Source organism: Neodiprion pinetum, chromosome 5, assembly GCF_021155775.2.
Source record: "Neodiprion pinetum isolate iyNeoPine1 chromosome 5, iyNeoPine1.2, whole genome shotgun sequence".
In the NCBI taxonomy this organism is placed as follows: Eukaryota; Metazoa; Arthropoda; class Insecta; order Hymenoptera; family Diprionidae; genus Neodiprion; species Neodiprion pinetum.
This window is the reverse complement of record NC_060236.1, coordinates 26,690,623-26,822,012: the sequence shown is the minus strand read 5'-3', so window position 1 is coordinate 26,822,012 and position 131,390 is coordinate 26,690,623. Positions and strand designations below refer to the sequence as shown.

General features: G+C 39.0%; 3 protein-coding genes and 1 non-coding gene across 8 annotated transcripts; 2 read left to right on the top strand and 2 right to left on the bottom strand.

Moving 5' to 3' along the window:
• Positions 1-48,472: 48,472 nt before the first annotated feature.
• TRNAL-AAG (transfer RNA leucine (anticodon AAG)) lies at positions 48,473-48,554 on the top strand. The gene has a single exon. It is a non-coding gene; the product is annotated as a tRNA-Leu (tRNA).
• A 1,827-nt stretch (positions 48,555-50,381) lies between these two features.
• Positions 50,382-54,110, top strand: LOC124220206 (epoxide hydrolase 4). The gene is made up of 6 exons (XM_046628751.2): positions 50,382-51,142; positions 51,863-51,987; positions 52,089-52,364; positions 52,474-52,631; positions 52,775-53,029; positions 53,146-54,110. The coding sequence occupies exons 1-6, from the start codon at positions 50,933-50,935 to the stop codon at positions 53,322-53,324; spliced, it is 1,203 nt and encodes a 400-aa protein (XP_046484707.1). The 5' UTR covers positions 50,382-50,932; the 3' UTR covers positions 53,325-54,110.
• LOC124220202 (organic cation transporter protein-like) lies at positions 53,914-130,690 on the bottom strand. Of its 5 annotated transcripts, XM_046628747.2 has the most exons (10): positions 120,002-121,420; positions 88,344-88,418; positions 59,899-60,173; positions 58,901-59,004; positions 58,648-58,802; positions 57,954-58,122; positions 57,196-57,521; positions 55,814-56,118; positions 55,344-55,480; positions 53,914-55,253 (listed from the first exon to the last, which is right to left on the bottom strand). In XM_046628747.2, exons 3-10 carry the CDS (start codon positions 60,142-60,144, stop codon positions 55,181-55,183), a joined length of 1,515 nt encoding a protein of 504 aa, XP_046484703.1. In that variant the 5' UTR covers positions 60,145-60,173; positions 88,344-88,418; positions 120,002-121,420; the 3' UTR covers positions 53,914-55,180. The 5 variants fall into 5 exon arrangements, with proteins under 5 accessions (XP_046484703.1, XP_046484702.1, XP_068992761.1 ...); XM_046628746.2 differs by lacking the exons at positions 88,344-88,418; positions 120,002-121,420 and adding an exon at positions 130,529-130,690; XM_069136660.1 differs by lacking the exons at positions 88,344-88,418; positions 120,002-121,420 and adding an exon at positions 63,945-64,054.
• Positions 117,751-119,929, bottom strand: Pka-C1 (Protein kinase, cAMP-dependent, catalytic subunit 1). The gene has a single exon (XM_046628752.2). It carries the CDS (start codon positions 119,274-119,276, stop codon positions 118,215-118,217), a length of 1,062 nt encoding a protein of 353 aa, XP_046484708.1. The 5' UTR covers positions 119,277-119,929; the 3' UTR covers positions 117,751-118,214.
• Positions 130,691-131,390: the final 700 nt, after the last annotated feature.

Here is a 131,390-nt window from a genome sequence, read left to right as displayed (position 1 = left end):
ATAAATTGCCCGCCCAAAAATATATTATCAAATTATTATACGAAATTTAATTTTTATATTATTATTACAACACCTGTCACGCTCTCCAGAGTTTCCTTCTATCGTTCTCACTCTGTCATTCTATCTCGATGTGCAAGCACGAATCATATGCATTATAGATACATAAATTATACATGTGAGGAGATAATATATATATAATATATATATATATATATATATATATATATATATATATATATATATACTTAACGTGTACGAGCGATTTCTTTCTTTTTTTTTTCACGTCGAGTATAATATGTTAATATAACCTTTCACATGGACAGGCGAAGAAAATCAATCGATGTATAACGTATACACATCCGGAGATATTAATCTCCTTGCCGTACGAAACACATCAAACATCGAAGAGAAGTATCTTGCTCTCCGACATACAGACTTCTCCACGCGAGCTCGCACAAGGCTTGTCAAGATATCGTTAAAAAATACTCAAACCTACGATATCCGCACAGTTGCTACGTTAAGCAACGGGACATCATTGTCAAACGAATTTATCGACACCGCGTATTGCAGAGATGAAAAAACGATTCCGATCGCAAGTGCGAGCGAGAATCTACCACCGCTGTAAATTGTTGTTGATATTTTGATCTTTTTTCTAATTTTTCTTTTATATTTCACATGATTATTGCTACAAAGGTAAAAAGAACGAGTTTCCTTTTCTCGTGGTTCGTTGCAAGAGTGAATTTTTCTTTCGGGCAGCTAGCTTCGCTGCGGTAGATCGGAGGATTTCCTGGAGCCGCAGCGTGGGCGGGTGTCGTTGACAAAAACGACCAATCCGTAGACGACGCGGCCTGTGTAACTGATCCCATAGGTTTAGCCCTTTAGGAGCTGGAAACATCGACCAGGCGGTTGTCGTACTCGAACGCGCAAGCCTGCGGGGGCTCGGAGACTCCACCCTGCGCCGAACGGAAGCGCTCACGAGTTTCGACTGGCGATAAATACGGGAAAAGTCGCGAAACGCGAAGCGAGAAAACTGCGTGAAATTGTGAATGAAAATTCACATCACCGTGGGTACAACTGCTCACAAGACAATACGACAATCCGTCTCGGCCCATGAGAGTGACAAATTTTTCGGGTTTTATGTCGTATCATGTCGTATTGAACGGGTTTTTGACACAACCAGTCGTATTTCGGAAACACATCGAGATACAACGTCTGATTCGTTCTGTTATTCCGATAAGAGTGATAGATTCTGGTCATTTCTAATTGTCGTATCGTGTCGTATTCAACGTGTTTTTTGACACGACGAGTCGTATTTTAGCTAAAAATTCAAACGATTTGAAGATAATACGAAGATCTATCTCGGGCAAAATCGTCGTGGATGCGGTAAGAATTGGTGCCGATAGGAGTGAAAGATTTGCCGGGTTTTTAATCATCCCTTATTGTCGAATCATGTCGTATTCAAAGCGTTTTTTGACGCAACAAGTCGTATTTCAGAAAAATTCAAGATGCGATTCTTCATTTACTGCAGTATTCCACATATATAATCAAATTTCGAACTCAACGCGGTGTCGAATTATCTCATCAGGTGGTATTCAACGCCTGATTGAAATAATATGTCGCAATTTGTGAACATACGACACGTTTTAGAACTTTGAACGACACCGTACAGTCGTATCATGTCGTATTAAGCGCGTGTTTAATTTGACACGTCGTATTTCGTCATCTCTCGAAATACCATCACGTTGTATTAAACTCTCAGCCCTAACATCCTATGCCTCTTTCAGTCATCGCATCGTCCACAATGCACCGATTTTTATTACAAAACGCATCTTTCGCGTTTTCTACGTATTATTGTTAGACGAACCGCTCTAATTTGGCCATGTTCATGGTCGTCGCTGAATGGCGAGTTTGTATTGGAGTGACCGGATCAAGGCCCGCTACCTCGGTTGAATCGTCCGTCTTTTTTGGGGTACACCTATAGGTATGGGAAGGAGCCGTAAAAGCGAAGCCGTGGAGCTGAAAGATCGTTCATCTTTCTAGCGCGCGACCAGGACAGCACGCTACGACCTGTCTCGCTCTTTTCATGTTTTGACAGTTGCTGCTCCGACACCTCGGCCACATTCATTAGAGAAAGCGGTTCTCACCTCGTTGAACGAATCGTAAATTTAAACTTCCACCACACCCACGTTTTACATGCAAACATTTGGCTGTTTCGTTTCGTAGCTAATTAATTTCTGTATAATTAAGTCTGATACTAAAATTAGGGGTGAGGGTAGGGCGTGAGTCAGGTGTATATATTTTTAACCTACGATTAAAAAATGGCCAAACTGTTTCGGTAACCACGATAAAAATTCTTCACTGTATATATTCAGCGTAACATTAAATTGCATATAGTCTGCACTTAGGCACAAAATGCGAATTAAAAATGTATCGAACGATATTGTGGCACCGCGAAAGTGAATAGATTGATAATTTTTCCAACAGTCTAGGAGTCCAAATGATTTAACAATTACCGTCGACTCGACATCCGGAGAACATATAATCCGTATATTACAGTCGATTGAGAGCCTCGGGAAGCACAGCTGTTGGGATTTAGATGTTTAGGATAATGCGGTCGGTGCGCGCGGAGGGGCCGCTTGCAACAAAATAATGCAGAGTGAGCGAGATGGTGAGAGGATGATAGGGACAGAGGGAGGGAGAGAGAGAGAGAAAGAGAGAGACAGAGAAGGAAGGAAGGCAGGAAGGAGGGAGTAGTTACGAAGTAACTATTTCTCTTATATAGACTCTAGTGGTTATTTGTAGACAGATTCGACACCCCAACAATGGCGTGAAATCATAATGGGGATCCCTGGTTCGGCTCTTTATGTCCTGCGGGGTCTCGGGTATAAGATTATTATTTGTCACGGGGCGCTGTGCTCCGACCTGCGTGCCGCTTTAGCTATTTGTTGTGGGTTTTAACGTCAATGGATAGGTGTGAAGCTGCCGTACCAAATCTCTCAAGGATCTTTTAAAATCGGTTTATCGCCATTATTCACCACCAGCTACACCCTGCTTTTCTCCACGGTCATTCTACCTTCACCACACGGCCGAGAACTCTGGCCTCGTCGCTTTGGCAATCCCCATCGCGCCCTCTTGGGCACTCAAGAACGCGTCTAAATTCGAGCTACTAGTGTGCTAGGGAGAAGATCTGGTAGGAAACGTACGAGAAATATACTCTATAGGCGGAGCGTCGCTACAAGGATCGCGTGTCGGTCATCGCGGGTCCGGAATATCGAGGAGATGATTTATCCATCATCGTAGCTTCGGGTTATGGGTGTCTTTGAAGTGTCGCCGACAAGCGCTCGCTTAGCCGTAAAGACTGTCGTGCATGCATGCCCGTATCGGGTACACGTGCAACGTCGACGCCGAATTGAATTAAAGCCCTGTACATGTACATGTACCTACATGGATTGCTCCGTCTGGTGTTGTCCTTCTGCCTGATTTGGACCCCGGAATATGACCCGAATGTGCCCCGGGTTCCACGAACCAGTGAGACCGGATCGTATTTCGTACGTCACCGAGTCGCTATCAGATGCTGATGCTGACGATAATGATGATGATCGCTTCGCCGCCCGGCATATCGGAATGATCAGTAGCTCGACCCGCGCAGATATCGATCCTGGAAAACTGAGCGAGCTATGGCGACGTTCAGTTCGCACGGCGTTAATTACGGGTTAGGTATAACCGTGGCATTAGATTTCACAATGCCGGTAGGTGCGTTTAATGTAAGTACACGGTAACAACGCTACCCGGGTTTCAGTTCGAGAGGAAGAAGAGGAGGGCCCGGGGGGCGGTGATCACGGTGCAGAATGCGAAGCATTAACAGTGGTCATAGGTGCTGTGCAGCGCAGCCACCCTTGTGCTAACTGTTGTTCGGCTCTCTTGGTATAGAGGAAAATCCCGTCGCAAGGGTGACGGCTTTCGCTCATGGGAAAAACACAGTGTTTTATTAGCTGCGTATTACAGCCGATTTACTCACCGAACCTTTCCGTCGACTGGATTTAGCATTGCGCGGATCCCTGACATCCGTTTACAACGTCAAGCCAAAAGAGGAACACGCATCGTGCTGTTGGGGGACTGGATCACGACGACAAACTCCAACCGCACACCGAGTCGACTTTCTAAAAAATACAAATTTGGTATGTCAACTTTGCATCGCTCGGTATTGTCCATCAGGGATCGTTGCGCCAACGGTACAATAAGATGACTCAATTCGATATTCAAGCACCGAAAGCAACATCGAGCATCGTCTCGTTATAAACAGATACCGTAAAAACGGTGATCAACCGCGTCGTTTTTCTCATAATTCGTTTATCAATTCATGCACGAAAGGTATAAGGTAGGTATAACGGCGAGAAACGAACACCCAAGGATCACTTGATACTGCGGTATCGGATTGCGGGTCGAAAAAGAGGCTTGTTTTTTTTTCTTCTTCTTTATCTCAGAGTGCTCGTGGATGGGCACCAGCCGTTCGACTTAATTTGTCTAAACATGCGTTAGACGGCGGTTGGGCGTCATTCCATGATTTCCTACAAATAGTCGCATGGGCATGGGCATGGCGACCCCCACCTCCGTTACGGTATAGTCGTCAACAACTGTAAGTAAACGCTGCTGGGTGGTTACTACCTGGGTATTGGGAGCATATGGAAAGGGATTCGATGACGTCCGTGCAAGCCGTCGCACACGCACACGAATTGGGACAACACGAGCGGGGCTCCTGGACCAGGAGGAGCTCCCTACCAGCTCTCCGTCGTCCGCGTTATACCATCTCGTACGTACGTGTAGTCGGTAAATGGGGTTCATGGCGTTAGTGGATACCCCATTGGCAAAACATAAACCCTGTGGTGCTAAGCGGCTTATAGGGCTAGCAGGGCTAGTGACGCCTGACATATCTGCCAGCCCCCACTCTACTCTGACCAGGGACCCGGGCTGATCCTTCGTTATTCATAAATGCAGACGCACACGGGCGTAACGAAGTCTGGTGAAACTCGCCGTAATAGAAGATTTTACGAAATCGGTAGAGGAACAAAGTATCGCCGTATCGCTGGTAGCCTACGTCGCTTTAATTTTTGCTCATATTCTTCATCTCATAACAATGTGTATAATATTCCGTTTTCATCGCATACCTGTATTGGAGAACAAATTATCTTTATTCAATCATCTCGGGCTTATTTTCTTTCTTTCTTTCATTTGTCGTTCATTCATGTTTTTGTTTTAAATATTTTTCGGGGTGTTATTATTTGCCCGGCTCAACGACAGGCGTACGGAATGACGGATGGACGGATGCTGAATTACTTCCCTAAGCAGTAACGGCAGCTTTGGATTATGGGGTGAAATGTTATTATTGCAAGGGGTAGCAGCCACCTATACTTATACAAAATACACAACCACCTCGAATAACGGTGCGTTAAGTAGCTCCGTTAAGTGTGTTGTTTAAGCCAACGAGATAAGTAGTTTCTCACTCACACGGCTGCAGTTATACATAAATATCTATAACCATATGTGCACACAATACGGCGTATTACCTGGATCTTGAACGATTGAAAATTGATGAGGTAAAGGAAAGTAAGAAAATGCTCGAAACTTAGTTTCAACCACATCGTCAGCTATCTATAATAGTATTTAAATTTGCTTCACCGTTAGTTCTACGTCACCCCTATTTCCGATCAAATCCGTGGCCTCGAAAATTATTTCCTGAAGGTGCAACGAGGAGGGAATCGACGGTACGGATTCTCTTTCCAGAGTTACTGAGACCAGTGTAACCGGCTTCCGGGACTTTGAGGGTGAGAAAGCTCATTAACGGCAGCTCGCTGTTTCTCAGCTTCCATCACTCGCACCGTTTCATATTATAGCCTTACCTTGTGCAAACCAGGGGCCAAGACTTTAAAGCAACCGTTCTGCAGGATCAAGGCTACCTTCCCATTCCATTTGATAGGGTACATGTCTAGATACACAACAAAGCAACGACAAAACTAATTTCGGCTGAGAAACTAACCTAAATCCCAGCGTCCTTTCGAATTTTCTATCATTTCTTCCATCGAGTTCTACAACTTTGAAGTTTAAACCCTGAAGTTCGAATCCGAGGTTAATTTTGGGGTAAATAATTCGTATGCAAGCATCGCGAATCACGGTCTGCTTTTAATTGACAATTCCATTGGTTTTACGTTCAGTTACTTTTCAATCACTTCTCTTCGCTTTCTTAACCCAGCGTCTCACCGATGCAGGATTCTTAGGGTAGAGATATTCACTGACGGGGAGACGTTGAATCTGCATCCAGGACTCTCGCGTTTCATTTTGCACTTCACCGGGGAATATCGGCGTGAAATAAAGGGCGTGGTTTTACCGCGGGGTCGAGGATTGGTCGCGATGGTACCCGGTCGATACTAACCCACCACCTATAGCTATACCTACTCTGTTCACCTATCTACCTATCCAGAATCCACACCTACACCTATATGTACAAGGCATGCTCGATACCACCTTGATTGACGTCGTCTCGCGCCCGCTTCTCTCCTGATCCTCATTACGATACAGTCAATTTTCCAAGAAAGAAAATGTAACGAAAGCAGCTGCAGAAGAAGGAACCGAATGCGACGGACAAATGTTTTATCTTCAAGTTCACAGGAAACGAAATACACCTCCGGATATTATGTCCTCCGTTAAAAAATGTTCTTGGCGATAGAAATAGTCGTTCAAGGATTTTTGTGATAATTTTTTTTTTTTTTTCAAATTTATAAATCGTATTGCAAAACTTCTATAACATAAAGCCATTCGGTTTCACGATGAAACGTACGTGTCCCTTGAGCCTGCGAAACGTCTTTCCCTCGACTATGACTTGGTGTACGCCTGTGCACGTCTACTTGACAAACGTCCTTTGGTATTTACAGAAAGCATTTATAAAAATTGTAAGCCTATTTTGTTTTGAACATACTTCGTAGGCAACGTTTGTAGGCGTTGACAGAAACATTATCCAACTATGCAACAATTTTGTGCAAATCCGTACGATATGGTTCACGGTCCATAGCGTACGTTTCGCACTCCCAGCAACGGACCAATTCTCTTTGCGTAACAATATAACGGTGTGATGCTGATGATAATATGAACCGCAGTGTCCTCCCATTGAGTATAACAAAGCCTGCGGTAGATGAGTTAATCGGTGAGTTCCTCCCGCGTCTAAAGTCTTCTCATAGTTTTACGATCTATTGTGTGGTACAGCAGCAACAGCAGCAACAGCAGCAGCAGCAGCAGCGCGCCCTCGTGCGTAGCTTACGATGCTATAATATGGTGTGGCCCATTACGGAAAGCCAGTATCAGAGAACAAAAGAATGACTGACGTCTCCGGTGATCCTGATCAGAGCTTAGGGGGTTCTCATCCCCGTTCGCCATTTTGTTCCCCCGTGACCACTCCGGGTTTCGAGGCTCTCGGGTAACCATGGAGAGTCGCTGCTTCGTCCCACTCCCTCAACTGATGGAGTAATTCGTCAGAGAAGTGGATGCTGGGTAACCCGATCTACCGCTCACGTCCGCCCTGCTACTCTCCTCTCTACGCTTCTCCAGTCCTCTCCTCTCCTCTCCTCTCCTCTCTCCTCTTTTCCTTCGTCGTCTTTACTCCTTCGCCTACTTCACATCCTTCCATTCTTACGCCGCGCGACCCAGCCGATGCCGCCGAGGTCAATCCGCCTCATTCGTTAATTCGTCAGTCGGATCTTTTGTCTCAGAATACTGCGGTGTGCGCGGCTCTCTTTCGACGCCCGTTTCGTGATGAGCATGATGTCATGTATGGATCTCAAAACTCGCCCTGGGTGGGTCAATTCGTGTCTCAACCAGCCGCCTATCCTTATTTATACACACGGTGGACAAAAAATAATAACAATCTTTAGAAACCGTGGACCAATATTTCAAAGTCCCATTAGACGGGTGAAAGGAAAACCATTCGTTCGAAAGCAGAGGCCATAATGAAAAAGAAAAAAGAATTATTCCACTCGACAAATAATCCATTCCAAACAAATTTCATTTCCTTCGCGAAGTTGTCAGTGTCGGGCAACGTATCATTTGTACCAAACTATCCATAAATCATCTTATTGTTAGACAATGACACCACTCGAATATGTAGCTACACAATATTGTGTCTTTTGAGACACTGATTGCCATTGATGCCGAGGCATCGCCGTTCCTCTTACAATTATACACTTTCCGATAATCAGAGATCGACCGGGACCAGTTCAATCGACCGATTAATCAAACACGGATCCTTTCGCTCAAAATTCCAGGCATTACTTTAGAATTAAACGAGCTGCAGATTCTCTGAGGACCAACCTTTGGACTCCGTGTTGAATGCGAAGCAGCACCTGGTCTAGATTCACCATCACTTTCCGTCAACCCTGTAAGCCGCGCGCTCGTATATTCGCATGGTTTTTTGAAGAATATAAGTGGAGAGGAAAAGGGTTGGAGAGATAATCAAGAGTTGACGGTTTCATTAAGCGCGGCTCTCTCTCCCTGCCTTTCTCGTCTCTTTGCCTGCTGGCTGGCTGCCTCCTTCCCTCGTTATTCGCGTGGATCATCATACTTTGTAACCCTGTAGCGAAATAAAAGCGAAAGAGAGAGAGAGAGAGAGAGACAGAGAGTCGAGTCTCGAGGTGTAAAAGAAACGCGAAAACAAAGACGGCAGGGTCAGTGCCTACACCACACCAGCCACGTGACGTATGATGATAGCCTCGGCATGGGAATCAAGATGACTGTTATACTAATAATATCATTACCTCCCGGCAGCAGTCCGGTACTGAAACATGGCAGTCCTCGAGTGAGACATTATTACACCGAGAACGACGCACATTTGTTCCTCAAATCTGTCCTCCGTCGCCCTCCGAGCACTAACGCACCATAAACACACGTGCGAAGCACGCACGTTGCGTTATTTCGCCTGACGAAGGTGCGGCGGAGGCACGTGGATAATCGGAAGTGGGAAGCGCCCGGCATTTGTTTAACGGATTTCACGGGGCGCGAGGCATTTGTTTCACGTAGAGATCCTCATTTGTTCGAACGTTGGGTGGTTCGGCATTCGTATTACGCTTACGATGAGGACAGTGAGAGAGTGGGAAAGAAGAAAGAGTCGCGGGACGGCGGCAGGCGCAGAAATACGGCTTCATTAGGGAATACCGCACGCCGTTGGTGGTGGCCGTTGATGTATATCAGCGATATCTCAAACCGGGACGGTGGTGTGTTATGGGTAAAAAAGCACGCGGAGAAAAGAGAGAGAGAAATAAAGAGGGAGCAAACGAAAAAAAAAAAAAAAATCCATAACGACGTCAAGAGCTGAGCTGCACTGGCAGCTGCGAGGGTTATTAATTAAAACCTGGACGCTGGCGTTATGGCCAGCCAAAATTCGCCCGGGGTACGACCGGGACTCGGCATTCGGTCACCTTTGATGGAAATTAATCGAGCTGATAGATTTCCGAGGATGAGCTAGCTGGCTGGCTTGAGCGATCGTTGCAGCACGGGCGCAGGGGAGGACCAAAAAAAATTGTGACCACGAGTCACGAGAGAAGACACGGATACCTCAAGGCCAGCACGTGCTCCTCACGGAACTTAATTACCAACCTTATACCTTGTACCACTGGCCATCGTGTGGTAATTTTCACCGTATTACCAACCACCGTCTCTGCCCAACGTCCTCCTCGCACTAATGACTACGAAATTTCTCTAACGACCAAATTCATCAGGAAATCATTCGGCGAGACATCGACCGATGCCACAGCGATGCGTGTGCCCTGACGCAAAAAAAAAATTGAAACATTTCTTGATTAATTACAAACGAAACGTTGCCCTCGTGCATTTTTCAATAGTTTTTTTTTTCCCGCCGCGAGATACCCGGTAGAAAAAATTTCTGCAAAATTCTCTACAGTCGCGTGTGCCGGGTTTTAATCGAATGTCAAGGGAGTTGTGCGTTTCCTTTAGTTTTTCACTTTTGTTAGTGCTGCAGTAAAAAGTTTAGTAAGCTGCTTGCATAATGTTTAACATTTAACTAGCTCCAAGTTCGTAGGGTGAGTCTCTCGCCACCTTCTAAAAGCTTCCCGTTAAGCTCCCCCGCGACATGTAAGCACTGCATAATTCTCTTCACCAAGGAAGTCTAGGTACTCCAGTATACTCTATATACGTATAGCCAAGGAATAATCTGTCTCCACATTTACTGACCAAAATTCTTTTCGAATTCTTCAAATTCTACCCCGAATTGAGTTCTAAAAAATTCATTCTTCGGTCACTGACAGTTAGACACACACATATATATATACATACGTTTTCGAGTCCCTCGCTGTTCTTTTTCCGACAGTTCAAAACTTGAGCATATTCCGAATTTCGAAGGAGCCGGGACGGGGGTGGCAGGAGCTTTCCAAGAATTATAATAACGAATGCTTAAATCAGCTTAGCTGCTCTCTAACTTCGCTTTTGCCGGGGCTACCACCTCCCGAGATGTAAATATGGAAGTGGCTTCCATCTGCGGAGTGTACACGTTGTACATCCACATGTAGGTACTATACGTGTACGTACAACGCGTTGCATACCGACATTAGCACATTTACACGTGTACGCCGATGAAGAACACAGAAAGGGGAAGGAGGCTGGCGCAGGAGCGGTAGACGGAGAGATGGAACAGATTCATGAATCCCAGATGCTGGGATTAGACCGTCTCCCGAGTACCGAGTACCCCATGTTTCTGTTTGCGCCGGCAAAAATCACCCGGGATCTGGCGGAGATGTGCAGTGCTCGGATTAACTTCCCCAGCGCCCTCGTCTCGAGATACAGAATTAAACGCGGCTGCCATGATGGCGCCGAAAGTTTTACCCGCCAAACGAAAGAATCACGTTATACCTGTAACGTGCGAGTCTACACATGACGCCAGTTTTCACTTTCCTCAATTTCTACCTATCGCACCTCATTCGAAAGAATTCCTTTCTGTGGGTGTCAAGAAAAATGTTGTCAAGCGTTACAAACCGTTCATAGATACCGGCGCATTGATTTCCAACGCGTGGGTGTTGGGTACCGTTTGAACGCCTCGAGCCCTGGAGGGTCCATGGAGAAGCATCCTGCAGCGATAGAGAGGCCTAAAACCGAATCCAATCCTGATTGACGTACGGGATAGTAAGAGGGAAGAAACTATCGGTGGGATTATCTCTGGCGCCACTAACACTACATTGGTCCAACGCCCACGGGGAATTCCCGTGTGTCTATTATAGGTGTATATGCCTGTTTCGTTCAGGTTGTAACACTGCTGGCAAAGCATACCGGTGGGTTGGGGTAATATATTTATTATTCCATAGAGTCATTCCCGCACGCGGGTTTGAAACAAAAGACTGTCTGTCAAAAATTCTCATCGGATCTTGTATCTCCTAGGAAATGATCCTTAACGATCCGTTCACCATCCACGAGATAGTCTCACCTATAGAAATTAGAAACGTATGTATACCTACATATATTAAAGTTAACGAGGTACGAACCAGTATCGCGTATTGTGCTCATCGACTCCCTTTAACCCCGACGAAGAACTGAAAGTCATCGGATAATCATTTCCCTGGATGAGGGATATCCGGAGAGTCCGTCGATACTGGATTCACCGATACATCCTACTTTCGAAAACAGGCCTAAAAGTGATAATACCTTAGGAATGTGGAATCGGCATGACCGATTACACGGGTCTGCAAACAAAAAAACTGTTTCTTATAGACTTTCACTCACTGAGACCGGGAAAAATACTCAAAAAGTTCCATCGCGTCAGGTTTTTTCTTCAACTCGTGTTTGTAGTTCCATTTATAGTGAAACTCACGTTTAATTCGAAATCCGACATCCAATTCTTGATTCTAAAAATTCTATGCAAAAGTGATTTCTTACATCCATTCAATATGTATTAGAGTGAGACTCAAGAATAAATGCAAACAGGGATAGAGAAAATGGAAAGCGGAAGCGTTTTCGGAGGTGTATAAAAGAGAAAAAGAAAAGGGTTCATAGGCGGAAAGAATGAACACGGAATGTCGAATACATTTCATAAAGAAATGGTTTGTTGAATTTTATAAAAAATATCGTTTAGCTCATTGTAATAAAATGATGGTTTTTTGATTATTGTTATGCTTTTTTTTATGCAAACACTTTGTATCTCGCAAGAATACCGTACGTGGTGGAGGGAAATGGAATTCATTTTTGGATTCAGCACAGTCGAAAACATAATACTTCCCAAAAACACCCCACACAGCTGAAAAAAAAGATATTTTATTGCAAACCTGTGTTACGTATGCGAAAACTGTTCAGTCGACTCGTTCAAAAACGACGTGCAATAAATATCTGAAGACAAAGAGGCAGGATTTTGACCAAGTCACGAAGTCATATCCGTGTCTTGGTCTGCCTTCACACGTCAAAATTGCATTAGCTTGTGTGATTTATTGGCATAGTTCCACCGATTACTTTTTTCTTCTTTCACATCATCAAGATGCATTACGAACGGATCCCCCAGTAAAGGAGCTGAAGGATTAATTACACAGGCACTGTACGAGATGCGGTTGCTACAAGTCCTACAATGCTCCGTCTCTCTCGCGTGGTAAAAATAATAAGTCTAGAATAAAATGGTATTGTTTCGTTGCATTTTCTCCCCTCTTAAAAAAAAACATCCATAAGTTCAACCTTCGTCAGCGAGATGTTAATTCCACGATTAATACTCAGTGCCGCTGGCATGACGTTCTTCTCAAGAAGCTTCTCAAGTATAATGTGACTGGGAACCTCAACCGAAGAACCAAGGGGGAATAAAGATTCTTCTTCTTCTTATTATTCGAAACTCTCGCAGCTCAATCCTATCGGTAAATTTTGTTGCAAGGTACGTTCCGCAATACCGAGTCAGAGGACCCTGAAGGACGAAAAGGTAGTAGGAGTCGTCGGACTTCGATGGTTGTTGCAAAAGGCAAACAGAGTAGCAGGGATGGCCCACGAGGCGATGTGGAACGAGGAGACAGCCATGAGGCGCACAGCGCACCAGGTCGGTTAGTTAGGGTTTGTGTTTGCGAAGCGCGTTACCCTAACCCAACTCAGGCGGTTGGCGGAATTAAACGTTCGCCAGGGCTCGTTAACGCCATGAATATGTACCCTCCTACAATCCCGCAGTCCAACAAGAGTAGAGTAGAGCAGAGGAGAGGAGAGAAGAGAGACAGAGGGAGTAAAACCCCACGGAATACAGGCTACACCATCACTTCCCCTGTCTCTCGTCGTGCGCAAAGTGGAGCCAACATTTACTACCGCTGCTACCGCCGCTGCTGTTTGCTGGTTAATATTCATGATCCTCGTTCTGCGATGCTGTAAAATAAAGAGATATCTGTCCGTCCGGTCCATTTCCCATCTCCGTTTTCACCCACCTTCACCCTTCACGCCGTGAAACATTTCCTCACTCCATCAAATCGCGCATTCGTTCAGAGAGCCATGGAGTCGATGAGTATCTGATCTCGTAGTACTCCTGCTATCACGTCTATCTGCATCAGTTTCCGTATTCGTTTCACAATGATCAATGATAAAGTCAACGCTGATGATCAACGCGACAGAGAAACCTTGAATGCGGGCAAATTCATTCACTACCAACAATAAATGATCTTGCTAAATCATAAAATTGCTGTTGAATTAATTATCCTCCTACACCGAATTACGGTAAGCAGGAATGCTCATGTAACGGAGTTTCAACATTGCGCATAAAAAGTAACACCTGCTCCGTCAAACACCGCCAAGACGATCTCTGGAGAAGACAGTTTGAATGTAGTCCAATCTGAATGAGGCATCCGCGGTTGAGTTAGCTCGAGTGTGCACACTTACCTATACGAAGAGGACGAACAGAAGCGGAGCTTTTATTGTTCCCTTCTTCATAAATGGAAGTAGATGAACGTGAGTAGAATTAAATAGACGTTAAAGGGTTAACGAAGCTTGCAGCTAGTAAGTTCTCCTTCTAAAAAAACAACGTATTTTTTTTTGCTTCTATTTTCTTCTAGCATAATAGAAAAGTGTGGATAGACCATTACTTGTACGTGTATTAAAAAACGCGTCTACCAACCCTGTCTACCACTGTACAGAAGTAACGACCGAGAGAGGTTCGCCATTGTCAGTCCAGTGTTCAGCTGCATTCTATCTTTGTGCGGACAAAGAAGACCAAGTGCGATTGTACCCGAATTTGGACAAATAAAAAAGTCCTTTTAAAAGAAATTTTGACCCGATCGAACCGAATCTTCACTTTAGATTCAGAAAATTCTCCACGTATAATTGCTCGGCGTTAGTTCTGTACGAACGTAAGTCAGAATATGTGTGTGTGGGTAGACGTGTGGTGAGTGTAATTTTTATTGTGCAGCAGTGAAGGTTGCGTCTACTCGAGGGTGGCTGGAGGGGGAATGATTTTCGTTTTCTTAAGGTATTTTAATTGGTAGTGTTTGGTCAATTCAGGAGCCGGAAAGTTCACTGATCCAACGAAATACAATGCCCGGTCTGTAGAAGGCTTATTGAAAATAATATAATACGTACAATCCTCCGAGAAAGTTATATCCCAAAGTTTACGCTGTGTATTTACAGTCCTCGAAAGTATACGTCGATCAAAAGACTAGTTAATCCAAAACAGGCAATCAATTCGACGATTTTCTCCCCTGTTCAACATTCGAATTTTTAAATTTCGAAAAATAAATTCCAACGTAGCAGTAAGAATAAAAAAATCGACATATTCGATCTAAGGTAGTGCCAAGTTAATTTGTTTTAAAAAAAAAGAACGATAAAACATCGTTCCAACGCAATCACGAGACGGAGTAAATTACGTATTCGGGATCGGCAAATATTTGAAATATAGTTGTGTAACCATTATAATAATTTACAATTAACGCTGTGTGTACATTTTTCCTGTTTGAACTTTAATACCCACTTCATCGACGGGACGAAATTTTAACGCGATTGTACAGGTGTGCACTTGTCAGGTAGATTATTCGCTTGTCATTTATATAAATAAGACGGAGAATTGATACGTGGCTTACCTCGACTCCTCTCCAGTTCTTGGTCCCTACTATACGGACCGTCTCGTGGTGACTTCACACTTTGCCCGACGGACTTGCAGCCTTGCAGGTGACTACAACAGCCACAGATGTAACTCGACGGTGTTTTTCTCCTTCATCGTAGTTGTGCTTCAGGTATTAGGTACAAGCGCGTATCGTTAGCGTATTTTTCTTGGCTGACTGTAAGCAACGAAATCCCGAGTTAGATATTTATTTACTATTTATTCCTCTCTCCCTCCCTCTAACGAGCTCCTTCGAGCTCACTGTATTCAATGCCGATGCCGTTGCTGCTGTAGTTACGTAACGAACCGGAGAAAGAGATCCTCTCTGACGGAATGAAAAATATTCCAAAAATTTTCACATCCCAATTGTCAATTCTACGTAAAAATTTCTCGAAAAATGTGCTAATAATTGAATGAAAATTAAACTTTCCCCAAAGATTTTACCTCCGGTGGATTATTTTTGAAAAAAAAAATTTCCTAAACCGGGGGTTGGAAATTTAATAAATTCAACAGCCAGCCGAGGGGTTGATGTCGCAGGTTGGAATTAGTTCCGGGCCAGTTTATACAGTCACAAAAGAACTCTCTGAGTAAATAAACATCGTGACGAACCACCAGTCACTTAACCCAGGTTCTGACCACTTTCCTCGACGCCTGCGTCCCCCCATGCATATCACCCCTTATTGTACCTACTTTTTTAAAGATAACACCGAGGATAATGACTCGAGTGCCACTGAGGTGTGCGCGGGAAATGAAACGAGGGAGAGAAAAAGAATTCATGACTAAAATTGAACTGGTCCGTGCTCATCGCTGTGATTCAGCATCGCGGGATGCTGGATCGCAAGCTGTGGAAACATCGAAAACTAGATAGTCGAGTTACCTACTTGGCCGATCTTTGACACCAATTACGAGATTATTGGGACGCTGGACACCCGTTGTGGACCGATTCACGATATTTTTACAGCCACCGAATGAACCGGCTATGAATAATACGACGACCGGTATATAGCGTGCAAAGCCTGGCGTACTTGTGTGGTCAACCATACGCGACACCCCAAATGTTCGTCAGTTATGTTCGGTTTGAAATTTTTTTTATCCTATATATTGAGAAAGTATTTACATTGGGGTTTTTGAAATAATGAAACAGACGCATCGAATGATTTGATTCGAATTTCAGAAATATACCAAATCTTTGAACTCCAATATATACGTAATTTGATGATAACCAAACGGCGAGATTCGTACTGGTAATTCTCCTTGATATTCATTTTCACTGCGGGCAAAATGCAGCAGAAAGAGAGAGAGAGAGAGAGAGAGAGAGAAAGAGAGAGAAGGTGGAGAAGGAAAAGGAAGAGAGGATTGGTAACTGCGTTAGTTTTGTTGGCTTGAAGTTTCGAATCTCTCGAGTCTCAATTAACCAATCAGCTACCGCCTGGCTACCGCGTTTAAGTTAGGTTGAACAGTGGGTTGGGTTGTAAAACGAGGAGCAAAACGAGACGGAGGCTAGACAAACCGAGTGGAATAATAATAACAACAATAATAGAAACGGGGAGAAAAGAAAATGAAACGAAATGATAGAAAAAAAGAAAATTAAAAATAGAGAGAGGTGAAACAAAAAGAAGAGAAGTAGGTACAGATGAAGATAAAAAATGAAAATGAAAACCGTCTTGTCATATGGATATAAAGCAAAAAACGCAAACAACAGAGACTGCAGCAGCCAACCTCGGCAAGGGGCCGTTCTAGCAGCTTAATTAATTCGGATTTACCCCGCAGAGAATGACGTGACGAATTTCAATTCAATCCCATCTTTACTTTTAGTCACACACAGAGTTCACGAAGTAAACCTTTGGGAGATTTTTGCCCCCCACCCCACCAACTTCATTCACATTGGCTACTCATTTATTTACTTTAATAGAGAAGAAAATATCTGTGTGTGTGTGTGTGTGTGCTGTACAGACACGACGCACACGTAGGTACATACTTGGATATTATTTTATACAAAAGCACACATAGTGTGAAAGAAAGATAGTCAGAGAAAGTCTATGCTGGGTACTTGGCGGTATTACATGGGCGCCTTTCCAAAGACACGAATGAAGGAATGAGAGACTCGAGGTTGTGCCGATGTTCCCTGAAAAATTAACTATCCAATATGGCTACCTATGCGTGCAGTGGCAAGTGTTTTCTTTCGTCGTTTCATCGTGACGAGGCACGTGGCTTCGTCGTCATTACATCCTCACGTCGCTGGATATTTATTTCCGTTGATGCAGTCTCGCATTATTACAACTCTCACGAGTATTAGGCATAACCAAGACGGGAACGTCCTGCGAAAAGACGTGTCACATCGGATCTCGAAATATCACTGACTTGAAGCTGCTTTTCCGCAAACATAACTGGTCGGATTAGTTTCCGTTTGATATATCGAATGTGAAATTCAAATGACGGAAGACGTTTCGTTACTGTTGCGCGAAACCTAACGGGTTCGTATATTTTTATCGAACGGGATCGGGGCAGGGTTGAAATTTCGAATTTGAAAAGTTCCAAATTACGATTCTTTTTATGACGAAACTTTGAGTGAAGAAATCATACTTTGACGAAACATCCAAGTTCGAAACGGGCAAAATTCTGAACGGGCATAACTAAAAGTCCCGAAATTGAAAACTGAAAGATCATTTATTCCAGAGAACTCGCAACTACTGCAGCAAAATTTTATGAAATGAAAAATTGCACTGCGATTCGTACACCGAGTGAAATTTTTAGTTCCGGTTACCGCTCAATCCTTAATTATTTTCATTTTATACCACGATCGAAAAATATAGTTCTAGGTAGAAAATGAAAATTAGTTTGCTAGCCGTTACCGGAAAGTCTGGTATCCGTTACTATTCTTTCTCGTTACGATCGCTGTTGCTATATTTTCTTGCAACTGTTGCGAAAATTTAATGCTCGTGCAACGATAAATTGACGTTAAAGCCTCGTTTAACTAAAAAAAGTAGAGTAAACCTCACAAACTGATTTTGCGTTGCAATTACCAAAAAAGAATCGACGATAGCGCAAAATGGTTAGGCGTACCTCGTTTTTCGTAATCCCAACAATATTGAAACAGTTTTTTAAACAATACCTGTTTTACTGAATTTTTTTAGTTACTGTAACAAATGAAATTTTTCTCAGTGTAAGCGTTTAACGCTCTCAAACATCAAAGGCGAGAGAGCATTACACCTTGTATTATACACTCAATATAAAGCGAAGTGAGTAATTGGAAGTTTTAAAGGGTTTAAATTTTAAAGGGTTCCAGTACCGCATCCTTTACCAATAAAAATAAAATACTAATCATCATTTTACAGACAGCTACTGCATTTCTCGTTCAGAGTCAGGTGGCGAGCGCCTAGACGCAATGGTCTTATTTTGTTCCGTTGGTAGTTTGCTTCGACCGATGCAGCCTATCCCTGTGCAACAGCGTTAACAGCGGTAGCAGCAGCAGCAGCAGAAGCAGCGAGTTCCTTCGCCCCTGCAGTCACACCTTGCAGGAAACACTTCAAACTTAATTGCTCGCCTCCGCGCCTTCTCGCGCCAACAAGAAACAAGAGGAAAAAAAGTGTTTTAAAAAAATACCTACGTAGGATGGATCGACGCACGACGGTTTTGAAACTTTCAAACTCACCTTCGTCGTGAAGACCTTCGTATCATTGAAAACGCGGGGGGAGAGCTGATTTACAGAAATGAGAAAAAAATACCGTATACGATAATCTATAATCTGTTTATCTGGGGTTGAGAAAAACTCTTCATATTATACGTCGATTAGACTTTCGGTCAACTTTTGTACCGATTTACGACTCAAAACGACTCTACTCAACATTCGGAGAAAAGTGAAAAAAAAAAATAACTATTTGCTTTTTTACCAAAATCAATTCGTAGACGTGTTTGTAGAAAATTATTTCTTGGGGACCAAATGTTTCGTTGCAAATAACAAAAATAATAAAATACCGCGATCAAGTAATACGTGATACCTTGAATTTTCAAAATACTATCTGTGAAAAAATGCTTTCTTCAGAATCAATTTCCGACCACTTAAATTTCAACTAATTGACATCCTAGAAACTGATAAAGATCTCAGGATTAACCGTTTCATTTTTCGGCTGTATATTTTGAACCATTCGTCGCAACGACTCAAAACTATTCAGAATGAGTCTGCTATGTATGAATTATTAACAATGTCACATTTTTTCCGTTGTACGATGTTACGTTTAATTGATGTATCAAGAGTTCTATCAAAACTATAATTTTTCAACAGCAATAATTGAAAAATCATTTTGCAATTCTTAAGTAACAATTATACCGTGTATAGATCCGATTTCGAAATCGTAACAGAATCTTGTACGAATCGTGGCACCAGAGATATTTCTTATAAAAAACTAAATTGTTTTCGTATAAGGTGAAAACTAATTTCAGCAATTTTTTTCTTCTGCATCTACACACACGTATAGTTCAGTGAATTTTACTCACGATAATATAATTTCATGACAGTTAAAATTGAAACCGTCAACCGACACCGATATCCACGGATTTTCATTTCTTTTTATCCATCTTTGTTAATTAAACTCGTCATATTTAGTCGATTGCCTAGAGCTGCGATCAATCTTTACCGATTTCCATCAATTTCAAACAGATTTCTTTCACGTGTACAATCTTCGATGTATCCGCAAAGAAATCTACGCCGAGTCTACGAGATGTCAAAGGGTTCTCAAGAGAGAGGGAGTGTGAAGAATGAAGATTTGGTGTAAAAGGGGTGATTCGTGACGGCGTCGGCAATCTGGCAAAGTGTTTGTCTAGCGTCGAGGTGTATATTCTGTGAGCATGAGGAGTGGTTGCAGTGCAGGGGAGCAAGTTCGAGTCTCTGGAGGTTGGTTGGTTGGTTGGTTGGTTCGTTCGTTGGCAAGTAAGTAGTGACTAGACATGGTATACCGATTTGTAGTTCGATGCAGTAACGGCGGCGTCTAGATCCGGTCCCGTGTCTGTTCCGCGGAGTGTTCCTGCAGTACATACATATAAGGGATGAACATATTTGCCCGACGCGAATTCCGGTAAATCGCTTCGGGCTTCACGCGGATCTTACGAATGCTGCAAGTGTTTACCAGGATGTCTGGATTGTTTGAATCACGACCATAGAACGAAGAATGAAACAAATAAAGGGTTATATTGTATTTGCAGGAAGGATTTTCCGCCCCAAAACTACGTGCCAAGTACTCACACACACTTAGTACCTTCGGTACGTATATTTATAAGCTCCTTGCCCAGGGTGATTCGTTTCTAACAATTTATTGGCTGTACCGTAGATCTGCGGTTTTTCCTCCTTATCCATTATCCACCTTGTGCGGAAATTTCACTCGCAATTTATTACTCGTAAATTGTTACTCGAGATATAAATTTCACCGTAACCACCTTCATCTACGGGCTAGATTTTTTCTCACTATGATAACTCTTCCAGGAACTAGCGTAGATTTACGACAATAAAACAGTCGTTGAATACATCTTTAGTAATTTTACCTAATTGTGCAAAAATTATTCTTACAATAACATCCTATCTCGGGAGTATTCTCAACGTTAGGTATATAAGTTTCGCTAATCGTCAGGCAATTAGCAATTAAAACGTTAGCAGCTTGGATCGTTTTCCAAAAATTCGCTTCTGTAACATTTCGGCCTAAGCACCTGTATCTCCTAGAAAAAAATCGTGGATAGTACGATATCCGTGGCGTCAATATTTGACCATTGATTCTTGACATTTGTACCAAAATAATACGAATTTCAAGGATAAAAAATTTGTCGTTTCGGCTTCCTCAAGAAGCGCCTTTAACGGTAATTGAAAATACGTCAAAATTCATCGATTAATTTTTTATTTATTTTTTTTCTTATTTGCTGTACCTGATTTTGGCCTCCATATGACAATGTTTGTTTAGTAATAAACATCTGGTAAAATAATCGAAACGTCAACTTTTATCACTCTTTAACATTTGTTTATTTCGACTCGAAAGCCCAAAAATTCACCATGAAATTTCGGCGCCGCGAAAATCGTACTCTTGCCGAGAAATCGACGACGATGATCAGCCCGTAGTATTTTCTCATCGAACAAAATATCGACCAAGCAGTAATTCGGACCGACGACGTAGCGTTGAGCTTGGGGTTTGGACGAGGTGGGAACGAACGTAACGCGAACGCGGACGTTAGCCTTAACGTTAACGTTAACGTTCGTTGCCGTGGATGACGGCGAGCCTTGTGATTAGGTAGGCGAGTAACTGGTGCCCGGTCTCTCATCAGGGGTGGCTCGTCTAGCGCGCAGAAAATAGGGGTGTATCGCGAGCGCGGGAAATTGTGAGTGTCGCGAGATCAAAGACGGGTCTCGGTAACGCGATATCTCCGAGAATTCGCTCGACACTTCCTGACTTCCTATACCACGCCACTTCAACCAGCCAGTCGACGCGAAACGTCGCCGACGAACAATTAATACAACTCGATTAGGGTGATTCACTTGACAAAGAATTGAAGAGGTGAATTACAAAAACGCTGTGAGTGGCTTTTTTTTTTAATAAAAACAATTTCTTGTCTCGATAATATTGGGATTCGCACGTACGTACTTTGCGGAGAAGATTTTTTTTCAACCTCTTTTAATTTTTCTCTTCAATTGTATGCACGGATCAACGTTTCAACGGATCTGGATAAACGCGAATCGTGAATGTCATGGAACAGCGGGTGATTGGTAGTGGAATGTATTGGTAAGAATAGATCAAATCGGATGAGAAACTAATGGGAATCTTGAAGAATCAAAATCGGCGAAAATCGGTGTGGAGAATAAATTTGAAAAGGTAATGAAACCGACAAGAACTGATAATTAATAAATAACAGAATAATGACTTGAATCGAATGATACGGTTAAAAATTATCTCGCTACATCCTAATTCGATATAAACCGGTAAAGACTGTCTGAAACCGGTACATCTGAGTCGATAAACAGCGAAAAAATGGCTAACTATCGACAGTAGGTAAAGAAGGTGATGACTTCTCAATTTGTCAGAAATTGATCGAGACCGTTTGACAACGAACAAAAATGAATAGGAAGCAAGTAAAGATTAGTGAATTGAATTCACTTCAATCGAAGAAGCGTTAAAGCAACATGCGAATGAATAGAATAGCCGCGAAAAATGTTGGTTCAGTATCGAACGTACGGCGGACAAGTAAGTCTTGTCTCTTAGATCTTTTACGATCGTTTTACAAATCGTTATCCGAGTGCGATGCGATATCTCGGCCCGATCGCCGCTTCCTGCGCAATAGCTGTTACACGTTGTACCTACACACTCCTCGATGAAATTCTTCACCACCTTAATCTTGTTTCTGTTTTCATTCCACATGATTTAGTTTTTCTTATTCCCCTTGTTCTTTTGCGGTGCCGCGATTTCAACGCGATAGGATCACGTGCGGTGCTGCCGTGTATCCTAAGACTCGATTATTTACGATCGATAATTAGCGGTATCTATCGCTGCCGGCGCCAACTTCACGCCGGTACCACGCCCTGCCTGGCAATGATATACCTTTCGGAGTTCTTACCTTTCCTAAGGATTTCATTCTCTACAGGATCTTTCACTAAGGTGGTCTCGAACCCTTTCATCGTCCGATATACAACTTTCGCCCTTAATAACTAAAAATAATCGAAATTGACAAGAAAAAAAATCATCGCTCGCCCTCGTTGCGTGCGTACCTGATTTTTCGGACAAACGAAAATCAAGTTTTCATGCACTTTGAGACGATCGATTCGTACCAAATTCAAATTACCTTCAGCGTCAACTACAACGACAATGTCAATTACGATCGAACGCTACGGTTTACTCTTGAAGAGATCATCCCGAAGTATGAATGTGAAAAACAACTCGGTGCATCAAGTTTTTGGAATAGCCTGTATACACCCTCATACATGTATTCATGCTTAGGTAAGAGGTGGTCTTCCGTGATATGAAACGAGCCTGGAGTGTCAGGATGAGTTATATTTCAAGGGAAACCGTTAATTTATTTATTTATTAGCACTTTCTCGCTGGTTTATTTATTCGATTGTAAGAACCATGCAAAGAGAAAACGATTGGAATTAATCGTGGTTGAAGAATAACTGGAAGAAAATTAAAAAAACGAAACTACCATTTACAGGAACATTTAAATTTTCGTAACACGGCGGTGAACTGCAGATGTTATATTATGTGCCAGGCCTTAGATTGGCCGTACATTATGCCCAAACACATACATAACGATATGCCTTTAGCGTATATCCGTGAGGCGGTGCGGAACAATTAGCGGTAAGTGTCTCGTGAGAGTTGGAACGACCGAAGGAGAAGGAGGAGACGAATGGTGAGGAAGAGTGAGACACTAGAGTGGTAATATTTCACAGCAAATGAATTATTTTGACACCTTCCTGTGTCGCTCTATACAGAAAAATGTCCCATTAGCACAACGGACGATTAATCAAGGTACCCGCGCGGCTACGACAAATAACGCGATACATATGCGACTCCGGGTTAAATTATAAATAGGATAATTTATCGAATTTGATTCGATTCAAATTCTCATTTAAAAGTGGGAACAAAAAAATTTGTGGTAAAAAAACAACAAAAGAAACGAATAAGAAACATTACGACGAAAGTTCGAATGACAAACCTGCAGCATATCGAGGACTAAATTCAGCCAAAACCTGAGAAGGTGAAAGAAAACAAATTGGAAATGAAATTTTTCATCAGGTTTCGAATAATATATGCATCAAATACGTAACACCTATACTTCTATGACGCTATATGCTGCAAGAGTGAAAAAGAGAGAGGGAGAAAGAGAGAGAGCAACAGAGAGCGTAGCGTTTCTAAATGGAAAACGAACGGTTGACGTCTAGATATAAACATGTCACGCCTCCAGGGTGGAATAAACGTCGAGAAAGAGAGAAAGAGAAGTTAACCAGCCGCGGTGAAGTAACGGAAGCGGAAATACGCGTCATATTATGCACACAAACAAAAGTAACAATACAAAACGCAACATGCATCGTTCCCGATAGAGTAGGTATAGGTACTTGTTAACAGACAATTTAATTAACGCCTGACCCAGTATTCGATGTATTCACGACTGCCGTTACGAGTCTGCGACTGATCGTGACTGTTGAGTAGATAAGAAAACAGAAAATGAAAGAAAAACAACTCAAAGCAAAGGTGATTTTTCTTCCACCGTACCGTGTCTGGTAGATTATCGTCACCGTTACACAAGTGTTAAATTGTCTTGAGAAGATATCCGTAAAGGAATGAAGAAAAACAGATCATCGGTACCGCAAAGTTGCGGAGGAGTGTTAAGGAATAAGAAGGCAATGGATACACCTATGAATGTCCGACGTGAACTCGGTGTCTGTACCATGTGGTCAGCAGACTCGGTATAATATTTATACCTCAGTAACTGTCCGCCCTCCAGTAAAGGGTTTTCAAAAGCATTCATTTCACAGGCCGTGCGGTGTAAAAGGGCGTGAATATTTGAAACGGATATCCATCATCGAGCCGTTTTAACGCACCAAACGGAAATCTTACACCGGTATCTTTATAACGTGTTTCGCAGAACGGCGAGATACGATTCTGCACGGATGTCGAGACGATCGATTGAAAATAATGTAAAAGTCGAGATTCGAGAAAGCTAAAAGGACGATGAAAATCGTTAACCCTTTTCTACGTAACTCTTTCGATAAACTTTTGAAGGCAAGCCTTGCGGACTAGCGACAGAGGTTGCATAAAAATACACGTGAGAGGATGGATATAAAGGGATGCTGAAAACGGGGAATCATTCGATGCGGAAGGGAAATGAACGTCGAGCGATTGTCTTCCGAGCAATTTGTTTGCGTTTATAGACGATTTGCAGTGGATGAGGGAGCGAGTCCTGCGAACTGTTGTACAGGCGATCGAGGGTCGCGTAGAAGAAGAGACGAGCCGGCATTCGGCGGAGAGAAGGAGAAAGAGAAAGAGAGAGAAAGCTGGGGATAGAAAGCTAGAGGGGACCAGGGCGTGTATAGTGGGCGCTTTGTTCGAGGAATTTGGTATATAATGTCGCATGTATTTGGATCACGTGCGACGATATGTCAATATAAAGGAGCCCTGCGAGTCCTGCATACGAATCGAAGTCAGAACAGCTTGTTATCCTAAATACACGAAATCCTTTGGTTGTGGACCGGAGAACGAGGAGGACGAGGAATAGTGGGAGCCTTTGGGAACCTTTGGAAGCCTTTGGAAAACCTTTCCGAACCTTCAGCCTCGCGTTTACTTCGCCGGGAGTCTCGGTCCCTCGTCGAGACGCGACGCCCGTTGCTCTGGATAATGCTAGACAAATTGACGATTCAATCTAGCCCCAAAGAAGGATACCAATGCCGGTACGCGGCTTGGATGCGACTATACAGTCCGCCACTGCATGATGAGGATCAATTTAACCGAATCGTACGCAAATTTAAACTGTAGTTTGAACGATCGAGCGGGAAATGGTCGACGAATGTCAATTATGCCCGATAGACGTGTAGGTGGTAATCATTACGTACCTACAGTCGTACCCTCCTTCTGACACACAATGAAGAAACTGGATCTCTGAATAATTGCAATTGTCGATAGCACCAGTTTCTTTTGCAGAATTTAAAAAATTTTTTTATTCGGAATTGAAATAAAGGAAAAGATTCACGACACAAATTTGATACCGACGGATTGATAAAAGAGCAATGAATGTGTGAGAAACTCCCGCTTCTTGAGAACCTCCCTCCATCCATCCATCCATCGACGAGGGGAAAGTTGGCAAAAGATTGAATTGAGAGAGTAGCGGGAGTAGAAGAGGATAGACTTGAATCGACCCGAGTATATATATCCTGCATCTTTATTTTTCATCCCTTTTCATGAACCGCCCGTCTCCGCGCGTCAGCTCGATCGAACCATCGTCGTCTTTGCCTCGCGTCTCGCGTGTTCAGTCTACGGTGACTATAAGATATTTGCTTTGGTAATGAGGCCATGTTCACTCGAATACCGAGACTGAATAAGGCTCGGGACGGCGGGGGCGGGGACGGGAAGCCGACAGAGCAGCGCGCACCGAAAGGGACAGAATTGAAAGATTCGAAAGGCAAATACGGGGTGAGCTCAAATTATATCACCAGTACGGTGCGGTACCAGACCGGGGTACGTGTTCAAACATTTATTAATATTACATCCTCCTCGAAAAAAATTATGACATACTCCCCGGTACACTTGGCTCGCTAATTTCAACACCCCTAAATTCTTGGTGAAGAGCGTTGAAAGTGAGAAAAAATAAAAGAATGCCGAGGCAAGGAAAATACTATAATGATAGCGCAGGGAACGATGTAGAAGAGGGCGAAGATGGGAGGACAAAGAATTGTTAGAAACGATCCGGCGAGCTGGGTAATCATGATATCAAATTCTTTGCTTGTCAGCAAAGTATTTCGTTCCTGGCTAAGATATCTTGGGCGTCGAGACCACCGCAGGGGGTCCCACGGCCGACCGCAACGTCTGCGGGGCGAAATGACCGGCAGATGACCGATTATGATGAAGTGATTCTTCACTCTCCGAGGCCAAGAGAATATACGACCCCTCTCGCAATACCGTTCACCTATTGCGGGTAATGCTGATAATTGAAACACGCAACGAAACTTTCCGACGAAATAATATAGTTGTACCCAGCGCAGGATTCTCGAGTTTCGAAATCTGCACCATTCGGGATGAAAATTTCCTCCAAAAGAACGTCCTTCGTTAAATTCTCCTACTGCAAACGATTTGCGCAAGGAATTTGTTTTTATCCTTTTACAATGCTTGTAAACAAATGGTGTGGGTGTTTTACAAGGTCTGGTTGGGTCGGGTTGGCTTGGGGTTACGTTGGGGTTTCGTTTAGTTTTGTGGTGTGTCTCATGACGCGCCAAGTTTGCCCACGTCAAATCGATCATGGTCTCGAGTCGGATCCCCGCTGTTCAACAGGACACTAGCAGCTCCGAAGACGCGTTTGATATTATAATAAAACTACATTATCTGTCTTACCGATCCCGCGGACCTGACGACTCTATCATCATCGGAGAGTGTAGGTATACCCATTCAGCGAGATCTAGCTCGAGTTCGAACTCAGGCCGAAGATCAAAGCCTCGGAAACGTAGATCGAGCGAGAAGGGAGGGCACTCGGTGAGAGACAAAGATGTACCTAAATAAAATAACAAAACTATACATACGAGAAACAAGAATAGGAGAAACAAAAACTCGATCTCTAACCATCGTACAGCCGCGACGTCGATGTACAGAAAGGAGAAATGCCCTTCCAAGAATCGTACATCGTACAGCAAAAGCTACGCAAAAATCAACGTATAAATTACACTTTCCACTTACCATAACGCAATCAATCCTAGACAACGTTCAGCGCAGTCATTCAAACGCACCATTACAATTCTGACATGTTGCCATATGCTGTGCGAATACGTGCGTTCCACACTAGGGCTTAAGGTTTGATACCCTGACAGCTTCGTAAGAGGCCTGGATAAGTTGAGAGCCGGTGTAAATCGGTGTAGTCTTAATTAGCGTGACGAACCACAAGTCTTGTTTTTTGTTTTACGATAGAATGAACCGTAGAGCTGTTGCTCATAATGGTAACTTGACATCCGTGATCTTTGCGAAGCTCCGATAGTTCGAGACAACGAGATGAGTAACCGTAAGACGGTGTTTCTCGATTCTTTCCTTACATACGAACATTCGGACGTCGAGGAATATTGCACAAGACTTGTGGAGGATAGATGAACTGTGATAACTGTATCAGCAAGAGTCAAGAGTAGTACTGTTGTTACGAATGAAACGAAACGCCGATAATCTGTCGGAATATCAAAGCAAACTGTAATACGTTAATCTAAAAGCAAAATAATTGCGTTCAATTCGACATTGAGATTGTGAATCAACGATATTTGAACACAGGTTGAAGAGCGGTGATAGAGACGTCTGAACGTACTTACAAAAGGAAGAGAAAATAAACGACGTACATGCATCGATGGAGCTGAGTACACGTGTGTATCAGCATCGTTAATGTTACAAAGCGTGCGCCTACAATGTGGTCCATTGTCCAAACAATCGCGCGATGAGAGAAAGAGAGAGAGAGAGAGAGAGAGAGAGAGAGTAAGTGATGAATTTTTAGTGAACGTTGTATTAGTTGTACGACAACGTGTATACGCGGTACGAATAAAGCACGGAGTGTAACCCACTACGAAACCATTCGACATTCCTATCAGATATTTATCATCTCCTGGCTGACACGAGCCTGGATATCCAGTCAGTCAATTCCTGCACCACGGTACCGTCTCTCCCCTTTTTCCCTTTTCTCTTCTCTTTTCACTTCTCCTGCAGCAGCAGCAGCAGCAGCAGCAGCAACCACTGTCTACTGCCTACCGTAGAATATTCCCCTCTCTGGTTTAGCACCGCTCTGCACGTGGCCCAAGATTACAGGGTGCGAGACGCCCTTATAAAACTCTCTCCCATAGCCGAGGCACCAGCAGCACCAAGCCCGTTCTCCCTTACCTCCCGTCGCGCCCCCGACACCCCCTTGGCGAAAGTCTGCAAGATTATTTAAATTCGACACCCACCCTCTATCCACCCGTCTCCTTTCCCAGCCCCGAAGCACCTCCTCGTCCAACGTTGCCAACCACCCCTGACTAGAAAGATTTTCAAGAATCTCTGACTTTCTTCAAACTCAAGTCAGAGATCAACCCCAACGGAGTGAACGTCACGACTCACGTGTCGATTAAATTCCTTGCCTTCTTTTTGCCACATCGGAACAATCGAACGAAATTCACGAACGCTGTGGTATAGGTACCTTGGATGAAAGCAATTCCGGCCAGAAATTATCGAGATCAATGCGTGTGGCGTGACATGAAACAGATGATGCGAACCATAAATAGCAGAGCTTCAGATACGATCAACGACATTGTCGTTGCTCGTCTTGAAGAAGAACCGCGTGGTGCTGTTAATGAACAATGATTCCATTTGAGTTTTACATCCCTGACTTGCTTTTTTTTTTTTTTGCTTCTCCTTCTGCGAGCCCGTTGGACACATGTATTACATACCTACCTAGAGATACATCCTGGACTGCCTCGTTCGCGGGTGGCAGTTTCATTATATAACATATTGGTTTGCGGTTACACTCTATCACTGATTGAACGACACCGGCACATTATGCGCTCTGCGGTTTACTGTCATCACCGTAGCTCACTTCTCGCCGACGTTTCAGGCCTCCGGTACAACGCGTTAGTGCCTGACTTCTAACACCTCTCTGACTCGTGATGTGTTTATGCGACGACTACGTCACCGACAACCGACACTTTGCAATTACGCGAACCCCGTCGCTTCTCGCTGTGTACGCATATTTACACAGACGCGCGCACACAGTCACGGATGTATTATTCACCGAGAAATATACTGCTCGAAGAGGAAAGCTTGTATCCTTTACAGTACAAAGTGATGGAAAAAAACATTTTCTCCAGACGGTGAACATCATCACCATCCCAAAGACGCGTTCACCTGTTCAATTTAATACTCAAACCAATGACATGCAGGACGTGCTAATACAGTTGTAAAGAAAAGTTGCGGATATGGTGGTGGTGGTGGTTACTAATTTGCTGGATAGATGGTATTACGGAGGTCGTATACGTATGTGCGTGCTGGCTTCTCCTTCTGCGTATGTGAGTATCGAGCAAAAAGTATATAATACCTGTCCAATGTTGTGCCGGAGCTTAACGACCCGCGCGATGTGCCTACGCGATATCCGGCACAGATCAGTCAGCGATATCCCGAATGCGTGATAATACGCGCCTATTTCCTGCCCAGCATGCATATAATGCACAGGGTGCGTACCTACGTATACTTCTCGCAAGAATTAAAAATGTATTACTACGCAGCTCACGTGATTATACTCGTTATTATTCGTCTTCCTAATTCATCACTCTACCCCCCTCATAATCCATGGTCTGTACACAAAACCTACAGCGCTACCAAATTATGTCTACATGAACGATAAACTTCTCGTTAAAGTAATATGTTAAACAGACCGATGATTAGCATACGAATTAGACTAGAACCGAAAGTCGATTCTTCTCAGCGCATGGATGTCCAAAGGTCGATTGTCAGTGTCCAGGACGCGTACTATTATCAAGGATAGCTCAGTCTAGCTAAATATTTCAGCAACGTTAACCGGTGTTTAGTTTAGTAACCTTTAGATGCAGATTCCTATCTCGTTACGGTGTGTAAAAAGTATATTGACGCGCTGTATCCGAAGTTTCGTAGCCACTTAAAGTATCCTAGAAGGATATAAGCCCCAAACGTTAAGCAGTGTAGTCTCTATAGTTGCATTATTTAATTGCCATTCCGTTAAAGGTGATGAAGAGTAGAATTGAGTTACGTAGCCATTCGCAGTTGATCAAAAATTTAGTTTTCTGTTTTATAGTAAAACCGTCAAGATTTCCATGTACACACAAATGTCACGATCAATACCTGATACTCGGTGAACATACACCCAAGCGATATGAAAAGTACAGTGATAACGCACAATGGAACCGAGAACGATGCCGAGTGGTAGAAGTCACTATGAACCCCAAGTATCAATAAACAAGTGAAACAAGTTCCGGTCAGCGTGTAAATGTATCCGGCAGCGAAAATTCCAAACTGTATGACGTGGCCTTCTCCACATATTTTCAACTCCTCATTTTTTATGGTGGTTCGATTATAATTGTATGCTCCGCCACCACAGCGTGAATTCAAGAACCTTCAAATTATCTGTCATTATGCGGCGTTTCAAGCATCGGCGATGATGAATGTGTCAAACAAACGTAGGCCAGTATCTTCGTGTATATTGTACATGTATACATATCGCATAGGTACCCAGTATTATTCAAGGCCTGCCAATTAGCAATGATTAATTCGAATTATCGCGAGCACGTGGGTGTCCAGGATATCAAAACCCCTGACCTTTACCGCGGCGATGTCGATCCGGGCATTACCGACGGCCACTCGACCGTAGCCACTGGACATTCGAACGTCCAGTTCCTTTGGTACTCTACTGTTTCCAACCCCACCCTTACCCCATCTTGTCTTCTCTTCGCGTCTTCTCTCTTTTGCAGCGTTTGTAGTTTTTCTCGATCCGCCGACGCCAGACGGCGACACCTTACGTAGTAGGTACCATGCTTTTTGATGTTAGTACGTTCAAAAAATTGGAAAATAGAGAAAAAGTAACGGAGTATTTATACAACCTTCGAAAAAAATCGAAAACTCTTTTCTCGTGATCTGTTTAAGCGCGACAAACTGAGGAGAAGGATTTCCAATTATGTAACAATAAAGCATAAAACAGTAGGGATAATTTAACCGGTTGGAAAATTAATTGAAAATACAGTTTGAGAGAGTTGAAGATGAAACTAGGAAACCTGATATTGTAGATAATTCTAAGAATAAAAACATCTGACAATCGTTACTCAGGGATTATCGATTACGAGAATTGGTGCTTCGAGTGAAAAGTAGTTTCCGGTATACAGCTGGCGCCATCTATGGGATTACATGTGAAGCCCTTGGTTGAAGAACAGCGAATTACTTACCGATTGGGTAGCAGGGAACGGTGAAAGTGGAGATACCTACGAAGTGTGTAACGAAACAATAATAATAACAGTAACAAAATCGGTGAAATGATAATAATCATAACAACGATACCGGGTATAACAATAATGGTACGAACACCGTCGTGAAGTTTCGTAGCTAACCGAACACAGCCGAGTAGAAAACCCCGCCCAGTCACGCCCAGCGTCATATGGTATTGGATCGTATATTCCGGTTGATAGTTGAAAAACTGTCATGGCCGATACGCCCATGAGAGATCGGCCAATGGGAAACGCCCTCTCGCGAAACAAAAGATGAGCCTCGCGGGGAAGTCCACGTGTAACGTTAACAAATGAATGTCGAGCAGGATGTAGCATCGGTTGTCAGCCGGGGAGCGAAGAGAGGAGCTGAGAAGAGGATAGGATAGGATAGGATAGGATAGGCTGGAAGAGGGGAGCAGCGGAGAGAGCAGAGAGCCCGGAGAACTCGCCAGAGTTTTTGATGTATTAAATTCCACCGGTACGTGACACCGAATGCTAAGTAAGCGAGCGCGTTTGAATTTGCAAGCCTCGGAGAGCGCAAGAAACAATTTGACAAAGGAAGGATTTGAAAAAAAAAAAATATAAATAAAAATACTCGAATACCAAGTTCCTCCAGGTACACTGTGCATACTCGAATGTTCAACGAGAGAATCTCCTCTTCGTCAAATCTTAAATCAAATATAGTACAGGTAATTAGAATCGCTGTCAAAATTGTTGCAAAGAATAGATTGAATATAACATGGGTTTAGTAACCTCGTGTTAAAAGTGGCCTGTAATTCTCTTCCTCGAGGTTCTTTCCGTACCTACTTACTTCATTTTCACATCGCTCTCCACTAATTTATGGTCTGACGCAACGATTCGAATAACATCGAGAAATTTTTCAACTTCACTACAAGTCACACAACAATTGGTATACAGTGTGGTACAATGTGGACTTGAAACCAGTCGACCAGATGTATAGTACTTATCTTTGATCGTTCGCAGTAATCTGTTGGAGCTACCAATTATTGTATACCCTGATTCTCAGCATATTATACACTTATTGTTAGTTGAAATTTTATTCCGAGAATTGTTTCACCCGTTAAATTGACTCGCGGCAGCAATTTAACCCAATGTCTTCCTCCTTTCGTTTGTACTCTTTTTTTTTTTTATTTCGTTTCATTTTATTACGAGCAACAATTTTTATCCTGTATTTAGAATTTTATGCCCCGTCACCGAGGGAGGCACTTTGACTTATGTTTCCAGTATCATTATCTCCTTTACTAGCTCATCCTCGTCTGTTATGACTCTCCTCATCATTTGTCTGTCATCACTCTCGAGGTTATGGTTTTAGTTAAAGGTTTAGACTGCACCCTGCAGTAGGCCGATAAAACACGTACCTACCTACCATATTACGTCTAGACAAACATCTGGCCTGGCCCACGTCAGCAACACTTAGTTGGACGGATAATCATTCTATATATTCTATCATTCTATTATATATATATATATATATATAACACCAGAGCTTTCATAATACTTACCTAACTACATCACCGTCGTTCGGTGCACATTGCTACGCATCAAAAGAAGAGAGAGAAGATATGAACTGTGAATAGTAGTCGGTTCTTTTCTCCACCTATATCTTTTGTCGTTCGATAACTTCGACAGAACATGGCGATGACATCTTGGATCGTTTAGACTATCTCGTTCATCGTCAGAGTATGTTTTTACAATTTGTATCCTTCGTCCAATCCGCAGAAGCTTCTTAGTCCGAAATCTGGCCCCAACATCTTTCATTTTCTCCGTCTCATGCAGCATCAGGTATCCTCCTCTGCGGTGTTTTCTTTTTTTCTATTCTTATTTTTTCATTTCTTCTTTTCACGGTCCCTACGCAACCTATAATTTGTACCCACGCCAATGTTATGACTACCTACCAAACAAACCACGCCAGTAAATTAAGGAGTCTGGAAAGAATCCTGTTTCAGGTTCCGTGTCTGCCTACAGGACCCAGACATCTCACGGCGACACCCACTTATCCATACCACGATTTAATTTATGCACATTGCGGGTGTGCCATCTCGTCGAAAATTCACGTGGCGAGTCCGTTAAAATCTGCCACGTCATCTCCCGTAAAAAAATCTTGTAACTTGAATTTTCAAAGTTTAGACAAACGTTTATTACTTTTTTCACTTCATCTCTCGTCTCTCTCTCTCGCGGTCATTTTGCCGAACAAACACCTTCGGCAGAATCGTTAAATTTTTTCATCTGCTTCGTCGCGTTCACCACGTCTCTATAAAAGTCTGTCTGAAACTACATGTAAGCGATGGCGGCTGGAATTGAGGGTTGAAAATCAATTCCTGGGTACGAACACGAGCCTGCACGATTCGGTAAAGCGTGTCGAATTAGCCGTACGTGACGTTGCAGTGCGGACTGCATTGTCAAGTTTTGATACAAGCTGCGATTATTATTTCCGTCATTAACGAACCTCGGCCACACATTAATACCTATTACGTATATAAGCGTGCACAATGTAGTCTACCGCGTTGTACGCGGAGTTACAACGTCACATTACGTATCGGTAAATTGCAAATGTGAAAAGGCGTTGTAAACGCGTACAATAAATGTACGTGTCATCATCCATCTCATCTCGCGTCGTCGAACTCCATTCTTTTCGTCCTAAATACTGCGGAGCCATCCAGTCCGATTAGTCCGCTATAATAATATCGCCGGACAATTGAAATTTCTAGAGACAGACACGTTTTATTATCCAAAATCACGTCCGGATAAGTTTGAAGTGTTGAAAAATTAAAACCGCGAAGCTTAAATCCCTCGTTCTGAACATGAAATAGAAAAAAAAAGAGAATAAAAGACGTGAAACAAATGGTGATCGGCAACAAGCAGAAAACACTTGACACACTCTCATTATATCCAGTATTGAGTGAGGTTTTCACGTGTGACAGGCCAAATAAGTGCAGGGAGGGCTCAGAGATAGTATCGAATGGCGGAAACCCGAGCCATCTGTATACGAGGAAGGTACAAGGCTAGCCAGATACGTAAGGGTCTATGGTGAAAATGTAGCTGATTAACTTTTCGCGGTCGATATAATCCGAGTGACGTGAACAAGGCAATAATCCCGTAGTCCGGGTTCCCGGATTTTCGCCGTCGACGTAGACGTCCCGACGACGATGATCGCGGGACAGGAGAACTCGAGGAACCTGAAGTTGAAGATGAGCGAGAGGAGGTGGAGGTCGTAGTCTGGACTCTCGAATCAGGATCATCTCCCGGTCCAGACTCCATGCCCAATGGAGGCCGTCGGCAGCGGGATTACGACACTATAACAGAAGACGAGACTGATCCTCCCGCAGCCAAATCATCCTTTGTCTCATCTCCTCGCGCCGTGGCGACAGACTGACAGACAGACAGACAGACAGACCGACCGACCGACTGACTGTACGTCTCTCTTCGTTCTCCTCTTGTCTTTTCCCAGTCTTCAGCATCCAGCGGATACTTTTTACCCCAAATCTGGGACCGCTCAGATGTTACAGCTCGATTGGCAATCCATTAAAAAAAGTGTCACTCAAGTAGATAGGTACCGATGCGAAACCTGTGTCGTGACTCGCAATGGAGTGTGGGAAAACAAAGACGACACAAGCCCACCGTCGGAGCTTGTTGTAAGTACCTTGTATTGGGAAAAGCTTCTATACCGTTCTAACATCTAGTAACGCCAACAGCCGAGGTCAGGTATGAGCTAATGTTGACAGTCAAGCCTCACACCTCTCGCGACTCAAACTCTGACGCTTATACCGCACCCAGTTATGTTATGACGGATAATTCACATCACCACTGTCAACTTCCAGCACGATAAAACCGTGACTTCATTGGTTCATTTTTCTATGCTGAGTACTAGCTAAAAAAGATTTCTGTTAGTGGTTTACCCATCTAATTGAGTTCAATTTTCTCTAACAAGCTCCAAATTTCTAGGGTACTTTATCACAGGTACGGTAATATTCATTAATGCCTCAACCTGTCGGCTAACTTGTTTTCGGTCCAAAGCAAAATGCGCGTTCGATTCTATACGAATTATACGGCAATGACTGGGATGCATTGTCACATATTTCGTATAGAATCGAACTCGAGTCGGTTAAGGTGTTAATGAATATCACCTGATGTACATAAGCTAGCATCACGAACATACATGCATACCAGTTCAGAAGTTTCAGCAAGAATTTCTGTAATTCTTTGATCCGCGATTAGAATACTAAAAATAATCGGAACGGTGTATATTGGGTGATAATGTGAAAAGAGCGAGTTCTAAAATAGTTCTGAATTCGTATCCTCTAAAATGGCGTCAGCGTTCGAAGGGTTGGCGCGTAGTCCGCCCCTCAACCAGCCCCCAGCCCCCAGCCATCGTCCGACCCTTATGTAACCCGGTCCCCATACATATGTAGTGGAAATATCCCTAAGGGTAGCTCCTAAATTCGAGGGACGTCCTTTGTCACTCGACCATGTGTCGCTAATGCGAGTCGCTCGACTCTCTGGGGGGGTCATTTCTATTCTATTTCCCTTAGCCAGGGGGTGTGTGCGTGCCGCGTAGCCCCAAAGGGCAAAACCCTGAGCGTCGCTTACGATAAACGCATCATGTAGGAGCCTCCCCTTTTCACAAGTTACATAGTCCGTGTATACGCTGATACATATGTAGTTAGACTCCGAGAGGGGTTGCCGCTGACTGCGTCTAGATTGACGTAAAATCAATGAACAAAGTCAATGAGTTCTCAAGTGGGTTCCTGGTTAACACTCGTAGAGCCTTTTCGGGCTCCCTTCGTTCGTCAAGATATTGCCAAACCCCCGCACCAACCTTCCAATTCTTACGAGTATTCGGTATAACGGTCACCTACAACTTGTTAAACGAGCAAAGTGACAGTGGCGAGACGATTCGACAAGAACAAGAAACTACGTATAAACTCTTCAATTTCAAATACTATTGAAACCATTTTTCGCCTAATCTTTACGACGTGCACGTTTGGTACATACGGAACCATTTTCCTATCCGACGGATTTCGTAGTTAACACGCGTTACAACTCACAAAATTCAGAACCCAAATTTTGACTAGCTGGCTTTGAAAAATACTTTACAGGACACCAAATAAGCATCTTCGATACTTTCTTGCTGGAAGTGTTTCTTCATCACAATGGAACTGAAATACCTACTGCGAGTAAAAAGTCCGAACAACATGATCACTTCGAAATCTTCCCGTTAACGTTTCGTTAAAATTCGTATAGAAATACAGAAGACATTGGAACTAAGAAGAAAAGCATGAGAATCCTTCATATATCGAGTAACACTGAATTGATATTGAGTCAAAAAGGCATCGGTCAACTTTTTCACCCGTCACACAATTGGATTTTCACCAACACCATAGATTTTCCATGGTTAGGACGCAATGTAAAGGATCGTTCGTCGTAATAGCGTGTAACTCGTATACTTCTGTGAAAGCGAAAGTTATCGACTAATTGGCACAAGATTTGTTTATTTGTCATCATGTAACCGACACTTGGCTACCGTTTGACTCTGAGGTGTACCCAAACTGCTCGTACAGGTATTTAGGTACGAGTGTTCCCTCTGTTCACTCAAAAATCCACAAGTCATTCTCGCTAACAAGACTTTCGAAACAGACTTCTAGTGCAGCGTGCCTGGATTATAAGAATACAGACATGCAAGAATATAATGGTATCGTTAAAAAATGTTGGGCGAAAAATACTGTATAATAATGGGCGCGCAGGACAGAATTCTTATTTCACCTCTCTTTTGTTTCTGGGAAAATCCATTTTCCGTATATATTTGTCCCTGTACAATTATACCGAGAAGAAAATAATCCCAAGGAGATTTCTCGAGAGAAAAGATCCACGAGATTTTTCCATTTATACCTAGACGAAGGACACCTGAACCTCTGTAATGGGAGAAAAAGAACTCTGCTGGATTTGGATCGTCGAATAGATAGGATATAATCTGCAGCGACGGATTGCAGCGGAACCGACGCTCATTTGTTTGCCATTTCCTTGTCGCGTAACGTGGGAAATGGCGGGAAAACAAAGAATCTGCAGAGAAACAAAACGAGAAATGAGGGGGGAGGGGGAAAAAAGGAAAAGAAAGAAGGTGGAAAAACTGATAAAACGATGCACTTGTATAATACAGTTATAGCGGCGTGCACCCGCTGTTGCAAAACGTCGATGCAGAAATAACAGTCTCTGACTGCAACCGCCCATCTCTGACTGAATTGGAAAAACACAATTTCCAATCAATTCCCATCCCATTCTTTCTGGTAAAATAATTACCTCCTCCTATCCGAACGACGGCTAACCCCGTTACTTTTTCTTCCCAATTACACGGGGATAAATTCGGTGTTTCCAAAACACAAACATCTATTGGACTGATTCGGTATCCGTAATCTAGATTTCGTATGAGCTTCGTCAGCTATACATAGCATAACGCGTGAAACAAAATGACTCACCAAAAAATAACCGTGAAATCCAATGTCGGCCTATAAGTTGCGGGAGGGATAAAATCTATCGTCAGAATATCACGCGCCATCTATAACTGAACACCGACGAGAATCCTGATCCTGCATACATCCCTTGAATGCGACACTAGAATCGCCGGCTTTTCTTCACCGGCCCTTCAGACACGCGAAGGTATAACCTGGACGTGGGTGAATGTATTGCGGGATGGCTTTGTATACGCGAAGGACACCGAGCAGATAAGGATATAGAATAAAGAAAAAGGGAGAAATGTGAAAAAGGGAAAAAGAAAGGGCGTGACGCGTGTCTCAACGAGTATCGATTGTGTTTCAAAGTCGATGGTATCTCTGTTATATACTTGTGCGAAAGTGAGGGTAGGAAGGAGATGACGAGTTGAAGGAGGAAAAAAGACCTCGAAACATGCGAACACCGTAAAGGGGAGAGACGTGCAAAGAGAACGAGAATAGGACGATGAGAGGCCGGTGAAGTGTTCACGTTCGCAATTGACTCCGCCATATTGAATTAGGTTCTATGGGTTCTCGACGGTAATATTGGACCGTCCAAAGGGGGGCCCATGGCAGGGTCTGTACGAAAAACGTGGAGAATCAGACAAAGCACTGGATTACGATGGACGTGTCCATGATCACTTTCGGAGATGAAGAAAATTCTACGATGGTAAAAGCAGATGAAACAAATGCCTGATAATGGCTTCTGTAATATGTCAAATGCGGAATGTAAAAAATTTGACATGATTTATCGCTGGCTGGTTATTGGAACGAATTCAACGACGATTCTGAGCATCGTCTGCGCTATGTGCATGTTTTGAAAAGCCCTCCAAGGGGTCTGCCTTTCCTATAACCAACCGTACCTTCCTACCTTGGTATAAATTTTGTATCAAATTATTATCATAATAGGGTGTACACCACGTCGGTCGCAACATTACACTTCCCAGGTGCTACACGGATCCCCTTATAACTATACGGTACCACCACCACCACCACCACCACCACCTCTGGCCCAGACGTATTTGCGAACATACGTGAAACGGTTACGGACAATGCAACGAACGAATGGACACAAGCTTACTTCACACCTTGGTGGGTGCATGGGTGGTTATACGCTAAATAATAGTAATAATAACAACAGTAATGGGCGCACAATGACGAAACGTATGTAGGGAGGGTCTTCACAAAAGAGTCTTGGTTTAATAGGAGTCTGGTTTCAGCCATTGTCGCGTCTTTTCTTGATTTTCTATCAGGGAAATCGAGCATCACGATCTCCACACGTTTATAACACAGGTAAAGGTGTACCATTATACGGTGTGGCGTTACGTATACATACATAAATTTACGTGTCATGGGTTTCCATGCCGCGACATGTACCTTATACACGGGGTGACGCATTCTTCGTCAAGGATCTGTTTTACTTCTATGCGTTCGCTAAGTTTCATTCTCTCCCTTTTTCTCGATTTCAGATAACTTGGAAACCGTTACAACGTTCTTTGCAACGACACCGTCTTTTCTTCCGTAACTTGGAATCGTTCGTGGATTTCTCGAAAAACGAACATGTGTGTGACAGCGTACGTGACACGAATCCCATTAGAAACTTTGAGAATGTGGCTATGTGTCGATGTAACGTTCATATCTGTACTACAACGAGGATGTAAATATAGAGGGTGTGAAAAGAAAGATGACGACAACTTGCGCCAGCAGAAACGGATTCACGAAACTCTTTCCGACGGAACAGAATACGCGAGGATGAAACCGAAATCTCTATTCAATATTTTTTTTCCTCTACCTTAAAGAACCTTGAGCTAAAAAATTCATGGAAAGACGAAATAAAAATGTGCAATATCACGTATCATTCGTCAAATGACATTCGTTCGATTCAACAAAACGCGGCAAACACAATATACTAGCTTAGTTCAACAAAATACTTTTGTTGATGTAACAAAATTTAGGTCAATCGACTAAACATTTTGTTAAACCGATAGATCTTGACTTGACACAAATAAATATTTACTTCGTCGCCCGTGACGACACATTTAGTCAATTCAATGACTTTTTTCTCTCAGTGTACCTTGTACCACTGAATTATCTCCACCTATGCGGGAATGAAACAAGATACTTTCATTCGCACGTGTATACCTGGGCTTTTGGAACATATTTTTCTACTCCCCAATACCTACTACATGGAAAAAACAAACAGCGGCGCCAACTTCAAACGATCATCTGGAGTATATCCGCGAACGGTCGCTCAGTTTGTTAATGATGTCCGAGAAAAAATCCACGGCGGAATTTGACAGGTTCGAAGTGAGAAGAGAAGAGCGAAGAAGAGAAGAGACGAGAAGGGGACACGGCCGCACTTGAGAGTAGCTCGGCAAGCATATTGCAGAAGCTGGAAGAAAAGATCTCGGAGTCGAGTGAAGTGGCGAAGAGTCTCGATGCTTGGCGTTTCCGGAAGGGTAGCTGGTGCCTCTGCCTCAGCCGCCACCTTCCAGCACCTACTTCGAATCCAGCCAGAGGACTCTCCGCTATTACTGTCAAGGGCTTTCGGGGCGGGTGCCACTCGACGAATCAGTATTCACTAATTGCGTTCGCCAAACGGCTTCCACACTCGGTGGAACGGCAACTCCGCGAGCAGGAAAACCTTCGAGGAACAAGAATCCACGGGGGAATTGGGGAATTGGATAACTCCGTGCATGATCGCCTAACAAATTCCGTCAAGGTCAGCGCGTAGTTTCACTGACGTCGTGACAGTTTTGCAGGACACATCAAACGTCGATCTCGTCATCGGTACCGAGTCCTCATCCTGCTTTGTGAGCTCGCTTGTGTAACGTGACCGAAACAATAGTTATGCACGTCAACCATACGGCCTTGAATAGAATTTAACAAATGGAATAAAGAGGGAGTGAATTATTTGCCGAAATTTTCGCTCGAGAGTCGAGTCGATGGTCCATTATTTCAGTGGGAGGTAATTCCGAGATTCCATCTCGAGGATCGCTCGTTACTTACGACGGGAGAAATTAACGATTTCATTATTGGCCACTCGAAAAGGAAGATCCTCTCGAGCCATTGAACGTTTGATTGACGGATTTTACAACCGGTGAAGTATCGGAACGGCGCTTGTTACTTTTCATCACCTTCGATGATGCAAGAAAGGTATTGCTTTTCCTCCAAAAATCACCTTTTCTAATTTCCACGAATCTTGAAGTTTTCGAAGCTCTAGAATCCGAAAAACGGATTTTTAGAAAAATATCTGTCTGTCCGACCAGCTCCCGCGATTATCTCGAAAACGGTTCGGTGAAAAAATTTGCGACTTACAAGATTTTACAATCAAATGCTGGTCATGAAAAAATATCATGTCCCGTTAAATTTGAACTTCTGGTTCTAACGGAAATAAATCGATTTTCAATGTTGTACTGACAAACGTGGACTTTTTCCTCTTTATTACTTTGTCATAGTAAAGGATTATGTTTTTCTCCAGTTTATATACTTATTTATTTATTTTTTTTTTTTTGTTTTAATCTATAAATCTTTCGTCTTTCAGAAATTTTCCCTATCCTCATTCTTCTTTCAAATCTATTTCATTCGTCTGCCAAGTCCTATCAGTTTCAGATTTTTCACTCGATCGTTTTTTCAAGATCATCGCAGAATTTTGTCGGACATACCGACAGACTCTTTCACTTTTCACGGTGATGAAAAGTATCGCAAGAAAACTGTTTCTCCGGCTTATGTCAGCTTCTTCGTATACGAAGTATATTCCACTAAATTTCATCGATTATCACAAGTAGGCGACATCACGTTCAACGGTACGCTTACACGTGGACAAGGCTCGAAAGTTTTAGCTTCGCTATTTTTTCCCCTTCGCGCTATAGCTGTGGTATGTATACGTCATGCCCGCGGAGTTACAGCCACCCTCGACGCTGCCGAGGGAAACGGCGTGTCTCCATGGTAACAACGGCGAAAACCACCCCCAGAACGTGAGCTAAGGGGATGACAAAATGGAGCGCGATAACAACAATGCCGCGTTACCTACACTGCAGTGCATGATGGGTACGAATTCGAACTCGCGGAACGTGCGGCGACGACAAAGAGACGACGGTACCTTCTTCACGCCGCGGCTTCGATCGACGAAAATTAAAGGCACGTGTAAATACGGAAATCGGAATAACTGGAGGAAACCTGTCCTTTGACAGGATCGTGGGAAAACGGAGGGAAATTCATAAGGCTTCTTCCTACGGTGAGAGGATCGACAAAAGAAGTAGGCGAACAATAAAATGGGATTACTCGATTCAAATTAATTCTGCGCTGAGAAAAATTCGGTAAAACAGGTATCGTTAGCAAAACTGTTTCTCAGCGTACAGCTACAGAATCACCAAATTGGCAACACTGCGAATAACAATCCTCAATCTCATCGAATTGTAGTTATTGGTAACAACCGAACCACGTTGGAATAAAACAATGTATACAGGTTAAGCCGAGTACCTGATCCTATTTAATTTTCTCAACACCTTCTCCCGATCAGTCCGTTTCTTTGTTCGTGAATCAGAGTGGAAATTCACCCTCCGAGGTACGACATCTTCCATACCTATACTTTTTCTTCTTCCTCTTCCTTTATATTTATTTATTTTAAACGAGTCACCATCGCTGGGCGGCGACCAGTGGCGCCCGTATTGACACTATCTGGGATCTGAAATCTCTCGAATCACTGCAGCAACAATATTTTAAAAGCGGAGGGCTGATGGAGAGGAGAGGAGAATCGGTCGGTTGAGCAGCCCGCAGACGCAACCAGGCACGATTTTATATTAATACGTTGCCTGGGCAACGGAGCTGGAATCCTGATTCTATCTCCGAAACCACTAAACAAACTACTTCCTCGAGTAGTTCGAGATAATTCCAATAACGCGCGGCCTTGCCTCGGAAAATCGTTGCGAATTATGATAAAAAATAACTCACCCTCGGTGGCTGCAGGAAATATAACGAGTGGAATTTTTATGCCTAATATTGCTTCCAACGTTTCCGAGACGAGATCGTTGGGAAAATTGCTCAATAATGGATACCGAAACTGTGTAAAAAATGATTTAAAATCTCTGTATCCGTTAGAGCTGGAACTGAAAAACAGACAAGCCGGAAAAACAGTTTTTTAGCGATACTTTTCATAAACGTGGAAAAAAATGAATCTGTCGGTCTGTCCGACAAACTTCAGCGATGATCTTGAAAATGGTCGAGTGAAAAATCTGAAACTGATAGGACTCGGCAGCCAGATGAAAGAGTTTTGAAAGAAGAATCAGGATAAAGAAAATTTCTGAAAAACCAAAGATTTATAAAAAAAAGTTAATGTTTGTCGGTACAACATTGAAAATCGATTTATTTCCGTTAGAACCGGAAGTTCAAATTTAACGGGACATGATATTTTATAGTTGTAAAATCTCGTAAGTCGAAAATTTATCCATCGAACAGTTTTTGAGATAATCGTGGAAGTTTGTCCGACAGACGGACATTTTTCTAAAAACCTGTTTTTCGGATTCGAGAGCTTCGAAAACTTCAGGATTCGTGAAGATTAGAAAAAAGTGAAAGGTAATTCTGACAGATCTTGTTTTTTAAATTGACCTAACGATTTTGTACAATTTATTATAAATGTGCTGACGGAGAAAACAAGAGACGAATATTTCGTGTGTGTTACTCCGAAATGTATTTTTCGCCTTTTGCGTTACCTTTGCAAGAGTTTCGCTCAGTTTTGTCAAATTACCATCGCGTTACAACTGCGGTTGACTTTACTGACTACGTGAGTAGCGGAGAAGAAAGATTAACCGAATTCTTTCACTTCGACCTCGCGCAGTAACTGTTTCAAAATCAAATAATAAATTCCAATACTAAAAATTTATATTATAATTCGGAGAACAAGATCAGAGCTAAAAATAAATGGCAAAGAACTTGAAGATCAAGAAGAGAAGGTAAAAAAGGAAAGTATAAACTCGAAATCAAGAGAAAATGAAAAAATATAAATAAACGCCTCTCTTTAACGAGCTACGCTACGTACGTTAATTGCCTTATCCGCTTCTCTCTCTCTCTCTCTCTCTCTCTCTCTGTCTTTCTCTCTTTCTCTCCTCTTGTTATTACAACACGACGACAGCATCTGCGACTGCTCCCCCTTCTGCTACTATATACCAGTGCTGTCAAATGATTAATTCTACAGATACCGAAGGTGTTGATACGCTGGTGAAAATCCACGCGCTAAATCCAGCGTCGGATTATGTCAATCACTCGATTAATCATTCAATTCACCAAGAATACATTCTACGCTTGGTAACATAATATCAATTTACCCGCGGCAATTAGGCCAGACGTATCATGTTCTGCGGTACAGAAAATAAAAGCGACCGTTTTCAATTGGACAAACAAATTATATTCTCACTGAGAAAAATTTCGTTTGTCGCAGTAACTGGAAAAATTCAGTAAAACACGTATCGTTAAAAAAACTGTTTTAATATTGCTGGGATTACGAAAAACGAGGTACAAAATTTTTGTTTAAAAATCTTCATATCTTGCCGACCCGCAATTCGAACATCAAAAACATATATTATCAAATGAAAGCAACAAGAATCACGTTTCCGATTATCTTATTGCAAAATATTCCAATGCAGCTATCTGTAAGATGGAAAATAATTACTTGTCAGATCCAACTGTCGATTACAGGTTACGTCAGATATGAATTATTTTAGATCCGCTTTGTTACCTACCTAATTTTACTGTTAAAAAATCGTTGAAGCAAACATAAATTTTTCTCGTAGTGTGGAGTGAAAAAAAATAAAAAAAAAATACTTTCAGATAACTACAAGAGTATAAGTCAGATGCTTGCACGTGGGCGTGTAATCGGATCATCGTAGAATTGAAAATGAAAATAGAAACGTTTAGGTAGACGGTGCAGAATGAAGAATAATTTTTCAATCTAAATCCCCCCCTCACCCCACCAAGCTATTACAACTCTTAATTCTCTATCTGTGAAACATGCGAGGGTTTTTGTACAAACGGTGACTAATATCCGTTTACAATAAACGGCGTTGGATGCTGAACTTCGACGCGATGACATTCTTATTTACATGTGTATGCAATCGCATCGATTGTTAGCGTTGAATGATAGAAATATATTAAAGAGAAAAAATAAACACAACGGCGTTACAAACAAAAAATAAAATGTTACGATGCTAAGTGATGCAAGGTTTTAATTTTTTCTTGCACTTTTAAGTACGTCTCTTTATCAACGAGAGTCGATTTTTTACGTACGATGATTTATTTATTTTTATTTCTTCATCTTAATAAGGATTTTCGTACTTTCAATTTGCGGTCGTCCCGACTTTAGGTATTGTTAGTTGCGAAACGTATCACATTCGTTTACGAAAAATAAAAGATAATCCCTGGCTAGACGAGGATTAAATTTTATTCACACCGTCAAACCCCGTATTATAAAAATATCATGCAGACGAAATTATTTACAATCCGTGACGTTCTATACTTTTGATTTAACAGAAAAAATACTTTCTATCTACAGCGTTTACATTCATGTTTTCTTAACATAAAATAGAGTTTTCTGTCTGTGCATAAACGTAAAATATCCTATATACGTCGCTTTTTTTTTGTATACGTAGGTACAGATTTAAACAGATTAGCCGTCAATAATCGAATGAAATATTTCTAGGTAATTCGTTGACATTTTTTTTTTTTTTTTTTCTCTTCTAATTTGTACCGGATCAATTTTTACCCCGCGCAGTATTACGTGAAACAACAACAAAAAAAAAAAAAAAACAAGATTCGTTTTACGAAAGAATTTTTATCCCTACTTTTTTTCCGACTTTCGAATCAAGATTTTTAAATTTCTATCATTCCGCCTACATATCCCGTATATGTATATATATACATTTTTTTCAAACGTGAATAAAATCGTCCTTGAAGTATCTGTACATAACAACATATACCGTGATTTCCAAATTTTCTCCATCGTTGCGTAATTCGTCGGAACATTCAGAGCTGCGCGATTTAGCATCACGTATAAAATTTCCCTACAATATATATAGTGTACAAAAAATCGACAAGAGCATTTAATCGTTGAAAAATAATTTTCTACCAGAAAATACCAGCGTTAAGCTTCGACAAATTCCACACTGAGTGAAATCTTTAATTCCGGTTACCGCTCGGTCCTTGACTATTTTCATTTTTTACCACAATCGAAAAATATCGTTCCAGGTAGAAAATGAAAATTAGTTTTCTAGCCGTTACCGAAAAGTCTGGTACACGTTACTATTCTCTCTGATTACGATCACTGCTGCTATATTTCCCTGTAACCGTTGCGAAAATTTAATGCTTGTGCAACGATAAATTGACGCGTAAGAGAAAAAAGAAAAAAGAGAAAATAGAATTGGAAAGAAGAAAAAAAAAAAAAAAAAAAAATGCGAAAAAAGAACCGCATCGTGCACAATTGAACGTCGCGACGTACTGCGTCGTCTGCAGTATGACTGTTGTATGCATATACATATATATATATATATATACATAGGGTGCATGCATATACGTATACATGTACGTTGAAGCGGACGCGCGTGACGTAGAGGTATATAATTCGTACGTTCGCGTCGGCGTTTTAACGTTGCGTGCCCCCCCCCCCCCGGCCTCCATTCCACCCGACCACCACCCACCGCCAGACGGATGATTCGTGAACCTAGCAATGCGCGGCCATCGTCTAGGGTTACAAAATGAGAGGGGAATACATTAAGTCTCGTTGGTGGTAACAAAATGGCTGCCTCTTCGCCCGTCAAACCTGCGCAGCGATAAGCTTACGCAGGCATGCTTGCGTGTTTCAACAGCTCGTGCTTTGCAGATTCGAATTCCTGTACGAAATGAAGGAATACGCGTTTGTACGGATAGGTGGAAGGAAAAAAAAAAGAAAAAAAAAAAAAAACTCAACCGACGGACGATCGGGGGGGGGGGGGGGGGGGGGGGGGGAGGGTAAAACGAGGAAAAAGAAAATTTTAAACGTCGTGAAAAATAAAAAAAAAAGTATATGACAAAAATTCGTAATTAACAAACAGTAATAAAAACTTCTTCGCATTGACTTTACACTATGTACAGGTATAACGTACCGCACCCGTCTACGCACTACATATGTACATGTGGGTGTATGCATACATATGCATACGTACATGCAAACGGACACAGCCCACGTACTTGTACATCATATATGTACATATATATATATATATATATAGACACTTTAACGGAACGGCCGAATACGTGACGAGGATCGAAATTCCACGCTGCGATATACATGTATACATATATATATATATATATATATATATATGTATATATATATATATATATATATATGTATATAGATATATAATATATATAGGCATAAAGTATAATGGTGTAAGTACATACCTGTAGAGACATGCGCGCAACTTCACGGCACCATCGGGGAATACGACATTTCAAGGATCCGCCCGTTACCTGTAAACATATCTACATTATATGTATTGTTTTATACATCGTTCACCGATGCTTACATGTAACTAGTGTTTACATACGTATGTATATTTACGTGACAATAAACGTAGATAAATATTTTATTTGCAGAGTACCTGTATTATGTAACATTGTTCCCGATATCGAATATTTCGATATGGAATTGAAAGGGTAAACATTTTTTATTTTTTTTTCTTTTTTTCTAATAACCAACAAGACGATACCTACTGTAATCATCCGGATATATCATGCATGAAAAAAGGATAATGTTACATATAAATCTGAATTTCTTTTTTCGTTTCACATAAACTTCAGTTATATTCTCTATTACTCCACGCAATCGAGAGAATTTATTTTATTCAACACGTAAGATTCGTGGATACCGAATCACGATTTATTAAATTACCGGTAATAAATTTTGCCATTTGTTTTCTCTTTGGTAAATAATAAATAAAGGTCGGTTGTTCATGTGGTAAGAAAACAAAAACATGTCTTATTTGAAGTTGAACGTGAATTTTTTTTTTGTTTTCCGATCACTTTATTTCCAATCCGTGTACAGTTAACATTCCTTGCACTTTCTAAACGAAAAGCGTTGAATTCTCGAAAATACAGCAATTGTTTACCGATTTTCGAATATCGTATGACTCAAAAACTACTGTGTCTTTTTTCATGTATCTACCATGTGGTAGCGTGGCCGAGCGGTCTAAGGCGCTGGTTTAAGGCACCAGTCTCCTCGGAGGCGTGGGTTCGAATCCCACCGCTGCCAAATATTTTTTTTTCTCCTCCATCTTTTGCTGCCTTCTCTTCGAAATCTGACGTTCGAAATTTGAATCGAAACACGTTGGATTAAATGATAGAAAAATAAGGAACTTCGTTCCAATAACGAACGGGGAATATCGAAGAAACGGATGAAAATTAACATTGAACATCGGATTTACGTTTTCCAAAGCTACGTAAGCGCGCTGCAAGCTTTCGGTGGCGCTACCAGCTTGACAAACCACGTCGATAATGCAGCGGCATTTTTTATCGAAACTCACCACCGGGATAAAAGAATCTTTATAATCCTATTGACGGTAAGTTGGCGAAAATTTTACCACATCATACGCGATAATATATTTGTATTTTGCTAGTTATTTCAACTAAGAGTACGATGTTCTATTTCAAACTTTGTGTTTTCGGTTTTGAAACAATAAAATTTGAATCCGAAAATCTTCAAAGTATCAAAAATCATCGTCAAATGAATAATCAAATTATATGCCTCATACGGTATTCGTGGTTTATTACTAAGGATATGGTTCTGAAAATAGATTAGAATTTATCAAATAATTAAAAATGTTGATAGGAGATTGGAGATAATCTAACAGAAAAAGAGCAATGGACGATAAAAACGTAAAATATGTATGTCATCCTTTTTGCAGTTTCAAGGAGACGATAGGCGACTGTATTTGAGCTGCGAACGGAGACGACGGAGAGCAAAAGAAACGAATAAAATATGCCTGCTACGTTCCAATTAAAAACTCATATCGTAAGTCTGCGTATTCGTGTTTCTATATTTTAAATGACTAAAAGGCTGAACGAGATTTTATTGTCAATAGCCTCGGGCAATGGACGTGGGAAATGACTAAACCACTCCAAAAGTAAGTACAAATTGCATACGCTATGTTTTTCCCGTGCGGTTAAGCTAATAAGGTAACGAAAGCGAAATGGAATCGTAATAACATCGCAACCGACGTATGCATGTGAGTAGGCGCTTATTCGCAAAAAAGAAAAAAAAAGAAAAATAAAGAAACAACGAAAACCCATCTGCAGTTTCTCTGCGAAGTTTTCTCGTTGTAATATATAGAAATCCACGAACCATCATCTCTTACAAACTGTGATATTTTTGTTGCAATGACTTTGGTCATTGGTTTGAGTTAACTAAAAGAAGATCAAAAAGACCTTCGGCTCTCGTTACTGATGAAATGGATCCAAACGACTTCTCTCTTAATGACAACGTCACTAATTGACCGGAAAAGCGAGCGACCATGATCCCTCTGATTGATCAACTGCACGGAGTAAAAATAAATATATATTAAAAAGAGAGACTCAGTTTCCTCCAATTTTTCCACGGAGTATGGATTCACAGATTGGTAGATTAGAGTAATTTCTTGTACGGTGGAAAAACAGACGTTGAGATAACGAAAATCGTACGAACTATGTTTCACGATTCAAGATAACAAATCTCCGATAAGAAACAAATACTTGCGCACGTGTACGAAAAATGAATACACGAAATTTGGGCGTGTAATTCGATCGATTTTATACCTGGAATGCGATCGCGTCATTCGGACCAACGGACGAGAAACGCGTGATTATTGCAAGAGGAAAAAGAAAGAAACGATAAGGAAAGAACTAAATAATGTTTAAACAACTATGTATAAAAACTCAAACTAATGAGCAACTGCAGATGTGCAAAATACAATATTGATGCAAAGCAGCGTACTTGTTTCTCTGATTAACTTGCGGGACACTCTGACCTTTGATCATCGTCATACCACATATAATCGTCATGTACATACATTGCATTCCGTGAAATATCTATCGTGTTAAATTCCCAATCGCAGTTTGCTCGAATCAGTTGAAAGAGTGCACGTTATTCTCTGGGAGCTGTGAAAGTGAAACTCAGACTTGCCGTTACGGTGACCACGACGTCCGCTGATCGAATCAAAAAGTGTCCAAGTGAATTGCGAACGATTTTCAAGAACAAGCCAATGCAGCGTTTTCACCACTTCTCTATAAAAGTTACCCCAGCTTACCTCGGTCGGTAAGAACCTCGACGAACATTGTCGATTCGTTCGGTCTACGACTGAAGAAATCCTAGAAAAGTGCGTCACCAGACGGTACGTAAGGATTCTGTGTACCGTTCCCATTCCTAGATGTAACCTAACCGTTAAACCGGGTTCGAAGTGTGAATAGAATCGCTAGATGGACTGTTGTCACAATTGGTTTGGTTAGTAAGGTTAGGTTAAGTCGCCGACGGAGTTGGCCAGGATTCGTGGACGCGGCACGTTTTTGATTATCTTTTTCTAGAGGAAAATTTATTTTTCTTCGATTTTTTTTCCATCACCAATCGAAGCGCAACAGTTTGGCCAGTTATCTTCGGTCATGGAGGATCTGAAAATAGTGAACATATCCGTGTGGGAAACAACGAAGCTACATTTTCTGACATTCGTTTACGGTGTTTACCTAATTGTAAAGAGGTTCATCAAGTGGGCATGGAACCCCAACCAATTCTTCGTGCTACAAGAACGCGACAATCCGCCGTTATGTTTGGTCGATAACAGCTTGGGTAAACACTCCTACGTTAAGCTTAAGGTTAGTCGAATCAGGCTTATACCTACATCTTTCATTTGTTTCACGCTAACGCTGAGATTCGGTACCTGCAATAATCTGCACGTTGCCTGATGTCACGGTGCAATTGCATCATTAGCATTGAAAAATCGGTGTTGCGGGATCAAGCGACGGTTACGAGTAATGCCTGACCTTTGATAAAGATATCGCAAGAGAATGTAAATTATTGTTACCCGCATATTTTTACACGTACAAACGAATTTATCAACAATTTTCAGAGCCGCTCGTTACGCGGTATCGTGAATCATGTTGTTCGAGGAGTTGCATTTTCTCAAAGATATTATGTACGTCGAAATAACTTTGATACACCACCCCGAGTGACCTTGATCTTGATTTATACCCGTGTGGATTTTACGGTTTCAAATACACAACGAACGACACTTGTCATTATTTACTCTTGAAGGAACTACAAACGCCGCCACGTTCTAGCAGACGCCACGCGGAGTCTAACGAGCCCTCGTTGGATCATTTCGAACGTACCGTTTGCGAGATATCGCAGTTTTAAGTGAACGAATAGCGCGAGTCGCTCGAACAGCGTTGCAGCGAGTCGCGGCGATTCGCAACGAGCGCGAAATTCGAAGTGCGATAACTCGAGAACGGTTCGGCCGAATTTCGTTGACGTGGGCTCGTTTTACTCGTGCCGACGAGAGCCGGATTGTAAAAATTGAACCTATTGAATTTCAGGGCGTCAAACTGCACTACGTCGAAGCTGGTGATCGAGACAAACCGCTTTTGCTCCTTCTTCACGGATTTCCCGACTGTTGGTTGTCATGGAGAGAACAAATTCCGGCGCTCGCCGAACACCACAGGTAAAGTACCGCGAATTTCCTTTTTATTTTAATTATAATACAAATTTTTCGAAATTTATAGAAATGTAAAAAAAAGAATGATGATTTTATCTACAATTTAGAGTCGTAGCTTTGGATCTGAAGGGTTTTGGCGACAGCGATAAACCAGCCAACAGAAGAGCCTACAGAATCGAAACCTTGCTGGACGAACTAAAGCAACTAATTCTAGCCCTAGGGGTAAAAAATTGCAGCATAATTGGCCACGACTTGGGAGGACTTCTAGGGTGGTACATGGTAGCTCTCCACGAGGAATTGGTGTACAAATTTGTCGCAATCTCGAGTCCACATCCAAATTTTTATTGGGAGGGATTCACCGGCGACAGTATCTTCAACGACAAGTAAGTGAATTTGTTATTATTCACAATGTACATAATTCGTGGCAATGATAGAAAAATTTTCAGCTACGTTGTTCGTTCCGTAATTGAAAAATCGCTTCTTTTTTCTTAGATGGATTCACTTTAGTCAGCTACCATTTTTACCGGAAATAGACGCCCTTAAAGAGGATCTCTCGATAATAACCGACACTTACAAGCATCTACAGATCAACCAGACGGACAATGAGAAGAATTACGTCGAGGCGTACAAATATTCGTTTAGCAGAAAAGGTGAACTTGCGTAGAATTCCGTAAATTTCGTACAATTTGTCAAAATCGAAACGCACGTTTTTAACTGGCTAGCTACTGAAAACAGAGAAAGTCGATTCTTCCAATTATAAAGTCAGTAATCACGTAACTTGAATAATTTTCAGAGGATTGGACAGGAGCGATAAATTATTATCGCAACCTGCCGTTCGCTCGTATAAATCCAAAATCTCCGGACCAAATCCTTACCCGAACGCTGCTCATAATTGGAAACCAGGATCCAAAAGTCTCGTTAGAAAACGTAGTAAAAAGCTCGGAGCACTGCGAAAAATTTAGCCTGAAGGTGATCTGCGACGCACAACATTTTCCTCACCAGGAAAAACCGGATATCGTTAACCAAACGATCCTGAAATTCTTGATAGGTAAATCGCTCACGTCGCAGCCGATTTATTATCGGACTGATTTTTTCTTATACCGAAATTCATAGATACTCCAAATTTCAACTGCGTCATTAACCGTGCGATTTGTCCTTTTTAAGGCACACCGTCAAGCGTCGAGAAAACAGCAAATAAAAACATCGTCTCATCGTGGCTCGGCTCCATTAGCAGCACAGTAAAGTACGGAAATCAGATGATCGATGCTGTTCATAAAAAAACTAACGGTATGGTGAATGGTCTGCCAGGTAAAATACGATACATGGGACAAACGCCGTCTTGATCTAATTTGCATTCTGTTTGATTCTCAACGATCTTCTATACCGGATGATTCGTATCGCTGGTACGATAAAAAAGGAACAAGAAAAGTGTCTGTCTTCTATAAGAACAGCAACGGGTGAAGTTGGGAATACGATAAATTTTGAAAATTTCGTAACTCCCAGAAAACTAGAAATTTGTATTATTCGACATATCGGAAATTTCGAAATTTCTCAAATATAAATTACATTCTTTTTTTTTTCGAATTCGAATTATTTCGAGAATAGCGAAAATTCTCAGTAGTTTCGTAAATATTCGACGGTACGAAACGAGTTTCAGGATTAGATAATAAAGATACGAGGTCTGGTCTCTGAACTTTCGAGTTCACTATTAAAAAGAGGAAGAAAATTAGATGGATTGGAGTGAGTAAACAAATTGGAAAGAAAATCGAATCGTCAGGATATATCGTCCAATTATGTTTACCTATAGTTATTGTAAATATATAATTATCTATTTTTACATAGATCACTTCTAGCTGTTTTTAAATACTCTGTATGAGTGTTATTTTTCGTTTCTAAGTGTTACATATTTTTCTATTCGTTTTTTCGACGTACGTGTAGAAAATCTAGGTCATTCCATTACGTTAAGTTTAAGCTCTGCGCTTGTTGAGAAGCCCCCACAATATAGTCCGCGGCCGAAATTCTCAATATACGAAACAGTCTAGCCCGTAACGGTGACGTAACAGTGACCCAAAAATCTACTTTCGTCAATTCGTCTAAACGTTTCTCGACTAAATTCTCTCAACAATTTCTGATCAAAACTCGCTGATCGAAAGAACTTTTTTTCATACTTTTATTTCTAGGTAAGGGGTTTTTTCGTTCGAGAATTTCAAGTTGTGATAAAATAATGATTTGAATAACTCGCAGATACTTTGCCCGCGTCGAAGTAACCGCATTCCGTAATAAACAACGCATTCCGATGATCTGTTCGTGTTTTCTGTTTAATTTTTATCCAAAAGTTATTCGCTTGTTTTTTCTTTTTTTTTTTTGTCTTTTGTTTGTTTAAATTTTACATACAAAAAAATACCCTTATTTTCGTTAGATATGTTACAATTACCACGAGATTTGCAGCAATAATTGATATTGTTTTAAATATTTACACGGTCGTAGTTTAGTTTTCATACCTTTAGTACTCTCCTAACTGTAATACTTGAACCATATTCTATTATTTGTTTAAATAAGTTTGATGAAAATTCGTTCCTCGAGGTACCCTACAAATTACACATTCACGCGTGCCTGAATTATGCAATCATTATTGTCACATTTCCAAGGTCGACGTCGTCATTTCTTTATGTCAAATTTTTTTCTACCACCGTATCATACCCATTTCTCATCGTATTTACGTACACGTACCAGATAATCACATGACGCTCAGTAAATATTGCTCAACTTATACGCGTATAAGTATTAGGTATATAACGGATCGAAGGGAGAGAAAAACAAAGTAATTGTAATTATACAAATCTAATGCAATATATATAAATATATATATTATACCGCATGTACATGATTGTATTTATAAAATTTATATCTCAAGAATGTTTCTGTATATATTTACATATACATATAATGCATGATGTTAAATATAAAATACACATTAAACACCGAGTTAACTGAAATGATTCTTTCCGCATAATCTTGTTGTTAAATTATTACATGCTACTGTTATTATTAACGACTTTCTACGAATACAGAGACGAATGGTGATCGATTGCGACAATGATTACGGGAATGAGGTAGTCGAAAATAGAGAGAAAAATCAAAAAAATACGGGAAATGTTTATTAGAAAAAAAAAAAAAAAAACACAAATGTCTCACTAACTCACGAGGTGTAACTCCGCATCGACTTGTTGCGTATTTCTTGACTCAGAGGATCTTTCCTTCCTGAAAAACATCTTAGAAATATTACATATCGATTGAAATCCCGCGGCAAAGCTTTGAATACGGTGAAAAAAAAGCATCCGAGTCTAACACGCCATACTTACTTGCCGAATTTTTCACCGTCCTCGATAGTTTCCGGCAATTCGCAACCCATCGTTTCCGGCAAAAATAAGCACAAGGCTGCCGCTATCAACGGCCCTATGCCGAATAACAGAGGAGGCAGCCAGGGCTGAACGTTGTGCTGTATATTCATACGGAATAATTATTTCAAAGTAAATTTTATAAAAGAAATAATAATAATAATAATAATAATAATTCATTTCCGGGCTAAATATAGCTATGAACAATTTGAAAACGAAAGAAACTAGAAAGTTGCGACTCTTCAAATTTCAATCTTTCGTAAAATCACTGCAGGTTTTCACTCTCATTCTTTTTTTTTCTCCTTCTTCCGGTGACCGGATCGCCAAATCTTTCCATTATTTTTCATTCAAACGAGTTAATGTTAATTTTTTTTTTTTTTTTTTTATTATTACTATTATTATTATCGTTATTATTATTCGATCACTTTATTTACCATGGTCGCGATGTAAGGAGCAACCATGCTGCCTATCCTAGAGGAAACGCTGGCCAAACCGAGACCCACGTTTCTGACGACAGTCGGAAATACTTCGGTGCTGTAAAGGTAAACGGTGGGAAAGCTAATCGACATCCCGACGAGACCAATCGTCGCCAGAGTGACCCGAGCCGTTGAGTTTGATATAAAAACGAGAAGTAGCAAACTGAGTCCTGACAAAAGATTACCACCCATCAACACCTTTAGGCGAGAAACTCTCGAGATGAGAAACAGCACCAAAACTGTACCCGGGAGCTGCATCGAGGCTAGCGTGGTAGAAAAAGAAAAAAATAGAATATATAAAATCAAGGATTAAAAATACGGAATTAAATAGAACTGTTCACGCTCGAAATAAAACGGCCGAACAATTTTTACCAAGTTGGCAATATTTCGATTTCTTTTGCTTAATTTACCACGCGCGCGTAAAGTTTGAAAAACATTTAACTTTCTTTTTATCGAACGATGAAACCTTTTTTTTCCTAATGCAAATTTCATGTTCTCAACGGTATTACGTGTCAAGGAATTTCATTTGCAAAATCGTATACCTACAAATCAAATGCGAAGCTGTTTACCAGACGTGAATTAATTATGTAACGAGTATAATCGAAAAAAAAAAACCTACGACGAAAAACTCAATCACTAGACGTAAAAATATTACTTGAACTTGAGAAAAAACAGTTCACATCTCTCAAGAGTTAAGTATAGATAAAGTAATCTCTGCTGAAGTAGAAAATTTTCATAATTTCTGCCAAGTTAATGACCTGCGTGAGTTATTGTGGAGAAACGAACTACGCGTTATAAAAGTTGAAAAAGAAGACCAAATTAATTATAAAATTGACCATAGATTGAAAAACCACACTGAGAAAAATTTCATCTGTTACAGTAACTGGAAGAATTCAGTGAAACAGGTATCGTTAGAAAAACTGTTCAAATATTGTTGGGATTACGAAAAACGAGGTACGCCTAACCATTTTGCGCTATCGTCGATCCTTTTTTGGTTATTGCAACGCAAAATCAGTTTCTGAGGTTTACTCTACTTTTTTAGTTAAATAAGGCTTTGACGTCAATTTATTGTTGCAATTTATTGATACCAGAGTTTCCGGTAACAGCTAGAAAACTAATTTTCATTTTTCACCTAGAACAATATTTTTCGATTGTGGTAAAAAATGAAAATAGTTAAGGGCCGAGCGATAACCGGAACTAGAAATTTCTCTCAGTGCAAGATTATTAAATTTATCCATGCGGTTAACAACCAGCTTGACGATCGGCTGTGCGGAGGTGTTGATTTCTGTTGCCGTATACAAGATACAATTACTTCCGTAAACTATTTGAAAAATCCTCACCAGCAGCGGCAACGTTGACAAATATATCGCCGCTGAGTGTGCCGACATATTGAGTAAGGCCAAAGAAGCAAATACCGCATGATAGCCAATTGGCGCATACGCAAAGCGTTTTGACTCGAAGATTCGGCGTTTTGAAAAGATGAACGATGCTGTACTTTTCAGTGACTGCTTGCGGATCCCTCGGATTCAAATCGTTGTACGACTCTATAGCGAGTCTAACATTTTCGTGAGGTATCTTGTTCCTTTTAGCTGCTTTCGTCAGTATCACCTCGGCCTCGTCAATCCTACCGACTGCCAACAACCATCTAGGAGACTCGGGAATTATCCTGCGAATTAAACGCGTACGCAACAAAAATGAATTACGCGTAATTCCGTCATCATTTTACCACCGTAACCCGATTCGAGAGGTCTGAATAAACGGCAAAGAAATCACTATCGCTGCAATAATAACACACTTGTGAAATCTGAAACTCGTTTCAAATTTATATCAGATTTCACGGAACTCGACGTAACAAAGTTAGATAATCGTTTGAAACGAACTGGAAGTAAAACTGCACTTTGAATCGCACGACGAATGTCAAGTCCGAAATTACATACGTCTTTCGTACAACTGAAGATTCACGTACACGTGTCGATTTTTATCATTGTCAATAAATTTTCGTTCGTCAAACATCAGCGATAACCTACGACCCCGAAGTTGTATACTTTGGCATAATCTGGTCTTCTGTTCTATCCGTCGAAAAGTTAACGGCACTCACCAATAATAGGACAGCAATAATATCGGAGGTACTGATATTGCGATTTGAAAACCGTACCAGGTCCTCGTGGCGTACGATATCAGAACGTTAATCAAGTGACCGGTGATAAACGGAAGATGGAACAAAACCGACCACATCGGCCTCCACTCGACACCGACGATTTCCATAACTGTGAAATAATTTTCGTAAATGAAAAAGGAAAGAAATCGATGTTGATTGCACAGGCCTACGAAATACGTAATAATACTTTTTTTTATTAGGTATTTAGGTATGTTGAATTAAAATATAGCGCTGGTTTGTTTGTTTTTTTTTTTTTTTAACAGCACGTCGAGATTTATTTATACGCATTTTTGAACTATTTTTATGAGAAAAATAAAACAAAGTGAATACAACTCCCAGGAGTTTTAAAGAAAGTAGAAACAGATATGACAAGTTTCTTTGATTCGTCTAATCTCTGAAGTCTTCTTTTAATCCAAAAAATAGTTCAAAAATGCATAAAACTAAATCTCGATATACTGTAAGAAAAATTAGCGGTATTTTTTAATTCAATGTACCTAATACGATAAAAAAAAAAGAAAAAAGAAAAGCCTTATTACTTTAGAGGGAAATTAAAAGTTATATTTCGCAGGCCTGTGTTATTTCTATTCTCATTTCCTCGACTCGTTACTCGTTTGTAATTCGACTCAATACTCACTTATTACAAAACTGATCAGCATTGAACCACCGGTCGCCAATGCGGCGAGGAATTTCAACACTAGAAACAATTCGTAATACGGTGCAAAAGCGCTGGCCAATCCTGTCAGAGACAGAAGCAGCACCGCGATCACCAATGGAATTTTTCTGCCTATCCTGATGATAATAAAATACGATTAAATAGATTCTTTTGTCAAATTCTTTATCTTTTCCCCGGACTATGCGACGAGTTCGATAACAAACTACACCATTACCTGTCAGCTATAATCCCGAATGCCATGTTTCCTATCAGCACCGCGAACATGGTTACCGTCTGAGCAACGTTGGCCAATTGTTTTCTATCGCAAACCAAATCCCACTGTAAGAACAACAACGACAAAAAGAAATTTTAACTTTGCGAAGGATTGTTTGATCTTTATTCCCGATACAATCGTTTTTCTGTGTTCAACGCGATGATCGATTCAAAAGGAACCCCGATTTTTCCTCCCGATTCGTATATAAGTTACTAAGTGATAATGGTATCGTTATTCAGAATTCATTTCAAGTGCGAAACTTGCTGTAAATCGTGTATTTTATCCGCGATTTAGACATACTTATTTCTGAGTGTATATACGTTCTGTGACACAGTGCGTAAAATTGAGTTAATCGAATGTGCGCATGCGCCAATGTTGTTTTACCGTGCTGTACGAAAATTGAGCACTTTGCGCACGCTCCACGGGCTTCGAAAATCGAACTAGCCATGCAGTGGTTGGAAAAAAGACTTTGACAAGAATTTCCGCGTACGAAGTGATCGGAAGAAATTAATATTACCCAAGGGTAGCGTGAAGTTAAACCCGACATGAAGTTTCGGGAAGAACCGTACAATTGGACTCAACTCCCGAGTAATCGATGATTTTTGAAAGAAAAAAAAAATCCTGATCGTTATACAGGCTTGACTATCGAATGCTGGCCACAATTCACTGAAACCCATATCAGCAAGTTACTCTCGTTCTGTCTCTCTTTCTCTAGGATTTTACCCCAAGGGCCAAATAAAAATCTACTCTACTCTCCTTTCTCACTTGCTAAAGGGTTAGAAACTCATTATTAAATAAACGACCCTGTCTGTACGAATTTCTCGCTGTATACGTGAGAAGGCTAAAATAAAAAGCTCGAAAAATTATTCCTCAAAACTGACCAGAGCCTTGTTGGAAATGATTTTAAAAACGTAGATTCTTGCTTATCATATTCTTTATCCAGCTGTCTGCAATTTTACCTGCGTTATGATAGTTTCCCTAAATACGGATCTGTCGTATTTGAAAGCAGTGCATTTCTCCGTGACGTTATTACCAACGTCAACTTCGCAACGCATCGACGTGTTAGCGATACTCTCTGGTGATATGCAGTTGAAAATTGGCGGAGGCGCTAAAAAAACTGTGGTGAGCTGATGCCAGGCGACTGGAAATGTAACGAGGGAAAGCGATACGGCTATAAGGATGTGCCACGGTCCGTAATGCCCCATGGCCTCCTGCACCACATCGTTCGAGGCATCTGTACAAAATATTGCAAAAGAACCGCGTGAGTGAATAATTTTCATACAATATACGGATGAACGTGACACGCATTACTTCCAATATATAATTGCTTCGACGCATAATTGCGATAGGTTTTGTTGCAAAATATAATTTTGGCCAAACGATGTCTTCTTTTTTTTTTTTTTTTCTTCAATAATAGTCGTAGTATCGAGCATCACCTGCCGCGTGTCCGATTTGCTGATGCAATCCGAGACACGACGACTGGGTTTGAAACACGGACATTTATTACAAACGCGTGCACCTCGCGGTAAAACATGATGAAAAAAATAATATGTCTATAGATCAAAGCTTTGCAGATGTAAAAATTAGCCGCGGATATTTACCTTTTTTTTTTATTCTCTCGGCCATTTGATGAGTTAATGATTATCCTTATCCGCTTTATTTTTCACTTATCTTTAATTTGAAAGAGGAAATAAAAAAAAAATTTATCGTCTCGTCGCGTTCAGCGGTAATAAAACCACGCGCTGTGTCCGCGCCACACTTCTGCAACTGACTGAGGCCGTAAATTTATTTTAGGAACAGACGGAATATTATCCGTTCCCCGACCTGCCGACGTTTTGAATAGGTCGTGCAATGCGTGCAGATTTCTTCGATGTCGATTATCGGTAAAAAAAAAAAAAGACATCTGCCGGTATCCCACCGACGGACGGTAAAAAAGAACAATTGTAGATCGTTACTTGCAGCCGGTAAGACAGTTTTATGTATTTTTTTATCTATTCCACCTCCAGCTGAGGATAACATTTGCAATGTCTGAGCTTCAACCGGTAACTAAATAAATGATTGGGTAAATATTTCAAGAGAGTTTGATAATTGGTGTGAGGGTCGAGACCGCGAGGTGGAGTTCAAAGACCTTGATTCTAATCTATCCTCTTAACGATCGGCGAGGGCTACATTTATTGTTTATTTAACAGAGAAAAATACGCATGATATACGAAGACTCGTTAATCGCTCGTTAATAATGCGCGGAGCGTAAGATACTCGAACGGAAAGAAAAAAAAAAAAAGAAAAATCCAACGCGTGCGATTCTCTCTCGTTGCAACGTTTAAAAAATCTTTCACCCGTTCTGTACACTCATCAGCAGTTAAGCGAGACGGTGGCGACGATGAGGCTTTTCTGTATACGAGCCAAGTATAAATTAGTTAAAAATAAATAAACTTGAAGGGTATAAAAAGAATGTAAACCTGCAGTTTTTTTTGTTTTTTTTTTTTCTTTTTTTACCTCTCTCTCGATACAGGAGGCGACGAAAAAAGAAAGGAAAAGCAAGAGCCGTGCGATATTACCAGCGCATCACATACGGCTGTGTTACGCCTACACAACCGTGTTAACCTTATTTTACAAGGAAAAATAATGTGGTTTAATGTACAGCAAAATATTCACGATTATTAAATTCTGTATGATTTAGTTGCAACGATTCGACCCCACCCGGTCTTCCATTTTTAAATTAATTAAGGGCCAAAAGTTACACGCTTTAAGCAGGGTATATATATGTGGTAGAAAAACAATCTTGACTTGATTTAAAATGCATGAGAATCGTGTAACGCAAGCGAAACGATTCAAAAAATAAAAACGCATGCACACATAATAATTCAGACTCTCGAGTAGTCTCGACGTTTGATATCGCAGGGCCATTATACAATGTACACGTAGCTACAGCGTATATCTACAACGAGCCGACGCATATTATTGGTAAACATTTACAAACACGCGAAGGCAAAACGAAAATTAAACTTAAACGAGAAATTTTATACCGAACTGCGACTGAAATCGTTGGATTTAAATTGAAATTTTTATTCTCATCTCTCAATCGTTTTAGGTACGGTTGATACTAAATTTCACAGACCTGATACGTCGATTTTGAAAAAGTCTAAAGAAATAAAGAAATAAAAAGGCGTGTAAAAAAATTAATATGACAAATCCACTTTTCTCTTCCATATTTTGCCCTAATCGATTTCAATAAACTTTCATTTGACGCAGAAATAATGAAATTACATGAATTCCACAAATTTACCATCCCGATTCGGTAGAATCTATACCATTTGTTTATTTCTGCCTAAAATTCGAATGTAACCGAGTATTTTGCCTTTAAGATACTCGGACTTGGATAGTTTTGAGATACATGTACACGTCAGCGTGAAAATCGACCACCAGGGCGCACCCCTTTAACACGTAAGAACCAAGGAAAATATCGCGTTCTTACGTACGGTATAATACGTCGGGCGGGTTGTTCGAAAGCGTTATAAAACATCTGTTCTTCGCTAAAGTTCACAAACATTTATACATAATATACATATATATATATATATATTTATACACAAAACGTCTGCGTCTACGTACAAAAATCTACGTAGGGGATATATATTGTGACGTGGATTTTTCCCGCTCCTCGGTCACTCGGAGAAAATGACCGAGAACTTACCGCGTGCACAATAATTTGGCGTCCACGATGTACCCTGGATCTAAGAACCATATCGCGAAGTTTTGTTGGGCACCTGGCGTGATTAACACGCCTCGAAATCATTAATGCGCTATACCTCGGGCATATGCTCGATAGCTCAGTACCGCGGAGAGGGGAGGGGTAATTTTTGGAGAGAGAGAGAGAGAGACACTCGAAATACACACGCTATTTAACAAAAGAAGTGAAATAAAATCTTATATTTCCCAATAGCGGTGATACAAAAACAAAAAAAATATAATCCAAAAGTCGCTCATCGCGATTCTAAAAATAAACAGAAAATTACGCGTAACCTACTCTATTTCTTACTCTACTGAGCTCGCGGCTCCCTGACTAAAATGTCACTCAACGATCACTAAATCTTCATACGCAATTCTGAATTTGCAAATTCGCCATTTCTTCTCCGTGGCGATTATTGCTCGAAACCGAAACTAAAACTAATTATTCGACGGTGCGCCATCGGGCTACCGAACAGACGGCGTCCTCAATCTCACCCGAGATCTCACCCGACTCGGAGCTTCGACGCTACCGCGAGCTGCCCTAAATCTAAACGTGACAACATAACTTAGCCTAAAGCTTATTTCCTACTTATCTCAACGAAACGAATCCGCAAACGTTACTATACTTCAAACGCAACCAAAACTCAATACTCAAACTTCTCGTCTCAACCGCTGCTCAACGCAACGGCAATTTCGACTATACATCACCTCAACTCGACTCAACACTATCTTAACTAAACGGCAACTTAACTAAGCGCAAGCACCACTAAATTCAACTTCAACTAAACACAAGCTCAAGGTAACACAACTCAATTTACATTATCTTAACTAACGGGTACGGAACTGAATGCAGGCGCAACTAAACGTAACCTGAACTATACGCTATCGCAACGCATCCGAAATCAAACCTTCTCAAAATCCTCCAAAACGTTATCCGCCAATCCGAGCACTCCAATTCGGCACTTCCCGACCTACTCGAGAGGTGACACTGAAAAACCCGATAACGCGGCTCGACCCGGTACAGCGAAATTCGGCTATACTTGATTTCACAAACGAGAGAGACTCAACTAAAACCCGTGACTCTACTCTACTTTCTCAGGAACTCAAAATTTACTCTACTCTAACACTCTCAGGCTACGGTCATCGAGCAAAAGAATCGGCAAAAGAATTTCGAGTACTTTTCTACAACGCAAATCGAAAACGGCTATCCGTTACCCGGCAAGCCTTTTCGTAATTATGCTCGAAATTCAATCGCGGGGATAGAAGCAGCGCTTACCTTCTACATCCTTGCAACCCCCTTTCCATTCCCCTCGCGATTTTCGGGCTACTCCATTACTTCGCGAAACTCCCCAAAACGTGACTACTAATCACGACCGCCAGAACTAGAGTGGTTTCAAAAACCTACGACCTGCCGCAACACGGATCTCGATACGCCATCCCATACGTGACGTCATACCCACAAGAATACGCAATAATCGATCCGTCATCGATTTCGTCGATCGCGCAACTCGACGCGCACCTTCGATAGCATCGCTGCGCAGAACTTGAAGCTAGATCGCAATCTCGTCCTCCGCGCAGCTCCATAACGTCTTGGCGGTGAGCGTGGTGCTCCCTCGTCGCTAGTCGGTCCGTCGCAAGTTCGCCGGTCAATTGTTGGCGGGGTGAAGGGGGAGAGGCTGCGGCGCGCCGGCCGCCAGCGGGAATCGCGTCCACCTTGGATTCCCGCGATGCGGGGATCTGCGTCGGCTCCCCCTCCGCAGCCTCGACATCCTTCCTTCGCAATTGTCGCTAGTCCGCCACTTCGCAATTTCCTCGAATTCGGTGTCGACTTCTTGCCTGATGCCGTTGTAGCTCGAAAAATAAAAAAAAACAAAAAACCTGAAATATCTTACGCTATTCGCTAAGTCGTCCCCTCTCGTAGTTTCGGACGCGTGACTCTAGTCCTGGCGCTCTTTTGCAAAAACTTCGCGACTCAATTTCGGAAATTCCTAAATTTTGGTTCCGCCCATTGTTCAAGGTGCCCCTTGTAACGGGCATCAAAAATGCCACGTTACAATATATGTATATATATATATGCCGCGTTGATGTTATATTCGTCCCCGCATGGATACGGCCCAAAGCCCGCCTGCCGGTGTTCAACAAATTGGCTCATCACTTCGTCTCTTTGCGTGTGTCGCTTATGCGTCTCTTTGGCAGCTCGACGACGATGTGCTCGTGTTGTCATTCGTTGGCGTACCTGCATATCTCGGCACACACGAGTACACAAGGTATAGATATATAACGGTATTAAAATTTCCTGGCACGTTGAAGATAATATTATTTATACATATATATATATATCTATACAATTCATACTGAAAAGCCCCCGACCGTTAAAATAGGACGACAAGCAATCGCTGCACGGTTAAATTTGACCTGCTTTGAAAACGATTCAAAGTTCTTTTTTTTTTTTGTTTTTTTCATCAAATATTATTTCAGTTTCGTTTTTCTCTTTTTTTTACTTTCCTCGTTTTATTCAACGCTCGAACCGTTTACAATGTTATACCGAGCACCAGACACGGTAATATTCGAGAATTGTGACGTCGGCTGGCAGATGGAAGGCAACCTGCAGTGTGTGAGATTTTTCTTATTATCTGGATGGAAAACACAAAATCCTGGGAGGAAAATTTATATTCTTACAGCGAACCCGGAATAAAATTGAAACGTGGAATTGCAGCTGCACCTTGTACTCGGAAACTGTTGATTAAATCGTATCAAGACTGCAGTGTGATGTTTGCTTTGATTTGAAATTTACTCACATAATAATCGTATAATTTATTGCCAGGGTTTTTGAAATGTTTATAGAATATATGTATGCATACATATAATATAATGATATACGTTTATGATGTTACTATTTTTAAACGTTATTATTGCAGCGCGATGGGCGTAATAAAATGTTTTAAATAGAACGGAAACGTGAACTGTACGGTCTGAATTTTAGAAGTATGTAATTACCGAGGTCTGAAAAATCGAATGAATTACAAATTTCAATTTGTGACTATACGTATATAAGGATCGTTATTGAAGCATTTCCGGCAAGCCACTCGTTTATAATTTTCGGTAGTATTTAATTTATCTAATGCATACGGCAAGTAATTCCAACGTTAGTCGAAACTGACATGGCAATTTTTCATGCCCTTCATTTTAATGTAGAATCGTATAATTTTACATTTTTTCCATCATCTCGTTTTCGAGAACGCCGCAAAACTTTTTCAAAATTTAAATGTCGAATATTTATCGACAGAAGCATACGTTGAAAAAATTGGACATAACCGTTCATCAAATCCGTAATTTGAATTCAAGATCCTGTAAGTTTCAGATTTTTTCATCGCTTCGATTCCGAGATGATCGCGGAAGTTTGTCGGGACAGACGAAAACAGAGCTGAACATTTGTGAAAGCCTGTACTTCGGACACTATTGAAATTGGAAAAAGTAATTTTAGCTCGAAAAAAATGCTCTTCCCATATCACATATTACAGGTGATGAAAAAGTAAAAAAACTTGACCGACATATCTGCAGGATCTCCCAAATCCCTGCACCTGGTTTCAGGGTGATCAACCTGCGTACAGTCCGAATCCGAAGATACGTACACTTTGCCGCAATGATTCTAAGACGACTTATTTTTTTAACGACTCGATTACTCGGTTGGCAACGCGTGAGAAAATCAACCAGCAGCGCCACCGTCGGCCGGCCTGGAAACATAACATAAAACATGACAGCCGAATCTAACCTAAAAATACAAACAAGCGACGGTTGATTTTTCATGAAAACAAAACGGCCTGTTTCGCGACCGACCGGTAACGGGTGCTGCGGTCTGATTCTGCATTACCGACGTGACCGTCTGGTCGAAAAAAATGATCCATCTCACAATAATTGCGGCCAAGTATACGTCGAACAATGCAAGTCCTACACATACCGCCTATGATAGGTGTAATGTAATACGGACTGAGATGGGTAGGTATTACATACACGGACGACTGACGTTTGGCACAAAGTGCTGTCAACCTGCAACGGCAAGCCGGAGATAGGTTGAACCTCTCGTCAAACAATTAGCGACAATTACCGAACGAATCCACTTAGTGGAGTAGGTACTAGAGGCAGGCTCAGACTAGAGGAGGAAGGGTAACGCTCGCAAGCCGTGTACGTCCGCATTATACCTGATACATGTATATACTCGTATATATGCACACACGTGATTAAGTAGATCGATCCTCTGTCCGCTAGTGCCTATAGAACCGAGCGAATTTTCATCGACGAAATCCGAGAGACCCGTTCGTTCGCTGTTAAGAGGATGCTATGGTAAGTCTTTACCGACCGAGGTGACTGTGTTTTTTTTTTTCGTTTTTTTCTTGTTTTTTCTTTATTATTACTATTGTCAGAGCCGCCTGCGTATCACTCGTGTGAAAATACTGCGGTCGGTGCAATTCTACAATTGCAAAGAAACCTAGGTAGGTGCGACACCTCCGATATCGTAGGGCATTGAAAACTAAGAGACACGTATATTTTTTTAATCTGCTAATAAACGGTTTAGAGGGTTTAGACCGACCCCCAAAGACGGGCACTCAACGTGGTGATTTTTTAACGAGGTTGATGGATTTGAATGAAACGAACGCTGATATGTTTCATTAATATATAATAGGAACTTTTCAGCGATGGTGTTATTCAAATCCATCAAGCTCATCAAGAAATCACCATCGGAGGGGTCAACCGACCGAGGGTTCCTTGTTAGAGACTTTTGTTACTGTTTACTCGGTGTAACTCCGTCGGTAAGAACTGACTATAGCATCCTCTTAACTAAGTGACAAATTTAACTGTTGGAAATCAAATCGTTAATGTAAAATTGCAGTTCGAATTCAGTACCGTTGACTTAACGATGCATTTTCGAAAAAAACATAGTCATTATGCAACTGAACTTATACAGATTTGTCCGTAATTCGATAAATCGTAATGAAGCAAGATATAATGATCGTATTTAAAAAATTCAACATCTTCGAAAACTTTCCAAAATTGCAAAGTTGTAATTTTTGTTGTTTCGATATTTCGCCTAATTCTAATTATTACTAACTTAACCTTTAGATCGCCGATATGACTAAATATACAGTGTCTACGTGTGATCGGAGCTTTGTATAGTATATAACATACAGGCACAACATCTTAAGACTTTTTGCAAGGATTAAAGCTCATCAAATCCCGACAGTCCAAAGGTTAATGCAATCTGGTGAATAAGATGATCTGACAAAACTGAAGTATTATTTGAAGTAGTAACGAGAAATCAATCGAGATGATTACTGAAATCATTATTGTGCATCATTTCGAATCGTGTGAAAACCGCATGATAACACTGGCGAAACCAATTGCGTACAATTTAATTTATCGAAATTCTACAGATTTTTCTGTTTTCTTTTTTTTTTTTTTTTCTTTGTCTATCACGTGCTTGCGTCGAATTCCAGTTCACCGAGCGATTGCCAGTTCAGACTTCCGATGATTTCCCATAACGTTCAAGGCAATTTCCAATGACTTGTTGCGATTTCCCGAAGCTCTATCCAATCCGGAGATCACTGAAAATAGCCTAGCAGTCTCGGAAATCGTTGGAAATCCAATGGAAATCACTCGGTACAAGTACACTTGAAGTGAGGAAAAAAATCACTTTACAAGATAGAAGCCGGTAGAAATCGATGTCTAAGCCCTAAAATCATTCCGTCGATTTCCAAGCGAATTGAGCAAAAATCACGATACTTGTAACGCGATAATTAAAAAAAAAAAAAAACAACTCGGGGAAATTCAAGAGAAAATCTAGCAATGTTTTTTTTTCTCCCAAAAAACAATGATTCTTGTCTCGCTTTAATTGGACTCGCACTTCCGGTTTTACGACAAAATCTCGACTTCGACCTTGTGAAACGCTTGAATACCGCGCGCAGGTAGATAAATACGTAAATACACGTTCCATGGAAAGTGCGATACGATGTAACGCGGGCATTATATAATCCGTGTAACGAAGGTAATGCAATAGTGGTCCAGGCGAGTTAGTTGGCCTCCGTCGTCACTGGACGTGTAGGTATACCTGACGGCGTTTTACAGCGGTGGATCGATAAGGTGGAAGACAGACCGAGTTGAAAGCACGCCGGTGGTTCGCGTTCCTGACGTGATTGAGAGGAGGAGGTCGCCTGCTAGAATCGAACGAATTACGGAATGGAATGACGAAAAGATTAGCGCGGTTGCACGGATGCGCGTTTTACACTGAGAGACATTTTTATTTGCGGTCACCGCTCGGTCCTCGATTATTTTCAGTTTTTACCACAATCGACAAAATATTGTGCTAGGTAGAAAATGAAAATTAGTTTTCTAGCCGTTGCCGGAAAGTCTGATATCCGTTACTATTCTTTCTCGTTACGATCGCTGTTGCTATATTTTCTTCCAACTGTTGCGAAAATTTAACGCTCGTGCAACGATAAATTGACGTTAAAGCCTTGTTTAACTAAAAAAGTAGAGTAAACCTCAGAAACTGATTTTGCGTTGCGATTACCAAAAAGGGATCGACGATAGCGCAAAATGTTTACGCGTATCTGGTTTTTCCTAATTCCAACGATATTAAAACAGTTTTTTTAACGATACCTGTTTTACTCAATTTTTCTAATTACCGTAACAAATGAAATTTTTCTCAGTGTATCCCCTCTTCATTTCTTTCGATACTTAAACAGGTCACGGTTGGCACAAATATTCATATCTTCATTTATTTTGTTTTATTTTATTTTTTTTATCAATTTCATACGGAAATATCTGCAGGTTGAGTATTCGTCGAATTATTGTCATATTCGCAAGCTTCGCAAAACTGTATTGAAAATAATGATGAATAGAAAAATGTTTTTTAAATACTGGAATTATAACCAAATACTTGAATATCTATGCTGCGTTTCAAATTGCTTCGAATTTCTTACAAACTCTACGATAACAGATTTTATACTCTTAAGACGTTTTTCCAAAAATTGACTGGACAGAATTTCTTGTATTTTTTTTTTTTATTTTATTTATTTTTTTTCTACTTTTTGTACTCAATTTTGTAGTCAATCCTACAACGCGTTGATCATAATCGATATCGGTGCGATGTTGTAAGATCGAATATCGAACGCTGCCAACGTGACAAATAAAAAAAAAAAAAATTAAAAAATAAAAACACGGTTTCAGAAGATTTGTAGGAAATAATCTTCTTAATAAAATGAACCGTCGAAGATTGAAATCGAACGAATCTGACAGATTTCGAAGATTTTAAAACCGATTTGAAACGAAGCGTCAGTGTCTAACAATCAGCTCTTGTTTATTGTTACAATATTTTCTATCCTTGTAATTTTAAAAAAGATCTTTACACCGTACGAGTGTAAAAATCTTATGTATAATCAATGTCCGACTATTTCGTAATAAAATTGATAAAGTGGATTGATTTTTGTCCAACCAGCCTCCTCAACTAACAATAATTCATTCCACGAAAGGTGTAAGAATAAAACTATATCCCATATTCTATAACGTACAACATACAAAACAGATTTAAAATCGATTATACCTATACGCAATAGCCTTCAACATATGTACGATGTTACACATAATAAATTATTATGCAAGATGGTAGTTAAAAAGTCGTTATACCAAATGAATTTATTTTATGATACTCCATTACACGTTCATACATTACACACAGATATTACATCCAAATTATACGTTACATAATTTATCAATTGGAAAGTTTTATTTAATCAATCGATCGAGTTGATGCGTTACACAATTTCGTCAGCCATGATGTATATAATATACATATACGTATCGCATAGATGTATATTTATCGTTCGACTTTTTGAAAGCGCGTGCTGACATAAAAAAAAATGGTTCAAAAAAGCAGCGAAGAATAAAAAAAAAAAAAACGGATCGTTATCGGATCGTTAGCGAATTTTTTTTACGTTCGCAATTTTGCAACGCCCACGTGTTTCGCTTACCTGTTAGTAACAATCGATACGGTGTAGGTTTTTAAATAAAAAAAAAAAGAAAAAAAAAAAGACCAAAAAAAAATTTCATCCAACAGCTGTACTTTGGGTTAATTCGATTTCAATGATTCGCGGTATCGTTGATTTTACTGCAAAGATGATATAACAATGGTAATACGAACTCTACTCCGTTCCCATCTACCGATAATAAACATTGAAAAAATATTCCGTAAATTTCACTGCGTGAATATGACGATTGTACACCAAGTGGAAGGGTAAAAAAAAAGTAAGAATACGAGAAAGATTGAAAAAAAAAAAAAAGAGGCCTCAGATCGAGGCCAAAGAAGCAAAACGATCTGTATAACATCTAGGTACGAATCGCATGGCTGCTACAGAAGTAATTTAAATTCCACGTCGATGTTCCGCATTGCCGTTTTCCGCCCCCGCCTCGCTCCTCATAAAATCTCCTCGTTTTTTCCTTCACCGCATAAATATATCCTCTATACTTTCGATTGCCGTACGTTCTTTGTTTCAATTTGAAGAGAAAGAAAAAAAAAAAAAAAAAGAAAAAGAACCGGATGGTTGTTTTTTATTCATTTATTTATTTATTTTTTTTTTTTTTTTTCACACGTAAGCCGTATACCTATATTTGTTTGCTGTATAATTGATCGGGTGGGTGGTATTTCAATTTCATTTTTGGCATTCCTCTACCCTCACCCACGCGTCTATCGCCAAATCCTTAATTAATACGTGTGTCGTGTTATGAACGCGAATTATATACCCCCTAAAAAGCCTCGGGGCGTTCAAGTCCGGTGTTGAAATGAAAGTCGGATCGGGTACAAAGCTACGATAGTGTCGTATACATTCTCGTACATTGCGATAACGTAACGAGGGAGTGAAATGTAGGTCGCCGCTGACGAAGGGAATTGGGGGGAAAAAAAAAAAAAAAAAAAAAAAGGGCGAGTAAAATGAGTATTACAAATCACATCTCGATAACTGTCGATCTCGTTGTAAAGAAATTTGGAAGCTTAAAATTCGGCCAGACGTTTTATACCTATCCACAGAAAAACAAAAAAACTTAAACAATATAGGTGTGTGTGTGTGTGTATATGTATGTATGTATGTATGTATGTATGGAGAAGATGATACCTATAGTACGCGAAATATTGAGGTCGAACTGAAAAGATTCCTGATTTTCCAACATGACGTTCACTGACTAAGTTCGTCGTTTTTACACGTGTATACACAATATGCCTATACATAGATACACACGCACACACACACACACGGACACGTATATATATATATATAGTACATCTACCTAATATCTTGCGATGAATAATTCTCCGATGATGTCAGCGACTCTGCATCGGGTTACACAACCTTTCAAAACGCTAGAAATATAATAATATCATGTTTCTTACGTGCCTATACATATACACATATATATATATATATATATATATATATATATATATATACACACACGTATAGCCAAAAACACTTGGCATCGATCTCGGTTATTCGAATATTGTGTATAATATTATTGTGCTGCATTTAAATACACGGTTATGCGAATCGAGAAACGAGGGGGAAAAAGTACGCCCGCACGTAAGAGCATTGAGTGATAAAAATCAAAAGATCGAGGGAGGGTGGGAGGGAGTGAGGGGGGAGGGAATTTTGAAAAGAAGAAAAATAATAATAACCGCGAGAGCACACGTCGCGGTTGAAATGATAGATAAGGTGGTGGAAGAGGGAAGGACGTTGTCTTGTTTGAAAAGAAAAATATTTGTTCGCCTCAAATAATTCACTATGACCATTAGCGGCGAAGCAGGATATTATACATACCTATATGTACTATATACGCGTATGTTGTACACACATATATATATATATATATATATATATATACGTACTGCTGGTTCCCACGGTTTTTGTTTTTTTTTTTTTTTTTTTTTTATCAATGTGCAGTCTACGATCCTTTCTTTTTTCTTCATCCTTTCACGAATCAATAACACCTTCCTTCACTCTTCGAAGTCATCTTGTTTTTGTCGTCGCATTTTGTTTCTCGTTTTTTTTTTTTTGTTTTTTTCATCAAAAAACAGAATCTTCGCTAGTTGATTTTCCTTTCTCTCTGTTTTATATATATATATATATATATAGATTATACTTGTACGATAAGATTAGAATGTACATGCGTATAATGCATGCGTGAAATATTTTTTTTCTTACATAATACACCTTTGCGGAATCTGATAAAGATTTTCTTGCAACGTTGTTTTTTTTTTTTTTTTTTTTGTCTTTTTTTTCCCGTTCTTCGACTCGAGAAGAAAGCTTGAACAAATTTTACGACACGCGATTGACGAGGGAAGAAAAGAAACGAACAAATAAAATTGAGAATTTTTTATTACCCGCTATGTTCCGTGGAATTTTTTTTTTTTTTTTTTTCTTTTTTTTCGTTACTCCTTTCGATTTTTTTGACCGTCGAATAAGTGGGAGAAAAACAAAAACGAAAAAAAAAAAAAATAAAAAAAAATCAAGATCGTCGAGGTTTCAATTCGTGCAATTCATTCCGTACGCTCTCGCATGATGATACCGCATGTAACTCGACGTAACAATTTAGACACACGGTTGAAGCGTGCATTGAACGTCTTTAAAAGGCAGCGTAGTAATAACCAAGATGCCGCAAGTTTAATTCAATGATTATTCCAACGGTTTATACGATATGTACGTGTTACGCACACGTTCGCGCGAATGGATGAGAAATCCAGATTGAGGCGGATATAAATTTGCTTTTCGTACGAAACAACCGCACCTTGCATGCGTGTGCTGAAATTGCGTTACAACGACGATAAAAGCGAAACGAGAATGTAAAATAAACAAAAAGCCAAGAAATAAGTCGCTTTAATTGTATTTGATTTATTCCGAATACTTTCAAAATTACGAAGAATACAAAAATTTTTAAATTTAAAGAAGAAGAAGAAAAAAAAAAACAAGCATACAAAGCTCGATGTAAAGTGAACAGGAATTTTTCCGCAACGCGTATGAACGATCAATCACGATGTTGCTAAGTAAGCAAATAATAATAAGCACGTGCCGAATTTGCAAGTTCATACGTGACGTACCGTAAAACTTGTCAATGTTTGTCGAACGAATTTGAATCGTGTGTCTTAGCGGAATTAACGGTATAATACTTGAGCCAAGATCGTGCAGAGGACGAAAATCCGTGTCCGGAAATTTCCTACAACAATTTGCAACTCCGTTCGGACGTGATTTTTTCAATTTGTCAAAATTTTTACGACTTTTATGACCACATATTTGCAAATTAACGTACTGTTTATTTCTAATTCCAAGCCACGCGTCGAAACGCACGCTACGAAAGTTTTAAAATAAAAATTACCACGCGCATATTTCTATACTGTACTAATTCAAACTTGGAAAAAAAAAAAAAAAAAAAAACAAAGTACGAAACAACAGAACGATGTTTACGAGTGAAGAGTAAACTATTCGCAGTTTACCGAACAAAGCAGAAAAGTGTGAAAATAAAAAGAAAATAAAAAAGTCGTATTGAAACACACTGAAAAAAGTACATAAAGTACGATCAGTATATAAGTCGGGGAAAAAATTTCCGAAAATTTAGTTTAATACTTTTTTACAAAGTTGCTTCAAAAATCCATATATTTTACAGTTTTTTTTTTCAGCATATCGAATGCGCGAGATATAAATTTCTCAAATCTGACCTTAGATTCGTGATTAGCGATCCAAAAAAACCTGACGGTACCAATTTTTCATTAAAATCCATTAATCCATTCTCGAGATATTATGATTTTCATTTGTTTTTGTGAAATTTCATTATTCATACAATTGTAAAAAATTACCGAACGGATGAAAGCCAAAATCTAATCAGTTCTAAGCTTGAAAAAGCCGCGTTGATTGAGACCAAAATCACTGAAATCCGGTAACTCGTGTCTCTAGATATCGTCGAACAAAAAAAAAAAAAAAAATTGATCTCACAGGTACATTCGTACAAACACACAAACGTCCATTTGTAAATAATCGGATGTGATTGTCCAAACTTGAAAACGTGGAGGTCTGGTAAAAACTCCAACTTTTCATTTTCGGGCTGATTACAATAACTTTTTTTTTCTCTCTCTCTCTCTCTCTCTCTCTGCAAAAACAGAGAGAAACGGAAAGTTAAGAAAAATTAAGGGAAAATTAGTACGCCTTGAAATTGAAGAGGCGAGCGGCGGGTGCAAAAAAGTAGGCAGAGAAAAAGAACGAAAGGTCGTTTAGACTCGTAGAATGCGTTATACCAAGCGACCTTGGCAACTACCTCGCGTGGGCAAAGCCATAGAGTTGCTTGCAGCTCAATGAATCCGACATCGAGGCGTGGGAGAGATGTGACTGACTGACTGACTGACTGCCTGGCATTCCATATGTACACTTGCCGACAATGAAACTTAGACGGCTAATTTTTGAAGTTATACTTCTTTAGGCGCGTTATGAAAAACTGATGAGAGTGAAATTTCAAGATGCGCGCGCATCACTGTAACACAAAATTAACAGGATGAAGTTGCCCACTCAACCGAATTCATTAAGTCTCGAAAAATTTGTGAATGTTAGTGAAAAAAGGACCACCTCAATGTACATACATCGCATTATGCCTTTATTTATTAATTAAACGATTTTTTTTTTCTTTTTTTTGCTGAGACTTACGTTATTTTCAAAATCTTTTTTTCATAATTCCGTTCACAGTAAATAATTTATTATAATTTGATACAGACATTTTTTTTAGTTAGTGTAGTAGATTGATTCCAATTTTCTTTTCTTTTCAATTTCGCAAAGGAATATTCCGAGACCCTCTGTTTTCTATACATTGCGTGTAATTCATTCGAATGTGTTTTATCTGATGTACTTACGAAATACATTGATCAATTTTATCACGTTTTCGAATTGAACGTTTGTCTTGAAATTTTCAAAACTTCCCGTCGTCGGGAAAAACATGCGGCAACTCGTATACTTTTTGTGTAAAAAACAAAAGTACGAAAATGTTGCAAAATCCATTTCAAAGGTAAGTTTTCAAGAATTGAGAAATAACAAAATCTAAAAAAAAACACGTTTGCCAATATTTTTAGTGTCGCGTTAGATGCAGAAGGGACAAAAATAAATTGCTTTCAACTTTCGTGTGAAAAAGTCGATATTTCGGAGTGTATGCTGAATTTTTAAAATGGGATAAAAACCGAATCGTAATTAAATCAGCATGAATATTCCAGGGATCTCGAAATCTCTGAACAGGTGATACAGATTCGATTCTAATCCCGTTTTTATCCGACTAGAGAGATTTCAGAATATACTCCAAAGTTTTTAATTCTTCGCTAAAAAAAAATGAAAACAATTTATGTTCATCCCTTTTGCATAGGCGAGATTGAAAATGTGGAAAAAAATGTATTTTCAAACGGTTTCCGATGATCTACCGTAAAACGAGCTTCATGTTCGAAAAAACGAGAATTTTTTTTCAATTTCCAACACACTTTAGGACATATTTTATTTGCCACGGCACGAAGTGCATGATAATTCAAAGGGAAAGGTTTAAATTCGAAAAAGACAAAAAATTGTTGAGCGTGTTTCTCACAAACGGCTAAGCTTAAAGGCTTAGAAATCGAAAAATTTTCACATCTTCAATTACAAATCATAAAACATCGAAATAGCAACTACGTAAAAACGATGACTCTAAACACCTGGCCGGAAGTTCAAAAAATATACCGTACACGTGCGAAATTATATTTATTTCGTGTACATTTTCGTTCCGTTCGACAAAATCGCCATGATATTAAAACTCAACCTGCAAGTCTGAACTCGTCCACCTTGATTCCCGATTTTTATATTTCACTTTGGTTTAATTTTTATTTCTCTTTATTTTCTATTTATTTTTCTGCGAGAAAAAGAGAAAGAGAGAAGAATTTAATGAAAAAAAATAATCTCCACGTTTCATTGACATTGCTTACTCATATTTAATTCTTTTCTTTCTGTTTCTTCAATCTTCTCCCGACTCTCCAATTTTGGAAATCTCATTAACATTTTTATTCGTCATGCAAAGTCGGACCTTGGTTGATCTTCAAGATCTTATTTGCGGTATAATTTGTCGACGATCGTTAGGATAAGTTTTTTGTTTTTTTTTTATCATTAGTTTTTCTTCTCCTGAAAGATCGGTGCTTCATATGTATAAGTATAAAAAAATTCGGCAAACCCAATTATTCGATTTCCATATTTATAAAACAAATTATTAGGAAAAATAAGATAAAAATCGAATTACACGTAATGCGTCGTTGCATAATCACGATTCGTAATCAATTTCTGTACATAATATCTCATAACGCGTACGTCATCCTGGATGAGCAGATTGTTTGATTGTGCACGTCATAATTATTACACAGGTATGTATCTGTAATATGTTACAGATAAACGTATATATATATATATATATATATATATATATATATATCGAAATATGCGTGCTAAATAAGAAATAATGTACAAAAATACGTGAAACGAAAAAGCGGAGGCGTCGCTTCGGAAATATTAAGCATTACGTAAACACGCGGCGAAATCAAGTAAGCCCCCGCTAATTGGGGAATGTACTATAGGTTTATGTAACCGTAGATGTATGTAATGTACGTCTGCAAAGGTATGTTACCTGCAAGTATAAAGTCGGTGCTGTCGGGACGCCAAGCCAGAAATACGTGCGAGCTATATATAGGACATTCCGTGCCAACAAAGCGTGTAAACGCTTTTGACCATGACATTTTTTAATTTACACCAAGGATTTTCCATAAATAAATGAATAAATTTTTAACATTTTTTTTTACAATCTCTCGTTTTTATACCCTAAGAATTTTTAACCGCGAAATGAGAAAAAGCTAAAAAAATATCATTTTCGAAATAAAATATTTTAGCGAAACGTTCAAAGTGAAAACATGGGATGAAAGTCCTTGATTTGATTTTATAAAAAAAAAAGCCATGGTTTACCGTTTACTGAGTTGGCGTGGAATGCCCTGTATACAAATTCACCGGTGTTGCACGTTGCACCTGCCCAAGTTTTTTCAGCAACGATCGAGTTTGTCTATTCACCGCCAATCGGATTAACACGTCTGTGACCCTGACTATCTCGGATTAAATCCATACAGATTTTTCACCTCTGGTGTTAAAACCTTGAAACAAACCGTTCGTACTTTCTTTTCGTTGGGAATTTTACGCAGTTTCTGTTTCCTCCGAAACGTCAATAATTCGTGCATTATTCTGGATTTGGGGAAAAAATAAAAAAAAAAAAAAAACGTTCACCTATTTCGCGCATGCTGATTAAACTGCAGCAAATTACGGACCGTTACACCGATTGTTGTAACAATTTGTCGAACACAACGACGGGAGAGTAAAAAAAATTTATGAAATAATCCAGCTAAGAAATGACAATACATTCATCTTCATCGGGTTAATCTTATACTTTTAACCGTAGATGAGGAATAAAATTGACACGTTAAAAAACGTGACGCACGTAACCGTCCTAGAAGAAGAAAAGAAATATTGTGACGTTGATAGCGTCGAAATTTTATGGACAAGACTTTTGAAATCCGTGTATTCTATAAAAATCCCCTGACAGACAAAAAAAAAAAATTCCCTGACATTTCCCGGTTTTCCAGACGGTTGGCCACCCTGTCATAAATTGAGGAAGAATTTTTCTAAATCCACGTTATAAACACCATGGGCACAACCGTACCATATCCCATAGAATACGTGTTTGCAACTTTACGGAGACACAAATCATGCCTGTTTACGATGAAAATAAGAGGGTGTAGTTCGTTGGACGGTAAAAAAAAAAATTCCCTAGGGACTCGAAACCGCCGGCAGCAGCAGCAGCAACAATATCAGCAGTAACGGACCAAAGTATAAAAATAAACAGCTCGATCGCCTAGAGTGATAAATATAAATAAGTATTGTTGATAAATCATGACGGGATGGAGAAAGAGAGAGAGAGAGAGAGAGAGAAACATGGAGAGGCTCGAAGTGTTGTTTCTTTTACATCGTTTACTTATTTTCACTCCACGGGCCGTTTAACACCGCGAATGTGTTATTCGACTCTTTTTATCCAACATTTATTTCTCACAATTTTTCTCCGCTTTATAATTATAGTTTATTTCACCTATCGTAATCTTGACAACAGTTGCAGTCGATACACTCGATGTACTATTCCCGATGAAAGATTACTTTGCTTTCAACTTTTGTTTTTTTTTTTTTGCTTTCTCTACGAATTTTATTCCATTTTCTCTTTTTATCACTCATATTCCGATATTAGGCTGAAGCGATTAACCTTTCCATATTATATAAAAACTAAATCGGCTCGTTTCAATCTATTTACAAATCATGCCTATATTTATTGTCGTGTATAACATACGTTTTTAAACGTCTAGCTGAAATTTTCGGATCGTCGAAAACACGTATATAATTATAATAATTATCATTATTATTATTATCATCATTATACACGTACAACGATCTTTATTTATTATATTCTATATTTCACCGTATTTTCCATCATTGGCTAAAATTATCGGACGAATCGATAATCCGTAATGATAAAAAAAAAATAATCAATAACAATACGATATTTGAACGACTGATTAGCAGCAAACTGCACGTGACGTGGTGTGAAGACTCAAAGCTAGAATTATAACAAATGAATTTAACCGAGTGAACTTTACCTATTGAACTATTGACCCCGGTACTGTGCGCCAGTATACGAAAATCGGAAGGTTTTAAACAAATTGTACGTTATAAACGATAACAGCAATTAAATGTCGAAGAGGCGCGCGCCTCGATCCAGTGCAAAATAAGAGAACATCTCCCATTATATATCCGTTGATATAATAATAGATGTTCAAGTATACGTGTATACATATATGTTGATATACGGTGTGTGACAGGTGTGTATAAGGTGGATGAATTATAGAGGACGTGAGAATATGTGGAGCAGCATCACCGCCGCATCTGTCAGGTAAATCGGGATTATGCCACAAATAGCTTATAATACGTTACATAGGTATATATGCATGCATATACGCGTATCCTCGAGACAACTTGGCTCGAGAAATTTTTCAAACCTCCAAATCCTACGAGAAGATTCCAGAGCGTACCTAAAGGCATTTAATTCATTTTTAACGCTGCTTCGTTTGTTTTTTGTTTTCTTATTTTATTTTATTTTATTTTATTTTTTTTTCTTCTTTTTCGACCGTTTTTTAAATCCTACGTTACACAAAAGTTTTCGTTACAAGTTTATAATTTCAACGGTTATTTTTACACAAGTTTTCGGAAATAACCGATCATGTTAAAAGTGCGACACGGTTCGCAGTGAATACGGTTTGACTGTCTGTAAAGTACTTCCTGCGAAATTGACATAAATGAAAAATTGATAATTTACTATTTGAACGAATTTCTTTCGAGAAACTCTTTATTTCATACGCTTGTTTAACTTTGCGGTACCAGTCTTTGGATTGCCACTCGTTATATTGCCGCTTGTTATGTTTCCACTCGTTGTATTGCCGCTCGTTATATTTCCGTTCGTTACATTACCGCTCCTCGTATTTCTCCTCTTCTTTTGCCGTTCAATTCGCGTTTACGGAATCGAATTTGTCCGATAACTCAAAGGAGAAAGATCAGCGGACGACAAATTTCTTACAATTCGTTTCCCCTACAGCCCCTTAACCCGGCTTATAACGAGAGACGCATGTAATTAACGCGAAAAGTTTGAAACAAACTTTGAACGAGTGAAAAAAAAAAAAATTACGAAAAATAATAGCAATAAAATCGTCTGACACAGCTGCACATCTCACGCGTAAGAATAAAAATTCCACCACAATTTTAAGAGTCGAGAAAAATTTTCTACCGGTGTATATTTTGAAAAGATGAAATTACAATTATACAGTGAACTTGTGAGATAGGATGAAACTTGGAATGCCTGTTATTAACACGGCGTTACTACGAGTACGCTGGTACATTTATAAACTTGTAATTGTAAATTCCTTCGCATTCGAGATCTGTGTATACAATTCCGTGACTAACGTATCGAGACGAGAGTATAAAGAAATAAATAAAACTCTCTTCGACTTTCCTGTTATTTTCCTATTCGCCTCAATATTATTTCTGGCCGGGTGACTAATTCTCGTCTATAAGGGCAAGGACCCCGCGTTCTCCACAGAGTCGTGCACGAGGTATATTAGTTGTTATCTCCAAGGGTCACGCGATCGACGCCCTTGAAACGATACCCCTCCTTTCCATTTCCATTTCCAAGTCTACGTAGAAACCGAGGGTTTACATAGGCCTTTATAAATATACGTATACACAGGTACATACGTGCAAACACCGACTGACTGACTGACTGGGTTCGCCTTAATACTCGCTGACGTCACGATCCTACCAAAAGAACAATCCTCCAGAATCTCACCTTAATACGTCTATGTACGTGGATAGGTATGCGGCTGCCTTAAACCGGCTTTTACACCCCCACACATGGATGTGAAACGAGAAGAGAATCAGCGATACGAGAAGAATCCAACGATAAAATTTCGCTACCAGCAACGCGATTAAGGATTCACGCGCTAAACGCGTAATGACCGACCGACGGTAAGTAAGGAACGATTATCGACGCGATTACCATAGAAATGGAAAAAATGAGAGAGGACGAAATTGTCGCCTGAGAAAATCTACGTATTACGTTATGTGGCAGGTTCGTGTAATGTAACAAATGACGCAGAGGCCAGAAATTGACCTGACGTAATGTTCGAACATGTATACGTATGTATGTATTTTAATTTTTTTCCGAAGTGAGAAAGGAAAATAAACGAAAAGATGAAGCATAGCTGCGGAAGAGTATAGTGAACACTGGGTAACTTCCCGCTACGCGGGATGGATGTGGGAGTAGGGGTAAAAAAAATTTCGAGAAAACAGAACAGTCGTAGTATCAAATTATCCAAAAAAAAAGGCGGAAATCCATTTAGATTTTCAATTGGATATTTTGAGCACAGAATTAGTAAAAATGAAGAAACGTTGTAATGTGGAATCATCAATATTCGGACGATGCAATAATATTTTGCCATTCTACATTTTGACTTCGCCGTATATTTCGATTATCTACATTTTCCGATTCCAAGTAACAGATCTATCGCTTTTCTGCAAAATTCGACAGAGTTTTTACCAAAACCAAGCACCGCGATTCCCAGATAATTCCAAATTTCACCAAATCATTTCTCACGATATTCCAGATGCACAAAAAGCATCTGATTTCCGACTCCACAGACTACCCCGAAAAACGCTGATCGTACTCTTGAAAAATTATTTTTCTCAGGTTGACAATTTTTTATAATTTTTCTTCGGCGCTAATTACCGCACTAAAATTTTCGGTAAAACAATTTTTCACGGCCCAAAATCCGACATTCGAAACGATATTGGGATAAGGAAAATTTTTTTTTCCACCAGCAAAAAACAATCCCTAAAAGATGAAAACGTTCCCCGATATTTCCAGTTTTTCCTTTCTTTTTTCTGTCATCTTTTTTAACCAAGTTTACACGTACACACGGTGGAAACTCTCTTCCGATATTACGATTCTTTCGTTCACCGAACGTTCTACGTTTTCTCTCCTCCCGCAACTTTCGCGCAAGATTCCAACAAATAGACTCAACCCCCCCCCCCCCCCCCACCCCACCCGGGAGTCCCGAGGGCAGGAAGTTACGGAAAGTTAGACGTACTTGAGATACGAAACGAGCGATGATCAGCGTTCGTTCCTCAGACCGTCATCGTTGTTACATGTATTATAGGTATACCTGTACAAACGGATAGGGGTAGAACAAACGGAGAGAGAGAGAGAGAGAGAGAGGAGGGATGGTGGGACGAGAAGAGGGGCGGGGAGGGGAGGGGAGGAAAGGAGGAAGGGAGGGAGGCGGAGATGCTTTCGGAGGTATTGATTTTACAGCCCGGGACTTTGCGCCACTTCGAACACAAACGTCTGACAGAGATACCCTCCACCCTCCACCCACCCCGCATCTACACACACATACAGGGTATTCCGTGTCAACTCTACACTCGGGTGTAAAGGATCGATCGTGAAAATTTTATTATTCTTAACCCGCGATACCGAATTAGACCGTCTGAAAGTTTCAACATTTTTTTTTTTTTTTTTTTTTTTTTTTATCCCCTACGGCCCAACTTTACGGTCCCTGAATTGTTTTTACCTATCCCAAAAAAAAAAAAAAACGATCCGACCGATGTTCGAAAATAAATCAGAGCACAAGATGTTCAGTTTTCGATTTGAAAACTCTCGCAGATAAATTTTCTCATATTGGAGGTACGTCTTTTTCCGAACCGTTTTTTTTTTTTTTTTTTTTTTTGTCGCTGTTGCCGTTTTATAGAAAAATTAAGACGAGCAAGTTAGAAATGTTATTTTTAAGCTATACGCGTTCGGTCAACTGCCGGCATAGCCGCGGAAACGCTGAAGGTGAGACATCCAATGGCACGTGACATCAGCTACCTGGATTGGGTATGATATTAGCGCCAGAAATTCTAAGTCGTGTAATGGAAAAACTTTTGTAGAAAAATAGAAAATCCAATGAAACGTATGGAAAAACAATCGCACGCTGACATATCCCGTATAAGAAATATCTGTAAAAATTTTCAAACGAATTTTCCACATCGGAAATCGAAATCTCTTGAAATTTTCTCACATCTCTTGAAAACTTTGGAATCTCTTGCAATCGTCGAAAAACCTTTTGAAATGTTTGAAATCCGTTGAAGTTCCTGAAATCTCTTGATGTATTTTTAAGTTTGCTGTAATCTTTCGAATTCAATGAAATTTTTTGAAATCCCCGAAATATTCTATCGAAATAATTCTTTCAAACCTCACGAGGCATCTTGTGATCTTTTGAAATCCTCTGAAACCCTTTGAAATTTTTGTAATCTTGAAATCAGGTGCACGTACAACAAATCGATCCGTTTTGTCTTTTTTTTTAACAGATTTAAAAATTCATATACTAAAACCGTAACACTAATTTTAATATTAATTTTGAAAAAAAAAAAAAAAAACTTTACGATAATTTTTATTACCGCAGACAAACTTGTTGTTAAAAGTGAAAAATTTCTTAGTCAATCCTTCGCTGAGACGACACGGAATTTCCCATATTACACGTTAAAGCATCTGACGTATTTATGTACGTACATACCGCACAGGCGGACATGTCTATATATATATATATACCTAGTCACACCTATGTGCATACATAGGACATTCCGTGCCAACTCTACCAGCATTCAAAGGCTGATCAATTTTTTTTTTTTTCTCTTTTTATATTGAAAAATATCGCATTCGTCGAAAAGATTCGATTTCATTAAAATTCATTGATCTTTAGGTCGGCTGAGATAAATTAAATTTCATACTGTTGATTGGAAATTACGGTCAAAATAATATCGTTACAATAACGTTTGAATATTGCTCGAATTGATTTGAAAAAAATGTTGCGCACCTGGGAGTAAGTATAAATTTGATTAATTATTACAGTTGTCGTTACATCGATATTTTCTGTAGTACAAATTTTACCATTTGAACGTGGTTCGTTCGTGTGAAAAAAAGAAAAAAAAAAATCATGCCCGACTAATATCACCTTACGACGAATTATGATGTCGCAAGGGTTGAAAGAAAATGTAGTCGGGTGTATGCAGGTTATTTGTACGATAAAAAATTTTGGTAACACAACGCTAGATTTTCTGATCGAAGGTGCAAAAAAAAAAAAAAATATATGAACCTAGAACAACAATATTTTCCGCTCGGGTGATGAAGAAAAAAAACAATGTTAATAAATAATGTAAGTATAGATAATAACGCAATTACAGTGTTACAAGTTATATCGCAGTATAATTTATGTCACAATCATCGAGACGAGTTTGAGAGATTTTGAAAAACGCTGACGGGTGAGAAAAGGCGACGAAAAAAAAAGAAAAAAAAAGGAGAAAAAAAAATTGCAAGATTCGGAGCAAGTTAATCCGCAGTTAAGGAGAAGGAGATAAAATGAAGGAAAAACGAGATAAGATGTTGAAGAAAAAATACTTTGGCGATGGTTGAGGGAAGAAGGGGGTAGAACGAATTTAAAAAAATCGGCTCTCAAGTTAAGGCCATTGATAACCTCCCCCCCCCTCACCCCCTGCGCCGAAATCCTCCGTCGAACCGAATCACCTCAAAGCTCCCTCGCAGCCGATACGTCTCTTTGTTCGTTATTCACCCCTCATCCCGCAAATTTCCACCTTTTCATATTCCCCATTCCCAGCGCGCGGTTATTTTAAGCTTAAAAAGCCTCTGGAAATCGAACCGCACTTTTATTATATCCGCATCGTCGTGTCCGTCCCGACCGTCGTTCCTTTTCATTGCGTGGCTTCGATCGATCGAAGAAAATGAACGTTCGCATATAAAATTAACTATACTCAATTATTTGATAATTAATTATTTCACATGTATATATATGAAATAATTAATTATCTGACTCATATCGTTAATTAATGAAATTTATTAATTAACATTTCATTGGAAGTCTATAGTTTTAATTTTAAAATCAATAATATTGTATATTTAAGTGATATGAGTCAGTCTTGTAGCATTTATAAATTAATAACATCATTATTTAAAACGGTTCGATGTTTGAGGTCTGATAACTCCGAAACGACTCACCTTGCGCAAATCTTTATTCAGACCTTTTTTGTAGAGCGTAAAATTTCCTACAAGAATATGTTCTTTTTATATCTTCACACCGATTCGTTTTCGAGCAATGAAAGTCGAAATTTTTAAAAAATTTTTTCCCATGTTATTTAAATGGGAAATAGAAAATTGAGAATCGCCACCTCTAGATATCAATATTAAGAGCTCATATTTTACCGAGGTCATTTTTGAGGGACACTCGGAAGATTTTTCAATGTTCTTCGAAAAAAAAAAAAAAAATATTCGGTTTTTTTGAAACACTCTAATATATATATATATATCATATATATTCACGGTTGATGGTGATTTTGGAAAATGAGAAGGTTACTGATTAGATTTTTCCTTTTTTCACGTGTGTGTATATATATATATAGGAAAAATATATAAAAAGGTCATTTTCCCTGATCCCCGCCAATTTGCTTAATTATTTTTTATGTGATTTTAGAACGTAAAAAAAGCATTCGCAATTTTTTTCAGATTTTTCGTCCCGACCATTCTTTTTTAAAAAATGTTAGAAGGTCACTGATTAGATTTTTCCTTTTTTCACGTGTATATATATATATATATAGGAAAAATATATAATATATAAAAAATATATAAATTTTTCCTTTTTTCACGTGTGTATATATATAGGAAAAATATATAAAAAGGAAAAATCTAATCAGTGACCTTCAAACATTTTTTAAAAAAGAATGGTCGGGACGAAAAATCTGAAAAAAATTGCGAGTGCTTTTTTTACGTTCTAAAATCATATGAAAAATAATTAAGCAAATTGGCGGGGGTCAGGGAAAATGACCTCTCAGTTGGCATGGAATACCTCACATACATACACGTGTGTGCAATAATTAATAAATAGAAGAATAAATATAAATAACCAAGCACTGCAAAGCGGCACCATTTCCTAATTCGAACTATACGATTTAGTTTATAACATACCTGCGCGTACGTACTTTATTTAGCTTAATCATAATAATTAATGTATAATTACACGACGCTTGCACCGGGTTGTTGTAATTATTCGTATTAGTTAACCGTTAACTAGAGAGAGAGAGAGAGAGAGCGTGATGGAGGGAGGGGGGTGGGGGGGGGGGGAGGTAGACGTATAAATCGTAGTGCGGAAGCAGCGCGACCTCCAGTGCCGGAAGGAACAGCTAATATCATTAGTCAGTGGTTAAACTCCTTGTTAATCAGGCAGCACTGCAACGCCGCCAGGGGATCTCATTAGCAAGACTGAATCTAATCCCTTCCCTTCCCCCCCCCCCCCCCGCCCTCTTTTATCCCCACCCTTTTGTCACCCTGAATTTTACTTTTCTCCCTTCCGCTTCACCCCTCGATTGAATCGAACTTGCCGCCGCGAAGTTTGGCCAAATATTTCGATTCGATGTTTCTAATTCGTCTGATTGGATTCCCCGAACGATCGATTGTTTTGTGGTTATTTTTTTTTTTTTTTTTTGTGTCTTCCTTTCGTCGTTCGTTTCAAGGAGGTTCGTTAGCCGAAAATCGATATTTTCTTATTTGTTTGATTGTGCGTCAACGATATAATTGTTCGTCGAGCGTTTGTCAAATTATTCTATTCGTAAGCTACCGATGATATCATCTGTTTGATAATAGAGAAGTACAAAGTATCGGAAATACAAGCAAATGCTTATCAGACATCGGTGAATCGTTTCGAACCGCTTCGAGTTTGTTGGACATTCATTTTATTCTTCGGAAAATTTCACCGAAACGCTTTTTCTTTTTTCTCAGCGTATACGTTGTACACGTGTAATCGGTATCGTTGTATATTTAATTTTACAACACAACACAATACACGATCGGTGAATGGAAATGTTGGAAATATTTTTCGTTGAAACATTTTTTTTTTTTGAAAAATAGTACTTCTGTACAGAACGAAATAAAAGTGTCCTACATCTGTGGACGATTTTCAAAAATTTTCAAACGATACGAAAAATAAAGCATCGAAAATCTAAGCTTTTATGCATATATATATATATATATAATTTAAATATATTTTGTTTTCGTATTTCTCGCAAATACTCAACGTAATCGTATAAACTGTCCGGCGGTAAAATTGATGAAAAATAAATGTATCGAGTTTTTTTTTTTTTTTTTTTTCGCCAACAAAACTGAAACAGCTTTAAACGTTGGGAGGAAAAATTATACCGTGACGCAACGTGGCGAGGAAAAGGAAAATGGTAAAAATAGGAAGTAAAAAAAAAAAAAAAAAGCAAGAAAAACGAAAAGAAAACGCACGAACCGAAAAATATATAGCCTGCAGAGCCGTTGCAGAGTTGCCGCTTGTCAACGAAAGACAGAGGGACGTTGGTTTAAAATAGATTATTATTCTTAACCTGAAAACGTTCCGAGCCACGAATCATAGTTTCGAAGCGTGTACAGAAGGAGTTTTCGCAAAAACGAATAGCGGGTCGATCAACGATGGCGGGAGTGAATAAAAATTAAAATTAAAAAAAAAAAAAAAAAAACGGGATGACATAAAGAAGGAAAAAAAAGAAAAGAAAAGAAAAGAAAAAGGAAGTCGGAGTATATCCGCATAAATCACACCAGTTTTGTACACTGTACTGTAAACAATTCCTGGCCACGGTTGATCGTTGCCTGATGGTGTCTGAGGGATCGTGTTTTCTTTTTTTTTTTTTTTTTATTTTTATTTTCTTTCTTCTTCCAGCCGATTGTAAATCAGAATCTTGGTATTAAATCTTCGATTCTAAACTGTTATGCTAAAGTTCGTACGACGACGAAGCGATTCCAGCCGTATCTCCCCGTTTGGTTAATTTGTTTATTTTCATCTATCTAATGCATCATTTCGTATTGCATCGAGGGAATTGCAAGAAAGGAAAAATAAATGATTTACAAATTCACTTACATTAGAGGAGAACCTGCAGCGGGACGTCGATCCAATCTTCTGAGATGTGGTGAGGAGAACTTGACGCTGTCACGACTGCTTCGATAGAAAAAGAAAATAAATAATCTTGTTAAAAATAAAAATTAACGAATATTTATTCAACAGAAGAGTAAGTTATTCCGATATGTATATATATAAAAATGTTATTCGAATTGAACAGATTATACAGGTCTGCAATGAAAAAAACTGCCCTGGTTTTTTTTTTTTTTCATCCTGTTTGTTATAGTTTTTGACTCACTGAAACCTGGAAAAATAGTCAAAAGGTTTCATCGCGTAAGGTTTTTTTCTTCAACTCGTGTTCGCAGTTTCATTTATAATGAAACTATCGTTTAATTCGAAATTCGACATCCTATTCTTGATTATAAAGATCCTAAAAAAAAAGAAGTAGGATTTCTTACTTCCATTTAACATGCATTGGAGTAAGACCGAAGAACAAATGCGAACATGGAAAGAGAAATTGGAAAGCGGAAGCGTTTTCGGCGGTGTACAAAATAGAAGAGGAAAAGGGTTTCATATATGCGAAAAGAATGAACACGGAATGTCGGAATACATTTCGCAAAGAAATTGTTTGTTCAATTTTACAACAAATATCGTTCAGTTCGTTGTAGTAAAATGGTGATTTTTTTTCATTGTTGTAATCCTTTTTTTTTTTTTTTCATGCAAACACCTCGTATCTCGCAAGAATACCGTACGTGATGCAGGGAAATGGAATTAATTTTTTTGGAATTAACCGCGCTCGAAAACGTATCGATTATATTTTTTAATCACAGACCCGTGTTCACAAACATACTCCGAACAGCAGTGATCGATCCTCCGCATTGTATATATACACAGAGTGAATTCCTAACGACTGCATGGTACGTCAGAGCGAGGAATCGTAAAAAATGTAGACTCCGGTTCACCGCGACGTGTCTAATCTCAAAAATGTTGACCTTTCATTCGCGACGATTGGTAAACCTGTCAAACATCCTCTCTCTCGAATCACAGCGCATGCGCATTAAATCGTAAAAGACGACGAAGCGTGCAGTCGTTAGGAATTCACTCTATACACGACAAGCGTATAAAGTAGTTATAGCAACGGCCTGTCGATAAAAAAAAAAAATAAAAAATCACAAAATCGATATTAAAATTGGCTGTTCTTGCAGAGAGTTTGAAAAAAAATAATAACAATATTATTAATAATAATAATAAGAACAACTCGTATGTACCGTATCGGCACCCTTGTCATCATCTGTATAAATATTCCATGTAGGTAGACGCTTGCGCGTGTGTGTGTGTGTGTGTGTTTGCCACACACGAACGACGCGCGCCCATTTTCGTTTATAAACACAGAGGGACGAGCGCGGTGATTCGCGTCAGCCAAGTTAGCCAAAGGCTTTCGCCTACGTCAAAGTTTGGCTGGTTGGTTCTCCATGCATACAATATACCTAGGTGGAAAACATGCTCGTCTTATTTTTATACCATCGCGACGGCCGTTGCAGCCCTTTCGGTTTTTTGACGAGAATTTATCTCTCATTTCGTTTCGTCGGTGTCGGAGAAGAAACGTGTTCTCTTTTTTTTTTCTTTTTTTTTTTTTTTAATTTGGTTTGTTAATTTGGGTGGGAATTTTATTACGCCCCGATTTTTTTCGAATTTAAATTTCACCGTGATCGGGTTCTTGGAAAAAAAATCTTTCTATTTTGTAGACAATACAATCCATTCCATCATTTGCTTCTTCGTTGTGAAAAATTCAACTTCGTCGTAAATGATTCATTCAATAGTTGTGTACTCGTGTATCACGTGATCGACCATCCGTCTTCATCTATGTATGCGTATGATATATGCTTAATACGTTTGTACAACCGACTCGTAGTCGGTTGAAAATGTATAATCATTCATATTCAAAAGCCTAACTCGGGTTTGGAGGGGACGGAAATCGACTGTCGCGTACATTGATGCGTATAAATAACACGTGAGAGGCACGCTGAGAAAAATTTCATTTGTTACGGTAACTAGAAGAACTCGGTGAAACAGGTGTCGTTAAAAAAAAACTGTTTGAATATTGTTGGAATTACGAAAAACGAGGTACTTTTTTTGCTAATTGCGACGCAAAATCAGTTTGTGAGGTTTGCTCTACTTTTTTAGTTAAACAAGGCTTTAACGTCAATTTATTGTTGCACGAGCATTGAATTTTCGCAACGGTGACAAGAAAATATAGTAACAGTGATCGTAATGAGAAAGAACAGTAACGGATACCAGAGTTTCCGGTAACAGCTAGAAAACTAATTTTCATTTTCTACCTAGAACTATATTTTTCGATTATGGTAAAAAATGAAAATAGTTAAGGACTGAGCGGTAACCGGAACTAAAAATTTCTCTTAGTGTATCATAAATTCGAAACGAACACATCGGAAGAGTATTTTTACTATTTTGTGAAGACTTTTACCCTTCCAGGCCTTGTTACGTATAACAGGATTTTTGATCGTGCTGGACATGACCGAAATTTCAGGCCTTACTCAGCATTGAAAATATTATTTTTAATATAACACACGCTAAGAAACAAAAAAAAAAAAAAAAATGACATTACCGCGTCGAAAACTTGGGGCGGGGTCGAAATTCCGAATTTCAAAAGTTCCTAAAGGGCCAAATTCCGAATTATTTAGTGGCGAAACTTGAAGTAAGGAAGTCGAATTTTTGAAAAAAACAACAGAGTTTCGAACGGTTGGAAACGCAAGATATCGAAAATTCGGGTTACGATGGAGAAAAAATCCGATTAAATAAAGTTTCGATACGGTAAAATTCCGAAAACCGAAATATACTCAGACGGTGAAAAATAAGAAAAACCGAAAACCGGAATAACCAGGATTCTAAACGTAAAAATATCGAAAATCCGAACCAAAGAAAGATCAAGGTGGTGAAATTTCACCGAGCCAGAAATTCACCGAGCTGAAAACCTTCGATCATTCGGAAACTCGATGTTTCAGATTAAATTTAGATAATCGGATTTTGGACGATTCGAAACTTTGTTGTTTCTTCAAAATAAAAATAAAAAATAAACCAAAATAAATCGAAATTAGGCGCTTTCGAAACTTTTTAAATTCGGAACTTGAACCCTGCCCCATATACACATATATGTATACAACATAAGTATAATATAACCGCGTTGCAAACTTGCGCAAAGTGTACAACAAGTAATAAAAATAGATCGAACCTACCGCCGTGCATGACTGCTGTTTCTGCAGGTAAATTATGTACACGTACGTGCACATCCGATAATGTGTGTGTGTATGTGTGTGTGATACGTAATGAAATTTCGATGATGGGAGAAGAAAGATGAGGAGGGAGGGGAACGAAGCCTTCGTAAGAAAGGGGGAAGTCAGTGTAGCGATATTAACAACATTAGGCACTTCGCTGACTGTAAAACCAACGGTCGAGTGAGCCGAATGACGTCACAGACACTATGTATACACATCGCTACGTCACGCCACCGCGATAAAACAAGAGACAAGACACAGAGCCACAGATTCGCTGAAGATTATATATATATACATATATATATATATATATGTATATACACACACGTATATGTGTATGTATTGACCCTTTATCGTGTCTCGATAGGAAGAAGCGTAATCAACCGACGGAGAGATTTTCAAACGGCATCGTGAAGATAACTCGACGTCGCAAAACTTCCATTTTTCTTCTTCTACTGTTCGCCATTTTCGACCGACTCGGAGAAAAATTTCTCTCTTTGCTCGTGTTACCGGTTTAACTTATCTTTACTTTTTACCAATAGCAACAATTTGTAATCCTACGAGACGGGTGTAATGTGGAAATTAATTCTTTCGCTGTAACCAGAATGTGTTACTGTTCTTTTTGATCGCTTAAGTGAGAAAAATTTCATTTGTCACGGTAACTAGAAAAATTGGGTAAAACAGGTATCGTTAAAAAAGAACTACGAAAAACGAGGTACGCCTAACCATTTTGATCCCTTTTTTTTTTTTCGTAACTGCAACGCAAAATCCGTTTAATTAACGTCAATTTATTATTGCAGAGGCGTTAAATTTTCGCAATATTTGCAAGAAAATGTAGTATCAATACCAACGACTATAATAAAAAAAAAAAGAATAGTAACATTTGATGTTAGGGGCCGTCCATTAATCACGTGAGGCTTGAAGGGGGGGGGGGGGGGGGTTGCCAAAAATCACTAAATGTCACGGGGGAGGGGGGGGGGTAACAAGATATCACGTGTATTTATTTTTTCATTATTAACCTTTCTATCTAGACATTTTTATCATGGTCCTTAATATCAGAATAAGATAAGATTATATTTTATATCTGTACTTGGGATAATATTCTAAGATATTCTGAAAAATTTTAGATTTTTTTTAGATACTAAAAATACACGTGATGTTGGGCGGAGGGGGGGGGGGGGGGGGTAGTCTTAAACCTCGACACGTATCACCAAGGAGGAGGGGGGGTTGGAAAATGCTTAAAAAAAGATCACGTGATTAATGGACGGCCCCTTACTATATTTTCTGAATACAGTTGCAAAACTGGTTTTCAATTTTTACCGATAACTGTTTTCAGTCGATTTTCGTATAAAATGAAAATAGCCAAGGACTGAAAATTTCCCTCGGCGCGCAAACGAACAAATTTTACCTCGTCCAGTGACCAGAAAATTTACTACAGGTACGCGACTGTAATTTACCCAAATTTAATTGTTACCGGTAACGCGGACTTTTAAATAACAAAAAAAATTGCATTCTCACGATTATTGCAAAGACGTTCAGCAGGAGAATGACAAGAACGAGAAGCCGGATAAAAACGAAACGCGATTGACGCGTCACATTTGTGTTATTTGTAGAAGTAACCTTGCAGCATTTGTTCGGATTCAAAGTTGGGGGGGGTTGGATTTTACAATTATACGTGCACGTATTTTCTTTTCTTCTTCTTATTTCAACTTTTCCTTAGAAAAAAAGTTCTTCAATCTTCCACGGATTCGGAAAATTGCATCGGGCGTATATTTTTTTTTATTTCATTCCGAACTGTAGCGCGTGTATATATTTTGAAGAAAAAATTTATAACGCGTACCTTCGGCACATGTTTTCTCACAATGAAATTACTTCTTGAACAAATATTTCAACCATTTTTAGGATCGGATAATATTTCGTTTGAGTGAGATGAAAAAAAAAGGAAGAAAGAAACGCTGTGTCATTCTATTTGGTCTAATGGTTTGTTTGTATGTACAAGCTTTAACTGTTGTTAAAAAGAAGAAACACCGTTACTGATAAAGGAATATAAAATAAAAAAACCAAGACACTGCTATACGTACGTAAAAAGTTTTACGTTAAATAATCTTTCGACAGATTCCAACGGTGTAATATACCTATGTATATACGTTTGTTTACATTTCTAAAAAATTGTTTCGTACCTATGACAGGACCTACGCGCAAGCATCTCTAGATTTTCTTCGCAAGAAATAAGATGGCTGTAAAAATTTCACCCCTCAATGTTAATGTTCAGTGGTTCCTTAACGCGATTTTTCATTTTCCATTCGATTAATACGGGAAAATAATTTTTACCTTCGTTCTGAATTTTGTAGCTGAGTATCGAGGCAACGTGCATAAATGTCCGATCTGTATTTTTTGCAGGGAATCGAATGCTCCGCGAAAAAGGTGTTCTATAATTTTTCGTAAACTCAGCTCTTTCGAAAGTTATTCAAGTTTAATGTTGAAATCGTGTGAAAATTCACCTTTTTGCGAAAATACTAACCTTGCCACAAAATACTAGTGATTATTTGTTTATTTATTTATTTATTTTTTTTTTTTTCAAAGCATTTCAAACGCTACGAAATCACGTCATTCGAACAGTTTTCAACTCGAACAGTTTTTTTTTTCACGATACCTGTTTTACTCAATTTTTCTAGTTACCCGTAACAAGTGAAATTTTTCTTTAGATTTTTCAGACATTGACGCGTTCTGCGACGATCGGACAGGCGCCAAGAGCGAATTGTCTCGTGAGAATAACAGAGCAGAAAATAGAACCGATATTTTGGCCCCATGCTCAAAGTCGCGGCTCTCGTACATACGGATCTGCCTATTTCAATTCCCGCGTATTATTAAAGCTCCCAAAAGATTTTCCAATCTTACATATACGTGTACGATCATCGCCGTACGATTTAACGTCTTTCAAATCACCGCCCGACGGTCATTAACTGTTTTTTATTTACTACCAACGTTTGTACAACACTGTCGGATACACACATATTGCATAACTTTGGGGTATCGTTTTACGAGCCCGAATTTTCGATCCATCAATATTTCCCTCTCCCTCTTCGACACTGAGAATAATTTCACTTGTCACGGTAACTAGAAAAATTGACTAAAACAGTTATCGTTAAGAAACACTGTTTCAATATCGTCGGAATTACGAAAAACGAGGTATTTTATCTACACAATATTCATATACTACACGATATTTTGTCGATTGTTATAAAAAAAAAAAATGAAAATAGTCAAGGACTCAGCGGTAACCGCAAATTATAAAATCTCTCTCAGCGCGGGGCGACTTGACGAATATCAAAGAAAAATCCCGAAGTCATAAAAAAAAAAAAAAAAAAATAACAACAACAATAACAAAACAAGAATGGTCGTTGGAAAAACGGGGAAATGGAAAATTTCCCCCAATCGAAGAGTATAAACAATTTTCCCGCCGCACGGGTGTTTGCGTCGTTATACCGACCAATGCACGTATACGTGTATCGTTGTACCGGACAACGTCGCTATTTTAATTCAAACTGTACGACCGGAAGTGGTTTAACGAACGAATTAACTCGCGTAGGTGTGGTGAGCGAGTAGATTCGTATAAAACTACCGGTTGTTTCAGGTACCGACCTGTGACGTGTGTATGAAATTCGCGATATTCGTACTAGTGGCTGGTTGTTGTTGTTATTATTATTAATATTATTATTATCATCATCATCATCATCATTGTTACTATAGTTATTCTTCTTACTGTTGTTATTGTTGTTGCTGTTATTGTTACAGGTGGATAGATATCGCAGCGTCGAACGACGCGTTCATTCAAAGTGGATAGACGAATAACTCTACGTATATAAAATAGACGCGATGATAATGCGATGATAAATAACTTCCCCCCCCCCCCCCCCCCCCCGCTATGTTTTCATAATTTCAAATTTTTCCACAACAGATGCGCAATACCGCCTGCGCGCAGGCGATACGAGATCGACGTTAGAAAATCGTGGAAAACGAACGTTAAAAAATTACATCTGTATGTTACAATTCGATTGTTCGAAAGGGAATCGTTGTAACAGGACGAGAGTACGACAGACTCTACACGGTAATTTTATTCATCGTTACACGCGCCGTGGAACAAGAATTCTCTAGACCATTGTTTTTTCTTTTCATTTTATTTTATTTATTTTTTTTTCATTTTTTACTATTTTATTTTATTTTTCTTTTCACTCCTCTCTTTCGTCATAGTAAAATTAATTATCGTACACGGCATATTACGTGTGTTTTTTTTTTTTTTTTTTTTTTGCGCGGGTGTGTGTGTATTTGTAATCAATGTACGTATATATGCGTATATATTCAATATACACACACATATATAACGACAGGTATTACAATACATACGTTAATGTGTGATTAAATATTATTAAATACAAATAGCTTGAAACACATCACACATCATATTTGTTTACAACGTTCTAATATTACACACGTGTGTGTATGTACGTATGATTAGTGTGTGTGTGTGTGTGTGTATATATATATAATAGAATATAATAGAATATAATAATGTATTCACAGACAAATTAACTTATATATGTATATGTATATAGCATTTTAAAGTCAGATTCATAATTATAATTATAATATTCATGACTAAATATACATTGTATATATATATATATGTTACTAATTTTGTATGTTCTAAATTTAATTATCATATAATGACCCGTGTTTTCTCAAATTAATTTTAAATCATCTTTACCGCATATATATATATGATATATAGAGTACGTTTATATCTATTGTTATTATTGTTGTTATTGTTGTTGTTGTTGTTGTTGTTATCATTGTCATTATTATTACACGGATCAACCTATGGACAAATAGATATCATTATTGTTATTATTATTATTATTAGTAGTACTAGTACTAATACTACTACTACTACTGCTACTGCTACTGCTACTGCTATTCTCATCGTTAAATATGAATATCGTCATTATATTACCATGCTAACAGCAATGATCTGAACTATTACATTTATATGCATAGGTATTTTATTCGAGGGATGGAGCGATAAGTCGAGTTGATTTTTTTTTTTTTTATTTTCAATTTGCGTCCCATAAGTTGATTCGTTAATCAAGTATTCAATAAGTCAAATACACACAACATCTCGTGTGCGCCTATACATATACCCAAGTGTCATTTATTCCTCTGTACTTTTTCTTTTCTCTTCGTTTTTTAATCCCTTTCTTGTTTCTTTTTTTCTTTATTTTTTTTTTTTTTTTTTGGCGCTCACTTTTCTTCCAAAATTCACCCGTCGACACTTAAATCTACATTGCAATCGCACGGCTTAAACATCGTATGACTAAAAGCTACCTAATTTTACAATAACTATTATTCATTCATATTACGACTTATCGATTTATAATACATATATAATATGTACCGATAACAATTTACAGGCTTTTGCAGTCAAAAAGGTTCGGAAGTATACGCATTTGTTTACCTGTTTATAATTCATAAAAGTTTTCGGTAGGTTTCAAATTGATTCGAGTTGCGTATAATTAGAGAAAAGTGTTAGTTCGGAGAAAACAAAGAGGTTGCGATATAAAAATAGAAAGCAAAACGCGAACAAGATGTAATCTCGGACGATCTGGATGAATTACGGCGGCAAAAAGATAAACCGCGTTCCTTTCAACGTAGTTACTGTAATAATATGTCTTGGCATATATCGTCCGGAGATTATCTCTCCGCAAGCATATGCCGCATCCCGATGGAATTTTAAAACAAATTCTTCAAATCCCGCAACCGCGGTAAATGGCGTCGACTCACACGCGGTTAACCCTTTGAGTCATAGTGGTTAGCATTCTTATCACATATTTTATATCAATTTCTTGTATATTTAGACAACTTCTCAACATTTTTCCCTACGATTTTTTGCCATTTCCGATGGTATTATGCCAAGAAATTTTCAATACTCGACAGTAATTGTATCGTTAGAAGAAACAAATTGATGGAAGAAAAATCGTGAAAATTGAAGGAATAATTCATGTCCGAGAAAGTTACCGATCCGCACATGAATTACAAGTTTTTTGGGGTCGTTGGTTACGAATCTGAAATCGTGTTTCAAAAATTCAACATGGCGGATCCAATACGGCCGACGAAGATTTGAAATTTAATCAAATCCGATGAAAAAAACTCTGTCCGTGAGTTTCAGGGGTCGCCGATTACGAATCTGAATTCAGATTTTAAAAATTCACTACGGCAAATCCGATCAGCGACCCCAAAATCCCCCGCGCAGAACTTTTCGACCGGATTAGATCAAATTTGAAATTTTCGTCCACCGTATTGAATCCGCCATGTTGAATTTTAAAAATACGATTTCAGATTTTCAATCAGCGGTTCTAAAAATCATCGAATACTCTCTTACTCTTATTATAAAAATTGACTCAGCACAAAACGTAAGTAATCATCCGTTGTGAGATGAAAGAAAAACCCGCCTGTACGTAGACACTTACACCTCGTGAGAAGAAGGAGAGAAGAAATTCGGAATGATGGAAGAATGCGAGAGGGAGGAGAGGGAAGAGAAGAAAATGTGAAAAAAAAGGAAAGAAAAAAGAAAAAAAACAAAAAAAAAAAACAAAAAACAATATGAAAACATAGAAAACAAAAACGGACACGAAAAGAGAATAATATTTCTTTAGCGGACGATTGATTGCAGGCATAGGAACTTATACGACGCAAGTTTGAAAAGAGGCTTCTCATCGACAGGCTGCATTGTACATTTATGCAATTGTTTATACAGCTGCAGAGGAATAGGATCATTCATTCCGTCAAACAGATGCTTGGAAAGTTAAGATTTTATTTCAAAGATTGTGCAACGCGCGCGCGCGCAAAGTGTAATTAAATTTCCGAACGCGGTGCGGTAAAACAACGTTCGCGCATGCGCACGATCGAGGCTTACGATTTTGTACACCGGTTTTAATTTCTTCGTTACGCATGCGCGCGTTCGAACAACTCAACTTTGCGCACCGTGTCGTTCGGTGTAAGCAGCGGAATTGGTAAGAAGGAGACAACGCGCACTGCGTTGAAAACTTTTACCCAGTTTTGAGCTGACGTAAGAAAAATTGTCTGTATGCGATTTAACGGGTCTCTTGCGTTGAAAAAAAAAAAAAAAAAAAAAAAAAAAATTGAAATTATCGCTGGGAAAAATTAAAGAAAAAAAAAAAAAAAAAAAAAAACGGAGAAGGTCGGCGATTTTAACCTAAAAACCTCCGTGCTACAAACGTACTCCGTAAATTCGCAAAACACGCATCTGAAGCGAATGAAAACCGAGTGATTATTCCTTTTCCAAACTGTTTCGCGCGCTGTCGTGTCGGTCTTATCTTCGTTACTTCTCGGATCAAACTCGCCTACAGGGGTGTTTTTGAAAAAAAAAATTATCGCTTGTCGAACGTCGGGATGAGGGAAATCTCAATCGTGCGATTACGTAGGAACTCTTTTTCCCCACTTTTCGCAACTGTAACGCAACACGCTACGGTATTTTTATTTCATTTATTACTACGATTTGTTGTTTTTTCATTCTTTTAAACTTCGGTCACAATCGAACATTGAATTAGTGAAAATCCGCGAGTCTCAAAATCTCACGCAAATTCGTAAAATAATAATAATAACAATAACACGTATATGCGAGGCGTTATACGCGAGAGACTTTATATTACCGTACCGTATACGCTATTTTGAGCCTATGTATACAGAGTGTAATAGGTAGGTACAGATAGACATATAGCGTGTGTATGCGATGTGCGCCTGTGTATATATATATATATATATATATATATATAAAATTTATATATGTACTCGTGGAGTAGTTTAATCCGTGATTTATTCATTCGGTGATTCGTTTCTTTTACGATCTAAACACGCGATATCGCTCACGCGGTGAATCAAATACAGAGTTGCAGTTGTATTGTACACGTACAAGTATACGTACGTGTGTATATATATGTATATATATGTATGTATATAATGTATATATGTATATGTAAAAGTCGCGATCGTATATACACTGTAAATTGAATTAATTTCTGTTCGGATCAGGCGATGCGCTTCCCCGTTATCTCGCTTTGGTTTCTTTTATTTTTATTTATTTGTATACTTGTTATTTTTCCATTTTTCCATTTTTTTTTTTTTTTCTTTTTTTTTTCTTCTTACACACACACACACACACACACACATGCGAATATTTAAAATATTATAACATTATATTATACGCGTTCAAGCCAATCCCCGTAAAATACACTAATAAGTTAACAAAGACTGTCGAAAGATTGGAAGATTTATCAATTTTGTTAATTGTTAAGGATTACAATGCGAGCCAAAAAAAGAAAATGCATTGATAGAAAAACGATAGACGAGTCATATTTTTTTTTTTTTTTTCTCTCTTAGTCAAATACTTTTCGAATTCTCGAAGTCTTTGAGTAAGGATTACGTACGCGTATGGCAATGCTTGCGTGTCAATTTTTTTTTTTTTTTTTTTTGTTTTTCATTTTGTATAACTGTCTTACAACTTCGAAGCCTGCAGCAGGAGTCAATTATTGCGCGTTACTAAAATTTCTATATACCTAACTGCATAATAACGATCGCGTTAATTATCGTTACAATTACAATTATCACCTAAACACGAAAGAAAAAAAAAAAAAAAAAAAAAACGTCCGATAAAAGCGACTTATCGTATTGTAATATTATCCGCATTATGCGTGCATACACGCATTATAATATATTAATAAATATTACGTTACGCACCGACGTGCAACGGTTGTACTGTAATAACAATGACAACAACAACAACAATAATAATAATAATAATAATAATAATAATCTTAAACCAACCGCACGCGACGAAAATACCGAAAATACCCCAATTGCCGGAATATGATTTAAAAAAAAAAAAACGAGACTCGAATATTTTCCAAGTTTATCGACGAGTTTAAGCGAGTCGAAATCGGCGAATCACGGAGATGGTCATCTGGAAGCTGCTGATTCGTTACATTTCGCATATCTCGGGCGTTATTTGCGACGAACAAGGCGCGTGATTCAAAGCTAAGAAAATTAAAAACAACAACATTGTGCCTTAATTGTCTATTCGATAATTCGTCGCTGTGCAAGGTTTTCTTTTTATTTATTTATTTATTTATTTATTTTTAAAATTTTTTATCGTCAACGTGGCTCGCAATCGTTATCAGTTGTGTATTTAATCCTGTTTATATGCATGTATGTATGCGTATGCGTGTGTGTGTATATATTATATATTTATACGTATATTTATACGCTTCGTGTAACGTATTGCTGATTCAATGGTCCATGTTTGTCTAATTCTATCGTAAAAACATGGCAATATACAATAACTATTATATCCGTAAGATAATATATGCATATATATATATATATATATATATATATGTATATTAGTATATACTTATATATATATATATTGCAGAACGGGAAGCGAATCGCCGATTGCGTTGACAATAACGATAATACTTGGTGTTTGATTCAGTGTACGCGAAACGTCGTTATTTCACGATTTCAAAAATGAAACAATGTATTGAAAAAAAAAAAAAAAAAAACCCGAGGGTCAAAATGAGCGTAGATGCGGAAATTTTCACGAAGCCCAATGCGAACGTTTCATAAATCCATTGTTATAATTATAATCGTTCGATATAATTTCCATTCCGACGACGTTGATTTAATTACTCGTTCGGTCTGCCTAGAGAGGAGAGGATATAATTATTTCAAAAAACAAACAAACAGTAAACGACAAACAATTTACAACCCGCGTACAATGTGATGTATAATCATAGAAAAACGAATTTTAACAAAACTTCCCGATTCAAAATCGAGTTTCAGAATCTCTGTTCGTTGAGCAAATTTTTTTTTCTTACCATCTACCCAGGCTTGCCTTTTCCACCTTTTTATTTTCACCCTCGCTAAAAAAAACAATAATAATAATAATAATAATAATAATAATAATAATAATAACAATATCAATGTGAATGATAATGAAACGTTGAACAAAGATTGAATGTTGTTTTTAATCATTCTCTTTGTTTTTCTGGTTAATACAAATACCCCGGAAATACTCTTTCAAATCATATACATACGTATTTCTAATAATAATAAATATACAATTATACAGATAAAATAAATTTGTATATTACCCATACGTAACGTATTGGTATTTAATTATTGTACGTACATGATATTACATTTCAACTATACATATGAATCAATTGTTACGCGATTATTGAAAACTTTGAAGCTGTAATTAAGATACGCGATAAGATACTAACAATTTGGTGATTATTATTATTATTATTACATTAATATGTATAATTATTATACCCGTACGTATGCTGCATTAATATCTCTCTCTCTCTCTCTCTCTCTCTCTCTCTCTCTCTCTCTCTCTCTCTCTCTCTCTCTCTCTCTCTCTCTCTCTCTCTCTCTCTCTCTCTCTCTCTCTCTCTCTCTCTCTCTCTCTCTCTCTCTCTCTCTCTCTCTCTCTCTCTCTCTCTCTCTCTCTCTGTCCGTCCGTGTGTGTCCTGTATACGCAATTTATTGTTTACAATATCCAAGTTTTATATTATAACAAAGTATCACCGAGTAATCGAGTATAAATCAACGACAATCCATAACTGATCGATTAATTAATTCACACCGTACATAGTCTGATTATTTTTTTTTAGCCTTTTTATTTATTTATTTTTTATTCGTTTTCCCTTCTCATCAACGAATACACCATACGCGGTAATATAATCGGGATCTATAGAACTAAATACAGATATGGATACGTAAACGTGTTATCAATGAAAAGTTTTACTTTTAATCAATAATAATTAATAATAATGAATATAATTATAAACATTACTACAAAATGTATACCAACTCCTTAATAATATATATATTGATATGCGTGCCTATAACGCGTTCACGACAAAGGATGCCACAAATTTTTTTTCATTCAGCTTCCTTCACATTGTTGCAACAGTTTGTTTGTTTGTTGTTGTTTTTTTTTTTTTTTCTCTTAACCCTTTTTCCTTGCATCCCGTCAAAACGAATCAATTTTTACGTGATCTATTTCGGCCAGGATTTTTATTGTTATCGTTATTATTATTGTTGTTATTATTACTATTACTACAATAATATGCACAACGTGTTACGTTGTTGTTATCATTGTACGTATACACCGTATTTTGTAGCAATCGGACATGATAATATTTATGCGTAGGTACACGCTACGACGTCTACTTAAAAGCTGAACACTTTTTCAAGCGTTTTTTTTTTTGTTTTTTTTTTTGTTTTTATTCTTTACTTCGCTCTATATAAAATTAACACCGGGATTTGCTATTTACAATTTTTGATATACACATATGTGTATATACGTATACATCTATCTATAATAGGATATTACGACGCCGCAATTGGAATTATTCCGTAACGATATAGTCCGACACACGTCAGGTTACCGAACTGTGTAAGAACAATCCCGCGTCCGTTTTTACAAACGTTTTCTCGTTCTTAGTCGCTGTGGTGGCAATTCTTTATTTAAAAAAAAAAAAAAAAAAATTTCTTTCCTCTCTTACCGACGGAGCACATCACCGTTACGCGGTCTGATTATTCCACCCGCGTGTGAAAACAAATGTACACACGGTTAATCAGGGCTAATTGTAAAAGATATTAATATCATGTAAATAACGAGATGCTGAAAGTATGGCGATTACATACATATGTGTATATATGTATTTATTTGTTTAAAACAAATTGTCACCATTCGTACAGGGATCGGTGAATTTACAAACAAGTATGAGTTTATATTCAAGTGAATAATGCTGCAGCGCTATTTGAGTCTTTTGAAATCTATCGATCGTTCGTCTCTCGTCATAGTTAATTATTTATTCATAATGTATATTGTAAATCGTACCTTAAAACTCCGTCTGTCCTTCCTTGCTTTGAACGTATAATTGCCTGGTGATCAGATGCGCGTAACGATAATATCTATGTATCAAAAAAAAGAAAAAAAAAACAATGTACGCAATATGAAAAAAAAAAAAAAACCGCAACTAATTAGATTGTTTTTCAACGCTTTTCGATTAAACGAATATAAATCGATGCAAATACGGTAGATTGAATAAGTTTCAACAATACAACGTCACCCGTGTCAAGGTCGATTTACGTAAGTGAAAAAAGAGAAAAAAAAAAATTGGATTGCCTTCTAACGCGAAGAATCAATTTTAAGAATACGAAAATTCCGTTCATTGAATTTTTTTCACGCAATAGTCGATTAAATTTCTCATTGAGATCGAAAATTCTCGGTTGTATTTTTGAGCAAAAAAAAAAAAAAAAATAAAGCCCGATATTTATTCGAGCTTCGCGAGAAGACGCTGTGAAGGAAATTTTGTTAAATTGATGTGATCGAAAGTTTGCCGGTAACAACAAACGTTTATAACCGAAAGGATATTTCTTCATTCAATCATTGTTGCAAGAACTTGGTGTTTTATTAATTTATTTATTTTACCGATCTCGTCAACTTTTCATCTCAGGTGACCAGATATAAAAAAATTTCAAATCTTTAATAAATACCCAAACACGAACTTGAGAAATAGGCGAAAAGCTGTAAAAGAAAACGCTAGCAATAGTTATGTTAGATACATATCGTGGAAGATTGAAATTGGACGAAAAAAAAAAATCAGATCGATAACCCGTCAGCTTAACGTGGAATGCCCCATACATAAGTATATATAGGGCGTTCCATGCCAACCCTACCTTTGTCAGACCTCTTTAATTTGGCTCGCAATTTTTTTTTTTTATACGATTGTTTTGACACTCGATCACATTTTTTTGAAATTATTAGGCTGAAAAGATTTTGTTATCCGACACATGATTTTGCAGAATTATTTCAGATTGTGTCTATCGATATATTAGTGTAAAAAAATTATAGATAATTCAAATGGTTGTCAAAAATTTCGAAAAAAAATACCGATTACCTTCGAAAAATGAAGAAATCCTACAAAAAAATCGCGAGCCAAATCAGAGATGTCAAGGGTCATACCCAGGTTGAGTTGGCATGGAATGATCCATATATAAAATTTATAAAATACGATAAACAATCACAAACCATTGCGAAATCGGTAGGGTATGTACATGCAAGCTTTAACACTAGCACATAACGCGTCAAACAATAGAAAATATACTATATTAGAGGCACATATGGTGCATTCCGTGCCAACTCAACTAACGTCGGACGCCCGACATTTTTTTTTATCACATTTTTATCAGATTGTTTTTCAATAAATTTATTTCACCTACGATTTTTGTCAAAAACCAACATGTCTTGGCCGTAATTTAAAAATCAGCTTTTCAAAAATCATCGGTAAAACAAAAATTCACTGAACGATAATTTGAAAAAATTCATTGTACTGTTTTCGAGTTCGGACAACAAAGTCTATAAAAAAAATTTTCAACAAAATCAAAAATAGACAGGATCCAGCCTTGATTTAGTTCACGTAGAATGTCCCATATGCAGTGTAATAATAATTTGCTGCGACGAATTTGACAAAAGAATAATAATAATTGAAAAAAAATATATATTTATATTGTTTTGTTCCGTGAAGCGAGATTTTTCGTTCGTTTTTTTTTTTTTTTGGTTTAATTCGACCTTAGAGAATTACACGCTTACATATTGATGCTTAATTTATATTCACAAGCTACGCGGTTTGTATTATTACTATTATTATTATCATTATTGTTATTATTATTACTATTATTATTATTAAACCTGCAAAGCTCGACATGGAATAATCAGGCTAATTCGGCTCGGCCATGATGCTCGTAATTTCGTCTGTTTACGGAACATTAAATGAAGCGTGCGAGAAAAAAAAAACAGAGAAAGAAAGAGAGAGAAAGAGATAGAGAGAGTGAGAGAGAAATATATTGTTTTCATCGATTCAAGGACCGTCGTTCGTAATTACACGACGGCCAACGACTTGTTATGATTTTCGAAATAATATTACGAAGCGACTAAGAAAATCCCCGGAGAGACTGATCGCATAACAGATACCCGTTACTCGAAACAATGCGACGAATCTTGGTTATCTTAACTTTCGAGCAACTTTGTTTTATTTTGCGATACGGGTGCGAAATTTTTCTCGTCGTCGAACAAATCGTTCAAGGAATTCAAAAAGTCGATACAGGTAGATGGTTGATTAGTTTCAAATGATGTAAGACGAAAATGGTAGAAAATAAAGAAACAATGATTTCGTAAGAAGAAAAGAGAAGAAGAAAAAAAACAAACTCCTATCGTTACTGTAATATAAAATATGTGTCATTATTGTGAAACTTACGTACGTACCTTGTATGGTTATTTTACACAACTAATTACAATTCAATACGTTTCTTTGCTTTTCTTTGCTTTCCCTTTTTCATTGAATCAACACTTGTCATCGTTTCTTTTTTCTTTATCGAGGGCAAGAAAATTGCAAAGCTGCGAAAGAAAAGATCGAAAAAATAATAGTGAAAGAAAAAAAAAAAAAAAAATAACGTTGAAACTTTCCTCACCTTTGTATAGAAAATCGAAAAATTTTCATCCCCCGTGTGTCGATATATATACATATATATATATATATATAATATTACAATGGGGTGGAAATATTTTCACAAGTCAATTCTTTTTTTACGTTATACCGAATTGCATTCCTCCTCATACCGAGGAGGGAGATGAAAAAAATGATATAAGATTCTCGAGAGGCGCGGATCGAGTAGAAGTTCAATTTCACGCCTGCATTAATAATTTTATATACATACCCATGTGTATGTACATGCATAAATGAATACATTTATTCAGTGACATATACCGGTTTTTTTTTTTTTTTTTTTTAACCGTACTTTTATAACTCGTCAACGCATTAGTGTACCGGTAAGAACAGAACGAATATATTTGTAAGGAATTGAACGGTCTACAAAAAATGTCTGTTATCATTCTACGAGAAATCTACTCTTTCAAAAGTTATAACTTAAGGTCAAAAGTCGGCAAAGAAATTTGACGAGTTATAAAATTCTAGGATTTAAACAAAAAAAAAAAAAAATGTACCATGTTATTTGAATGGAAAATGAAAAATCGCTACGAGGCACCTGTAAATATCAATATTAAGAACTGAAACTTGGTAAGCATCTTTCTTACGTCGTTCGAAGAAACAATATTTTCACGTTGTAATTTGAAAAAGAAAAATGGTCGATTTCTTTTATTTTTATACAGTCCAACTTAAAAAACCTACACATAAATATCCGTGTACGCAGAGGTACATACCCGAGTAGATGATATCTTGCTTTATATATAGCGGGGTATATAAATTTTCTCTTCGTGATAATTATATGTATCCCAAACACGAGGAATCCGTGCAGCGATATGATAACGGATCGCAAGAGAGAGAAACACCGTTTGGGTACATACACGTACGTACGTGCAAGAGATTGAAAAATATCGCGGGTAGTTATACGTATAACGTAACGCTCCAGATTCATCGTCGGCATATGTATACATGCACATGCATGTATGTGTATTTGTGTACAACATATAACGGTAACAATTGTATACGCGTATCCGCGCGACGACAATGGAAAATCAATTGTACGATAGGACGAGAAGAGAGCAAAAAAAAAAAAACGAAGAAGAAATAGAAAAAAGGTAAATCAACGCCGTCGACAATAACACTGATCTTTACACTAAATGGATGGCTGACTTCTATGCTTCCAGCAGACCGCAGCTCGATATGCCGATTGGAATCCCCAAAAACCGACACTAGCGCCGCGATACCTGAAGTTAAACTAACGGGTCACGTGCTGGGTGATAGCCTATCGGTAAGAAGTTTAGTCACGTGATGGAGCGTGGGAAAGTTTGAGCGCATGCGCATCGCGGAGAAAATAACGACGCGCGAGAACTCTGTCGTAGAAATTTGTCAGCGACAACGGTGAATAGAAGGCACAACACACCGAGTATACGTCGTTAAAAAGTACTAAAGCTTCGATGGTCCTATGAGAAAACGTCATTGCGCAAAGATATTATTTACATCGCGTAATTTATTAATCAACAAACAGTAGGGATGGAAAATTCCGTTGCCATCTGATTGATAGGGAGCGGAATTACCGAAATTATAAAAAAGAACAGACGATCGTTCAAAAGCGAGAAGTTTACGTGCCGTCGGTTCTGTCACTTCAACGCCGTGACATGCGCAGTAAGTCACGTGATTCGTTAGTTCCATTTAAGCTATCGAAGCGCCGGTGTCGATTTCGTCTGCTTTTAATCGACTCATTGTCAGACCGAGGACGCTAGTCGGCCATCCAGTTGGTACAGCGATCAGTGAACAATAACCATTAATCGACCAGGAATTAGACGAAACTGATTGCGGATTACGAGAAATAAAATGTAAACAAAAACATAAACGATACAACAACATTGCGAAAAAAAATTTTCAACGGGAATAATTATTGTATAATATTTCCGATGTTCGGATGAAAAACAATTAATTAATTAAAATAAAATAAAAAGGTGGGAATATTCTCAATTGCCGTAAAGAAAATTGATCTTGGGAGCAAAAATTTTTTTTATTCCAATTCTTCACATTGAGTGACATGCGTTGTTGATTAGAAAGATAAGAGACGAAAATTCAGTAAAAGATAAAAATAAAACAACGGGATAGAATCGTCACTGCGTGAATAATATAATAATATATATATATACATGTATATGTACGGTTGAAAATAATATACAATTTTCAAAACAGAATTTATTTAAATTAATATTTACAAAAAAAAAATATTCGTATTCACACATATATATAGATATGTATATATATATATATATATATAGATATGAATAAGAACCGATCAAGTCATATGCAATAGTTATGATCGTATACATTTAATATCTATGATGGAGAAATAATACAATTTTCTACGTACTATTTTGTTGTTATCATTATTATCATTACTATTATTATTATTATTATTATCATACCGACAAATATCTGCCTATGACGTAACGATAGAGGATCAGCTATAATATTCGACTATAACTGCGGTATATTACATGTATGAATAGCCTATATATTTATATGCGTATGTATGTATAATATAACATAATATGTTTATGTAAATTGAAGTAATCACAAGAAAATTGTAATCTTTCACATCTATTTATCTATCTATCGATCTATCTATCTATCTATCTCTATCTCTATCTCTATCTCTATCTCTCTCTCTCTCTCTCTCTCTCTCTCTCTCTCACTCTCTCTCTATTTTTCACCAACTCTTGTACCTGATATCTCGGTACAATTGAATCTCTGCAAGGTCGATAATTAATTGTCGTTCAAGTATTATTCTCTTCGTGTACGTGTTATACTTGCGCTATTTATCGACAGATATCGATGATTAAAGAACAATACACGTTGCGCACAATGATAATTAGCATCGGTCCCATGACTTTAACCGAGAAGGATAAAAGAATGAGGGAGAAGAGAAGAAAAAAAAAAAAAAGACAAAACTAATCACTAATAACCGCAAGACGATTATATCATAAGATATTGTTCATGTATACTGTATAAATGTATAAATAATAATTATATTACAACTGATCCGTGACTTTGAATTTCGTAATTAATTACAAATCATAAACCTAATTGCACGACAATTTATTATCGTGAGAAAAAATGCGGAGAGACAGAGAAAGAACGCGGCAACTTGAAGGAAGGACAAAAAAAGAAAAAAAAAAAAAAAAAAAAAAACAACAAGATAATAGTAAACCCACATCAAAAACGAAATAGTATAATACATATATTAGAATATAATAATAGAAATAATTATATGACATCTTTCCAAGAAAGGTGTTCTAAAAAATAAATTACTTATGTTATAATGCATAGTGTGTGTATGTGTGTATACATATATACGAAATATGTACACGGATATCGTATGTTGAACTTACATACGCAGATCATTTCTTTCTTTTTCTTCTTATTTTGTTAGTTTTTCGCGAAGTTTATTTTTTTTATTTTTTTTTTTCTTCTTCTCGTCCCAACAAATATTGTCTACATCATTCCGTATCCAAATTATCGCAACTTCAAAATACAATAATATATTATATGAATAAATGGCGTTCTGCGCTTGCAAGTAAACGATAATTATGTGTATACATATGTGTGTGTATTAGATACATATACCTGGATCGAAATAATTTCAATTAATATATATAAGTGAGTGTGTGTATACATCAGGACAATCTTTTGAAAGTTGAAAATGAACCGCGCATGCGCCAAATAATTAAATCTCATAGGTCGGCGAAATCTTCCCGCAGCGATATTCTTTTCTGCGACGCAGGCGGGCCAACCTACGCAAAATGCGTACGTTTGAATTTTCAAAGAGCACGAGCATTAAATTCCGACCGTACTTCGAAGAATCGACTTTCCGACCCGACAACAAATGCTTTCCAAACCTTTCCGAGTCAATACCTCAACTATCCGAGATTCTAGCCTCGAAAATTCGTATCAACTACATCGCCGCCGGAAACAGAGTTTGACAGCTGAAAACTCGGGATGGCCAGCCTGCGCGAACGGCCGATAAAACTGGCGCATGCGCGGTTGATTTTCAAGCTTCAATAGATTCGTCGCGATATATGTGCGTGCGTGTGTAAATCCTGTATACTTTTTTTTGACTCGCATATTCGCTGTATGCAATATACATGTACACCGTATACATCTACCTATACGACGCACGTCGGGATGATCAATTATTTTGTTAATGCTATAAACTCGAGGTGTACTGCACGTGTGTGTACAACGTGTCTTTATACATACGTGAATAAAGGTAATATAGGCAGTTGGATACAAAGGTGTGCTTACTTGTTAACCGTTGTTACACAATAATCCCCGACACGTAACGTCATGGTTTTCTTTTTCTCTCTCTCTCTTTCTCTCTCTTTATTATCCCCTCGCGGTGATGAATTTTCCCTTTCGCCCTTTGGTGATGAAACGTCGACGGTCGAGCAATGCTTCGATTTTTACGTCGTTACTTTCAACCCCTTTTATATTTTTTATTCTTTTATTAATTTTTTTTTTCATTTCATTTTTCTTTATTCCCTTCGCAACTCAATGACAGGCAGATGCGTATAATCGATGTCCCGTATATTTTCAATTTCAAAATACTCGCTTGTAGCGTGATTGGAAAATTGGCAAAATTTAAGAAAGTAAAAAAAAATTCAACACTTGTCGATGGATAATCGAGTGATATTGTAAATTTAATTACATTACACACCGGTACAAGTTGAACATAGATCGTAAAATATCGTTACGTTTCGAGAAATTTAAAAATTCTGCTAAACCAACGAAAGTTGTCAACAAATGAAACGACAATGACGTGTCAAATCATCGATATCCGCACCATTCGATCAATTCCAGTGCATGTAAGCCAAGAGAGGAATAAAATTTAAAAAGAAAAAGTAAAAAAAAAAAAAAACCACGATCTATGCGTAGAATAAAATTTTTCTCTAATCTCACTCGTCGCGTCGTTTCATTTTCTTTCCAACAAACCTGCTACGTATACGTATTTAACAATAGCCGATAACGAATGCTTTACATGTACGTAAATACGTGTCGTGTGAAAGAAAAAATATATGTAACATACCGATTGGAATATAAGAGAGAAAGAGGAAGAAAAACAAAAAAAAAAAAAACAAAAAAAAAAAAACCATAATCAAATAATCGTACCTTTGAGAGATGGATAACCGGAGTTAATTCCGCGCGCACGTTACGTACAATATGACGTAAACGATAATCCTTTTCTCGCGTATAACACATGAATTATGCACGCGTGCAGAGTGTGCTGTTCGAGACTGGAAAAAAAGAAGAGATAAGGAAAACCTTAAAAAAAAAAAAATAAAAAAATAAAAAAAATTCGTTTCACAGCAATTACGGTGTTAGGTACCAAGAAACTCGTTCCAGCCGACGACAGGTGGCATTTTGTATCACATGTTAAATATTTATGCCAAGTGTGTGCGTGTGCGTGTAGCCTCTATCGGTCCGCTGTGTGCGTCGAACGTACGTGTCATATATACGCGTGCGTAACAGCATGCATTGCATGTACGCACATCTTACGTAGGACAGAAACGCGCGCACACACGCGCTCGTATCTTTTCTTTCTTTTCTTCCTTGTTTTTTTTTCCTTCTTCTTCTTTTTTTTTTTTTTTTCCCCCCCATTCTCAGTGTTATTTTTAGTGCGCGTTAATTAGCACCTTTCGATACCAATGACGTATTCACAGGCCGCCTTGTAAGCCATTCGCATATATTATTACCAAGAGACAATATCAAACAAAGTGAAACGAGTATGTACGGTTATACGTGTTAAGCATATAGGTATTCACGTGCACACTTGCGTGTATGTATATTATACGTAGGTGGGTTTCGTTATGCGAGCCTCGAGTGAGAAGCGAAATAAAAAAAAAAAAAAAATACAAAAAAATTTTTTTTTTTTCAAACAAACCGACAAAATTTCTTTTCACACGCTTATCGCGTGTGACAGTTTTTCGATGAGCAGAATAGAATGTACACGGAGTTGTGATAAATGACGGAGGAAAAGTGAAAACTGAAACAAAACAAAAAAAAATAGGAGTACTTGAAATAACGAAAAATAATACATACACATACACGTACGGTTATATCCGACATAACATGAAATCTTTCTAAGAAAACTTCGATAAAATATTTTATAGAAAGATTATGAGAATCTTTTTAAGAACAACAACAACAATCGAGAAATCTCTTGCAAGTTTCTGGCGCGAACGTTCTCAGCTTGCAGCGACCTTTTTTTTGAAATATTTTTCAAATGTTTCCTTCCTTTCACGAAAGATTTCAGAAAGTTTTCTGAAATATTCATTGTTATGTGGGATTCGATCGATGATAATGCATCCTAATGTATTGTTGTATACAACTGTACAAGCGTTGACGAATAACGACGATGATTTCATTCTCAAAAACACAATTTACGATCGTTATCGAAAAATGCGTTGAAAGAATAACAAGTTTTGAACAATAATATTAAAAAGAGAAAGGGAAAATAATTGATGATGGAAGAATGGAGAGAGAATAGTAAGTGAAATAAAAAATAAACGAAAAAAAAAGAAACCCACTAAACAATGACACATTATTGTAATAAATATTATGTTACGTGATACGGAATTCTATCTTCTGCAACGCGATTGTTTTGATATGCGATGAAAAAAAAAAAAAACATGATGCGAATCTTCGTGATCCGATGATTCTTTCTTTCGCGCACGATTTGGAACATCGAAATATTAATGATGACGATGAAAATATTAATAATTATAATAACAATAATAATAATAACAACAACAACAATAACAACAACAAACAACGAGAACAAAAGTAATTGATCGACGTAGCGAAGACGGTCTAGAATTTGGAGGATTGAGAGCAAAAAAAAAAAGGAGACAAAAATCGGTGGAATAAAGAACAGAGATATTTCTACATCAAAGTTTCAAAACACCAAGGTGAATATGATCGCTATACATAAATAAGCAGATTATACGTCACGCCGCATGTTTGCATAGAATCTACTTTCCCGCCAGCTTTGTTTCAATTTTTGCCAACGCGTCGTTTTACTACGATACCTGACAGATTTCTTTTTTTCTTACGTTTTCTTTATGGCGATTCTATCCGTGCGTTATCGACACACGCACACGGACACACGCACGCATACATATGTGTATAAATTTTTTTCCTCCCCTCGTTCTAAATCACTTGACGTTTTTATCAACTACGCGAAGTGACAATCGTAGTACGTACGTGTTACCACGCGAGATTGGCGAACACGCTCGTCGTCACGCGCTGTAAGAATACTTTATTTGTACGATTACGAGTTGATGAATATAAGAGGAAGAAGAAAAAAAAAAAAAAGAGAGAGAGACAGAAAAAAAAGATGAAAAAATCACAAACGCGCACGCGCGTGTACGACGACATATTAAATAAATAAAATCAAACGAAGGATTGTTAAAAATATTTCTTACTCACTCTCTGTCTCTTACTTTAGTTTCTCTTAAGAAATACGTGACAGTTTTTTTTTTTTTTTTTTCTTTTGTCGCAAAAACTACCAGCTGCCGAGATCGGGTCGCAGGCGTTTCTTTCTGTGTTGTTGTTGTTTTTTTTTCTTGTCTAGTTTTTTTTTTTGTTTTTTTTTTCCTCTCAACAAATTTCACTTTATTTCTAAAAACACATCGAGATTACTAACATTATAATACTATGGCAAAATAATAATAAACATAGTATTAGTAATAATAATAATAATAATAATAATAATAATAATAATAATAATAATAATAATAAACGTAAAGCGTTTTAAAAGTTCTGTTTTCATCAGATAGAACAAGAATAATAATAATAACAGTAATAATAATAATAATAATAATATTAATAAGATGTATCATGTATCGGTATTATATAAGTGTAATAAATATTTAAATCCATACAAATTCATATGTGATATTATTTACTATATATATAATATAATGTAATACGGATTCATAAGCAGCGCAATTGTTAACCCTCGGAAAAATCTCACGTCTTTTTCTTTTCTCTTATGTAATGATAATTAATTTTTTCATCGCTTCTCCCTCTTTTTCTCTACCTCTATCTCCATCTCTCTCTCTTTCTCTCTCTCTCTCTCTCTCTCTCTCTCTCTCTCTCTCTCATTCTTCTCCTTGTTTGTCGCAGAGATACATCGAAGATAAAAGTACGTACTATAATAATAATAAACCACATCGTGCATGTAGCGTTTAATAATAAAATACACGTTACACGCGAAGCGAAATTTTTCGACGTTGACAAACGGCGAAAAAATTCGTATTCTATTACAATTTTTCCATTTCGCGTTTTCTAATAATTTCATTATCGAAATTCGCGACAAAGTCCCGTCACCCCGGACACCGCGATAAATTGTTCAAAAAAAAAAAAAAAAAAAAAAAAAACACAAGTCAAAGACGACGACGACGCCGTGACACAATTAACGGTAAACATTCCAACTTTGTTCTACGTTTTTGTTTGTTTGTTTCTTTCTTTTTTTTTCTTTTCTATTTATTTGCTTATTACTTTTTGTCTAAAAATTTTACGCCGCAGAAAACTCGCTCCAATTTCATAATAAAATTTACAAACTATCATAAATAATTTTCATAACAAGACGAATGAAGAAACACAACGTTGTAAAACAATGCAAAAATTTCTGGTGAAGGGGGGGGGTTAGCGGTAGATTATCAGTACACGACACGTCGGCAGGTGTCGTTGATTTGGCAGGCGGAGAGAAAGAACCGGGTCATTGCGAAATATTCCAATGGAAATTTCAAAGGTCCCTGGGATGCGTACGTAAGAGCGACGCCGACGACGTTACGCGCTCTTCTGCAATATAACGCCACCACCGCGTACGAAAACCGCTTTTACTATTAATGTCCCCCTGGGCTAGAAACACGAGAGCCCGAGATCTCCGAGACGACTGGTTATAATAACGCCGTTTGAATATTCATAAACATTTTGCATACGCAGAACGAACTAGTTCGAATCCAACGTACTCTGCACAAGTGACGAACCTCGCTTCGTTCGCTGTCCGCGAATTTACATTAACGCGAGAAAAAAAAATAAATAGAAAAACGCGTCAGCGTTTCGGAGGACGTTCGTGTTAAAAGTACGGGGATTGCGTTGATGCGTCCGTCTGTAAAGTTCTCACTTTCAAGGAAGCTGCTTGATATTTACTAGATAGTAGAAAAAACGAGGCTGAAGTTAGTAACGTTAACGTATCGAGAAGTTGAAACTAGGAAAAAAAAAAAAAAAAAATTACTATTTCCCACCGTTAGGAAAACGACATTTTTTTTCTATAAGATGCACCGTTACAACAACGTAACAAACTTATTCCAAAAATAAGTCAAATTATGATCATGTTCGAGATGTCCTGAAATTTGCGCGCATTGTACTGATTCAAAAATGCAACGTTAATGTTAGACTACGTACGATACGTTTTGAAAACCATAAGAGCAGCTCCGCTGACTTACATGTCCCGAGGAACGAGTAACGGTAAATTCACTTAACATTTCACTGAGCGATCAACACACTTGTAACGATCGACGAATAACGATGAATACGAGAAGAGCGATGACAACGAAACCTCGACGATTCGCGTTCAAAATTCAATATCGTACTATTTTTTTCATCAACGTTAGTTTCTCATACTCCGACTTGATGTGCGATTTCGATCCGACAACGAATATTGATTCAACCATCGGCTCAACGAATCCCTACAAGATTTTAAGATAATCAGAATTATTGTCACTGCAAAGTATACTTTATTCACACTTTTTCATCACTCCATGAAATATTTGCAAAACACGGATTCAAACGAGAACCGAATTCATGATCACAGTGTTATAATTTCGATATAAATATAACTGTGTCACGAGTATAGTTAGCCAACTTTTCGGTCAATGCGATCCCCCCCCTCCCGTAGACAAGGATAATAATAATAATGATAATCACCGACGCAGAGCAAGTCGTTTGGAATTCGCAATTCACATTCGGAAAATCATTGTTTTTGTTTTCACGTGCGTAAAACATATGTACATACGTATATAAAAATTATTACAACAATAATAAAAAGATGCGAATGAACAAAACGAAACGACAAAAAAAAAAAAGACGTTCAACGCTAAAAATACATAATAAGAATTGAGGGTGTTTCAACGCCGTCGTCGACGCGTTTACATCGGATAAAGATCTCCCTGCGGTGTGATAATAAAAGTTGACGACAAACACACGAGGAGAGAGAGAGAGAGAGAGAGAGAGAGAGAGAGAGAGAGAGAGAGAGAGAGAGAGAGAGAGAGAGAGAGAGAGAGAGAGAGAGAGAGAGAGAGAGAGAGAGAGAGAGAGAGAGAGAGAGAGAGAGAGAGAGAGAGAGAGAGAGAGAGAGAGAGAGAGAGAGAGAGAGAGAGAGAGGATGAAGGAAGAGGAGAAGAATGACGACTACGACTACGACTACGACTACGACAATGATGATGATGATGATGATGATGGTGATGAAGATGAAGATGATTATTATCATTCCTCGCCCGCAGCGACAACGCCGCTGAGAGAGTATAATAATATAGAAATGACCGTAAAAACTCATATAAGGATGTTTACTCGTATTAGCAGAGTGCCGCGTAGCAATACCGTTTATAGGCTAGAATGGCTAGATGAATCGAGACAGTTCGACACGATCTGTCCTATCATTTCTCATTACCTCCTCCGTAATCTCTACCGACCCCCACGAACATTCTCTTCGACTTACACGTGACAACATATTAGACTGACTTTAAAATTATAGGTACGCGTGTTTCGATTACCCCTTTTTTATCTCTCTCTCTCTTTCTCTTTCTCTCTCTCTTTCCCCTTTCGAAACTCTCTTAAAACATTTTTCTTAATTTACACTATATAACGGAAGGACAGACAGATCATCATGTTTGTTGAGATTATGTATCTCCAATTCGTTCATCCACACACACACACACACACTCTCTCTCTCTCTCTCTTTCTATAACACGCCCTAAAACAGAAAATAGAATCCTGTGTTTCTCTCTATGTATCTGCATTTCTACACACGTTCACACGGACACACACAAAAATTATATCTTGGATTGTTCATCCCGCGACGTTGCTGAACGTTTTTTTATTTATTTATTTTTCTGCTGTTTCTTTTCCCTTTCTTTTTCTTTCTCCTATTTTTCCAGTACTCTTCACTATTCTTCGTCTTCTTCTTCTCCTTCTTCTCTGTCTTCTTCAACTTTTTCTCCCTCTTCTTCTTCTTCTTCTTCTTCTTCTTCTTCTTCTTCTTCTTCTTCTTCTTCTTCTTCTTCTTCTTCTTCTTCTCTCAATCGAGGACAAATTATAAGGATTACACGTGATACCGAACGAGACGACGCGTCACACGGAACACGTATATTGCAGACACGGAGTGTACGGATTATACGCGCGTATATGATATAATCCTGCATCGGTATTAGGACATGGTACGGCGTTCGAAACTTAGCACCGGTACCAGGTTTTTTTTTTTTTGTTATTAATTTTTATTAATTTTTTCCTTTCTCCCGTCATCCTCAATTTGAACCCCCGTAGCCGTGTAGCCGTAGCTGAAGGACGCGTTTCACGTTGCGTCCAGAAAAGTCATCATCGTCGTCATCATCGTCATGATCGTCGGCGACGACTGTTCGATTGTATACCGAACGCGACAACGCGATCCGTTGTTGCTGTTCTTGTTCTTGTTGTTGTTGTTCTTGTTTTTGTTGTTGTTGTTGTTGTTTATGTTGATCTTGATATTGTTCTTGTTGTGGTTGTTTTTGTTTTTGTAGTAATTGTTGTTGTCGTCGATCCAGTTGTTGTCGATCGCGCGATATGTTGCGACGACGTAACAGCCACGACCGGATGATCGTAAATTGGTTCAGATTAGCTTCGTCGCCTCAAAACTCGGCGAATTCCTTGGCGCATTTCTCCGTCGAGGAAATCCTGAGCGCCTCCTCCTCGTAGTCGTCGAAATTGCTCGTGTCACCGGGTCCCTTGCACCTCGGTATGAACGGTGCCTCGATCCTCTTTTGAAAAACAGCGATCCAATCGGTGCTCGAGAACCACTTGTGACCCTTGATGTCGTTCACCCCCGCCTTCAGGTTGCCGTACCGTTTCGTAAGGTCGACCTGAAGCAGGTTCCTCAGAAGGTCCTTAAGGTCGCTACCGAAGTGCGACGGGAACCTGACCTTGCCGCTGACTATCTTCTCGTATATCTGTATCGGCTGGTCGGCGAAGAAAGGGGGATAACCGGCGGCCATTTCGTACACCAGGACACCCAGTGCCCACCAGTCTACCGCCTTGTTGTAACCCTTGCTGAGTATGATCTCCGGTGCCAGGTACTCCGGCGTTCCGCAGAGGGTCCACGTCCTGCCCTTGACCCTCTTGGCGAAGCCAAAGTCGGTGACCTTGAGGTAACCCTGGGAATCGATGAGGAGATTCTCGGGCTTAAGGTCCCTGTATATAAGGTCCAGGTAGTGAAGGTATTCGAAGGCGAGTACGATCTGGGCGGCGTAAAACCGCGAATGGGGTTCGGAGAACCTGCCGACCTTGCGTAGGTGACTGAACATCTCGCCGCCGGGTACGTACTCCAGTACCATGTAAAGGTTCGAGTTGTCCTTGAAGTGGAAGCGCAACGAGACTAGGAACGGGAAGCTGATAGCCTGCAGAATCCGTTTCTCGTTCAGGGTGTGCTCGACCTGCTTCAGCTTCACGACCTTCTGCTTGTCCAGTATCTTCATCGCGTAGTACTCCTTGGTGGGTTTATGCTGTACGATCATTACCCGTCCGAACGACCCGGTCCCGAGTGTTTTTATCCGTTCGAAATCATCGAGCCCGGCCGTGTTCGTTGGATTCTTCTTCCATTTCTCCTCGAAGTCCTCCTTCGCCTGATCGAGGAACTCCTTGACACTCTCGGCGGCGTCCACCTTCTTGTTTGCCGTTGCGGCGTTGTTACCCATCTTCGAAGAGCCGCCCGAGCCAGCCAGGGCTCCACGTATGTCGAATTTTTTCAAAATTTTGCAAGCTTTTATGAATCCGGTAAGACGGTTAATTTATCAAGCCAAACAACTGAGGCTTGATGTATCAACGCTGGGCTCCCGAATACTCGCGCTATCGCAACTTAACCGAGTAGGAACACCTCCCGGATCAATGTCTCTCTTTCTCTGTCTCTCTCTCTCACTCTACCGGCCCAGGCCCTTCCTTCGCCTCTGACGATAATGTTCTGACTCGATTCTTATCCCTTATCCGGACTTATTTTTATCCACGGTGTAATCTACTTAAATTTATTTGTATGTTTTCTTTTTTCTAAATTTGTTTATTTGTTTTGTCCTTCGATTCGCGTCTCTCTTTACTTTTTCTATTACTTAATCTGTCTTTCGTTTTTTCCTCGCACTTAATTAACACCCCACTGTTCACACCACCATCGATGCTCGATTTACGAAATGGGTCAACACTCCTCGTCCGTGGCTCGCGCCATCTTTCACCCCGCCGTCACCTTTCCACCACCACCACCGGCACCTCCAACGGAACCAGCACTACTGCTGCTGCCACTACCACCACTACTGCTGCCGCTGCTACTGCTGCTGCAGACAACTGCTACAACTACCACCACCACCACCACCACCACCACCCACCACCACCACCACCACCACCACCACCTCCACCACTACTGGTCACCACCCACCACAACTACCGCTGCAGGGGCGACGGTGAGTGAGGAACGTTTATTGAACAAAACACTGTTCCTGACTCGATGATCCTCCTCGGTGGCGTTGCGCAGTGTCACAGTAACAACTTTTCGATAACCAATATTTATTTTCTCCGACTCTCGGTCTGTACTTTATCCTCATATGTATATATCACAACAAGTTTTTCAGTGTCACCAATTGTTCGTCGCGTGCATCATTCGGTGTGTTCTCGCAAGCTTTTGGTATAATCGAGTCGTCGACACTTGTTCAGTATATATATATTTTCCCCACCGAAAATTGGTCGACTGTTTAGCGTACTTCTTCGCTCTTTCGTTACTCACGTCGTGCAGATATCGGCACAAGAGCGTACAACGTTCCGCTATAATCCACTACTGCCGGAGAACTTCGGACTAAAGGTCGTGTCGTTCGGTGTGTACAAAAGATGAAAGAGGCGAAACTCTGTCCGTATATACGCGTAGCTGTGTAAGTTGTGTGTTAGAGAGGGAAAGAGAGACGGAGTGAACAAGTTGTGTTTCGACTAGTCGAGGCGGGGAAGAAGGGGGGGAGAGAGAGAGAGAGAGAGAGAGAGAAAGAGCAAGAGAGAGCGACAGACAGAAATAATATTTCGGTGTACAGTTGTTCTTTTTATCCGTCGTCGAACCAACTCCGCTTCTCTCTAACTTTAGTCAGTATATTTCTCTCTCGTCTCACGATCCGGACGCCACAGCAGTAGTAAGTAACATTTACGACCGTCGGTCCGTTCACTCGCGACGAGTGCCGATCGTCAACGCGAAACAGAGTACAGCACGAATATTACTCAGTCTCTTCGTATTATTCCTCTCGGTTACACCCGTTACATTTATCCCTCTCCTTTCAATCCGTTCGAATTATATTCAATAGATATGCATGTGCATGTTGTATGTCGTGTGTATGTAGAATAAAATATATATCCGTCGAAACAGCGCACGAAGAATCCCTCCCCCCCCTTTTCCCTCCTTAGGAGAGTTATCAAAATCGTTCCCCTCCTCTCTTCTTTTCTCCTCTACGATATCTTCTCGCCGGTTTTGTACCCTCTGTTTTGTGTTGGGGGATTTTTATTTATTTATTTTATTTATTTATTATTTTTTTTTTTACTTCTTTCTTATTATTGTTATTATCCCCCTTATTTAAGATGGCGTCCGTCTCCGTATACGTGCGGCGGTTACGCGAAAGTCCGCCGACAATATTCCATCCTTTCACGGGGATTTTGCACGAACGCGAAAATGGTGGATTTAGAGGAGACGGAGGAGGAGGAGGAGGTCGAGAGAGAGCGGGCAAGCTGGTCCGCGCTGCTCCGTGTAAACCCGTATAGACCGTGAACACAAACTAGAGAAATACGGTTGTCGCGTTACGTCGTCCTCGTCGCCGACGCCGCCGCTCTCGCCGTCCTTGTCGTTGCCGCCACCGCCGCCTCAGGGATGGCCGGAGGTTCACCGAACGACGTTGAGAATTCTAATCACCTCCGTCGTCCGCTAGATGGCGGGTCGAAACCCGGCGTCAGCGGGCCGGAGTGATCGGCTGGTGCCACCACCTGCCGACGGCGTCGGTGAACCAAATCTCCCCTCCCGGCGCTATTTCCATCACGAGACCGGCGCGGACGGTGACTTTCCTTGCTTTACTTGTTATCATTATTTCCCCCCGCGACCTCCCTCTCCGCGCTCCTTGCTTCCATCTTTTTGTCTTCCTCCTTCCTCTTTTTTCTCACCGTTTACACCTGCCGCCGTCACAGTGTATGGATAAAAAGAGGTAGAGAAGTGTTTCGGGTATGTATATATGTGTGTGTGTGTGTGTGTGTGTGTGTGTTGTGTGGTTGCTGGTGTGTGCAATATGCCCGAGAAACTGGTCGCGCGATCGGACGGTGTGTGATGATAACAATGATAATAACGACGATGATAAAAGCATAATCAAGAAAACCAAGATAAATTGGATAGATAATTTGAGAAAGAGAAAGAGCGGTGGACAGCGAAATATTGTGAGAAAGATTAACCTCCCTCGGTATCTTGTTAGTTACGTGAAATAATATTCGAAAAAAAAAAAATATATATACATTGTATATGTTGTATAATATGTATGAAACTTTGCACGTAACAACATGAAACATGCAATCCAAAAACTTTCACTACTTACAAGCTCTTTGCACGCTTAGTAACAATGAGATTAGGTATTATTCCTTATTTGTAATACATGTTGTAACGTTATACCAAATGAGGGAGAAAATAGAACTTATCGCGGGTTTTCCCCGCGGAATGCTCGGCATAAATTCATATCTGTAACGAATTAATTGTAAGGAAAGTAAAGAGTTAAATTTACGAGGCTGAAGTTATTAATGTAACGTTTAGTAACGGAACGTTAGGGAGAAAAAATCATTAAAGTGCAATTTCCGAATGACTTAGAAGGTGTCAACTTTTTGAAATTTATGCGTATGTTTTGTTTATCGTTGTTTACTAAATTTCAGATAATCCTAAATGTTCGAAGTAACGCGAGTTTTCCCAAACATTGCATAGTTACTGTAACGTTACTAACTTCATCCTCTTAAAAAATTTTAGTACAAGTCATCGCTGCGAAGAAAAATCTACTCGATTCATACCGCATATCTTAAACCCTGATTCGTATTTTCATGTTTACTATTTAGTTGAACTTCTGACTTGGTTTTCAATCAACGAAACGTCTGCAATGCATTTGTACATCGTTATTACATGTACAGATAATGTTATTCAAGACTTTCACTTTCAAAACAACCCACATGTATTCCTATATTATACCATCCTGTTTTTCATATCGTAAATTATCGTCTATTTTTAGGCAGGTCCAACAACGTTTTATTTACAAAACAACAACACGAACGTGATGTGTAACATCACGGTGGAAATTTTCAATTCTAAACATACCACCGCCAACTTGTTCATTTTTTTTTTCCTTCCAAATATACAATATAATTCCTTCGTAACGTATACCGTGTCGCGTATCCTTTCTTAAATTTACGGCAAATGAAATAAGAAAAATAAAACATGCACACGCACACACACACACACGCGCAAGTAGGTATATGCTTCATCTTTCATCTTCCGAATCATAAAACATAAATAAACTTCCGTTAAATATCTATCGTCCATCTCCAGCTGCGGTTGTGCCACGAACGTATCTAAATTTGACTCGCATTTGAGAATACTGAATTCATCAAATTTGCAATCATCGTTAAACTTACGCGCCATCGCTTTATCTCTGCGCCCTTGTTCAATCCCACTGCGCGAAACTTTCCCTGCGGATACAAAAATTCGTCTATTTCTCCAGATTTCACACATCATAAATATAAACGTGACGTGCACTGAATACACAATTATCCAAACTATTTCCATCTCCTTCAAAATTGACATTCCCCCATAAGATTATTACAAAACCGTTATATCCATAGAACACAGCGAGTATGTAATGAGTTTCGCTTCCCAATGTTCGACACATGGCCAAACGAGGTCACGAATCAATTTTCCAACAGACGTTTAATGAGACAACAAAATGAGTAAAAAGAAACTGCGAAGTGGGGCAAAAAATAAAAAATAGAAATTTAAGGAAAAAAAAAAACAAAAAAAAAACCGCCGCTTACAGACACATACGCAAATAAAGAAGCATGGTGGTTACATCACGGTTGGGGTTGAGGGATAGCGGTATGTGTCGTGTTACGGCACGTTTATATTTAGCCGTTTCTTGTTTATTTTTCCTCTTTACCTTTACTTTCGATGAATATATCCCACTACCACCATCACGGCCATCAGCAGCAGAGGAGCAACAACGGCACTCGACTTATACACGCGTTATTACACGTGCATGTGGCTATACGTGCCTCTGTACGACAACTCTAGGCATAAGTATCGCATAAGCACAGTACCACCGAGTACATATTCATGTGTATAATATGCATAAAACTAATTCTTTTACTCCCAACACGGTTGTTCGTTTTTACGTAACGCAACAACTATATCCTCAATTTCTGACGTATTCTTGCCTTGCTTTATCTATTCATACTAGTTTCGCTGTAAAATGAACATCACCCTCGAGAGAAGGAAGAATGAAACATAAAAAAAAAAAAAATGGAAATAAAAATGATAAAAACGATACCAATGACGTAGCCTTCTGCACCCTGAACCGTGCGTATATCGAATGAACCTAGTCAGTGACCAGATAGCCAGTGTGTGCATCTCTGTGGCATGAGTGCAACACGTATTTACACCTACACGGTGTTCGTGAGTACGGAAGAATGGGCACAAGCGATTAAACCACATGTACACCATGAATGCGCATACGTAAGGTGTGCATAAAACCACCGTGTATCGGGTTATAGGTGGGAGGGTTAGTTGGGTTTATGGGGTAGCGGTGTATATTCACTCGTTCGTTATAATCCTTTGCCGATTAGCAAAGCTCGACGCTCTTTGTACAGGGTCCGGGGTGCACGCGATTCGCGGCTTCTCAAAACAGAGATAAAACGCCAATCGGGCAAGTTCCGTCAAGTCAAGGGGAGGCCGGGGAGGAAGGTAAATTAAACACAGGACTTTCTGGCTGACGGCGCGCCGGTTTCGGTCTCTTCGTTCACACATCCTCACGTATATTCTACACGCTACACGTGCGGCGCTCGTGTGCGAGCAAAGGTTATAGAGAAAGAGAGAAAGAGAACTAAAAAGAGAGAGAGAGAGAGAGAAAAGTCGGGTTTGCTTGGTCGATTCCCGTCTCTCTCTCTCTCTCTCTCTCTCTCTCTCTCTCTCTCTCTCTCTCTCTCTCTCTCTCTCTCTCTCTCTCTCTCTCTCTCTCTCTCTCTCTCTCTCTCTCTCTCTCTCTCTCTCTCTCTCTCTCTCTCTCTCTCTCTCTCTCTCTCTCTCTCTCTCTCTCTCTCTCTCTCTCTCTCTCTCGTTTTTCCTTTTTCTCCTCTTCCCTACTTCACTCTGTGACGATAGAGGGAAACGGAACGCGGATGCGCGCGCATCGAGCTGCGTTGCTTTCGTGTCGCTCTTTTTGCGCTCCTCGGCGCGCAGCCAGGATCGCATCAACGCGGCTTTCGGTCTATCGATTCCAAAGGGTCGAAGGGCCACGGGGGTTGACGCTGGTGGTTGGGTGCAGTGACAGCTGTGCCGCCAATTTGCCAAAGGATTTCTTACTTTTTTTTCTTTCATGTGTGCGATTTTTTATTGATTTTTTTTTTATTACCATCCCTTTATCCCTCTTCCGATATACGATCCCGTGAGCTGAGAATTTTCACGGGACTTCAACGAGATTAAAAAAAAATTAATAAAATAAATACACTCACACCGAATGAGGAAAAAGGAAGTTGGTACTACTCGGAGAATTCCAGAGAGTCTTTCCAGCAAGAAATTGATCAAACAGCTAATTTGAAGGTTTCTTTGTTTTCAATACAAAAAAAAATAAGGAACTTCGTTCCAAAAAAACGTTTGTTTCTTATAACATAAAAGATAGGATTATTATTAACTCAACATCACGTTCATGGTTATAAATATTTATCAGATTAGTAAATATATTCAATATTAAAGTCAACGAATCTACCTCTCTTTACTATTCATATATATATATGAATTTAGACCGTCTCGAATTTATTCAAGGATCGAGTCTGAAACAGACAAAAAGAAACTAAAACATGCACACAGGGAAGAAAAAAAATCAACAGCGACACCGGCAGCGAACGCAAATTAAGCGGTGATTTTTTCTCATCATAAAAATTGAAGAAGAAAACAAAACCAACAAACAAAGTAAAACAAAATTAATCCGCATGCGTGTGTACATGTGTAAATATGATGCATAACTAGATGGTATCTGGGTAGTTAGAAGAGGCTCTTGTTGTAAGATAGAAGATATAACTTGATCGATCGTACACTTACAATTAATTATAGCGCACGATAAATCTCGAGTATGCGCCTAGATAGGAGTGTTTGTCTATATTGCCGTTACACGTTTAGCATTTTTATAAGTAATTCGAAGAATTCGCTGTTATTTGTAATACATACGAGGGGGGGGGGGGGGGGGGGGGACACTTTGAAATAACGGTGGTAAGTGAATAAAAAATGAGCTGACGATTCAACGCGTAGATGTGAAAAATTCAAAAATCATACGTTCCCCGAGCGTTGATAATTATTTCACGGCGCGTGTAAACCGCAAGAGCATTAAAACTATTTAATAATATTTTTGCGGTCGTCTCACGATTGTTGGGGTCATTTAATTAAATTACGGTTTTTCCAGAGAATCTGATTATTTTCAACAACGGAGACTGTGGTTTCCGTAGGACTGCACATGTGTGGAATAATAAGTTCATAAAACTGAAATTAAGTGAGTATCTACAACTGCATTGTTAAAGTAACAGGGCAATGTCTGAGTTGACTTAATTTCGTCTAATGGAGTGAACAGAGGTTTGTTGCAGCCACGTTACAGCTGTTTGAGATGGGAATAATAATTGAATTCCATACAGACTGAAGACCTCGATTCAAACTCATTTTCATTATCGACGATTGTGGTCTTCGATCGATTACATCGGTCAATACGAATTTTAAGTCTGTGTTTTAGATGCTAAATTTTCATTTCTTCCACTTAAATAATGAAAGAAAAAATAGATTTATTCGATGAAGTTTGCTTTTTCTTTCAACGTGCCGTTGCCTGATGCTTATACTATACGTATAGAATCAAAATTTATTCATTTGAATATAAACTCATCAAAATTTTGTACACAGAAATTTATAATTTCTAGCAAAACGAATCGGTCTTTGTTACATGCATTCTAGATTCAAATGTTGGTCTCATATTCGATTTTCAAAATCTATTTAAATCTGGAAAAGAGAACGCCTCTGCTTCAAGAATAGAACGAAATTGACCCAACGACCGAATTATTTTTCTGACATTGTTACGTCACGTAATTTTTCAATTTACCGTGCTGGATTTTCAAACTAAAACAAACGCGTAAACTTACGGAACAAAAATAAAATAAATGTATAAAGGGTCAGAGAATAACAAAGAAAATTGTGTGTGAACGAGAGGCGAATAAATGTGGGATATGCAGTTGTGGTAACGCACAGCTGCTAGAAAGAGATATGATAACTACGATGAATAGGCAGGGATCGGAGTAAAGGATTGTGGCGGGAAGGTGAAACGTGATTCAATTTAGCTTTGCACCATTCGGAGTTCACGTCGCGTAAAGTAAAAGGATTTTAAATCCTTGCTATATTAAATAGAATTTTTCAAAGAAACTTGTGCGGAAAATAAGCAGATAGCCCGAAATTACAATTATACAAATTTGCAATTCGTTTGCTGCGAAACTTCCGTTTGGGACAATTTTCTTCCCGCGTACAATTTTTTCGCTTCGATTTCCAACAATTCGTTCAAATCGCTATCTTCCTACTCCACGCTTCGCAATTTACATGAGTAAAATTCCTCAATTCTTTCCCTCGCAGCTTATCAGAAAGTTTCAGCTGCACCAGCGTTTTCAACACAAGCCCGTATTTAAGTCTAGGCTAACAACGAACAGACCGGTTTGTCCCCATTAATTATTATCATTTTATTTTTATTTGATACTTGGATTTGGTTTTTTCTTCCATCAGTTTTCCTTGAATTATAAAAGCGAGTACCTTCCCCGATTTTTTCAAAACTTTCCGTCACCCCGTTCCTTAGTTATCAAAAGTAAGAATTTGGTTATTTACGAAATTAACGAATTTTCGATCAAAGTTATGTTGCGTCTAGGAAGTCGTATCGACAAACTCAAGTGAGTCAATGAATTCTTCTTGAATCGAACTTTGCGAAAAAAGAAAAATATTCGAATTTTGGGAAATCGTTACAGTTGCCCGAAATTGATTTGAAGGGCAGAAACTAAAATTCTATCGACTATGTTATTTTTAATAATGTTGACATTTGTTTCTTCAATCTTATACATTTCTTCACATTCAAAGATATTTGATTTGAAATATAAAAATTCTACTTCCATTTATTATCCAAAAATTGAATTCTAACCTCGAGTTTGAAATACATTGTTCTTTCGGGAATTTCTTATTTTTAATCGTTCGTAAAAATAACGGGCTTGATTGAAAAGTCTAGAAAAAATCACGATTTGAGGTGAAATTAGTAAAATCACGACTAACTCGGTTTTTCACTTGTATGACTGTAAAGTAAATAAAAACATGAAGAGGATGTTTTGAGTCATGCGAATTACATTTTCAAATCAGTAAGCAAACCCCAAAATGGAAATTCGTTGCAAATTATTTTACGGAGTTATAATGTACGAATAGACGGCTGACGATGTGAGTAAATTTGGGGAATTCATGCTTCAACGACCAATCATTCCATTCGTTTGGTGTTTCTTTTTTCAAAAGTATAAGTTTTTTTCGTTTAGTTTCGTTCGTAAAAAATCAAATTTTAATTTGAACCGGTTACAATTTTGACGAAACAAAAATTGTGCCGTCGAAAAGAGGAGATTTTCAATCAATAGATATGTACAATCAGTCGAGTGAAATGGTAAACGTTATTGTCACTGAAACAATGCCTTCCATTAATTGCGATTAAAATTTCATGAAGCCTGATCTACATACTTTTGAATAAAACAAACCCGAATCGAATTGAACCACTGGCTGTTGAAATATAAATGTCCAAAATTCATTTATTTCATACGGGATAAGAATTAGGTGAAAAAAGTGTATTGTGAGTCCATAAGAAATACAAAATAAAAATTTCGAAGAAGAATCTGTTCACACATTCGTGAACAGAATCTCAATACCTAACATGTTTTGACTCAACTGTGGCATTGTCATATGGTGATCGGGATTCTTTATCACATGTATAATACATCTCGCCCCCATAGGGCGGCAAATTTTTCAGATTTTAGGCCACCAACATTGTAAATTCGACTCTGCTTCGACACATTCACATAAACGCACTATAGAGGATCGTACTATCGATTGCATGTTAATATTCCTATTTAATAGAATACACAAATGAGTAGTAAATGTGTAGAAAACAAGTGTTCTTACCTTCTCGTTGTTCGTCCAGATTCCCAATTCACGGTCCTGATGATTCCTAGAGCTGCAATGCACTCCCGGCACTCGACTCGGCGTTGTTTCATTATTATTTTATACTTCTGACCACGATGCCAGTAAAAAAAACTAATTAACGTAACTAACGATAGCGTCGGTAAAATAGCTAGGGAGATACGGATATAATCGAGCTGAGAATATTAGGAAGGAACAAAAAGAATGTAAACTTACGAATCTTTTATCAGTTTCGAAATCTAAGTTCCCTTTGATTCGTTTATTTCTATTCGTTCCGCCGACGGAAAGCAGAACCGACACGTCTTCGTTACATCACAATCGCGAAAACGAGAAGTACGATCTTATTGCCCGATAGTTTTCACTCGCAGAATCATACAATGTGTCACACTATTTAATTAAAGACGAGGTCAGAAAAAAAGACGACGCTCCCGGGGTAAACACTGAACGCCTCGCTCGACTGCTTGAATTTCGAGAAAACGTCGAGCAACGACGAGTCCGAACCGATAAACAATGCCGGGCGTTTGTTTTCCGTATTGAATCGGTAACTTACAGGCTTGAAATCCCGTCCTGTCTTACATGCAGAAACGGCAGAATCGAAGCCGGTCGTATCGAAGCGTGATTAGGCGATTGGAAATGCATTCGTGAAGTTACTTCCGCGGTTAGCTTCGCACGAATGAACCTACGGCGTCAGCCGAGACTTTGTGTGTACGAAGACGGGCTTCTTCTTTTCTCCGGGACTTTAAAAGATGCTTGCGAATCTGTCGCACCTAATCGACTGACAAATATGCGTATGAACAGAACCGTGACGGGGAGAACTTTCGATAGAATGTAACGAAAAAAACAACAACGAATCAAACTGACAATCAATGTTGTAGTACGAAGCTTACCGAGATGCGATATTCTCGAGGGGTGTAATCGAAATGCGAAATTAAAAATTGATACCTATCTCTGCTACGGAGGTAGCACCGTGAGGATAAGCTTGATCGCACACACTCAACACTCGCGCGGTCAACTTCACGCTGGTAATCCTCGTCGGACTGTGAATGTGTGCGCGTATTGAGATGCGATGATCAGACTACACTCACAAAGCCTGGAATCGCAAACCGTGTGCATACATGCAAATGTCAGCGCCACCACACTCGCTAGAGAGAACTAGTGTGCGCCGCTTCGCATATGCATGTACGCAACCCCGCATTGTCAATATCTGTGGTTGTAGCGGTGTAGCTAAATCTCGCCACGCATGTTACTCTTTTTTATAGATTGTATCGTACATACACTGCGAAACCGTTGCACCGAATAATTGCAGGGTATTACATTGCCCGCTCTTTCCTCTATCGTGTTTACACAGGTCTGATGGACGAGTGAAACGATTAGAGACGCTTGTTTTTTCGCCGGACCTTTCTAAACACCGTAATGGTGAACTTTACGCTAGATAAAACAAAAGAAAACACGAAAACTTACAGGGAAATTCTCTCGGCATGTCCCGTGTCGAGTGAAGTGACGACGGCTTATTGTAGGATCTTGACCGATGAACGACCGGCTTGTTTTACAATATTGCAGGGGTCGCGTTCAAGGTCCATCGAATCGCAATTACAGGTATACAGTAGGTGTCGTCGGACGATCAAGTCTCACGCCACGCGCTTCCGCAACAACTTCACTTCCCAACCCCGACGGCGATGAATGTGTGTGTCTCAAGATGCGCTGCGTAATCTCTACTATTTAGCTTGGCCAGGTTTCGCTCTCAGCCATAGATTGTACAAACTGTTGCACCGAATAATCGTCGCATGTTCGTGATATTAACGAGGTCAAATACCTTTTACATGGCGCTTCATGCGCGCACTGTTGCAGCACTTTTACTTTATAACTTCAATTTGGTAATCGAGATAGTTTGAATTACTTTTGCTGTAGATTTTTCCTTTTCTTTGATTTTTTATTATAGCCTGTCAGCGGCGCATATTTATATTATAAATAGGTATACGCATTATACGTACGACCGCTTTGTGCCTGAAAGTTTTCACTTGTTTTAAGCATTACGGAGTAATTAATACACGTTATATAGCGTTCCTAAATTAATATCACGTATCATATCAACTTCAGGATCGTTTTGTGCGTTGGTAATTTTGACGTGGTTTCAAACAAGAACCGGACACTGAAAATATAAGCGAGTAACGAGCTAATTAAATCGTAGTAGCGCCTGACGTTAAAAATTAATTATGCCTAAAGAATGCTGGTTACATGATACATATTATGCTACCTTACAATGTATTTTTCTTGAAATATAGATTACATTCAGAGCAATACTATGTTAACTGTTTATTTTTGA

Coding starts and splice junctions, on each gene's coding strand:
- LOC124220206 (XM_046628751.2), top strand. CDS start 50,933: ATGGAGGATCTGAAAATAGTGAACATATCCGTGTGGGAAACAACGAAG. Junction 52,365..52,473: donor GACAGTATCTTCAACGACAA/GTAAGTGAATTT, acceptor CTTTTTTCTTAG/ATGGATTCACTTTAGTCAGC. Junction 53,030..53,145: donor GATCCTGAAATTCTTGATAG/GTAAATCGCTCA, acceptor GTCCTTTTTAAG/GCACACCGTCAAGCGTCGAG.
- LOC124220202 (XM_046628744.2), bottom strand. CDS start 60,565: ATGGCCGAGAGAATAAAAAAAAAAG. Junction 56,119..57,195: donor TGTCAACGTTGCCGCTGCTG/GTGAGGATTTTT, acceptor CTACCACGCTAG/CCTCGATGCAGCTCCCGGGT. Junction 55,254..55,343: donor GACGGTGAAAAATTCGGCAA/GTAAGTATGGCG, acceptor AATATTTCTAAG/ATGTTTTTCAGGAAGGAAAG.
- Pka-C1 (XM_046628752.2), bottom strand. CDS start 119,276: ATGGGTAACAACGCCGCAACGGCAAACAAGAAGGTGGACGCCGCCGAG.